General features: G+C 34.1%; 1 pseudogene; it reads left to right on the forward strand.

Moving 5' to 3' along the window:
- The first annotated feature begins 5,325 nt into the window (after positions 1-5,325).
- On the forward strand, positions 5,326-115,389 carry LOC111154361 (annotated as a pseudogene).
- Positions 115,390-144,179: the final 28,790 nt, after the last annotated feature.

Consider the following 144,179-nt stretch of genomic DNA (forward strand, 5'->3'; position numbering starts at 1 on the left):
AAAATTAACTTTTAATCACTTTTATCAAGTGATTGGGTCTTGGTAATAATAGGTGCAAATTCAGGATAAAAAATAACATGTTAAAAATAAAAAGTAATACAGACATGTTTAAGTAAGAGCAATGAATTTTTGAAAAAATTTTATAATTATGCTTTAAAGGGTGTTCATACATCAATTAGGATTTGGAGAAGATGACTTTTCTTATAAATTATATCACTGTATAATATGGTATGTTCAGTTTGTCCTTTTGTGTTGAGAGACAGAAAGAGAGAGGGAGATAAGGAGAGAGGACTGACGGAGAGTCATATACACACAGGAAGAGAGCTGGTTATTAGTGAGGTACTGTGAGCAACATGAGATAATTTGGAAATAAGAACAAAGCAATAAAATGTAGTATATAAACTTGTTTTGAATAACCCATGCCCTGGCTAGGAAATAAAACAAAATTTAGTATCTTTGTTGCAGTTTGGGCTTTACTTATTTCCTTCCTGTGCAGATTTCATCTTTTCTGACAAGGTGAAAAGCAACATACTCCATGTGGAATGGGTGCACCAGTTATTGCTTCTTCAAGGAGTCTAAAATGTACATCCTGAGGGTTATAAGATCTCAGTTCCTTAGGAATAAGGTACTATGTTCCTTGTTCCCGACAACAATAGTGATTAATAGCTCACATTTTTATTAAGCACCTACTAGCACTAGAAGTTTCATTGGTCATTGAAGTTGCCTAACTCAAACTTTTGGGAACCAGAAGGCAGGCTCTACTTTGAAAAAGCTGTTGATTTCCTTCTATAGAGTATTGGCATCAGTAAACTAGGAAAATAGAGTCTAAATAATAATCTATTAAATAGTATAAACAAATCAATAGAAGCTTCTTGTTTTAAATTGGAACTAGGCTACTGATGAAATAGTAGAACTTATCAGAGAATTGGGGCATTTATTAATTATATAATCAACCTAAACACTGAGAAATAAGCTAACATGAACTTTAATAAAAAAATCCCAAGGCAGGGACACCTGGGTGCTTAGTGGGTTAAAGCCTCTGCCTTTGGCTCAGGTCATGATCCCAGGGTCCTGGGATCAAGCCAGCATCCAGCTCTCTGCTCAGCAGGGAGCCTGCTTCCCCCTCTCTCTCTGCCTGCTGCTCTGCCTACTTGTGATCTCTGTCTGTCAAATAAATAAATAAAATCTTGAAAAAAAAAATCCCAAGGCAAATAGATCATTTTTTAAACAAAGTAAGTATGACTCTCAGTCTTCCCCTGTCCACTCTACATGCAGAGATACAAGCACAGAGGAACAAAAGAGCCAGGTTTATACAGAGCCAATCACTCAAATCATTCTATTGACAGAAATAAAACACTCTCCTGAGGAAAATGGAATCACGGTTGAATGTCACAGTTGCAAACAGCTAAGTATACAAATTTTAGTTAAAATGTATTTTACTGAAGAATTCACTATTAAAATGAGGAAATAACAAAAACATCAGTAGGAAATCTGAACAAAAATATAAAAGAAAATGTCAAGTTTCTTTTTATATATTTCTAAACAAAAGAAATTGCAAGGAAAAAAGTCGCAGGGCATAATTTCATTCTTGAGTTCTAGCTGGGCATCTGAACCTATCATCACCTTAAAAAATGGAAACAGAAAGATTAGCTGAAACATAAATTATTTTCTTACAAGTCAAATACAAGAACATAACAGCCCAGGTGGTCTGATGTGAGCTATAGTTCCTAAACAGCAGTTTTTGATTCTGATTTCCAAAATTATTTAGAAAACCAAGTCTCTGATTCATAGTTAAGACATCTAAAACAGGATGACTAGAAGAATACTTCATTCTGGCAAGAAGTTTATAACATAATGTGACAGTATTATGCAATTTCCTAAGAGAGGTAAATTAAACATTTAAATATGTGACTATTGCATTTTGTTAGCATGCACTTAATAAATTTAACTGAATATTTCAGGTTTATAAACTTAAGCATACTTTGTTGCATGTGGATTGAGTAAAATAAATATATGTATATTTCGATTTTGCTGATTAGATGGTGAATCTTACACAAAAGATTCCAAATTAGCCGTTCAAAGTTGGAGTAATCAGCATTTTAATAAGTCCCTGAGTAATTATGAAGAAGTTGTCCCTAGACCACATTTAAAGAATCATTTTGGGACACCCACATTGCTCAGTTGGTTAAGTACCCAACTCTTGTCTTCAGCTCAGGTCATGATCTCGCAGTCATGACCTCTCTGTTGTGAGACAAAACCTCAAGTCTGGCTTTTTTCTCAGTGTAAAGTCTATCTCAGATTCTTTCTTTCTCCCTCTCCCCCTCCTTGCTCCTGCATTCTCTCCCTTTCTCTCAAATAAATAAATACTTTAAAATTTTAAAGAATTATTATTTTATAGATTTAAAGTTTTTGAACTAACACTGTTTTTATTTTAACTTTATAAGTGCATCAGCATTTATTTTCTCTCACAATATTTCCATTACACACTCATGATATAATGGTCACCATTTCACCATTAGATTTATTAATTATTCATTTTCCATTCATTCATTCAATAAACATATTTTGAGAATCTACTATATTCCAGTAACAAAGATAAGCACTGAACATTTTGTAATGAGCAAAAGAAGTGTAGTTATTCTTGCATTTGCTAAGAGTAAATGATGTCTTAAGACTAGTAAGCGAAACCAGAATGGTTCAGTTGCAAGAGCATGCAACTCATACTCAAGGGTTGTGTGTTCGACCCCCACGTTGGGTGTAGCATACTTAAAACTAAATAAATTAATTTATTTTTAAAAAAGAACAGTAAGATAACAAAAATTAAAATATGATAAAAGAGTATCATTCCATATCTTTATTAGAAATCCATAATATTTATTTAGAACAGTTAGAGTTGGAAATTAAAAACAAAATTACTTAGAGTAGCCTCAAAATATCTAGTGCCCCTGAATAAATCTAAGAAAATATTTGTAAGATATCTATGCAGAAAATAATGCAACCCTTTTGACAGATATTCCAGAAAACTCAAATACACTGAGATAATATACTATTTATGATTTGGAAAACTCAAGATGTCAATTTATACTAAATGGAAATACAGATATATTGCATACCCAGTGAAAATCTCCTTAGAAGGTTTGGAAGGTGGATGAAGAAATCTAACATGCTGATTTTAAAATTGATGAAGGGATACAAAGTTTGGGGTCTGGCCCAAATGCTCTGAAGAAGAATAACAAAATGGTAAGAATGTGCTAACAAATGGTAAGATTTATCATACAGTATAGCTGTTAAATAGGGCTATACTACATCAGGATTAGACAAAACAGAGTTTCAAGCATGTGACCTACAGGCCAATCATCATTTTTTGTAAATAAACTTTCATTAGAACATGCATATTCTATACTACACCAGGTTGTCACCACAGAGTGTATGGTCCAATGCCTAAAATGCTTTCCCTCTGGTCTTTTAAGAAACAGTTTGCCAATTCCTGAGCAAGAATAGTGAAGCAAACTAGAAAATCCGGAATTAGGCATATGTGCATATTTGTACATGACAAAGATATAATTGAAGAGCAGTTGAAAATAGGGAGAAAATGACCACAACTTCATGCCATAAATACACACATACACACACATGCACAGTTCTCTACGTAAATGACAAGGCATATAAATTTGATTAAAGTCATAAATTCACAAACATCATTAAGAAAAGAAACCATGTGGTAGGAGATTATTTGGCACACATGTAACTGGCAAAGGGATTATATTCATAATATATTTAGAATTGAAATATATTATTAAGAAAAGTTAGATAACCTAATATAAATTTTTGCAGCAAAGAAAAAAGAAAGAGAAAAGGAAAGGAGAGAAAGAGGCAGATTTCTTAAAAGAAAACTCTAAAAAATCTTTAGAAAGGAGGGTACATAAATGACCAAATATTTTAAGCAAGTGGTGAATCCAACTAGTAATTAATGAAATGCACAGTAAAGCTGCGAATATATAAACACTATAAACCTAAAAGACTAAAATTAAAAAAAAATACAAGCTCTAACAATACTATGTTGGGAAGAATTTGGAGCAATTAGAGTTTACACTGGTAGTAAAAATATAATAGCCAGGAAAAATTATAGTTTTATTTTTAAATCTGAAGACACTAAGAACAGCAAAATCTAACAACAGGTGTTATTTTTTATAGCTGAGAATTCATAATCTCTTCGTTTAGGGAGTTCTACCACTACCATAAACATTTATTCTATAGAAAAATGCTCATTTGCACAAACATATAAGGACAACTATGTTCATAGTATCATTATTCATGCAAATAAAATGAAAACAACCCAAATGAGATCAAGAAAAAATGAACAAATAATACATTTATGCAATGAATATACCAGAGCAACCAACATTATAAACTACAAAGTAACTTACATGAATTTTTAAATATTATACTGAGTGGAAGAAGGTAGAAGCAAAATGAATAAATACTGGATGATTTGATTTCTATAAAGTTTGGAAACAGGTGAAACCCTAGTATAGAGTAGCTACATTGTTGCTTTTGTGAATTTGTTATGCTGTACATCTGCATTTTTACACATTCTGTTGGGATATATTTTATGATTTAAAATGTTTAGAAATTAAAATCTTCAGTAGAAAAAATGTTAATAGCTATTACAGGAAATTCACAGAAAGGGAAATCTGAATGACTGTTAAACATATGAAAGAATACTGAACATCAGCAATGATCAGAAAAATTCAAGTTAGAACTAGACATAGTTTTCACACCTGCCAGCTCTGCAAGATTTTAAGTCTGATGACATTTCTTTTACCAGTGTTGGATATAATATGTGAAAATATATAATTAATTTGAACTGCTATTGGGAGTGTAAATTGTTAAAATCACTTTGGAGGGAAATTTGATTCTACCTAATTAAAGATATAACAATGTGCATACTTGGAAATCCAATAATTCTGCATTAAGAAATCTACACTGAGAAAAACTTTCCCACATAGCAGACAAGGGGACAATTTTATGAATGTTCACTGCAGGCCTCTTAACATTATAAGTATACAGATAATGCAACCATCTTTCAGTAGAAGTATGAAAAAATAGATACATATTTACTTATTTAGTGAAAGAATATATTTAAGCTGAAATCAGTAAACAAATACTACATATATTGGTATAAATAAATTTCAAAAACCTAATGTGGAATAAAAATTATTTGCTAACTATTTCAAGTATGGTAGGCAAATTCATCCCTTTCAAGAGAAGGCAGTGTAGAATAAATGCATAGCTACAGATAGTTAGTTCCTTTATTCTATCAACATGTCAAGAGGGGAGAGTTCCACTCAAAATGAGAAAGGTAAGATAGTGCTAGAGATTTGTGTCTTAGAAGAATAGGTATGAAATCATCTTCTTGAAAAGCAGAAGAGTGAAATCCTCAGAGAAATTAGCACTTTTACCACTGGTGCCTAATTCCAATTTGAGTTTTATGGTACAATTAAATGGAACCCAGTGAGCAGGGACCTATGGTTTTCACTAGCCATGTTCAGTTACTGATGTGAAGATGCAGAGAAGGTAAAATTTGTACATCACAGTGGTTTAGAATTTTTCAGGCAAGTGCTGTGAGGTACAAGAGAGTAAAGAGTTTATGAACTGCATGGTCCTGGTGGGGAGGCATGAAATGTAAGCTAGAAAACAAGAAAAAGAAAACAAGAGGAATTGGCAAATCGAATAACTGGATTGTTTATTGGACAGAAAAAAAAAAGTGCAGTGGTTGCACTCATGTAAAGGAGCAGAGAAAATAGTAAATTTGGTGAAAGAATTGAATATGTGAAGCTAGGATTTCAGTATATGATATAGTAACTGGTAACAGAAATGTCTAACACATGAGAGATAAGTAAAGTGGAATTAAGTAGAGTACAGGAAGTATAGATGCCAAAGACCTAGGAGGCCAGGGAATTGAATCAATCCTTAATATAGATTTAGACCATGTCAAGAATAATGACAAAAATGGTGATGTAAGAGAAAACAGTAAACTAGGTGGCAGAATGAGGAAAATTCAAGAATGAAGAGGAGTGATAGGGTGTCTGCATGTCTCAGTCGGTTGAGCATTCAGCTCTTAATTTCAACTCAACTCATGATCTCAGGGTCCTGAGACTGAGCCCTGTGTTGGGCTTAGGCTCCACACTCAGTGTGGAGTCTGCTTGTTGCTCTCCCTGTTCCCCTTTTCCTCCTCTCAATCTCTCAAATAAATAAATTAATTAATTAAATAAATTAAAAAAATCTTCAAGGGGGAAAAAAAAGAATGAAGGGGAGTGAGAAATGGTAGTACATGCCAACATCAAAGACAGTTACGAGATAGTAAAGACTAATGGCATAATTTGGAAGAATTCTTGGTTTTTGAGATTTAATAAATAGTCTGTATATTCAGATGAGCTATAAGGGCACATACCATCTTCAGGCCTTGTCATACATGGAGTATGACTGCTTACATTTTGAAGGTTGCATTGGCTGTCACATCTTCAGCAAAATAAGATGATAACAAGGGAATTCAGAGAAGGGTTTGAAGTTGGGTGGAAGGCGGGGGCCGCAGCTGACAAAAGATATTGCAAGGTGAACAACAGTAAGGTTTGGAAGTAGGGGAATGAGAAAAATTAGGTCACTAGGGAATTTACAGAGCTCGATGGGGATGAGATTCAGTGATGAGAGATTTATTGGAGGTTTAGACTCACTAGTAACAAGAGGTGTACAGATATTCCATAATGAGATTTTTCTTGAATTTTCCACAGGAAAGATAAATCATCAGTTCAAATTAGAGCTTCTCTCACATATTCTTTTTTAATATTAGTCTTATGTAAAAGTTTGAGATATGAAAATATGTAGTATACTTACAAATTAAGTTGGTAGAATTGGAATACTTTTCATGTTCCTTAAAATAATTTAATACTTGTAAGAAATAGAATAAAATTACGAAATGTCAGTCTTCTGTTTTATGTTTAAACACTTGAATTTATAGAATTTTTTTTTAATTTTTCATTTTACTCACTTATTTTTGCTACAAAATTTAAAGTAATTTTATTTTATTATTGATTTATTTTTATTATGGTAATAATATGTAACACAAAATCTACCCTGTTAACAAACTGTTATAGGTACAATATAGTATTGTTAACTATGGACACAAAGTTGTACAAAAGATCTCTAAACCTTATCCATTGTGCATACCTGAAACTCATGTAAATAGGACCATGCAATATGGCTGGCTTATTTCACTTAGCATAATGTCTTTCAGGTTCCTCCAGATTGTTGCAAATGACATTTTTCCCTTCTAAAATTTAAAGTTTAAGATCATTTGGTAATGCCTTAAGAGACTTTTAATTTCCCCAAGACAACATGTTGATTTTCAAAGGACATTTATCCTAAAGTCAGACTGAGATTGTACTCTCTGTTTTTCCATTTAATGATGCAATCTTTTCAAAATTACTATATCTGGTTTTTCATTAATAATATGAGACCATCTGATAATGAGATGGTGGGAGTATACTAATTCCCTTTTTTCTCTCTAAACAGAGAACTCTTTGTGTGATTTCACTACACTTCCTGCACCTCAACTGTCCTTTTGAGGACTCTAAAAGTTGTTATTTTTTACTTCTGTTATTAATTGTAAACACTGAATTTCCTGTAGACCTATTTTCTCTACTGTATCAGGAGCTGACCTGTATAACTGAATCAGGTGGAATCACTGAAGCATGTAATTCGTTTCAACGTGTTTCTCATAATAAGACAAAGTCTAACCACTGCTCCTGATCTACTTGTGCAGATCACTGGCCTCTGGGAGTAGCTATTTGTTCTTTTTTTTTTTTTTTAATTTACAAAAGCATCTTATAAGTTTCTTCTTATGAAGTACATAAATGATAAACTTAAAGCTACATTCTAACTAACTTTATTGGACACTAGGGAGCTCACAGGAATTAAAATAATATGTATATCATGCTTCACCACCCCCAAATTTTTATTTCTGTATTTTATCTTATTTTATTTTTGCAATAATCCTGTTAATTGGTTAGATATGCATTTTTATCCTCATTTTGCAGGTGAAAAGACAGAACTTCAAGATGTAAAGGGTCTGCTCAAGATCGCAGAACTACTGAGACTGCAGAACTCCACAAATTCTCAGGTACACTGTTCCCAAAGCCAGAGTTCTGTACACAGTACAGTGAGTTTCTCCCTGTACAGCAATTACCAATGTATAAAGTTTCATGATCATTTCTCTTAACTGACCAGGCTTAGTTAATCTCCTATTGTTTTACTTTACTTTTTTTTTTCCCAAGAAATAATTAATTAAAGAAATAATCCCAAAGTGAAATTATGTTTATTTTTCTTATGTACAGAGTCTACCAGTGACTTTTTAAAGCAATTTTAGGTTTAAAATCATTTGATTATCTGGTCCTAGCCTGCATATTTGAGGAAGACAAGATGAAGATATAAACAAACGACAGATTCTAAAATAAACTCTAAACTATGAGTTTTTGACTTTTGGGTATTTTTAACAGGAATAAATTTGCAAAGGAAAATCTGTTTTTGAACCAAATAGTGCTTGATTTATGAGCAAAAATCCTCAAGCAAAGATAACAGAATATAACTCTAGGAACCAAGAGTTCAAAAAGAATAGCATTGTTTGGCCTTCATTTGGTCAAACATAATGTTTATTTGTATTTCTATTAGGCTATAGAAAATCAACGTAAATTTTGTTAAGAATACATAGTCTAGTATTTTACTTGTGCTAAGAACAAGTGTTTTGGAGTCAATATAGTAAGATGTAAACCATCTCAGGGCACCTGGGTGGCTCAGTTAAATATCCAACTCTTGATTTTGGCTCAGGCCATGATCTCAGGGTTGTGGGATTGAGCCCTGCATCAGACTCTACATTCAGCGAGGAGTCTGCTTGAAATTTTCTCTCTCCCTCTCTTCACTGACTCTCTCTCTAAAATAAATAAGTAAAAGTCTTAATAAAAAAAAAAAAGATGTAAACCATCTCTGAACTCTTAATTGCAAAACTTTGGATATGAGACATGAATATTTCTAATTATTCTTATTTTAGACTGAAGACAATACTATCTACCTTATGATATCATGATGAGTCATCAATGAGTCAAAAGATGTACAGTGCTGAACACACTTCAGTTCAGTATGTGACATGGCTTATACTAAATAAATACTGTTCCTTTTCCTCCTCCATCTCTCTTTCATTTTCCTTCTTTCATAATTTTTTTTAAATTTTCAATAAAGAATAATTTGCATTGAACTTCCTTTCCCCCTTCTGTTCAGGATAATTATTTGAAAGGAATTCTTAGCTCTCAGTTCTTGGTCTAAATGACTTTTAAAAAGTAATCTTCTAAGAAAATATAAAACTTACCATATCAATGTATGTCCATCACTGAATTTACAAAAGTTAATGGGGGCTATCTTTACCACATTAACTCAAACTCCAATCAATAAAGAGGAGTACGGTGATACAGATTTCTACAGTGTGGAAATCAGTGTATTTACCATGATACAGATGCTTGAAATGCAGCTTTGTAGAGACTATTCAAATGTGTCCTCACAGGAATCTGTATTTGATGATATTTTTAAAATTAGAATTTCAAAACTGTGTTCACACTGATTTTTTCACATGAAACTTATTATTCCATTAAAGATTTGTCATAAGTGATTTCCTATCTCTTCAGTATCAAAATCATTTTGCAATGTTATGAAAGCTTAAAATATATTTTGCCCTGGTCAATCTACAAATGGTGTATGTGTGCCAAGAATCTTAGATATCTTGCCATCTCCATCTGAGGCCTGCAACCTTAGTATTACTTAATTCTAATCTCAAATAATATGAAACTATCAATCCTATCTCTGATAAACATATGAATCATTTAAGTCAGCATAGTAAATTTCCATTTTACAGTATTGTTAAATTCCCAAAATCACAAGTTTAAATATTAATTTTTATTATATTGTATTAATTTTTACTATTATTGAGTTTTAGGAATGATAAAGCTCATGGAAATAGCTGTAATAAATCATCTGCATGGCCCAACAATTGAAGGCATAGTTTGATTTAATGAGCACACAGAAATCCAAAAATTAGTCTTTGCTATGTTCTTAGCTTAAAAGAAATACATTTGTTCAAATAATTTGCATAAAACAAATATTTGATATGCACTGAATTCAAATGTTTTATCAGATGGCTTAAAAATTGTATCATATGAGATCCTTACAAATGATCTTGCATCTTTACTTAATAACTAAGGCAGTGATATAGTTTCATTATTTTCCAAAGCAAAGAGCAATTTTTCCCTTAAAAATAACTTTTCCTTTGCAAAATTTATGCTTAGAAAGTGTCATATAGTTGGGTCAACCTCTTCTCCAGCAACTGCATTGATAATCAGAATACTATAAAGTTAATCACCTGTCACTGTTACAAATGTTCCACTTCTAAAAATGACATGTGAAAAACCTTAGTAATTAATGAAACCTTAGTTAATAATAATTTTTAGTTCTTTCATATAATTCAGAAGGCTATTTGGAGAAATTATATAGATAGAATTAGATCTCTTTAAAAATCTAAGAACTTTAATTCTAAGTCTTAGAGAATATTTTAGTGATATAATCAGAGATATGATCAAATATTTATGCTTAGTGATAATTATGGCAATGAACTTCGTTTAATAAATATTAGAAATTATCTGTCAATTATATACCGAATAGTAATGATTTGTCTATAATCTAGAAAATCTAAGCTAACCATGCACTAGAATGTCATGCAGTCTTTTTTTTTTTAAGATATTTATTTATTTATGTAAGAGAGAGAGTACACAGAGGGAGAGGGAGTGGGAGAAGCAGACTCTCCACTGTTCGGGGATCCCAATGTAGGGCTTGATTCCAGGACTCTGAGATCATGACCTGAGCTGAAGTTAAATGCTTAACTCACTGAGTCACCCAGGTGACCCTACCATGCAATCTTTAAGTTCATGTTTTCAAAGATAATTTGATGACATGTAAAATTTTCATGACATAATTTAAAGTGTAAAAGTAATGAAAAGGTACATATACATGCATAGATGTGTGTGTGTGTGTGTGTGTGTGTGTGTGTGTGTGTGAGAGAGACATGAGAGATAGAGAAAGCTGTCAAAATTGGGTGCAGAGTTACTTTCTTGGGGCTTATCAGGAGAGGCCACTTTGATTTAGTACCCCCAATATCAACTCACCCTTTTGTGGAAAATAGACACTAGAGAGAAAAGGTAAAAGAATCTGTGATAAATATAGGTAGTGACAGCAAAAACAAACAATTGGCTTCACTTTATTTGGTTGAGCATCCTGTGAAGAATAAGGGCATTATATCATCCTAGATCAGCTTGTTCTCCAGTTTGTTGGCTGAACAGGGATGAACTAGCATTTCTTGTTTTTAAGTGAATACCCTGGAAAGTAACTGTGTTTGAATAACCTAAGCCTATCCCAGCAGCAAAATTTATGAAATGTGGCCCTAAGAGAGCTGCTAACAGTAGTAAGAGAAAATCAAGAAGAAACCAGATCACCCACATCAAGCAACTGTGGAGAGCAAAAGATTTTTGCCCTCTGAAGGACTAGATATTCTTTTAATATGTCCCTATTGATTTGAGTCCTTCTTTGATTTCAGGCATAAGAAGAGGTTCTCAGTTCACCTTTATAAAAACTGCATCAGGGGCGCCTGGGTGGCTCAGTGGGTTAAAGCCTCTGCTTTCGGCTCAGGTCATGATCCCAGTGTCCTGGGATCGAGCCCCACATTGGGCTCTCTGCTCTGCAGGGAGCCTGCTTCCTCCTCTCTCTGCTTAACTCTCTCTGCCTATTTGTGATCTCTGTCTGTCAAATAAATAAATAAAATCTTTTAAAAAAAAAGAAGTATAAAAACTGCATCAGTCTTGGAATAAGTTTTTTTGTTTTTGTTTTTTTTTTTCAAAAAGTCCTACTTACTTGGATCTGAACACTACTTAGAATCAAAGATCAAGATGCAAAGATATAAGGTATTTTAGGCTGTTCAGATTGTTATACTGAAAATACAATACACTGGCCTAAAAACAACAGAAATTTATTTCTTATAGTTCTGGAGGCCAGGAGGTACAAGATCAAAGTTCCAGGAGATTCTGTGTCTGGTGAGGCTCCACTTCATGGTTTGTAGATGGCCATCTTTTCCTTGTAACCTTATATGGCAGAAGGAAAAGGTGGCTCTCTGGGGCCTGTTTTATAAGAGCATTAACCCTGTCCATGAGGACTCCAACCCCGTGACCTAATCATGTCCCAAAGGCCCAGTTCCAATGCTATTATACTGGAGATTAGGTTTCAACATACAAATTTTGGGGTACACTAATTATCTATAGTACTAGACATCCTCATTTGTTACTGGGCTATCTTTATTTCTTACTCTTTTCAGCAAAGTTAAGCATGATCATTTATTATGTATATAAGGCATATTAATTACATTATATATTATTATATATAAATTATGAGTTTATACTGGAATCTTATATCCCTTTCCAGTACCACATGATTCTTCCCTTGTAATCCTCCTATTGCACTTTTGTATTCCTTTGTCCTGCACTAGGAATTCTGGCTGCCAATGATACCAGTGTATTTACTCACTTACTCAATACCACAATGTATAAAAAGTAGTTACAAAATTCATACATCCATACCACTAAAATAATGAAAATGGCAATTAACATTTAATATTTTTGTAGTTCTTTTAAATTTTTATAGGCACTGTATAGTAAAAATTATTTGGCTTAACTTTACTTCTTCCTTAGTGGATATGTTGTTAATGTGATATATTGTTATATTAATATATTTGTTTTTAGAAGTCAAAAGCTTAAGAAAAGTTATATTTTAAAAAATGGCACTCACTCATGTAACTGATACTACTCATCCTCTCTAGGCAACCAAAAAAATTAATGGTGTATGTTTTATCTTTATTTTCTTTTTTATTATTTTTTACAAAAATAAGCAGAATTTTCCCCTTCTTCCTTAAAATATGACATGTATCACTTTTTTAAAAATAAGTTTTATTTTTTAGAGTAGCCCTACATTGAAAGCAAAATTGAGTGGAAAGTACAGAGTTCCTATATGTCTTCTGGCCCCACAAATATCCCCTATGATCAACATCTCAGACCAGAGTGGTACATTTTTCATGGCTGATGAAATTACACTAACACATCATTATCACCCTCAATCCACAGATTACATTAGGGTTCACTCTTGATGTTACACATTTTATGGGTTTTGACAACTTTGTAAAATGATATATATCCACTATCATAGTATCACACAGAGTAGTTTACCCTAAAAATTCTCTGTACTCTGCCTATTATCCCTCCATCACCCTAACCCCCAACAACAACTGATCATTTTACTGTCCCGATGGTTTTTTCCTTATCCAGATTGTCATGGATAGTAACATAGTGGGGTAGCATTTTCAGTTGTGTTCATTCACTTACTAATAAGCATTTAAGTTTCTTCCATGTCTTTTCTTCTATGCATTTTTATGGCTTGTTAGTTTGTTGTTGTTGTTGTTTTAATAACTGAATGATATTCCATTGTCTAATGCACTACAATTTATTGATCCATTCATTTACTGAAAGACATCTTGGTTACTTCTAAGTTTGGTTAGGGAAAAAAAAAAAAAACTGCTATAAACCCAAATGGATGTTTTCATGCAGATATGCATTGTCTATTATTTTAGGTAAGTAACTAAGGGAATAATTGCTGGATCATATAGTAAGATTATGTTTATTTTGTAAGTCTCCCAAAGTGGTTGTACCATTTTGTATTCCCATCAACAATGAGTATTCCTATTCCTCTTCATTTTGCTTTCTTTCTTAGCAATATATTGTGTAAATCACTCCATCTTAGATTTTAGAGATTTTTTCTTATTTATTTTTATAGGTGTATAACATTTCAGTGTTTGAGTGCACATAGCTTATGTTTATTTAACCAATCTAGTGTGTGTTTGGTGTGTTTGGGTATGTTATGTATGTAACTGCTTCACAAAGTAGGCAAACTTAATTCCAGGGAAGTAGATAAGTAAAGATGTATATTTTTTCTTTTTTTTATAAGATTATTTCCTTTTATTTTATTTTATTTTTTTAAAGATTTTATTTATTTGACAGACAGAGATCACAAACAGGCAGAAAGGCAGGCAGAGAGAGAGAGAAGGAAGCAGGCTCCCTGTTGAGCAGAGAGCCTGATGCAGGGCTCGATCCCAGGACCCCGGGATCATGACCCAAGCCGAAGGCAGAGGCTTTAACCCACTGAGCCACCCAGGCGCCCCAAGATGTATATCTTAATATAGGACGAAACTGTTCACAACTCAAATGCCACCTGAATCAAAAATTGTTCCAAGGAAGTTTGCATATATCCATGATGCTCTGACTCTCCACTACATCTTGTCTTGATATAATATCTATAAGGCTTGTTTGAGATTTCTTATTCTATTTCAGTCTCCATCAGCCTTTTTCATTCTAAGTAATTTATAGTTTTCCATATATGATCAAACATTGACATGTCTATAGATTATCTTGTTTCACTTAAATTATGTTTTTCTTTTTATATTTTGTTGTTAATTGCAGAGACTCAGATACTTCTATTGATTTATAGTGCTTACTCAATGGCAAACAATCTGCTGTGCTGTACCTATTTGCACATACTGTATTATCTCTGTGACTTGGGACCCTTAACAGTTAGGTTGACTTTTCTCTTCCTTTAATTTTCTCCATGTCTCTCTTTTTCCTAAGTAAATGGAAAATTATATATAATTTTAATAAGAAAAAAATCAGTTGTATTTTAGAGTTCTCTGTTAATTACATATACATTTATCTTTATGAACCATTAAAGGTGAATGGAAAGGTAACTTAAATATCTCTCTGTCTCACTTTTTTTTTCCCCTGAACAAGATTTTGTTTAGTTTTGCCTGGTCTTAATTGCTGTTGTTTCAGGTATTGTGCTATGGGGAACTATGCACACGATAACCACTGCTCTGAAGTTAAATGATGTGGAAAACAATAAACAATGTTATTTGTATGTATGGTATTTTTATCAGGGTGAGATACCAAAATACATGAAGTCCTCCTTCTTTCCTCCCTACTTTCCATCCTTCCTTCTTTCCCTTAGTTTTTCTGTCTTCCATGTATTTATTCCTCAAATATATACTATTCACAGGGCACTGTGTAAGATGTCTCAATAATCTTATATTAATTTTTATATGTGTTTTGAACACCATGTTAGATCATATTTTCAACATTCAATGAAAGAAGCTTACAGTGTGTGTTTCTTAAATGGATTTCAGTTGGGAATATAACAAATCATATTACAGTATCTATCTCAATGAATTTATAGACTTGAAACTATAATGGAATTTTTATTTGGCATTATAACATAAAAGAAGACATGAATTATTAGCCTAAATTTTTATATACACATACCTCACACAAAATATAGAAATTTTACTTGAGAAGAAATGTACTATATAATGAAAATATATTTTCTTAAATCAAGTTTAGTGAATCAAGCCCAAGACTTCTTGCTTCAATTTTCATTTTTTTCCCTTTGTTGCCATTCACAGCATGAAAAAAAAAAAAAGTCCCATAAGCACAGGACCATTAAATAAAAACCATTTCACTGAAAAACCTGTGCTTAAAAAGGATTATCTGATCTACAGTTTGGGATTCTGCATGTTGTTAGATGACTCAGGTCCAAGTCGCAGTAAAGCAGCCTTTTGCCAAATGCATATAAGAATATAAAAATTAAACAGCAACAACAAAACAATAGCAACAACAACAATAGAGAATATCATGATTCCGAAAAACAGTACAATGAGGACTGAATGGTCTCCTGACCAGCAACATAGTTTTGCCAAAACATGATTGTTTTTCTGTGGGGAAAATCACTTCAAATTATCAAAGACCTATAACCAAAACATGCATTATTAATTTCATGTATTTATTATCATAATATATACATTTAATACCCAAGATGTGCAGAATGCTGAGTTAATTGATATGATGTGTGTATAATGGGTCCCTCTTTGCAAAAACAAGTGTAAAAACTTTTCTATCAATTGCCTATATATGCAGTGCATCATCTCAGATCAAGAATAATAAATATGTCAGTAGTAGATTATTAGCTTGCAACAGTAACAGGACAATCATGAGAATCCTTCCATATTGTAAAAGACAAAAAGATAGTGTGATGTAGTATATCAAACTGTGTATTTGTAACCAGACTGAGTTGGGTTTAATGTATTGTTCATATTACTGTCTGTGTACCCTTGGGCCATCTATGTAACTTCTTTCCAAACTAATTTCTTTTATATGTAATATAGAAATAAGCACACCAAAATTGCAAAAATTAATAAGACAATGAAAATTAGAAATTGTGAAATTCCATTTGATTCAGTTCTGGTGACACTGGTGTCATATGTTCAGAGTTGCCATCACTACTTTCGGTCACCTTTCTCTATTTTCATTAATAAATATCAAAACTTTCCAGTTTCTCTTTATGTCTTTCTTATTTTTATAATTTGCAATTTTAGCCTATCTTACATATGATTTGAAAGTGTCTCACATTCTACATATGTTTTTCATTTTTATTTATGTATATCTATAACCTAGCTTCACTTAGGATTTAACACAAAGTGGCTATAGGTGATGAGAAGTAGATCATACCTAATCATACCTAAATATTCAATGGAGATTTTCAAAAATATATATAATTTGACCCTCAGTGTGATTCCTGCCATCACCATCAACACCATTATCCACTGACACTTAATTCAAGCACTAATCTGAAACTCTAATTCTAGCTGTTGTTCCTTTTGCATAATATTCTCAAAATTCTTAATTTTGAGTTCCCATACTATTCTTTTATTTAGATATGCCTTTCAATTCAGCCAATTTGTAAATATTCCCATATAATCTTAATTTACATCGATCATATAATCTATGGGTCATCTAACACTGTAGGTATATATTTGGCACTATTTCTCCCTTACCCTCAATGTGCTGTGTATGGTGCTGGATAATAGAAACACTTAATGGAGATGATGTGGCAAGGATTCAGTTATCATGTCAAAATCTTAACTACATAGATTCCAGTCTCTTTTAATTTGAAATATGATGCTAATAGCTAATCAAAGAAGGGAGAAAGTGGCCTAGAGATCCCCTATACTTTTGAGGAAGTAGAATACCAAGGAATTCTAAAAGAAGATAGAGTCCAAATTGTATGTCTTTATTGCCTTCTAAATCTTTTTAGTGTCTAATTTTAACAAAGTTATATGAATATACTTATGGTGAGTTATTTCTGCAAGTATTTTAATGAACAAAGTTCCTCTGTTTCACTTTTTTCCCCCATTTCATTTTCACCAGAAGTGACTACTTTTAATATCTTTTAGGCAATTATTTTGGTATATATATATATATATATATATATATATATATCTGAAAACACAAACTAATGTTTATTCCTTAGGTTTTTTGGTTTAAGGTATGAATTATTTGCTCCTAGAATGGAACAAACATTTCCATAGACACACCTTTCCCTCAACCTCATTCACCACACAAGCACACCTTCCTCATTCACTTATCCTCGAAACAGGGTCATGCTGTAATTTTGGCTAGACTGACATTTGTTGTTTAATTCACTATAACTAAATCCCATTTACATCTGAGCCATTTAGTTAACTATAACTAACCTTTCTTCCTACACAACCTTTTGTTTCCTGGAAGGTAGTCATTTGTATGATTTTCATTAAAAATTAAAAAAAAGAAAGAAAGAAGAAGAAGAAAAGAAAAGAAAAGAAAAGAAAAGAAAAGAAAAGAAAAGAAAAGAAAGATATCAACAAAAGGGGTGCCTGGGTGGCTCAGGGGGTTAAAGTCTCTGCCTTCAGCTCAAGTCATGATCCCAGGGTCCTGGGATAGAGCCCCACATCAGGCTCTCTGCTCAGCAGGGAGCCTGCTTCCACCTCTCTCTCTTTTCCTGCTTCTCTGCCTACTTGTGATCTCTGTCCGTCAAATAAATAAATAAAATCTAAAAAATAAATAAATAAAAAGATATCAGCAAGAAAATTGTCCTCAGTTATCTAAATATCCCCTTGAAGTTTAGACATATCATGTGTCTCACTAATTATTACTCCTATGAAAGTCCTTTCTGGAGACTGTAATCCCACTCCAAACAAATTTGTTGGCCTTCTCCTTCTGTGGCATATGGATCCTTCTTCACTATAATCTAAAATGTTCCTTTACCCCTCTTTACTTTTGAGTGTCCTGTGTCTGTGTCTTCTGTTTCTCTTTATTTTCACACTTGTTGGTAAATTACATCCTCCAGTAAATATATTTTATTCTTTTTCATTTTCAATATGATATATTTAAAATCACTTTACACTCACATATATTTTGGCCAGAAATAGAATTTTAGTTGTACCTAAAGGAGCTAGAAAAAAAAATAATAATAAATAAAACCTAACACCAGGAAGGAAGGAAATAATATAAGATTAGAATAGAAACAAATGATATAGAAATAAAAGTACAATAGAACAGATCAGTGAAACCAGGAGCCAGTTCTTTGAAAAAATTAATTAAATTGATAAACCCCTAGCCAGACTTATCAAAAATAAAAGAGAAAAGATCCAAATAAATAAAGTTACAAAAGAGAGAAGATAAATAGTAACCAACACCACAGAAATACAATTATAAAAGAATATTATGAAAAACTATATTCCAACATATTGAATGATGTGGAAGAAATGGATAAATTCCTAAAAAAAATGTAAGCTACCAAAACTGAAACAGGAAGAAATAGAAAACCTTAACAGACCAAAAACCAGAAAATAAATTGAAACATTAATCAAAAAATTTTCAACAAAAGAAGTCCAGGGCCAGATGGCTTCCCATGGGAATTCCATCAGGCATATAAGAAGAGTTAATACCTATTCTTCTTAAACCAGTCCACAAGACAGAAAGGGGAGAAAACTTTTAAATTCATTATCTGAGGTCACCATTACCCTGATTCCAAAACCAAAGACCACACTAAAAAAAGAGAATTGAGAATTGTAGGCCAATATCCCTGATGAACATGGATGTAAAAATCTTCAATAAAATACAAAAAAATTGAAGTACATGAAAAGAATCATTCACCAGAACTAAGTGGGATTTATACCTGGGTTTCAGGGATGGTTCAATATTTACAAATCAAACACCATGACACACCACATTAATCAAGAAAGGATAAGAATAATATGATCCTTTCAACAAATGCAGAAAAAGCATTTGACAAAATACAATTTCATTCATAATAAAAATGATCAACAAAGTAGGTTTAGAGGGAACATACTTCTACACAATAAAGGACATCTATGGAAAACCCACAGCTAATATTATCCTATGTGGCAAAAAACAGAGTATTTACTTTATGGTCAAGAATAAAATAGGGATGTCCACTCTCATCACTATTATTTAATATAGTGCTGGAAGTCCTAGCCACAGCTATCAGAAAGAAAAAAAAAAGAAATAAAGAAAAAAAAAGAAATAGAAGACATCCAAATCATCAAGGAAGACAACAAACTTTCACTATTTGCAGATAACATGATGCTCTTTACAGAAAACCCAAAGGACTCCACTGAAAAACTGCTAGGACTAATATATGAATTCAGTAGTCGTAGGATACAAAATCAATGTAAAGAAATCTGGATTTCTGTACACTAATAATGAAGCAATAGAAAGAAATTAGAGAATCAATCCCATATACAACTGCACCAAAAATCATAAGGCACCCAGGAATTATCCTAACAAAAGAGGCAAAACACATTACTCTGAAAACTATAAAATACTGATGAAAGAAACAAAATTACACACAAAAAAATAGAAAGACATTCATTATCTTGGAGTGGAAGAACAAATATTAAAATGTCTATATTATCCAAAGCAATCTACACATTTAATACAATGCCTATCAAAACACCAATAGCATTATTCACAGAACTAGAACAAACAATCCTAAAAATGTGTATGGAACCACATAAAACCCCAAACAGCCAACACAATCTTGAAAATGAAAAGCAAAGTTGAAGGCATCGCAGTTCTGGACTTCAAGTTATATTATAGAGCTGTAGTGATCAAGACAGTTTGATACTGGTACAAATATCAATAGAACAAAATAGAAAACCCAGAAATGATCCCAAAACTATATGGTCAATTAATCTCCAACAAAGCAGGAAAGAATATCTAAAGGAAAAAAGACAGTCTCTTCAACAATTGGTGTCAAGAAAACTGGATAGCTATCTGCAGAAGAATGAAACTGGACCCCTTTCTTATACTATACAAAAAATATTCAAAATGTATGAAAGATGTAAACGTGATACAGGAAACCATCAAGTTTCTGGAGGACAACACAAACATAAACCTCTTTAACATCAGCTATAGCAACTTCTTACTAGATATGTCTCCTGAGTCAAGGGAAACAAAACCAGATTTCATAAAAATAAATAGCTTTTGCACAGTGAAGGAAATATTCAACAAAATTAAAAGGCAATCTATGGAATGAAATAAGTTATTTGCAAATGATTTGTCTGATAAAAAGCAAGTTAAAAATAGGCAGAAGACATGAAAAGACATTTTTCTGAAGAGAAATACAGATGACTAACAGACACATGAAGAGATGCTTAACATCACTCATCATCGGGGAAATACAAATCAAAACTGCAATGAGATAACACCTCACACCAGTCAGAATGGCTAAAATTAACAACACAGGAAACAACGGGTGTTGTCAGGGATGCAGAGGAAGGGAACTCTCTTGCCCTGTTGGTGGGGATGAAAACTAGTACAGCCACTGTGGAAAACAGTATGGAGGTTCTTCAAAAAGTTAAAAATAGGACTACCTTATGATTCTGAAATTGCACTGCTAGGTATTTATCCAAAGGGTACAAAAATACTGATTCGAAGGGACACATACACCAATGTTTATAGCAGCATTGTCAGAAATAGCTAAATTATGGAAAGAGCCCAACTATCCAATGACCAATGAATGAATGGATAAAGAAGTTGTGGTATATATGTGAAATATATAATATAATATATAGTTATATATTATATTATTAGATAAATTATGTGCCTACCTTGCAGATAACAACTGGGAAATTGCTGCGGCCAGCGCGACAAATCAACCAGGAAAACGTGAGGGTAAGAAGATGGTGAAAAGAAATTAAGAGACAAAGAGATGGGGGCAGGAGGGACACTGAGGAGGATGTCCAACAGTGCTGATTTTATTCCACATCTTACAATCATTTATAAGGCAGACCACAATAGGAGGAGTAATACATCAGTATCTAGTCAGATGACCGCAAGTTTCTATAACAAGTTTACATTAACTACAAGCAAACCTCGTGATGCCAGGTAGTTTCGGCTAAAGCCATTAGCAAGACAATCAACCAGGGAGTGGGTTATGGGAGGTACAGAACAACAAGGACCAACTAAGAATTCATGACCCTGACCACATTGTTCCCTTCTGTAGGGGGAGTGTGTGGGAAGTCATGTAGGCGAGCGCACAGCACATAGCACAGACCCTTTTCTCTGTGTTACTCAACTTTCCCATCCTTAACCTTGTCAAGGTGTCCGGACTTTGAAGGAGACACAAGTCAGGGCGTGGTTTGATCCTCTATTCCAACCATGCTGTGGCCTCCAACAGAAATTCATTAACTTTACAGGGATTCTACCAATATTCTCATACTATATGAGCATGAGTCAAACTCAGTAAGTTCTAAGTCCTACATAAGGTTTTACACATGTAGTTTCAGCAGTTGATACAGAGTAGTATAACCCTTCCTGTGCAGATGATAGTGCCACATATGTGGCACTAATAGTTTCCAGGTTTAGAGTCCTTGAAATTATAATAATTTACAGATCTTCATGTACCAAATATGAGAAAGGAAGTAAGAATTGTAGTAAGCTTTCAACTGACTAGAAAAACATTAAATTAACTAAAATTACTAGGAATCATGAAGATTAGATTTTTAAACATCAGTAGAATGGGTATTCAAGATTATATTTAGATTTAGATAAAAATAAAATTAATTTTTAAAGAACTTTTTAAAATTTAATTAATTAGCATATGTATTATTGGTTTCAGAGATTCATCAGTCTTATGTAATACCCAGTGCTCATTACATTATATGCCTTCCTTAATATCCATCACCCAATTACCCCATTCCTCCACCACCACCACGAGCACCACCCCTCCCAGCAAACCTCAGTTTGTTTTCTATACTTAGAGTCAATTATAGTTTGTCTCCCTCTCTGGTCTCATTCCGTTTTATTTTTCCCTCCCATCCTCTATGTTCCTGTTTTGTTTCTTAAATTCCACATAGCAATGAGATAATATGATAATTGTCTTTTTCTGATTGACTTATTTCACTTAGCATAATACCCTCTAGTTCTGTCCATGTCCTTGCAAATGACAAGATTTGGAGTTTTGTATGGCTGTGTAATATTCCACTATAGATATACCACATCTTCTTTATCCATTTATCTGTCGATGGGCATCCAGGCTCTTTCCCTAGTTTGGCTATTATGGACATTGTTGCTATAAACATTGGGGTGCAGGTGGCCCTTCAGATCACCATGTTCGTATCTTTGGGGTAAATACCCAGTAGTGCAATTGTTGGGTCATAGGGTAGCTCTATTTTCAACTTTTGAAGGAACCTCCATACTGTTTTCCAGAGTGACTGCACCAAGTTGCATTCCCACCAAAAGTGTAGGAAGTTTCCCCTTTCTCTGCATCCTCAGCAACATTTGTCTTTCATGACTTGTTAATTTTAGCCACTCTGACTGATGTGCTGTGGTATCTCATTGTGGTTTGATTTGTATTTTCCTGATGCAGAGTAATCTTGAGCATTTTTTTCATGTGTACATTGGCCATTTGGATGTCTTCTTTGAGGAAATATCTGTTCATGTCTTCTGCCTGTTTCTTGATTTGATTGCTTATTCTTTTGGTGTTGCATTTTATAAGCTTTTCTTCATAGATTTTGGATACTAGCCCTTTGTCTGATATGTAACTTGCATATATCTTCTCCCATTCTGTCAGTTGTCTTTTGGTTTGGTCAGCTGTTTCCTTAGCTGAGCAAAAGCTTTTTATCTTGATGAAGTCCCAATAGTTCATTTTTTGTCCTTGTTTCCCTTGCCTTTGAAGATGTATCTAGCAAGAAGTTGTTGTAGCCAAGGACACAGAAGTTGCTGACTGTGTTCTTCTTTAGGATTTGGATAGATTCCTGTCTCACACTGAGGTCTTTCATACTTTTTGAGTCTATTTTTGTGTACTACGTAAGGAATGGTCTAGTTTCATTCTTCTGCATGTGACTTTTCAATTTTCCAACATCAGTTGTTGAAGAGACTTTTTTTTTTTTAAACTGGCTATTCTTTTCAATTTTGTCAAAGATTAGTTGACCGTAGAGTTGACGGTCCATTTCTAGGTTTTCTATTTTGTCCCATTGATCTGTGTGTCTATTTTCTTGCCAGTACCATACTGTTTTAAAGATTACAGATTCATAATAGAATTTGAAGCCCACGAATTGTGATGCCTCCAGTTTTGATTTTCAAGATTCCTTTGGTTATTTGGGGTCTCTTCAGGTTCCATACAAATTTTAGGTTTATTTGTTCCAGTTCTGTGAAAAAAAGTTGATGGCATTTTGATAGGGATTGCACTGAATGTGTAGATTACTCTAGGTAGTGTGGACATTTTAATAATATTTGTTCTCTTGATCCATGGGCGTGGAACATTTTTCCAGTTTTTTGTGTTTTCCTCCATTTCTTTCATGAATGTTCTATAGTTTTCTGAGTAGAGATCCTTTACCTCTTTGGTTAGGTTTATTCCTCAGTATTTTATGGTTTTAGGTGTGATTGTAAATGACACTAACTCCTTAATTTCTCTTTCTTCTGTCTCACTGTATACCACTGCAACTGACTTCCATGCACTGATTTTATATCCTACTGGATATAAAGCAGGATATAAAATCCAGCCAGATATAAAATCCAGCAGGATATAAAATCAATGCCTACAGAAGTCATTTGCAGTGCTATAGACTACCAATGAGACAGAAAAGAGAGAAATTCAAACCCCTCAGATTGTTTGAAGGGGCGGGGGGTGGAAGGTTGGGGGAACCAGGTGGTGGGTATTAGAGTGGGCATGGATTGCATGGGGCACTGGGTGTGGTGCAAAAACAATGAATACTGTTATGCTGAAAATAAATTAAAAAAACAAAAACAAAAACAAAATAACCCTTATCGGGTAAAAAAAAAAAAAAAGGAAAAGAAAAGAAAAGAAAAGAAAGAAAAGAGAAATTAAGGAGTTAATCCCTTTAGGTATACGTTTGGCTAGTGTATTTGAGACATTCTTGTTTCTTGAGAAACGCTTGCATTGCTATATACTTCCCTCTTAAGACTGCCTTTGATTCATCCCAAAGATTTTGAACAATTTGTGTTTTCATTTTCATTTGTTTCTATGATTTTTTAAAATTCTTCTTTAATTTCCTGGTTGACCTATTCATTCTTTAGTAGGATGCTATTTAGCCTCCATGTATTTGAGTTCTTTCTGACTTTCTTCTTGTGATTGAGTTCCAGTTTCAAAGCACTATTGTCCAAAAATATGCAGGAATTATCCCAAACTTTTGGTACTATTTGAGACCTGATTTGTGAGCCACTATGTGATCTATTCTGGTGAATGGTCTATGTGAACTTGAGAAGAATATGTATTCTGTTGCATATGGATGGAATGTTCTGAATATATCTGTGAAGTCCATTTGGTCCAGTGTGGTATTCAAAGCCATTGTTTCCTTGTTGATTTTCTGCTTAGATGATCTATCCATTTCTGTAAGTGGGGTGTTAAAATCCCCTACTATTGTAGAATTGATTCCTTTATGTTGTTATTGCTTTATAAATTTGGGTGCTCCCAAGTTAGGGGCACAAATATTTACAATTATTAGATCTTCTTATTGGATATACCCCTTTATTATGATGCAGTGTCCTTCTTCATCTCTTATTACAGTCTTTGGGTTAAATTCTATTTTGTCTGATACAAATTTTCCTACCCTAGCTTTCTTTTGACATTTATTTGCATGGTAAATATTTCTTCAACACTTCATTTTCAATCTACAGGTGTCTTTAGGTCTAAAATGAGTCTCTTGTAGACAACATCTAGATAGTTCTTGGTTTTTGTTTTTGTTTTTGTTTTTATCCATTGTGACACCCTATATATTTTGATTGGAGCATTTAGTCCATTTACATCCAGACTAAGTATTGATAGAGATGTATTTAGAGCCATTTATTACTTGTTTTTTCATTGTTTCTGGAAATTTTCTCTGATCCTTTCTTGTCTTTTCACTTCTGCTCTTTCCTTTCCACTCAAAATTTCCCTTTATATTTCTTGCAAGATTGGTTTCGTCATGATGGACTGCTTTAATTTTTGTCTATTTGGGAAACTCTTTATCTCTCCTTCTATTTTGAATGATAGTATTGCTGGAAAGAGTATTCTTGGCTTCAGATTTTTCCCATTCAGCACATTGAATATCATGCCACTCCCTTCTGGTTTGCCAAGATTCTGTTGAGAGATCTGCCACTAGCCTTATGAATCTTCCTTTGTAAGTTAGGGACTTTTTTTTGTTTGTTGCTTTCGGGACTTTTTTATCTATTGCTATATTTTGCAAATTTACTTACAGTATGTCTTGGTGTTGGCCTATTTTTATTTATTTAGGGGGAGTTCTCTGCCTCCTGGATCTAGATATCTGTTTGCTTTCCCAGAATGGGAAAGTTTTAAGCTATCATTTCCTTAAATAAATTTTCTGCCCCTTTCTCTCTCTTCTTCTGGGACTCCTATGATATAAATGTCATTACATTTGATAACTTGATAGAGTCACTGAGTTCCCTAAGACTATTCTTGTGTTCCATAATTCTTCTTTCTCTCTTTTGTTTGGCTTCATTATTTTCCATAATTTTATCTTCTGTATCACTCATTTGTTCTGCTTTTTCCATCCTTGTGGTCATTACATCCCATCAATTTTGAACCTCTGTTATTGTATTTTTCATTTCTAATTGTTCTTAACTCCTAAGAAGTTTTCAATTCTTTTCTTAAGCCCAGTGAGTATCCTTATGATTATTGCTTTAAATTCTCCCTCAGGCATGTTACTTACATCTGTTTTGAGTAGATCCGTGGCTGTCCCTTTTTCTCATTGTTTCATTTGGGATGAATTCCTCCACGTTGGTTTTAGTCTAAGTTTCTGACTTCTCTGTGTTAGAAAAGCCCTGTTTATGTTTCCTGTTTCTGAAAGTAATGGCTTTATGAAGAGTTCATATAGTGTCCAGCACCTGGCACCTCAGGGAGTGGCTCTAGTGTATGCTATATTCACTCTGCTGCTCTATCCTTCAGCAGAAGCTATCCTTGCCTGCAGTAGGCAGTGTTTGGACCTTGGCCAGCATGTGGTGTGTTTTAACTAAGTGTGTTCTTCTCTGTTAAATGAGACCTAATGCTTCTTCCACTAAAACTGAAACTTTGCAGAACTCTCTTGTCAGGAGATGTGGTGGGTGGGGGTGCATTTCTTCTGGTGAGCTGAGAGAGGGGCCCACTGCACTGGGTCTGAAGCATAATTACCAGGGAAGGGCAGTACTGGCAGAGTGCAGGGGGCTGGGACTTGGTATAAGCAGGTTAGGCAGCCAATGTTGATGCTGTGCTGTTTACTGAAGCTGGTTTATGCTGAGAGGTGGGGAAGGGAAATGACTCCATCCAGCTCCTTTGCCACCAGAGAGGGTTGTCCATACTTGCTGCTCTCAGGAAAGCACTCCAAGAAGAGTGAATAATCTCCCTGCTTGTGTTGCAGCCATTTTTCCAACTGCAGTTTTCATGCTTTCTGTCTCCAGGTTGCTTGCCTATTAGGAGCAGTGCATTGGACTTTAGGCTGTATCCCAGCCAAGGCTGCTGACTTTTAAAACTCCAAATTTTAGGGACCTGGTGTCATGGGGGCCTGTAATTGTTTTCTAGTCCCTGCATTGGGACGGATGCAGGTTTGCCTGAGAAAGGCAGTCAAGCCAGTCCAGGGGCATGGGACTTGGAGCAAGCAGGTTAGGCAACCATTGTTCAGGCTAAACCCTCAGCAAGTGGTTCTGCCTCTAGGCTGAAGGGCAGGGGAGGGGAATTGCATTCACCAGCTCTTTTGTCCCCAGAGAGGCATCTTTGTGAATACCACCTCTTATAGATGTGTTCTAAGAAGAGTGAACAATCTCTCCCTGTTAGCTTAGGCATTCTTCAGATCACAGCACCTGCCCCCAGGTTCCTTGCCTGCCTTCTACCCAGGAATAGGACAGTGCCCTCAGGGCTGTATCCCAGCCAAGTCTGACTTGTAAAACTCCAGTCTAAAAGCCCCTCTGATTTCAAAAACACAGGAAAATCAGCCCCTCTCATTTTCCACACCAAAGTTTGGAAGTGTTATCCTTCATGAATTCTCTGTGTGATCCCCTCTCTCTCTCACCTTTCTCCATGACCAGGGCTCCCTCTCCTCTGCAGCACCCATGATCCATTTCTCCCCCAAACCACATCTCTGCACTTCCTACCTTCTTTGATATGGTCTCTTCTCTTCCTCTAGTTGTGGAGTTTTTTTCTGTTAGTCCTCAATTTCTTGGGTATTCAAAACGATTTGATAGTTTTCTAGCTGAGTTCCAGGGATGAGACAATCTTAGGCCCTCCTATTATGTCACCATCTTAGCTTCCTTCCTAGCCCAGATATTTTTATCTACCTAGGAGGAGAAAGAAAAGAAAATTAAAAATTAACTTGATTTAGTATGCTATTTTCTTATTGTGTTATTTAGGTTAAAACCAAGTTAAACTTATTTTGTTCCAACTTTCTGCCTTCCTTCTTTAAAACATGAAATATATATATATATTTCATATGAAATATATATATGTTGATATATACAAAATATATATATATTTAAAACATGAAATATATATATAATTATATATTGACATAAATTTATATAAATCATTTTACCTTAATATAATATAATTGACAAAGGTACATCATTAATTTTTATTTCCTATTACCATTGTAATACTAGTATGCAAATTGTGTACAAAATTCTTGTCTAACTTTCCAAGTATTTTTTTGGCATAAATATCTATATGTGAAGTTATTGGATTAAAAGTAAAGAATATATATGATTTTCTTATTTAATTTAACAAAATTATTTCAATGTCTCACTATGTCAATGTCTCTCACTAGCTGTTTAAGAGAGTCCCTTTTTAATTGTTTCCACACAAAAATTTGTGATAGTAAAGGAATCTACCTCGACAATTTGAATACTAACCTTACTTCAGAAAATAGTTTGCTTATTCTGGAAGAAACAAATTAGACCAAGTAAAAAGAGGTTGAAAAATATAAACAACACAGAAACCATGTTCACATGAGTGAGGCAAAATATAAACCAAAAATCAGAACAGATCACTCTGATCACAACATGGTAAACAAACAAATAAATGTGTGTATAATGTTTGGGGAGTATTTCCTCATGAGATTTAGGAATGAGGACAGATTTTGGAATGAAGTTTCCTATAAACTGAATTTGGTAAATGATATTGACTGTGTCTGGTCCAATTGATTTCAAGAAGCTTAATCTTCCCCATCTTAACAATATAATCATGGCAAATTAAACTGATTTATAATTATCAGCAATCCATCTAAATATGATAAGAGCAAAAACTGTGATTATTTGAGATGGTTTTTAAATATAATGAGGAAAATTTGGAACAAAATGACATAAAAAAAACTTTAAAGTCTCTGAGTGTATCTTATTACTCCTAGTCCTTTATTGTTCATCAATTTAATAAGGAAAGATGATAGGTTCTAAGACAATTATGTCAAAAATCAAGTAGAATTAGAAATTGATTCTTAAAAATGAGTGTAAACTGGAAGGACCTTATTATGATACAACCCAAAAACTTGGACCCCACAGTAGTAATAAAAATATCCCCTAAAAAATCTATAGCACTATGTGCAAAGTATCATCTTAAGTGCTTTATATATGCTTAGTCCTTTTAATTTTCAAAATAAACTTTTGAGGTGAATGTAATTACTATATTGATTTTATAGACGATAAAAATAGGGACAAAGAATTAAGTAACTTGTTCAAATTAAAAGTTCTGATGAAAATTCCGAAGACCTAAGTTATCATCTCAAAACAATCCTCTATGTTGACCCAGTATAATGATATTGGTAAAATATATCAGTAAACACCAAATAGTTTTACATATCTATAATTTCGCAGTTGTTATTACATTAAAATGTACATTAGTATATTTAAATTAATAGCATTTTCTAGTAAAATCTATTGACATAGTCATTTGGCATACCAGTGCAGACAAATATCTATCTGGATAGCCCAAACCTTCATAAGTACATGTTATTTTAACAAATAATATCCATTTTTGCCAGAAAACTGACTTAGGACTAGAAGAAGTTTCTATCATATGAGTTGTGGGACTCATCTCTGGCCAACACTACGCAATTTTTATTTTGAATTCATAGAAGATCTTGTAATATTTGTAAGGACACGTTTAAGAAATTTTACTAGATTTTTAAAAAATTATATATATGAACTTTTGTACTATTATTCAGCTTAACTCCCTTTTTACAAAGATAAACTGCAATTGGTTCATACATGTTGCAAGTTGCAAAAAGTCAATAAAAGAGCACATTTAATCAAATAGTCCCTAGAAATAATGAGAATCTGCAAGGACTTGGGACAAGTTCCTCTGAGATGGAAACAGGATTACCTTCATATAAGAGATTTTTAAGAATTACACTTGAGGTGATGCAAGTGGGCAACACTTGTCCACAAAGAGTTTCCAATTTATAAACTGAAAGGACCCACAACAAATATAAATTCTCTATATATAATATTAATATATTAATGAATATTTGTTATATTATTGATCATATATCATAAGTTACAATATGTAAAGGAGAGGATGGCTGGAAATATCAGACTAAACTAAAATAGGACCAATTCTTTCATGAAAACGTTGTTAAAATACCTCCCCATTGGTCAAATTCTACTAACAAGTAGAGGATAAGAGGGAAGCTAATAATAGAGAAACATTTTAAAATAGTATTACATTTATGTATTACTCTCTGAAGACTAATTAAGTCATTCGTTATTTAGAGATAGATGAAAAAGAAAGCAATGGTACTTGGGTTTGTTCTCTTAAGTTAGATTGTTTAATTGGACCCTTGATTTTCCAAAAAGAGATTCAACTAGATTAAGAGAGTTTTCCTGAAAATGTGGAGCTGACTTTAATAAAATAACTGAAACCATTCAGAATGACCTCTACTCTAAATTCTGCTTGTCATGAATGATGTAAGAAGTGATCAGGAGAGTAACACACCAGCTTTTTTCTTCTTTGGCACTCAAGGCAGGCTGAGTATGTGTAGTTACAGAAGTAAAGCTATAGGACATCTCCTTGGCCTTCCTCAGTAACACTCTGCTTTGTACAGCTATTTTCAAAGTTAATCCCAAATAAGATGTTTACAAATATCTAATATAATTGAGTTTGAAAGAAAAGACTTCTCACATTTGATAATGTGAGAAAATTAAAACAACTATGCCATTTACAGAATGTAAAACTTTTGGTTTTTAGAAGACAAATCCTATAGCTTGATGACTATTTTGGCAGCCATATCATACCATTGTGATAAATCAAAATGCACCCTATTAAAACCACTTACAACAAAGAATTGGCCCTAATATTAGTGATTAGTGTTATTTCCATTCATAACTTACTTGCTAATATAGGAAAAAATTGCTAAGCATTTAATCATCTAATATATTGAACATCTAAGGTTTGTTTGTTTTAATTTGTCTTCCCTGTTAATCAGAAACTAACAAGTGTTTTATTCCTTGTGCCACACAATTTAAATACATTTCATCGCTTAATCCAGAAAACAGTCTCACATGGTAAATTATTATCTACATGTTACAGTTGAGGAAAATGAAACACAGAGAGCAATATACTAAGGGTCAAAGGGTAATAGTAGACAAAACCATCATGCTGAGTTATAGTGATCTAAATTAAAGTCTCTGGTTAAAATAACTATGTTCAATTATTCTACTCATGTGTATATATAGTATAAAGTCCTTACACATAAATGATTATCCTTGAATAATTTATTTTTACTGATTATGTTGACACGATTGTCTTGACAAATGTTACATGATACACCTTATATTTGTTTTGAATAAAATACCAGATGCTGGGAAGAAATAACTTTTAGATTAGAAATTAAGTGTAAATTTCAAATAAAGGCAGGTTAAAGCATTTTTAGCTTGATAAAATCTTGTAATGTGGTCCAATTAACATAATTTCTTATTACAGTTTCACCTCAATATTTTCATGACATCTAAATAGTTTAGCCATCACTCTACGCAGATGTTCATGAATTATTGATCTAGTCTCTGGGTTGTTTTTTTTTTTTTAAGATTTTATTTGTTTATTTGACAGATGGAGATCACAAGTAGGCAGAGAGAAAGAGAGAGAGAGGAGGAAGCAGGCTCCCTGCTGAGCAGAGAGCCTGATGCGGGGCTCAATCCCAGGACCCTGAGATCACGACCCGAGCTGAAGACAGAGGCTTAATCCACTGGGCCACCCAGGTGCCCCTATCTAGTCTCTGTTTACCAAAATCACTTTGCTCCACTTTTTCTTTAAATGGTATATATTATGTAAAAGTACAAAGAACTCAATAATTAATGAATTAGAATGATGATTTTAAAATATACCAATATTCTTTAAAATATTTTCAAGCAATGATCAGTGGCATGAGCATTATTGAACTTCTAACAATAAGTGTAATAGTCATATTTATTAGTCCTATTTTGTAAGTTAAAGCAACATAAGAACTTACAGGACAAAAGAAGACTTGATTACTAAATTAAAAATATATATACTCCAGTTAGCAGGTATGAATTTCTCAGGCACCCCTTCCTGTTAATCTTTATATAAACATCTAAGATAGAATGCAATGAATTAGTATCTTGAAGATTACCATTCTTTAAAATAAAAGATGCAAATGTTATAATTGGACTTCTGAAAAATGTTAACTTTGAGCCTGAGCCATAAACCTATTTGGGGAAGGCAAAAATTAGTTTTTTTGTAAACTTTTGTTCCACTTGAAGTGCTCTAGCATATTCAAGGACAAAGATGAGTCTCCAATTTAAAAGGGTATCTAACATTGGGGAGGGTATGTGCTATGGTGAGTGCTGTGAAGTGTGTAAACCTGGCGATTCACAGACCTGTACCCCTGGGGATAAAAATATATTATATGTTTATTAAAAAAAAAAAAAAGAAGGTACACAAAATGCAAAAAAAAAATAATAAAATAAAAAATAAAAGGGTATCTATATTTAGAAGCATGTGAAATGTTTCATGCAGCTTTTCTATGTAATTTAATTCCTCCATATGCTGAAAAGTCAGTTTTTAAACCTTCCTTTCTTAATATAACACTAAAGGTTGTTTTCAAGCTAAATCTCCTGAAAAGAGAATTTAAGTATCCAGAAGACGAGAAAAGCACTGATTTAGTTGATTGGATAAGAAATAAGTGTGACACACTGTTCTGGTTTAATTTTTTTTTTAGATGGAAAATCTTGAATATGTGATGTTTCTTTTCTTTTTCAAAGCAACACCATATGCAATCAACAAGTTCTTACCAGCATGTACATTGCTTTTCAAAAACATGATGAAGGATCAGAAGCTCCCTTGTATTCACTGAGTTGATAAAAATAACTCATTTGAGAAAATCAGAAAGGATTAGGTTTGAGTCTTTAATTTGAAAATCATAAATGATGAAAGCAAAAATGATGGAGAAAAGAAGGATGAGGATGCGCGGTGGAGGGCAAGGAGGTAGAAGAAGTAAAGTAAGGAGAAACTAAATATATATCATAGCAGGTTGGTTCTCTTTTTAAGAAGAGTGCTGTTGCCGGGGCACCTGGATGGCTCAGTGGGTTAAGCCTCTGCCTTTGGCTCAGGTCATGATCCCAGAGTCCTGGGATCAAGCCCGCATTGGGCTCTCAGTAGGGAGCCTGCTTCCTCCTCTCTCTCTGCCTGCCTCTCTGCCTACTTGTGTCTGTCAGATAAATAAATAAGATCTTAAAAAAAAAAAAAAGAAGAAGAAGAAGAAGAGTGTTGTTGCCTTTATGAATGCACTCTTTAGGGAACTATCTTTTACTAAGCACCTATCATCCACAATGAAATTATCATGTTTAATCTTCATAACAATGCATTTTTCATATAGAAGAATTTATTCCAGATTATGATAACTAAAATTAAAAACTAAGTCATTTACTAAAGATTATGAAAACTGGTTACAAACATGTTGCTAAACCCATTATTTTTCCATTATGTCAATCCCTTTGGTTTTAGGTCCTGTTATTCGAGTCATAAACTGCTTTCACTTATTCTTTTGTCTTGTGTTTACATATTCAAATGCGTGGTTATCTTCTATCTCATCAAGGTGAAGCTCAAACACCTTCACAGTGAAACTTCTTTGATGCTTCCAGATGAAGAAATTCTTTTACTTCAGAACTCAGTTTTCAGGTAAGACCCTGATTGAAATATATTTTGCACAATAGTTAATTTTGCAAGTATCTCTACTAAATTATAACTTATTTGACAGAGGTTCCTTTCTCTCTCATTTGAAATTCCTTACATCTCTACAAATGTTAGATATATAATAATTACTGAGGATCTGACTTCTTGAATGAAAGACAAAAGAGATGACATGAGAATGAATAAAGAAGTTAATCATTTGTCCTTCAAATAGTTAATCTGATCACATAGTCTTTAACTTTAAAATTCAAGGTGGAATTCTATTTCATATTAAATGCCAGATATTCAAGATTTACTAATAGTTTTAATTTTTCCATAAAATGTCTATGTTTGAATGACATTATTTCCTAATATTACCAAATATTTTTCACCATCAAAATTGCAGAATAAAATTATTTATATTTGTTAATATTCAATAAAAATTGTAATATCAATGGAAAACTTGAATGGGGAGTAAAAATGACAGTTTGCCTTTAGGTTGTTATTTGCATACAAACTTTATTAGTGATTTTGCTTTAAACTGTGATAGAGAACATAATAATAACAATAACAATAATAATATACAAAATTGTCAAGTAGGATTCACACAAACGTTTGTAAATGTCTCAAGTCAATTTAATGTGAAATATTTAATTTTCTTATCAATAACATAGAAATAGTTTCTGCCTCAGGTCCTCAGATTTGAGGTAATTATATATAAAATATATTCATGAAATGTATGTTAAAATATAACTATTATTATGCATACATTTTAGTTTATAAGGAAATAATAATTCACTATTTGAAAACAGAATATCGCAATCTACAGAATATAACAACCTTATATCTAGGCTTGTGAAAGTGAAACACTATTGGAGGAAGAAACTTTTTTAAAGTAAATGTATCTTTTTTTGCATGAAGAAGGAATTGCTTAATTGTAATAACAACCCATGATTTAAAAAAAAAAAAACATTTTCTTCATCATCTACCACTCTCTACACACTCTATAATAATAGAGAAATAAAATTCTATGTAACATTTCAACTCTGGAGAGTATATTGAATGTAATATAAGTCTGAGAGTATACTGAATGTAAGTCTGAGTTACTAGCAAAATCTACTTATATTATATAAATATAAAATAAAGGTGTCAATAATTCTACTGGAACAAAAGGTGTCAATAATTCTACTGGAACAAAAAGGAGGGGCAGACAAGTGGTGAAAAACTAGGAAAAACTTCATGGATGTGGATGGTATATCTGTAAAGAATCAATATCAAGAACCATTTTGCAGAGTCATCTAGAAAATTTGTAAGAATTTCTTAGTTAATCAAATATGGGAAGGACTTTCCAGATTTAGGATGGAGCAGGAGAAAATCAAGAAAGCAGGAAGTACAGTGTATTAGAAATGACATCAACTATTTCCCACCTAGAAGCTGTTCTTCTGCAAACCTCCATTATATTTGGCTTTACAAATGCTGATTTATTTATTTTAACTTATTTTTATTTTATTTATTTATTTATTTATTTATTTAGACAAAGAGTTGGAGGAGAAGAGACAGAGAGAGAGGGAGAATCTTAAACAGATTCCAGACCCAGCACAAAGCCTTACATGGTATTTGATCTAACAACCCTGAGATCAGGACCTGAGCTGAAATCAAGAGTCAGTGCTTAACTAACTGAGCCACCCAGGCACCCCTACAAATATAGATTTATTATTTTTTCAAATATTTATTAACTAGAAAATATGGGATTCCTGAATAGGCACATTGCAAGCAATTTCTCATTTTGAGTATATTTTAAATAAGAAGAAAAATCCCGAAATGTTATATTAATAAAGAAATATTAAATTAATTATACTAAATCAAACGTATAAAATGGCATTGTTAATGATTATATGAAGTGAGTTGTCAAGTGGCTTCATACAAATGAAAATACTAATTAATAAGGATTATTATAGAATGACTCTGAATTAATGTCTAATTAGCCTTTACCTACTAGCAGCCAGAGAATAAGAACAGTTTACAAAATGAAGAAAAAATATAAGAACTCTAGATTTGTTAAAATCTGTGTAAACCAGAAGATAATAGATTGACTTTTTTTTTTGAGAGAATGTGTGTGTGTGAGGACTGGGGGCCAGAAGAAGACGGAGAGAGAGAATTCCAGAAAGCCAAAATCAAGAGTTAGACATTTAACTAACTGAGGTACCCAGCGACCCCAGATTAATATTCTTTAAATATGGAGAGACAGAAGGAAGAAAGTCAACTTAGAATTTTTTACACACCCAACTTTTCTTATGAGTTTTCACTGTAGAATAATTTGTTTTGCTTTAAAAAAAAAGCAAAAGCTGAGAAAATCCACTGCCAGCAGAGAGACTTACATTAAATAGCAGAACAAAATAAAAGCATCCAATTTTCAAAGAAGATTTTTCAAACAGATTAAAAACTATAATAGTTGAAAAGATGGAAATTTAGGTCTATACAAAGGAAAAAAAGAGGGATGAAAATGGTAAAAACATGAGTATATGCAATATTTTTTCTCACTTTTAATGCAAATGTAGTAATGTATCTTGAGTTTAAGTATATATGTGGAAATTGCATGACAAGAATTATACAAAGAATGAGAATGAGAAAATTAAGGTATACACTTGAGAATTTTTACACTATAACTGAAGTAGAATATTATTTAAAAGATTAACTCTAATAAAGTAAGCATCTATGGTATAAATTATAGAAAATAATTTTAAAAAGTAGAACTAAAAAAATAAAATGTTACATAAAAAATAGTGGTTATAAAATGCAATCATAATACAAAAAAAGTATATAGAAAAATAAGAAAAAAACAGAAACAGATTAAACAATTAAAAACTAAACAGCAAAACTGAAAATTTGTGCCTAATTATATTGGTAATTATGTTAATGTTAAATATTCTGGGCACTCTGATTATTAGCCAAGGATTGTTAGATGGATAAAAATGCAGGGTTGCCTGGGTGGCTTAGTGGATTAAAGCCTCTGCCTTCAGCTCAGGTCATGATCCTATGATCCTTGGATCGAGCCCTGCATCGGGCTCTCTGCTCAGTGGGGAGCCTGCTTCCACCTCTCTCTCTCTACCTGCCTCTCTGCCTACTTGTGATCTCTGCCTGTCAAATAAATAAAATCTAAAAAAAAAAAAAAAAAAGCAATTCATAGAAAATGTAAACAAAAGTCTATATGGAAACAGGACTTGATTAATAGTATCAACCAAATTTAAGTTCATATTTATAGAACTTTCCTCCTAATAGCAGCAGATTTCATACTGTATTCAAATACACATGGAATACTCACAAAAGCCAGCTAATTTACTGGCTGTAATTTAATACATTCAAATATATCAAATTCTAGAAATCTTAATGATGTACGTTCTTTAAGCAGAAAAGGACTAACTCACTTAGAAATTAATAATGAAATCTATTCCAAAATATGTGGATATTAAATAGCAAATTTAGAAAGTAATAAAAAAAAGAACAATGAAAGTATATATTTTCAATATAGGAAAAATGGAAAACAAATTCAAAATTTATGGGATGCACCTGAAACAGGGCTTAGATGTAAATTACAAATTTGAATGATTAGCAAGATGATGGAATAGGAAGTCCCAGCCTTCATATATTTAGGGTGAGCACTAATCCAACATGACCAATGTCCTTATAAAAAGAGAAGATTAGGAGCCAGGAAACATACAGACTCGTCATGGGAAGACAATCAGAAGATGGCCATCCATAAGACAAGAAAAGAGGTCTCACCAACAACTTGATTTCAGAGTTCTACCCTTCAGAATTGTTAAAAGATTAATTTCTGTTGTTTAAGCCACCAGTCTGTGGAACTTTAGCAAACTAATACATGAGCCTAAGAAAAACATTCTCAGCTCTAAAGATCTGATTATGCTGCTTGGCTGCTGCTTCATTTCCTTTGGCTTTCGCTTTCTGCCAACATAACTATATCAAGACCACTTTGTTTCTCTCAACAATGTGGATCATTTTCCATATTGTAATTTTCTTAAACTTGCAGAAAAGATCAAGTTCCAACTATTCAAGTTTTCATTTCTAAACTTCCAAAAAGACAAATAGTTGGGAACTGGGATTATAGTGTTATGCTGTCTGATACAAATCTATCTTTGATCCTCCTATTTCTCAACATTAGGTTTCAGCGTTTTAAATCTTTAAAATGGAGGTAATAATAGTGTCTACTATAAGATATTATAATAATGATTAACTGAAATAGTAATAATCAGGCACATAGAGCTGTGTTTGAAAATAGAGTAAGCATGGGGCGCCTGGGTGGCTCAGTGGGTTAAAGCCTCTGCCTTCAGCTCAGGTCATGATCCCAGGGTCCTGGGATCGAGCCCCGCATCAGACTCTCCGCTCAGCGGGGAGACTGCTTCCTCCTCTCTCTCTGCCTGCCTCTCTGCCTACTTCTGATTTCTGTCTGTCAAATAAATAAATAAATAAATCTAAAAAAAAAAAAAAAAGAAAAAAGAAAATAGAGTAAGCATATAACTTAGTGTCAAACCAGGAAGATCCTTTTTAGAGTGATAAAAGGTGCTCTTCAGAATCATGCCAGTACATAGCTATAAACTGATACTATCTCGGCAAAGGTTAACACAGTAAACATTTGGTGAATATTAGTTGTTTTTATCATTAATAACTGATAAATTAAGATGTTAAAATAGATATATTTAATGTCCCTATAGTTCCTATTGTTCCTGGCATAGTGGTAGGTTTTATTCAATTTCATATAATTTCATGACTCCTTTCATGATTTTATAACATGACCATATTTATTTTGAACTTTCAATAAAATTCCTTAAGTCTTAAAGAGATATGTTCTTTAAAAGAAAAGGACTAACTAAGAAATCAATGATGAAATCAACTGCAAAATATGTGGATATTAAATAGCAAATTTAGGAAGGAATCCCCTCCAAAGAAATAACAATGGAAAGTTTATCTTTTCAATGCAAGAAAATGGAAAGTCTCTAAAAGTTTAAATTAAACTGCATGACAAAACTCACATATGGTACAAATGAGATGTAATCATATGTACAAGGATAAAAGCCTGATCTCCATGACATGATCAGAGACAGCAGGTTCTTCCTCCCTAAAGGATGTAAAATTAAGTATAAACTTATTTAGCCATGTGTATTGGGCCTATCACAGATATGTTAATTCAGGTTTGGCATGCAAGTTCAGCCTTGTGCACACAGAGGGGGTCATAAATTAGTGTCTTTGTCTTAGGCTGATTTCTCAAACCTGATAATTAGCCCCATTTTACTTGAATGGTTTACCTTGTGTGATTTGCTTCATCTTTCAGCCCAAGAATTCCTAAACCAGTCAGATGAAAACTATTTTAACAGTAAACAACTATTACTAGATGTATAGTGTAAAGAAAAATTCAGTACCTCAACCTAGATAGGTTTAACTACTACAATATATAAGGCAGGTTGCATGTAAAACTAGCAATAACCCCTTGGTGAACCAAGGGTTTTTTGCTTATTTGTTTGTTTCTTTTTCATGTATTACTTTAACATTTTACTCATCCCCACACAAAGCTTCCCATCTTAAATTAAAAAAAAATAAAAAAAGAAAGAAAGAAAGAAAGAAAGAAAGAAAGTCAGTCAGTCAGTCTTTGGAAGGCTTTTCAACTAAACATAAGAAATGATGCATCTTAAAATACTTTTAAGATATTCATAAAGGCATGATAAATGAACAAAGAATTAACAATTCACCTTACTCTCTAGTCATTGAATTAATGGTTTGTGGATAAGAAAAGCTTCATGGGGCACCTGGGTGGCTCAATGGGTTAAAGCTTCTGCCTTCGGCTCAGGTCATGATCCCAGGGTCCTGGGATCGAGCCCCACATTGGGCTCTCTGCTCAGCAGGGAGCCTGCTTCTTCCTCTCTCTCTGCCTGCTTCTCTGCCTACTTGTGATCTCTGTCTGTCAAATGAATAAATAAAATAATTAAAAAAAAAAAAGAAGAAAAGCTTCAAATTCATGAATACTCTGCCTCAATGTTTAAACAGTTTATACTTGCCAAAGCTGACATAAATGTAGATAAATACTGTTTTTTGACAGATTTGGATTTGCTTCAAAAATTATCTGTCAGGAGGTTGGAGTGAGTCAGGTTAAAAAAATATTTATTCTTAAAACAACCACTCATGCCAAAATTAGACTCTATTGTTTTCTATGTTAGTATCTGGAAAAAAAAAATGAATCTGTAAGACCTTTTCTATAATTGCAACTAATAACCAACAATTTAATCTCCCTTAAGTAACCTTATTACTGATTTTTTTTCATAAGCACAGGATGTGTCTGCTTAGAAATTGCAATCTTGGCCTCAGAAAAACAGTATTTCATGCTGTGAGGTCCCTGTTTTATGTGACTGCATTTGACATGTTTCCTAAAATCCAGATGGAAAATAGTTTTGGAAACAAACAAACAACCAACAAACAAACAAAACAGTTCATTGGGGAATAGTTTACCTCTTTCAGAATATCTTTTTTTTTTTAAGATTTTATTTATTTATGACAGAGAGAGAGGGAACACAAGCCAAGGGGGGAGCTGGAGAGGGAGAAGCAGGCTCCCCACTGAGCAGAGAGCCCAATATGGGGCTCAATCCCAGTACGCTGGGATCATGACCTGAGCCACCTAGGTGTCCCTCTTTCAGAATATCTTTAAAAGAGCTCTTTTCTCTAGCTTTGAATGTCTGTGTTCATAATTAATTATTACCCTTATGTTGTACAGTGTTTTTTATCTCTGAAACACCAAAGCCATGTGATCATGTAATTTTTATTATTTGCATTTATTTATTTATTATATTGCATTTATTATTTGCATCAGACTATTATAGAAAATCTGGTACAAATGATTTCTAATAAAAGTTGTGTATAATAATATGGATCCTAATAGATAATTGATCCAAACATTTCTGCTATCCCAGCACTTGACTGGTTTCTTGTGAGCTCTTCCTAGTACTTTCCTAAAACTGTCATTTGTGGTGAAGAGACATGATGATTGATGGACGGTAGTATCAGGCATCTTGCTTATTCTTCATTCTTTCTTTTCAAACTGCTGGTAACTAATGTAGTAATCACATACTCAGGCAGTTTGAAGATAGGGAGGAGGGTGTTTCCACTACCTTCCCACATTTCTACTTCTCCTATTCCCCATAACTCGTGATAGATTGTCTGACTTTTTTGAAAAGTTGAAGAAAATATTAACTTTAAACATATTTTAAATTTTTAAAAAGTTTTCAACAACAATAGCAGTAATTTCTCAGGAGTTCTAAGGTTCTCTGAAATCTATTATCTCTCTTACTATTTAAAAAGCCAATGTGAACACATAGAAATCATTTCAGGTGGTAATACCTGTATATTTTCCCAAAAACCCTGTCTTACTTGTATAACATCTGCTCATACTTTACCTTCTGATATCTATGTTTAAAATGTTTAAGGCTATCATCTCTTCACAAGCAATAATTAATCCCAGCTATCTTTTATGATTTTAAACCACTCAAAAATAAATAAAACTCTCCAAAATGAATTGAAATATCAGCCTTTTTAATCTTTAAATGCAGGGCTGCAGAACAAACTTGAACCTACACATCCATGCTACAAATTGTGAATTTAGATACCCTATTAAAGATTTCTTACTCGTAGGAACAGATCCTACTCTGATAATCTTACCTTATTCAAGAGAGAGAAACTTGAATGCTATGGGCAGCCAATGGCACAGAGAAAAGAAAGACAGAGATAAGAATAGCAATGTTTGGGATGCCTGAGTGGCTCAGTCAGCATCTGCCTTTAGCTCAGGTCATGATCCCAGGTTCTGGGATGGAGTCCCACATCAGGATCCTTGCTCAGCAGGGATCCTGCTTCCCCTTCTCCCACTTTTGCCGCTTCCTGTACTTGTGGTCTGTCTCTCTCTGTGACAAATAAATAAAATAAAATCTTAAAAAATAGCAATGTGTAATACCTGTGTTCCACTCAAAAGTGAAAAATGGGCACATGGATGATGAATTCTTAACACCTGATAAATCACTCCTCTCGTTGGGGGATAAAGTCTAATAGATCAAATAGAGGGCAGAAATGTTACTCAAAGGTTGTTTCCTTACAGACATGGAAATGCTTTCATTGAAACATAAGGAATGGAGGATATACTTACTTTAAAACTTTGATATTCATGCTTCTAGGAGATATAGCATTGGCTTCCCTTAAATGGTTCACTGATCTTGGAATCCAGGTTACCATTTACATTTGCACATTCTCTCCATTTCACTGCCCACCATCATCGTATTATTGCCACTTCATTCCTAAGCCTTAATTCCATCAATCCCATTTGGCTGGGGCAGCTAAGTGACTCCATCAAATGGAGAGGGCATGTATATATTTGTTTTACTCTTTTTAGTATGGACTTCAAGGTCAGCTACACAATTTACATGACCCAGTGCAAAATGTAAATGCAGGGCCCTTTGTTCAAAAAACAGAAAAACAGTGCCATTAAAGGTACTAAAACATAAAGCTTTTTCTTTCTTTTACAGTCTTCCCCTTGACCTGATGTAGTGTTTTTAATTTGAATTTAATATTGTTCTGAGTAAAGAAAAGTTAAAATGTTAAATTATTAATATGAATTTTACCATTCATCTTTATATTTTACATTTCCAGTTTTAAATGCAAATATAAGAGTGTTCAACTAATGTGAAGAATCACCTAATGACACAATGCATATTTTGTAGCTCATTCATGCATATGTATGTTTTTCTTACTAGAATAATGGAAATGCTGCACAAACTAATTCAATTGTTTTTCTTTCACTTCTTAATATATGCACATTCTGCCAACACTTTCTACATTTGGTTTATTAATAACTAAAGAAGAAACTAAAGGAAAGTGAGCCATGGGTTTCTTGATCTTTCCATTTCCTTCCATGTCATCATTGCCAGTGTAAGTGGTTGGCTGGTTGGCTAATCAAAGGGAGGAGTATGAGTGAAAAAGAATAAGAGAGCATTCCTAGGCCATTTGCATTTCTTACAATGGCATTGTCTTCTTTCTGCATTCAAAGTAAGTTCTGGTTCAAAAAGAAAGTATGGTCCCTTGGGTTTGTCAGTGTTTGGGTTTAATCAGTTATTGATGTAACACATTTACCCTGTAGTTACTTCCAGATTCACGGAACTCCCACACATTATGTAACTGCTAGAATCCTGTGCTCATGTGACATGGTGAATGTTCCATGCAAATGGGACATCAAGGAATGACAGATGAACATCTGATGCATATCTTTTCTGCTCACGCATCAGCTCCATTGTACCATTGGAAAACCACAAGTTCAAAGATAAAATTATTAAGAAATTCAAGATTGTGAAACCACATTATTAAACCAAGCGTAGTCCTAAGAAAGGGACCCTGAGATACTGCACAGGTGGCAGTCTTAAAACCAGCAATAGTAGGCTTTCTGTTTTGTTTTTTTTTTTTTTTTTTGCATTCATTAAGTAATCCCTTTTATACTACAAGTATCTTCCTAGCTTCTCAAAACTGGAGTCCCTCTCCCCTACAATGATGCCTGATTATTCCTCTGTCATCTATGAATCCCCGTTTTGCAGTCAGTATGACTCCAAACTGCAGAATCACTTTCTATTTATTCTTGTTTCTTCTTTGCTTTCATGTCTAACCAGTCAAGAACTGTATTTGTTGGTACATCTTTATTTCTAATATTAGTACACTACCTCAGAGTAGCTTAAAAAAGGGGGGGGATTGTTGGCTCCTGTACCTAGAAAGACGTTTGGGGAACTGACAGAATCAAAAGAACAAGATGCAGGAAACAGGGCCATGGAAACTAAAATTGTGGTCTTAATATCACCAGGCATCTTGCTTCTCCAACTATGTCTCATTTCTTCCCATCCCCACTAACAAGTTAAGCCTGAATGTATTTGTGTTTATAAATCACTTGGAATGTCTGACACATAGTAAATGTTCAATTAAAAACATTGTCCTTTATTGTTATTATTATTTTTATTGCATCCATGGAGACTAACAGGAAGCTGCAGCCATTAACTCCAGTTTGGCCTTTTTGGAAAGACTTCCATTGCTCAGGTTGGATTGAGGTTGGACACCAAGAACAGAGAGAAATAATTGATATAAAGGAAGAATCACATGGATCAAGAAGAAAACCCACATCAAAGGAAAGAAGTTTATTTTTCCTGAAAAGGGAGCAAATCAAAAATAATAGCTATGTCAGTTTATCATGTTCCAAATGAATGTTGCCACAAACACTTTATATTTCAATTTTCTCTTCCATTTTACTAATTCAAGAATTTAATCCTTCTTATAATGTTCTGCGATGATATTTTAATTTATTATCCAACCTTCATGATCCCCCTTACAATCGTACCAAATAAAAGTTATTATATGAATATTCTTGTATGCAGATCTGATTTGATTTCCACATAGCCTAAAACCTAACATGTAAACTCCATACATTTCCATGTTTTGATCCTAACGTTTTACTCACCCAAAATAATTAGCCTGTAGTTTCCCTAAGTCAGAGAATTCACTTACTCCCCAAATATGCATTGTAGATCCTTGGTTTTTTACCTTTGTTCAAATCGATCTCAGCTTCAAGTATAGTGCTTGCAAACATATCTACCTAAATTAGACATTTAAGTGCACAACAACAAAAAGTTCACAATTACTTTTTGACTATAAAATACAATATAATTGTTACCAATATTATGATCCATCCTTTAAGGTCTATCTCACATCCTTAAATTTTCTGATAAAGTCTTTACCAATATATTAATTCAAAAATAATATCATACTTCTAAGTTTTCACAACAATATATATTTTCTATAATGTTGCTTTTTATTTTATCTTTGAGTACAAATCAATTGTGTACATATTATCGCTTAGAAGAGTAGGTTCCTTTGTTTTGCATATTCTTTTAAAGTAAAAATTTAATTGATACTGTTTAAAATTGAAAATAGTAAAAAAATGCATCTTTTCATTCTAATACTTTTTAATTCCTCTTTAGAAAAAAATTGAAACCTTGTTATTTTCAAATTTTTTGAAGTTTACAGACAACTTTGGTTTTTAATTCTTTTCTTCTTTAAAATTCAAGGAAGTAATATATTGTTTATTTATTTATTTATTTATTTTTAATTTTAGTTCCACTATAGGTAACAGTGTTATATTGGTTTTAGATGTACAATATAGTGATTAGGTGGTTCTCTTCCTTATTCAGTGCTCATCATGATAAGCGTACTCTTTAATCCCCATCGTCTATTTTACCTATTCCCCCACTCTCCTCCTCTCTGGTAACCATCAGCTTGCTCTCCATAGTTAAGAGTCTCTTTCTTGGTTTGCCTCTCTATTTCTTTTTCTTTGTCCGTTTGCTTTGTTTCTTAAATTCCACATACGAGTGAAATCATATGGTATTTTTCTTTCTCTGAATGACTTATTTCACTTAACATACTACTCTCTAGCTACATCCCTGTCATTGTACATGGCAAGATTTATGTTCTTTTTTTGTAACCGAATAATACATTGTATACCACATCTTCTTTGTCCATTCATCTATGGGTAGGAACTTGTTAAATACCTTGTTAAAAAAGTTAAGTTAGAATGACTTTTTAAAATGTCTATATTACTCAAAGCAGCCTACACATTTAATGCAATTCCTATCAAAATACCAATAGCATTTTCACAGAATTAGAACAAAGAATCCTAAAATTTGTATGGAACCACAAAAGCTCCCAAATGGCTAAAGTAATCTTGAAAAAGAAGAGCAAAGCTGGAAGCATCACAATTCCAGACTTTAAGTTACATTACAAATCTGTAGTGATCAAAACAGTATGGTACTGGTACAAAAATAGACATATAGATTAACAGAACAGAATAGAAAATCTGGAAAGAAACTCATACTTATATCGGCAATTAATCTTCAATAAAGCAGGAAAGAATATCCAATGGGAAAAAGATCATCTCTTCTATAATGGTATTGAGAAAATTAGACAGCAACTGCAAAAGAATGAAACTACACCAAACACAAAAATAAACTCAAAATGGATGAAAGACCTAAATTTAAAACCTGAAACCATAAAAATCCTTGACAAGAGCACAGGCAGTGACCTCTTTGACATTAGTTGTAGTAACATTTTTCTAGATATGTCTCCTAAGGCAAGGGAAACAAAGGCAAAACTAAACTATTGGGACATCAACAAAATAAAAAGCTTCTGCACAGCAGAAGAAACAACAAAACTAAAAGGCAACCTACAGAAAGAGAAAAGATATTCACAAATGACATATCTCATAAAGGATTAGTATCCGAAACCTAAAATAAACTTATAAAGCTCAATATCCAAAAACAAATAATTCAATTAAAACATAGGCAGAAGACATCAACAAGCATTTCTCCAAAAAGGATATAGAGGTGGCCAAGAATCATGTGAAAACTGCTCAACAACACCCATTCTCAGGGAAATGCAAATCAAAACTACGATGAGATATTACCTCACAGCTGTCAGAATGGTTAAAATCAAAAAGAGAGGAAAGAACAAAAGGTGCTGGTGAGGAGAAAAAGGAATCTTCTTACACTGTTGGTGGGGATGCCAACTGGTATAGCCCTATGGAGAATAGTGTGTATGCTCCTCAAAAAGTTAAAAATAGAACTACCCTATGATCCAGTAAGAACACTAATTCAAAGAGATGCATGCATCCTTATATTATAGCAGCATTGTTTACAATGAATTATTTGCAATGGCCAAGATGTGGAAGTAGTGCATTATATATATATACACAATGGAATATTACTCAACCATAGGAAAGAATGAAATCTTGCCATTTGTAATGGCATGGAAGCAGCTAGAGTGTATTATATTAAATGAAATAAGTCAGTCAGAGAAGCACAAATACTATATGAATTCATTCATAAGTGGAATTTAAGAAACAAAAGAAATGAGTAAAGGGGAGAGAGAGACACAAACTGAGAAACAGACTCGACCATAGAGAAGAAATGGATGGTTGCCAGAGCAGAGGGAGGAAGACCTGCTATTGGTCTTTACAGAGAGGGGACCCAGAGCACTAGAATCAAGACAAGCGTGACTGGAAACAGTGGAATCTGACAAAGCATGGGTGAGTGGGCCTTGATAAAAGCAAATTACCTAGTAAGTCTCAGCCCCAGGCCCTGTGTTTATAATAGGGGGCAAGAGAAGAAATGGTACCTGCCAACTCCTTTGCTCCTGGAGGGGTCTCTCTGTGATCCCTGCCTCTCAAGAACATGCTCTGAGATGAGTAAATAACTCTCCCTCCTGTTTGTCTCAGGCATCTTTCAAACTGCTGCTTTTATGTTGTACCTCCATGAGCTGTTGTTTGTCTTGTTGTCTCTTTAAAGGCAGAGACTCATCTTCCTAGGCCCTTGCCATGTTCTCCCAGAGTAGAGCTCCCTTATTTTTTAAAACTCCAGGCTTTAAGTACTGCTGGATCTAAGAATTCACAAAATTTGGGCCCCTCTCCCTTGCTTTCAATGCCAAATGTTTGGGAAATTTGTCTTCCCTGTGATGACTTCTTGGGTGATAGTCTTTCACACTCTTCTGTGTATCCCAGCTCCTTTCTGAGCTGGGATACACAGAAGAGTCCAGAGCCCTTTAGCTTCCTACCATGTCTCTGCTCTTCCTACCTCTTCAATGTGGCCTCTTCTATACCTTTAGCTGTGGAGTTTGTTCTGCCAGTCTTTTGGTCCTTTTCTGGATTATTTACACTGATGTGAGTGTTCTCTGGTTGTATCCATGAGATGAGGCAAGCTTAGGGTCATCCTACTTCACTATCTTCCCAAACTCCCTGTGTACTGTTTATTTTCAAATAGAATATAGTTTTTTCTCAATATCTATCCACTTACCCAGATGAACACATATATAGAATATATCTTGAATCATGTTCAACAAATATAAAGTTATTACTGGGTTTTGGGATTTTAGCTGAAATGCAGTTGTTTTGTTTATATACTATGTACATGTATGTTTAATATAAAATAATTAATATTTTAGAAGGCATATCAAATATATGAAAATGTAGTGACCATGTCTACATATATTGACCTCATCACCATGTCTAATCTATATATTTTATCTCCTAGAGCAGGCCTTATGGAACAAATCCAGCCAGACACCTGCTAGTTTTATTAGAAAGAAAGAAAAAAAAAAAAAAAGCAATCCATTTATTTATGTATTGTTAGTTCATTGTTTCCCACTGCAATGGTAGAGTTGAGTAGTTGAGACAGAGAAAATAAGACTGAAAAAGCCTGAAATATTTACTATCTGATCTTTTCAGAAAAAAAGTTTCCCAAACCTCATCCATAGTCTGGTACAATATTTAGCAGGTAGTCAATGAACTTGAAATTAATTTGAATAAATCTATATATATTTATTGAAAATTTATTTTAAACTAGGTTGCAAACATGCTATTTGCTGAAAGTTTATTGAGGGACATTTAAATTTTCTATAGGTTTTGAAATGGGTTTTCTTTGGAATCCCATAGGGTTTAATTTAATACTACTCAAATAAAGTTTAATATGTTTCTTGAATTGAATGCTACATATTACATTTTATAAATTTGTTCTATTGGTTTTATTTCAAGAAAAATTATGAAATGAGTAGAACTCTAAGAAGAAAAAAAGTTTTTCCTGTTACATGAGAAATGCATACTGCACAGTTCTCTCACTGAGGCTTAGATCAGAATGGTGAATGTCATTTATTTTGTAGCTAAAATGTCAGCATAAATTAATGTTTATTTCATTCATGAGCAATCAAGATACCCTATAGTAGGAGATGCATAAATCAAAATCACTTCATCTTTCTAAATTATATTGCAGTTGATTATGTTATTTTTAAAATCCAAAAATATCAAAAATTATCTAAAGAAGAAATAGCCAGTATTCCCAGTAATGTTACAAAGTTGGCTAGTAAACTTTGAAAAGGGACCTACCAAATCCTAATCTCTACAGCATATAGATTATAATTCAATTACCATTTCTTACTATTAAAAAAAAATCTGTAACTGGCTTTCATCTTATCTAAAATTTACATGACAGAGCATAGTGAAAAATCAATAAATGTGTATTATCTATAATTTCAGGTAAAGACAGGGGACTGAAAGTTAATCACAAATTCTCCTTCCATGAATATTTAACAAAATTACAATAGAAAAGGGAAAAGGAAAATGAAGCAATAAAACAAGTTGGGGAGGGAACTAATTAAGAGGAAAGCATGATATCAAATAAGAGAATGCCAGAAAGGGAAGAAGGGAGTAATGTTTGAAGATTCTAGGCATTAAGTTTGCTTTCTCCTTCTGGATGGAAACATGGCCTTCTTGGGTGGCTCAGTTGGTTGATCGTCTGCCTTTGTTTGGCTCAAGTCATTATCTCCAGGTCCTGGGATCAAGCCCCACATCAGGTTCCCTTCTCAGTGGGAAGTCTGCTTCTCCCTCAGCCCCTCCCTCTGCTCCTGTGTACCCTGTCTCTTTCTCTCAAATAAATAAGTAAAATATTAAAAAAACAAACAAACAAAAACATGGCTTTCTTGAATTTTTAGCTCAAGAATAATGAGTGACCCAACGTAAATTTTATTTTGGGGACATATCTTATAACTTTTTCTGAATATATGCGTAAGAACAATGTATAAAGGAAGTATGGTAAAGAAAGAAAACATACTTGCTAAGTTTGGATGGAACTTTGTTTCAATGTATATCACTTCAATATATATTTTTATTTTTACATAGTATAAGCAATAGAGAGAATTTGCTACTTCATCTTTTATATTTTTCTCATTTGCCCATATTAACATTGTTGATCCAGGATGGCAAAAACAAGCAAGCAAACAAACAAAAACACGATTTAATATGTATTCTCTTTTTATCAAGTTCAGCCAGATTTTAGGTATTTGGAAAGTAGCCAATTTACCATCACCCAGTCCCTGTTTCTTCAATTATTATTATTTAAAATATATATTTTATTTAATATAGTGGGAACTTACAATTTATCTATCTGAGATTTCTATGTACTCTCTTTTTAAATTGATCTTCCTCTGACTCCAACTTTGTAACTTTGGGTAATATCAGTTTTACTGACCCAGATCTAAAACTGGAAAGAAATCCTCTACTGCAAGGCAAGGTTTGCAACCTTAGCATGGATGAGTCATTTATCAAACTCTAGTCATTTTGCCTAGTTGTATGTTCTTATTTAAATCCCACGCCAGGGCACCTTAGTGGCTCAGTCAATTTAACATCCAACTTGCAGTTTCAGTTCAGGTCATGATCTCATGGGTGGTAAGATCAAGGCCCTCCTTGGGCCCTGTACTTGGTGAGGAGTCTGCTTGAGATTCTCTCCTTCATCTTCTGCCCCCTTGAATGCACACACTCCCTCTCTCTTTCTGTAAAATAAATAAATATGTCTTGAAAAAATAAATCATTTCTCATAGAGGGACACCTTGAAAATTTATTTTTTCTATCAGTAGAATTTTAGTGTTTCACAGATCAGATATCTAAAAGTATGTTGAAAAATTTAAACGTTTTCCTCAGTTAAGCTTGTTATAAAAGTGTTATGGTTATAGCTCTTAATCAAACATAAAACCAAGAGATCAAGAAAGTCAACTTTAAAATAATCTTTAAAAAACAATAAAAAGCAACAAGTTCTATGTATATATATAAAGCACCACATTCCAAAAATAAATAAATAAATAAATTTTAAAAAATTAAAAACAAAAAAACAAAAAAACACCAAGTTCCAAAATAAAATAAAATAAAATAAAATTAGGGGTGCCTGCATGCCTCAGTTGTTAAGCATCTGCCTTTGGCTAGGGTCACGACCCCAGGTTCCTGGGATCGAGCCCTACATCAGGCTCCCTGCTCAGTGGGGGGACTTCTTCTCTCTCTCCTGCTCCCCCTACCTGTGTTCCCTCTCTCCGCTTTCTCTCTCTCAGTCAAATAAATAAGTAAATAATCTTTAAAAAATAAAATTAACATGAATACTCAGATTATTAGGTTTTTAAAGACTGTATCTTATGTAATTTTATTAGTTACATTATATTTCAAATTAGCTTTTTAGCTAAGATTTCAAATTGTGGAAGAATTGTGTAAGAAACTGTATTCCAAGATAAAACCTCTTAAAAGAAAATCAAAATACAAAGTTATAAACACACACACTTGCAAATAAGCATTAATATCTAGCAACAAGTCCCTGGATTTTTCTCTGTCAGTACACTTGTAGTTGTCCAATGGGTTGAAATGAGGTTAGCCCACTCTGGTCTGTCAGACACTGCTAGGTTGTAATACTTAAGGCAGATTTTTTACATATAATACCTAGTGATGTTGTGGTTCGTTCAACTTCCTCAGAATTCTGGGGGGGGAATAAAAAAAAAAAAGAAAAAGAAAAATGATTTTTAAAAGTACACCTGTTTTACTGTGAAGAGTGAGTATAAGGAAAAAAGGAAGAACTGAAAGCTTGTTTTATCACATGTAAGAATTGCTATGATTTATAAAGTACAGTCCATGAAGTATGCTTTAAAACCTTGTTAATATTGGAGAAGCCTTAAAAACTGACTTAATTGTTTCAGGGTAATCAAGGTACAGATGTAGTTTCTGTGACTTCTACACGGCTCCAGTTTTAAGTCGTACAAATATTATACATTTATTGTTAAAAGACAGTCTGTAATAATAAAACAAGTAGACATGGTGGATGCCTGGCAGTTCTGAGATGTGACAGCTCTGTTGTAAGCTTTGGAAACATAATTTGTGGTACAGGTGTCTAGATATAATTCTATTTATAGAAAACAAAAAAGTTTATATGTGTCTCATAAAATTACTGTCTTATATTAAGAAAGGTCTTTTGATTTATGTGCACTATCTTTTCCTCCAATGAGCACATACCATGTGAATTTAATATGTACCTTCGTAGTATGAATCCATTAGTACAGTGTGTATAGATGTCAGAAATGGTTAAGATTTTATCTCATAAGTCTAACCAGGTAAAATAACTCCTGACAGAAAGTAAGAAAGCAAAGAATGTTTGACCTGATTACTGATGTTGTATGGTTTATGTTAAATGTATGTGATTTTAATCAATGAATAAAGCATTAAAAAGTTAAAAAAATCAAATTGACAAAGCTAATAAGTTTTGACAAACATTTTCTTACTGAAAATATATCACCAATACTGGATGTAGTAGAAAGATAAGTTTGCATATTTCTTATTTTTTACTTTTTAATTTGGAACAATAGATTATAATTGAGATGTTGCTACTCTACACTCTTTTTTTAAGATCTTATTTTATTTTATTTTATTTTATTTTATTTTATTTTATTTTAGAGAGAGTGTGTGTTGAGCCAGGGGGAGGGGCTGAGGGTGAGAATATCAAACAGACTCTGTGCTGAGCATGGAGCCTGATGTGGGGCCCAATCTCAGGACCTGAGATCATAACTTGAGCCAAAAGCAAGAATCCGATGCTTAACTGACTAAGCCACGCAGGCACCCCTCTATATTTTCTTTTTAATCAACTTACCTATATTATTATATTATATGTTATGCTTCAATTCTCCCTTTTCTATATTCACGTTACTGTGAATCATCTTCTGATACATTGTACCAAACATCTTTTGGTTCCATTGCTGATGTTGCAATTATAAACACAAAAGTGGGGTGCCTGCATTTGCAGGCACTGAGATCTGATAATTATACTTTGTCAAAGAACATATGGTACACTGGTGATGTGAAAAAAAATGGACTCATTAATATTTTCTAAAATTTTCATTAGAATAAAAATACAGGGGTGCCTGGGTGGCTCAGTGGGTTAAGCCTCTGCCTTCGGCTCAGGTCATGATCCCAGGGTCCTGGGATCAAGCCCCGCATTGGGCTCTCTGCTCGGCAGGGAGCCTGCTTCCTCCTCTCTCTCTGCCTGTCTCTCTGCCTAGTTGTGATCTCTGTCTGTCAAATAAATAAATAAAATCTTTTAAAAAAATACAAAAATATATATACATGCTTACACTCATACATATATACACCCTAATAGTTCATTGGATCTAAAGAATGTATTTACAGGTCTCAGTCTGAGATACAAAAAAACAAACAATATCAGAAAGCAATGTTGTACAAGCAAACAAGTATGGAGTGAACTGAAGATTCATCCATTAGGCAAAGATACTGATCTGGGCTAATGTTATGTCATGAGCATCACTGCCATAAAATGAAAGCCAAGTTTGTAATAAGAAAAGCATATGTGATGAGAAGAAAGGAAGAAAACAGGAGAAAATGCTGGTTGAAATGAGCTAAGTTTACATTTACAGATAGTCAAGTCTGGTCTTAAATATTTTTTAATCAAGGTAAACATGCAACTCCAGCTTTTTAGTGTCTTAAATTAGCACTGAGAGAAGAAACACATTTATATTCATCTCATGCCCAAATCAAATTGAAATATTTCAGGTAATTAAACAGTAAATGTTAATAAAATTTACTGATTTTGTCAAAAATTTAAAAAAAATCAAAATATAAATTGATTATTTATTTTTGGCAGGTGGAGGAATAGTGTTGGGACTTAAGAGACTGGCACCAGGCCAGTCTTATATTCATTTCAGATATGTGCAACAGATGGCATAGTGGCTACTCCATTTACACTAAAATGATTCCATTATCATTTTATTTTTCTGGCAGTGGAATAATATAGAAGGTAATTTTGACAAATACAGGAAAATGTTTTCATAAATTATACACTTGATCAAGATATAAAAGACACAGTTAATTATAGGAAACTTCAGTTGCTCTTGACCATGATTCTGTACTTCCAAATAAAGAAAAAAAAAGTTCTTTATAAAGAAATTAAAAAAAAAAATACTTCTGATCCATGAGCATGGACTGCTTTTCCATCTTTTTGTGTCTTCTTCAATTTCTTTCATGAGTGTTCTGTAGTTCTTCGAGTACAAACTTTTAACCAAAACTCTTTGGTTAGGTTTATTCCCAGGTATCTTATGATTCTTTATACTATAGTTAATGGAATCAATTCTCTCATTTCCCTTTCTATATTTTCATCGTTAATGTATAAGAAAACAACTGATTTCTGTACATTGATTTTATATCCTGCCACATTACTGAATTTCTATATGAGTTCTAGTAGTTTGGGGGTGGAGTCCCTTGAGTTTTCCATATAAAGTATCATGTCATCTGTGAAGAGAGAGAATTTGACTTCTTCTTTGCCAATTTGAATAACTTTTTCTTTTTGTTTTCGTATTGCTGTTGCTTAGTACTCGAGTACTATGTTGAACAGCAGTCATGAGTGGGCATCCTTGTCGTGTTCCTGATCTCAAAGGGAAGGCTGTCAGCCTCCATCCCTATACTTTGAAGAGTTTTAATCAGGAATGGATGCTGTATTTTGTCAAATGCTCTTTCTGAATCGATTGAGACCTAATGACCCTGCAATTGCACTACTTGGTATTTACCTCAAAGACACAGATACAACGAAAAGAAGGGCCATATGTACCCCAATGTTCATAGCAGCAATGGCCACAATCTCCAAACTGTGGAAAGAGCTAAGATGCACTTCAACAGAAGAATGGATACAGAAGATATGGTCCATATATACAATGGAATATTATGCCTCTATCAGAAAGGATGAATACCCAACTTTTGTATCAACATGGACAGGACTGAAAGAGGTTATACTGAGTGAAATAAGTCAAGCAGAGAAAGTCAAGTATCATATGGTTTCACTTACTTTTGGAGTATAAGGAATAACATGGAGGATATTAGGAAAAGGAAAGGAAAAGTGAATTGGAGGAATTCAGAGGGAGAGACAAACCATGAGAGACTGTGGACTCTGAGAAAGAAACTGAGAGTTTTGGAGGGGAAGAGGGTGGGAGATGGTTGAGCCTGGTGGAGGGTATTAAGGAGGGCATGTATTGCATGGAGCACTGGGTGTGGTGCATAAACAATGACTCTTGGATCACAGAAAAAATAAATTAACTTAAAAAAATACAATTTGGTATAAATAATAATTCAAGCCCTTGTTTAATTCAACATCAGGACATCATCAGTACTTTAGAAAAAGTAAGAGGAGACAATTTTATGATATCAAAAGGAAAATTATTAAATATATTAAATATGATTTAATATATATATATTAAATATGTGGTTATTTCCATACTGAATTTTTCTACCCCACTGCAATTCAGGTGTTTAGACATGGAGAAGATTTATCATTACATTTTTATGATTGTTAAATATTTATTGCAAAAATTAACCAAGATTTATGTGTCCAGTAATATAAGACATTCTCTAGTATTAATGCTGCACAGAGGTCAAATAACAAAAAGCTCAAATTTTTCTACAGGATTTATGATACAGCAGTGATTAGTGGTATCATCACAGCAGCATTAGTAAAACAGAGCAAAATAAATTGTGAGGACTAAGGCATAAGATATGGAAAAGTTGAAACAATAAATGTGGATTTCTTTTTCCAGAAATTTTACTGTGAATGAAAAATTTAAATAAGGTAGTATGTAGAGAAGAAGTCAAAGTTTAGTGATAGTTTTTAAGGGCAAAGAGCTTATTTTCAAATATGCTGAATAATTAACATTTTTCTTGTCAATATAACATGCTGTCTAATCAATTTTTTACTTTTGTTACTTGTAATTTCACACTGTGGTTATGATTCATAACACTATACATAAATGAAGCAATTTCTTCTCATTTATAGTGGAGATGAGAGGCAATAAGAGATGTTGGAGTTCACATATCATTGAAAATCAAATTTTAAAAAGAGCTCAATTTTAAAGAATTCTGACATATATTTAAGAAATCATCACCACCATCTTACTATAAATCTAATGAGCCTTATGTTGAGTTCCTTGATGTCTGAGTAAATCTTGAGTATACAAATAATTCAACACACATATTTTGAGAACAAGGTAAGTCTCAGAAAGGTAGCTACAACAACAAAAAAATATGTCTGGTTGTCACTTATTAACCAACAATCCCCAATATATGTGTGTCTTTTATGAAAGGTTCCACTGATTGCTTTATGCTATTGATTTTTTTTTTCTCAATATAGACGATTTGGGAATAAGCAAATAAAAGTCCATGCTGTCTTCAAGTAATCATTTTTCTGGTGCTTGATTCCCTCTGCCGCTACATTTTATTGTGTTTGGGCATTGAGGGTAGAAATAATTAAAAGGATTTTCATTTTCTGTGCTCGCTGTGTCTAGAAAGCATCAAATTAGTGTTTGTTTAGTTTTTTTTTTTTTAATGTTTTCCAAACTTGATGCTTGCTGAAGAAGCAGGGAGAGAGGATTTTTATTTTTATAAGAAGGCTCATTGTATCTGTTATCAAAATAATGGCAAAGACTCCATTGTTTTGAACATTTGCAGCCCATACTTAAATTAGCAAACATATACAAGACCATTCAAACTTGAGGAAAAATTCATTATTTGGGATCTTTACAGGAGTTAATTGAAAGCTTGGCTGGATTAATTACTATCTGACATTTTCATATAGATGAGACCTGCGAAGCTAAGCTGTTTAAACATGAGATTTCTTCCCCCCGCATTGTGCTGTATATCCTAACATTCAATGAAGATTTTGGAAAAGTATGTGCTTGCTATCATCGAATTCTAGTGGCAAAGCAAGTACATTTAGTCATCACACAGGCTTTAACTTTTAACCAAAAAATTACTATTATCCTTTTATTATTATTAGGAGTAGTAGCAGTATTACAGGAAACTCACCTTTATTGGACAATGCTAATACTGACCACTGTGCTAAGTATTTGATTGTGTATTTAATTTAATTCTTGTTGCACCAAAATTAATACTTTTGTTTTACTAATGAAGGAACTAAAAAATATGTTAGATAATTTGCCCAAGAAACACAGCTGTTACCATGCAGAACAGAGAATTGAACTAATTTTGTCTCAACATTGAGCTTGAGCTCTTACTTCCTGTTGTTAACTATCTCTGAATGTGATATAAAATCCAGCTCAGCATGACCTTGTGGATCCCTCCAAAGGTAGAAATGCAATACCATGGTGTTTTGTACGTGAAAAGAAACGTCATTAACTTCTGCTATTATAAAAGTTAACATAGTTTTGTATATATCTTAAAATTGTGTGTGTGTAAGTGTGTGTGTGGGTGTGTGTATGCACATAGAAGGCAGGAGTAGTTTAGCCATATTTAACAAATATAGGCTAACCTATGTAAATAAACAAGACTGATGATGAAAAAAAGGCAGTGAATTTTCGATTAAAAAAATAAGATAATTTTGTCCCTGGAGATATAGTTTCCTTGAGAAAGTTATACACACACACACACACACACACACACACACACATGCATGTGTGCACCATATATATACATATGACACTAAGAAAGTTATATATATCTATAGTTACATAGATAGATAGATAGATTAGATATATGACACTGAGACTATGTCAAGACCTGGAGCCTAGAGTGCAGAAAAATAATAGGTATAGAGTTTTCATAGTGAGATGGAAAAAAGAACAGGCTCCTATCCTAGATGAATTATCTGACATCTTATATGAAATTCTACTTTCCTAGTTGTCAGTCCATATGTCCCGGTGTGTTTGTGGGGTGGGGTAGTCACTGAGGAATTAAAATACTCCTAGTAACACCAAGTGAAGCAGCATAATGGAATATTTTGCTCTGACCTGTCACCTGCTTATATTTGACATCTGTGGCAATTTCTTTGGGCTGATGAAGGAACCATTCTTATCTTTAGTCTTTATTTCTTCTCTTCTTACTTTTGCTGTTGTGGGAGTGCATGGATAATTATACTTAAATTTGTTCTTATGTAGCATTGGTATAAAAACTGTAAGCAAAAAATTATTAGGTGACAAAATTAGTGATTCTGTTTGGATGTCTTCAGACATAAAGATTCAAGTAAAATGGCTTTATTCGGTACATGAAAGAAAATTCAGATAAAGGAGTGGAAAATGAGACAAGAAAGAAAAGACAGCCATAAAATGTGTGTTATCCAGCCAGATACCCTGTGGACACCTGGAGCTTAGTTGTGCTGGAAACCTCATGCACTGAAGCATAAAGAACTTGGCTGAGATTTATCTCACCTGTAACATGACAGAAATGAGGAATTTATACAACAGCTTTCTTCAGTTATTGGTTGATGTTTGTTGAGGGTGGGACACAGTGGTGTTAATAAAGCCGTGTGTGTGCTTTTTTCCTTAGGGAAAATTTGTTCTGCAGAAGACAGGGATGCTTGCAGGCAATTGTCTTTATGAATTTTGTTAAACGAAGCTTAAAACTGTGGGAAAGATTATAATTGATGTTCTGAGCATGTGGCAAAGCAGGGTCTAGCAGTCAAGATAAAGTCTTTAGGGACGCCTGGGTGGCTCAGTTGGTTAAGCAGCTGCCTTCGGCTCAGGTCATGATCCCAGCTTCCTGGGATCGAGTCCCATGTTGGGCTCCTTGCTCGGCGGGGAGCCTGCTTCTCCCTTCTCCCTTCTGCCTCTGCCTGCCTGCCTGTGCTCGCTTTCTCTCCCTCTCTCTGACAAATAAATAAAATCTTTAAAAAAAAAAAAAGATAAAGTCTTTAGACAAATGCTAGAGCTACAAGTTAGAAATTAGGTTATTAATAGGTCACTAAATATTGAAGTGGTAAGGATTGGAGGATATGGGACAGGGTACCAAGAACATCTAAGAGTACTTGTGTTAAAATTTCATATGCAAAACTTATTTAAAGGATAAATTTCTTTTTAATTAAAAGGTATAATATATGTTAAGAATGTAGAATTTAGAATGTGATCAATTAATTTAGTTTCTTTCATCATTTTTTTTTCCTTCTATGACACTGCCCTTATGAAATTTTTGCTAATTGATCTGGGACTCCTCAAATCCTTAGGTTTCTGAGTGCCTAACATAAATGAAGACAATTTCTGTGCACTTGCATAGCTGATAACCCATTTAAAGTCCCATAGTAATCAGAAAGATTTATTTTTTCTCTTTGTAAAGCTCCCATTCCCCTGCATTTCAGATTCAAATTAAAACATTAAGATATCAAGAAGGTGCGTAAGAGATTCAACTATGGCACCTATGAGTACATTAAGAAAAAGAAAGAAAATGCATTTAAATCAGTAAGGAAGGAAGAGGTAAATTTTTTACTATTTGCAGATAACATGACACTATGTATAAAACACTTAAGACTTCACCAAAAATTACTAGAACTGATAAACGAATTCAATAAAGTCACAGGACACAGAATTAAGATACAGAAATCTGCTATATTTGTATACACTTAATAATGAAATAGCAGAAAGACAAATTAAGATAACAATCTCATTTGCACCAGAAAGAATAAAAGACCTCAGAATAAACTTAACCAAGAAGGTGAAAGACCTGTGCTCTGAAAACCATAAAACACTGATGAGAGGGGCACTTGGGTAGCCCTGTCAGTTAAGCATCTTCCTTCAGCTCAGGTCATAATCCTAGAGTCCTGGCTCAAGCCCTGCCTCGGGCTTCCTGTTCAGCAGAGAGTCTGCTTCTACCCTCTGCCCCTCACTTCACTCTCATGTTCTCTCTCCCACTATCTCAAATAAATAAATAAATAAAATATTAAAAAAAAAACACAACAAAATGACAACAACAACAACAAAAATTGACAAGAAATTGAAAATGACACAGAGAAATGGAAAGACATTTCATGCTCATGGATCAGAAAAACAAATATTGTCAAAATTTCCATATCACCTAAAGCAATCTATAGATTTAGTGTGTTCCCTATCAAAATACCAACAAAATTTTTCACAAAACTAGAATAATCCTAAATTTGCATGAAACCACAAAGACCCCAAGCAATATTTAAAAAGAAGAAGAAAGGTGGAGGTATAAAGACCCTAGATTTCAAGTTATACCACAAAACTGTAAAAATAAAAACAATTGGTACTGCCACAAAAATAGATACATAGATCACTAGAACAGAATAGAGAACCCAGAAGTAAATCCATGCTTACATATTTAACTAATCTATGACACAGGATGCAAGAACATATAAATGGGGAAAAGATAGTCTCTTCAACAAATGGTGCTGGGAAAACTTCACAGCTACATGCAAATTAATAAAATGGGACCACTTTCTTATATCATACACACACACACACACAAACCTAAAATGGGTTAAAGACCTAAATGTGAAAATTGAAGCTATAAAACTCCTAGAAGAAAATGTAGGCTGTAATTTCTTTGACATAAGCCATGGAAGCATTTTTCTAGATATGTCTCCTAATGCAAGGGAAAGAAAAGCAAAATTAAACAATTGAGACAACATCAGAATTAAAACAAACAAACAAACAAACAAAAAACTTCCAAATGCTGAAGAAAATAATCAACAAAACTAAAGACAACCTATGAAATGGGAGAAGATATTTGCAGATGACATATCCAAAAGGGTTAGTATCCAAAATATATAAAGAACTTATACAACTCAACACCTCAAAAACAAACAATCCAATTTAAAAATGTGCATAACATAAGCAGACATTTCTCCAAAGAAGATATACAAATGGTCAACAGACACATGAAAAGATGCTCAACATCACTCATCAGTAGGAAAATGAAAATCAAAAGTACAATGCCATATTATCTTAAACTGGTCAGAAAGGCTAAAATCAAAGAAGAAAAAACAAGTGTTGGTGAGGCTGTGGAGAAAAAGGAAATGTCTTGCATTGTTGGAGGGAATGTAAACTGGCGCAGCCACTGTGGAAAACAGTATAGGAGTTCCTCAAAACATTAAAATAGAACTACTGTATAGCCCAGTAATTCCACTGCAGGATATTTGCCAAAAAAATATGAAGACAAATTCAAAAAGATATATGCACCCCTATGTTCATAGCAGTGTTGTTTACAATAGCCAAAATATAGAAGCAGCCCAGTGTCCACTGAAAGATGAATGGATAAAGAAGTGCTGTGTGTATATATTATATTGTGTATGTATATTATATTGTTATATGTTAATTATTATTATATTATAACACATACTCTCTACATAATAGAATATTACTCATCCATATAAAAGAATGAAATCTTGCCATTTGCAATGACATAGATGGATCTGGAGAGTATAATGCTAAGCAAAAATGAGACAGTCAGAGAAAGACAAATACCATATGACTTCACTTACATGTGGAATTTAAGAGCCAAACTCTAGAGAACAAACTGATGGATACTAAAGAGGAGGTGGGGGAATGGGTGAAATAGGTGAAGGAAATGGAGAGTACACTTAATGGGTTCTGAGTAATGTATAGAATTGCTGAATCTATGAAATCTATAGAATTGTTGAATATTGTACACCTGAAACTAATATAACACTGTGTGTTAATTATACTGGATTTAAAATATTTTTAAATTAGAAAAAAAAAACATGATTCAATTGTGGTAAATATGATTCCAGTAGAAAAAGTTCCAAATAACCTATTTTTGATATTAAGAATATTTAATATCCATAATATTCTTGCTTCTACCTCTTTCCTTAAAAATTGTATTATGAAATGTACTGCATGTCAGAAAACATGGTGTGGTGTCTGGAGGATCAGTGAACATCTTCATAGTTTATCTTTATAGCTTATGGTAAAAAAAAGTGAAAAAATGTAACTGGGAATATAGTTGTTCAAGCATTGGTCAACCTATAGCATACGATCTATTTGTCTTTGACCCCAGATCAAATTATTTATGAGGGGGGCGCCTGGGTGGCTCAGTGGGTTAAAGCCTCTACCTTTGGCTCAGGTCGTGATCCCAGGGTCCTGGGATTGAGCCCCACATCAGGCTCTCTGCTCGGCGGGGAGCCTGCTTCCTCCAATCTCTCTCTCTGCCTACTTGTGATTTCTGTCTGTCAAATAAATAAATAAAAATCTTTAAAAAAAATTATTTATGAGGGTCAGAGTATGTGACAAAGTATTTATGTGACAATTATGAGACAGTCTAGCTATTACCCTTTCTGCTTAGATAATGAATGTACATTATATTCTGTAGGCTATTTGGTGGGACAAGTGACCACTGACCTTTCTATCTGGACTATTTGCTAGTCAAAACTCTTCATGATAACAAAATACAGCATAGTGATATTTTCACAGAAACATATTTTTTATTTCTTTATCTATTTGCCTTCTGATGAAAAAATCCCCAATCTAATCTGTGTGGCTATTTCTGTGTTTCTGTGTGTGTGTGTGTGTGTGTGTGTCTAAATCTTCTGTCATAGAGGTACATTCAGAATAAGACATCAGAAATTTTTAGATATAAAAGATGTGCTGTTCTTCTGTGCTAGGTGCTTTGCTACAGAAATATGGATATGAAAAAATGTTATTATTCTCACATAGAACAATGAATAGAAAACCTAGGGGACAAATTCCAACATGACCTGGGAAAGAAAGAAAGGTTAACAGGTGATTTGGGCATATTTTTGTTACTGGCTTCCTCCATCTTATTCTGTACTACTGGGAGTTTAAACTATGTAGACAAACTAGAAGTGCCAGAATTTTGTTTCTTTTTTTTAGGGGAAGGTAAAGGTCTAGAATTGAAATGAAAACTGGCGTAGATTCCAGCCAAACAGTGACAGATCCAAGGGGGAAAGTCAGTGTTTTTTTGATGGTACTTATATAGTCAGTGATTTTTATATGTTTGAAAAATATCCTTTTTGTGATAAAATCAACTCAGAGTGCAAGTATGAATTAATAGTGTTTAATTAAATGTTTTATTTCAATTTACTTCAATAACCCATGTTTAATAAAGCCAACTTTAAATGTTTGAGTGTAAGCCTGAAAATCAGATCTCCACAAACTGGATGCACCACTGGGGCTCTGGGAATGAAGTGAGAACAGACAGTAACTAGGCTTTTTAACAACAATGTGGGTCAGAAATGACTACATTTCTAGCTAACTGTCTTCATACAGTGTAAGCACTTAGAAATCAAATGGATGAATGAGGAAACATTTTTGTTTTGCTTTTAATTTGCCAACTTTTTTTTCTTTAGTTTATCTTACAATTTATTAGAAAATATCATTTAATTGTCAGATTTTTACAATATATACCTCAATAAAAATAACCATTTGAATGAACCATTTAAGCTGCACTTTCCCTAGTTATGAATGCTTCCACACATGACAGAAAAGATGTGATTATGAAGATAATTTGAAGTCATAGAGAAGCAATAGATTCATGAGAAGAAGAAAGTAATTAGGTGGAATGGCTTCAAGGGAAGATTTTGAAGAAGCTGACCTGCTTTGTATCCCTTGAGGTTTATCTATTCATTTCCTGAAATAAATATATTCATCTCTATATATACATATATATCTACGTATATGAAAATATATACATCTCTACATATGTATCTTTGTATGTCTATATATCTTCATTAGAACACACTGTGAGATATGAGAGAATTGATTGTTTTGTTTCCCTCCAAATATTTTTCTGATTATCTCTTCCATACTTAGGCAAGTGCCTTGTTTGTACTTTCTTAAACTAGTGTCTTGTTTGTGCCTTAGGGAAGATTTATATCTTGGCAGAATGCAGAGGTGCCTGTAGGCACTTGTCTTTCTGGCTTTTGTTTATAAAGGTTTAAAGCCATTAAAGAGATTATAATTTGATCTGAGTCCAAAAATCTAGGAAAATAGATTTTGAGAAACAGAGAAAAAAATGACTATAAATATAAAGAAAGAATAATGTATTCCTGATTAAGAATATTTCCATGGAACAAAGAAAGGATATTTTATGAGTATGAGGTACAGGTAACTCTAGGATTTAAGGTCTCCAGCAACATCAAAAAAAAATTGATGCCCCACATAGGACTTGATGGGGCCATGTTGACCGAAAGAACAATTTCTTAGTAGTTTAATCTGATTGTCAATGATACAGGAAAGGAAAAGAGCAAAGAGACAGCTCAAATACTGACTGACATTAAATGCTCTGTATGTCTGCATATTTAAGAGTCTTAGAGAGTAAGATTTAATTATGCAGAACTTTATTTCTGTTATTTCCTAATCATCTGTTTCTTTCTCTCTAGTGGATCATAACCAGCTGCATACAAACATTTATCTACCATTTTAAAGTCCTTTCCTGTCTCCCAAGCTTTTCAGCTATTTCCTTATTCCTTCCACAAATTATTTCCTTAAAGAATCTCCACTTACTCCCTCCATACCCTATATTCCTTTTGCTTTCAACTTAGTTTAGTCTGAATTCTTCACACCATTCACTCACTTTCCACATAGCAAAATCATCAGGGGTCTTTTTGTTGACAAACAAGATTTTCAATTCTTTCTTTTCATCTGAACATATCTCTGAGCACAATTCAACACATTTAACCCTTGTTTCTTCTTGAAATATATTTCTTTATTGGCTTTTGTAATGTCAAATACTCCTGAGTTGTGTTGTTTTGTTTTGTTTTTAATTCGATTTTTTTACTTCATGCATTCTCAAATTTCTCAGTTATCTCTACCTTGTTTGATCAAATCTTTTAATTATTTTAATTACTCTTGTACTTCTTCACTTTTTCCTCTGTTTTTTGACTGACAATTCTATGAAGATGTCCCAGTTAATAGGTGTTACTTTCTAGTTGAATTCCATGGGTGTAAGATAATGCTGCCATTTGACCTCTTCAGGTTTATCTTACCCTTTAAACAATATATTAAAAAAGATGATACTTTATTGACTGTAGTGATTGAGCTTGATTATGGAGGGAAAATAAAATTGATGTTTGACCTCTGGAATGCAGAGGATTCAGCCTAGGTTTAGAGAATTCTCAGGGTACCTCCTTAAAACTCTGCTATTCCAGGATAAACTGTTAAAAACAATACTATAACAACTTAATAAGGCAGGATTTGTAACAGCTCAGACCTTCAGATCTTTTCAGAATAAAAGGTAGGATCACTCCATGAAGACAAGTAGCCCAGGGCTCCTGGGTGGTTCAGTTAGTTAAATTTGGGACTCTTGATTTCCACTCATGATCTCTGGGTCTTGGAATCGAGTCCTGCATAGGGCTCTGCCCTTAGTGCTGAGTCTGCTAGAGATTCTCTCTCTCCCTCTCCCTCTATCCCTGCCCCCTGCTCATGCACAGGTGTTCTCTCTCTCTCTCTCTGTCCCTCAAATAAATAAATAAATTTTAAAAAGAAACAAAAAAGGAATAGAAAGGTAAGGAAGGGAAAGGAAGAAAAGAGAAAAGGAAAGGAAAAAGAAAAGAAAAGAGAAAAGGAAAAGAAAGAAATGAAAAGAAAACAAAAGAAAAGAAGAAAAAAGAAAAGAAAAAGAACTGGTTAACAGAACAGGGAATACTGGGTTGGGTAATAAAAGAAAAGTTCCAACTACAACCCTATATTCAGATGCAGGCATGACTGCTGTAACAACTACACATATTTTTCCTTGATTTATTATTAGATTTGAATATATTTTCCCCTTCGTCTTATTTCCTTAATATTTTATATAAGATGTTCTAGTATTGGCTATGCCCATAATTTGCTTCTTAAATTAAAAGATCTTTCATAAGTGGAATTGTGGCTAATCTAATGAAGGAATTAATATCCTTTAGATATATATGACTTATGAACCATTGCAGTCCCCCTTTTAAAAATCCAGTCATGCTTACTTGTTCAAAGAATGATAGAATTATGTTGGGGAAAGATACAATGTTGCTTTTTTAAAAAAATTAAATTTGAATAATATGTAAAACAAACTGTATCCATTTTTAAGAAATGTACAATTTGATCCATTTTGACAGTTATATACACCATGAAACTATAATCATATACCCTCAAACCAATATTTTTAAAACCTTAATGACAATCAAAATACTCCCATCCCATTTGAAGTCCATTTATTCCTCTGCCCACAGCCTGAGACAACCATTGATTTATTTTTTATTGGTATGCTTTAGCTTGCATTTTCTAGAATCTTATATAATGTAATAATTTTATATGTAACTTGTGTGCCTAGGTTTTTTTTGCCAGTATAATAATTCCAAGATTTATCCATGTTACTGTATCTGTAGTTTCTAGTTCTGATACTAAGTAGGATTCCATCTACTGGTTATATCACAATTTGTTTATCTACGGACCTATTGTTGGACATTTGAGCTATTTCCTAATTTTAGCCATAGTGAATAAAGTTGCTATCAAAGTTTTTAAAGATTCTTTATACAGACATGTTTTGATTTCTCTTGGTACGTACCCAGGGGTAAATATCTCTATTATATGATAGCTAAATTGTAACTCTTCTTTAGAAATGGTATCTCCCTTCTAGGCTACAAAATTAAGTATATAAATGGAATCATGCATAACTCTTATCTTTATAACATAACTAGAGTTATTGGCCTATTTGTCAGTTAAGTGTAAATTCACAGGGAAGTTTAACTTTGTGTTTATGGTTGTGGATATGCGAAAAGTAAGGAGGGCTTTAGTAAAAATATGGAGCTATTCAAGCATGTTGTTGATTGTCCTAGAAAAACAAAACAAAACATATATTGAACCAATGGTTCATTAAAGAAAACAGAATACAGAACTATAATAAAAAAATAAGTGTGGAAAATTTAAGATGGAGGTATAAGAAAATCTTGAGGTCACCTCTTCCCATTGACACAGCAACCCTACAATTACATTGGAGTAATTCCCTCCAAAGGGGGTCTAGAAAATAGGTAAATATAGCCTCCACAGGAGAAAGCACCAAGATGGGTAGAAGATAGAGACACATGGTCTCACTGAGGGAAACACACACACACACACACACCCCAGGCAAGGCAGTCCATGGTTAGGGGGGATCTTGAAGAATGAATGAACCAAGTGAGAACTTCAGCAAAAAGATAAAAAATATATTTTAAAAAGTAACAGTTAGTGTTTAAAAAAGCAATAACAGAAATGAAAAATACACTAGAGACAATAAACAGCACATTAGATGATACAGAAGAATAAATCAGGAACCTGGAAGACAGGCTAAGTGAAAATTACCCAAAGTAAATAGGAAAAATAAATCAAAACAAACAATTTATTTAAATTAGAAAAGTTTAAAGGACCTCTCTCATAACTGAAAGCATACTAACATTCACAGTATAGTTGTCCCAGAAGGAGAAGATAGAGATAAAGAGGCAGAAAACTTATTAAAAAAAAATAATAGCTGAAAATGACCCTAATTTGGGAAAGGAAACAACCATCCAAGTCCAGGAAACACAGAGGATTTCAAACAGATGAACTCAAAGTTCCATGCCAAAACACATTATAATTAAAATGTCAAAAAATAAAGATAAAAGGAGAATCTTAAGAACAGCAAGAGAAGAGCAATTAGGGAAACTCCATATAACTATAAGCTGATTTTTGCAGAAACTTTGCAGGCCAGAAGAGAATGGCAGAATATATTCAAATTACTGAGAAGAAAACAAAACAAAACCAAACAAAAAAACAACAAAGAACAAAAAGCGTGCAACAAAAATACTCTACCCAGTAAGGTGAGAATTCAGAATTGGAGAGGATATAAAGAATTCTCAGACAAACAAAAGCTAAAGGAGTTTGTCATTTTAAGCCAGCTTTATAAGAAATATTAAGGGGTTTATGTAAGAAGAAAAAGCCATAACTAGAAGTAAGAAAATATATGCAAGAAAAAAAAATTCTCATTGATAAAGGCAATGTATAGAAAAGGTAGTAGGTAAATCATTTATAAAGCTAGTACGAAGTTTAAAAGACAAAGGTAGTAAAACCAACAATATTGACAATGATAAGTTAAGGAATATACAAAATAAAATTATGTAAAATGCATCAAAAGCATAAAACATGGGGGGTAGAGTAAAAATGTAGGGCTTTTTAGAATTTGTTTGAGCTTAAGTAACCCCAGTTAAAATAGACTGTTGTATATGTAAGCTTTTATATATGAAATGTATGGTAACCAAAATCTTATTTGTTAGAAGGTAAGAGAGGGACATACAGTATCCTCCAAACTGAGAAAAAAAACTTTCAGAACAAGAAATGAAGTGGGCAACTCCATAAAATTTACAGGTTTACTTAGGGGGCCTGGGGCACTAGCCGCAAAGGAGGTAATTTTGCAGACATTAACAAGATAGAGAGCAATAGATGGAGTTAGTAATGTCAGCACTCATACACTGCCCCAACCAACATCTTTATGGACCTTACAGTGTTTACACACTATTTTTCCAAATGACTGTGCAGCTAGATATCAGGAGATAACTTGCACCACTATGGCACATCAGCAATATAAACAGCAACATGAGATTAATATGCCTATAACAAAACAGAAATATAGTTCCCCAGAAACCCAATGAAGAGGTGAACCACCTAGTGAAGGCATTAACAAAGAGATCATTTCCACAGACCCAGCAGTGAAAGCAATTGTGATTTTTAACATAAATAGTGGCCCATGAAGGAAACACTTCCTGAGACAATAGGGAGGGACATCAGCAATGTGAGGATAGGGGTGAAAAGACAAATATTTTGCAGGTAATAGACATGGCAAATCTTCATTTACCAATGATACAGTAGCTGTTCCATCCCCATGAGCCTCAATACCATTCCTGGCTTCAAGTCATTCCTAATTCTTGGTGGACAAGGACAATTCCAGTTACCTTTGGTTGAAAAGAGGTATAGATCAGAATTTGAAGAATGAAACTGCCTTGCATCTAACTGCAATATTTGCTGGTATCAGGTTGACCCCCATCCTTTGAGGAGCCTTTATTTTGGTACTCTCACACATAGTCTCAGAGAGAATCTTATTCCATATTTCATAACAAGGTAAATTAGGCCAATTCAGTTAAACAATTGTCTCATGTCAGGACATGGTCTTATAGATAGGCATTCAAAGTCGGGCCTACACTGTGCAAAAAATCACATAGAAAATTAGCCAGACATTCAAAGAAATCAGAAGATCTTAGGATCTAGCCCAATTTAAAGATAAACAGCATTCATTCAAGGACAATTAATCAAAACTAAAATCTAACATCCATAAAGATTTGTTACTAAAACATAACTTTTTAAAATTACCCTAATGCTAAGTTGTTTGTAACAAATTTGGCCTAATTATTTACATAAGTGCAGTAAGAATAAACACTGGCCATAAGGGTTTTTCAAAAACTTCTTTGCTGGAATATTTCATAAGGAATTTCAGATTGAACTTTTAACACCCTTAACATAGAGAAGAAGGCAGAGACTTACACAAAATGTTGACAGAGGAATTAATCCCAAATGAAAGAATAAGATAAAGCCAAGGCCAGAGATCTGTTTGAAACAGATATAAGTAAAATGTCTGCTGGAGAATTTAAAGCAATGATCATTAGGATAATCACTGGGCTTGATAAAAGAATAGAAGGCATTGAAGACCTTTACCACAGATATAAAAGAGTTTAGAAAGAATCAGGGGCACCTGGGTAGCTCAGTCAGTTAAGTGTCTGATTTTGGCTCAGGTCATGATCTTGGGGTCCCAGGATTGAGCACCACAGTTGGTTCCACACTCAGCAGGGAGGCTACTTGTCCATATTCTTTGCCTCTGACCCTCTCTTGCCCGTGCTTCCTCTTTCTCTCTCAAATAATAATAATTAAAAAAAAAATCAGAGATGAAGAAGGCAATAAACAAGTTTAGAAAGGGACTTGTTGCAATGAAAAACAGGCTAAAAGAAGCAGAGGAATGAATTGCTGACCTAGAAGAAAAAATAATGTAAAATAATTAAGCTGAACAAAAGACAGGAAGAATAATTATGGAAAAAGGAGAATAGATTTAGGGAACTCAGAGACTCCATCAAACATAATAATTTTCATGTTATAGAAGTCCTAGAAGAAGAGAGAGAAAAAGGGACAGGACATTTATTTGAAGAATTAGTAGCAAAAACATCCCTAATATGGGGAAGGAAACATATATCCAGATCCACGAGGCACAAAGAACTCCATCAAAATCAACAAAAACAGGCCAACACAAAGACATATTGTAATTAAATTTTCAAGATACGGTGGTAAATTAAAAATCTTAAAAGCAATAAGACAAAAGAAGTCCTTAAGATTTCTCAAAAGAAATTTTGCAAGCCAGAAGGGAGGGGAATCATATATTCAATGTGCTGAATGGGAAAAATCTGCAGCCAAAAATAATCTATGCAGCAAGGCTATCATTCAGAACAGAAGAAAAGATAAAGTTTCCCAAGCAAACAAACACTAAAGCAGCCCTACAAGAAATATTAAAGAAGATTCTTTGAGTGGCAAGGAGTGACAAAAAGTGACAAAGACAAAGAGGGATCAGAGAAGGTTCCAGAAGCAATGATAAAACAAGTAATAAAATACATAGCTATCCATATTACTTTGAATGTAAATGGACTAAATACTCCAAAAAAATCAAAACAAAACAACAACAACGAAAATAAAAACACATGGTTGGATAAATAAGCAAGACCCATCTATATGCTGCCTGCAAGAGACATATTTTAGACCTAAAGCCACCTGCAGATTGAAAGTGAAGTGATGGAGAAATATTTATCATGGAAATGTATGCTAACAGAAAACTAGAGTAGCAGTATTATATTAGACAAAATAGACTTTAAAATAAAGATTGTAACAAGAGACAAAGAAGGGCATAATAAAAGGGACTATCCACCAAGAAAATATAACAATTATAAATATTTATGCACCCAACATGGGAGCACCCAAATATATAAAACAATTAATAACAAACATGAAGGAAGTAATTGGTAATGGCATAATAATAGTAGGGAGTGTTAATACCTCTGTTACATCAAAGGACAAATCACCTAAATGGAAAATAAATGCGGAAACAATGACTTTGAAATACACCCTGGACCAGAAAGACTTAACAAATAGTATTCACAACACTTCATCTTAAAAGATCAGAATGAACATTTTTTTCAAGGGTGCATTAGATAATCTCTAGAATAGATCACATATTAGGTCACAAATCAGGTCTCAACAAATACAGAGAGATTTAAATCATATCACACATCTTTTCTGACCACAATGTTATGAAGTTTGAAGTCAACCCCAAGGGGGGGGGGAATGGAACGACCACAAATAAATGGTGGCTAAATACCATGATACTAAATAATGAATGGGTCAACCAGGAAATCAAAGAAGAAAAAAAAATTTTGGAAACAAATGAAAATGAAAACACAAATGCCCAAAACCTTTGGGGTGTAGCAAAAGCAGCCATAAAAGGGAAATATAGAGCAATACAGGCCTACCTCAAGAAGCAAGAGTCTCAAATAAACAATAAAATCTTAGACCTAAAGGAAATAGAAAAAGAACAACAAACAAAACCTAAAGCCAGCAGAAGAAAGGCGATAATAATAGAGCAGAAACGAAGAATATAGAAGCTAAAAGAACAATAGAACAGATCAATGAAACCAAGAGCTGGTTCTTTGAAAAAATTGAATAAATTGATAAATTCTTAACCAAACTTATCAAAAAGAAAAAAAAAAGGACCTAAATAAATAAAATCACTAATGAGAGAGGAGAAATAACAACTAAAACCACAGAAATTAAAAAAAAAAAAATTATAAGAGAATAGTCTGAAAAACTATATGCTGATGAACAAGGCAACCTGGAAGAAATGGATAAATTCCTAGAAATATATAAAATACCCAAACTGAAAAGGATTGAACAGGCCAATAACCAGCAAAGAAATTGAATCTGGAATCAAAAAATTCCAACAAACAAAAGCGCAGGGCCAGATGGTTTCATAGGGGAATTCTACCAAACATTTAAAGAAGAATTAATGCTTATTCTTCTCAAACTATTCCAGAAAATGAAGAGGAAAGCAAACTTCCAAATTCATTCTACAATTTTAACATTATGCTGATACTAAAATCAAATGAAGACTCCAAAAAAAAAAAAAAAAAAAGATGTCAAACTTTAAACCTCTTACAGATTACATGATACTCTCTATATGGGAAACCTAAAAGGCTCCACCCAAAACTGTTAGAACTGAAACATGAATTCAGTAAACTTGCATGATGCAAAATCAATGTACAGACATCAGTTTAATTTCTAGACATCAATAATGAAGCAGCAGAAAGAGAAATCAAGGAATCATCACATTTACAATTGCACCAAAACCAGTAAGATACCTACGAATAAACCTAACCAAAGAGGTGAAAGGCCTGTACTTTGTAAACTATAAAAGACTGATGAAAGAAATTGAAGATGACACAAAGGAATAGAAAGACATTTCATGTTCATGCGTTGGAAGAACAAATATTGTTAAAATATCTATACCACCCAAAGCAATCTAAACATTTAGTGCAATCCCTATCAAAATTCTACCATCACTTTTCACAGAGCTAAAATAAGCAATCCTAAAATTTGAATGGAACCACTGAAGATCCCAAATAGCCAAAGCAATCTTGGGTGGGGGGGGAGGGAAGCAAAGCTGCAGGCATCACAGTTTCAGACTACAAGTTGTATTACAAAGCTGTGGTGATTAAGAGAGTATGGTTCTGGCAAAGATTATCAGTAGAACAGAATGGAAAAATCCAGACATGAACCCACAACTAAATGGTCAATTAATCTTTGACAAAGCAGAAAAAAGGCAGTCTCTTCAATAAATAGTGCTGGGAAAACTGGAGAGCAACAGGCAAAAGAATGAAATCAGACCACGTTTTTACACGATAAACAAAAATAAATTCAAAATGGATGAAAGGCATAGAAGTGAGCATGAAACAGTAAAAGTTTGTAAGAGAACACAGCCAGAAACCTCTTTGACATTGACCATAACAATTTCCTTGTCTCCTGAGACAAGGGAAACAATATACAAAAATAAATTCAAAATGTACTAAAGATCTGAATATAAATCCTAAAACCATAGGTAGAAGAAAAGAGCCAGTAATCTCTTTCAGATCAGTTTTAGGAATATTTTTCTGAATCTGTCTCCTCACGCAATGACAATAACAACAACAACAAAAGAATATTTAAAATAGTGAATAAACATATATAATTTTGTTAAACACCATTAGTAATAAGGGAAATATATATTAAAATCTTAATTAAATATTATTATTGCACAAATACTAGAATGGCTGAAATTTAAAATACTGTAGCTACCATTCATTTATTTATTTTTTCAATATGTAAATATGTAAACCAGATCCATTTTAAACCTGTGTCCAATGAGAAACAAATTTACCAGCTAGAGTCTGGTGGTTATCTATAGAAAATAATTCCTTTTTATTTTTAGCCTTACACCTGTATTTTCCAGTCAAAATGCAGTTTTCCAAAATTAGATCAGTTCATTTTGTCCCATCTCCTGTAGTGAGGTTATGTCATACACTTATAATAGAGTTCTCTTCCCACCTCTGTAGTGAGGTTATGCCATAGATTCATAATAGAGTTCCATTCATTTGTCACCATCTGCATTTCATATCCGGATCCCCTGATGTCCTGTTTTGTTGTTCTTATTACTTGTTTTATGTCAGTTTGGTAAGCATTAAAATTTACTCTTTTTGATATTAAATTTTATGGGTTTTGAAACATTTATAGACTTATGTAACCACAACCCTAGTAACAAACAGAACAGTTCCCTCACTCTAAAAGTTTTCCTCTAGGTCCATCTCAAATCACTTCCTCACTTTCAATTCTTGACAGCCACTAATCTTTTGTTTTCATTCTGGTCTTATTCCATCTGGGCTGTTATATAAAACAAACAAACAAAAACATTATATTGGGCATTTTAAACAACAAGCATTTATTTCTCATATTTCTGGAGTCTGGTAAGTCCAAGATACAGATAATAGTAGATTCAGTGTCTGGTGACTGCCTCCTGGTTTGTAAATGGTTATCTTGTCACTGTGTCCTCACCTGGAAGGGGCAAAGCTCCCTTGAGGCTCTTTTATAAAGGCATGAATCCCATTATGAGGTCTCTGCCTTGAGAACTTAATCGACTCCTCAGAGCCCCACCTCCAAGGACAATTGTTTTGAAAATTAGGTTCAACATAGGAATTGTAGGAGGACACAAAATTTAGTCTATAGCATAGGTTCAGCAAAACAATGGGAAAAAAAAGTGCCTCAGTTAATTGATTATTAAAAACAAAACAAAGCAAAACAAAACAAAACAAAACAAAAAACTGTGTATCTATGTGAGGAGGGGAGTGAAACTGAATCCAAATTCAAACTATACACAATCATCAGTTGTAGCTGGATTTCAAAGTGAACACAATATTTTACAAATAATGTAAGAAATTATATTCATGACCTAATTGTAAGTAGTATTTCCTTGAATAGCAACCAAAACAGTAATCATAAATAAAAAAAATAACTTAGTGAAGAGGATGACATTCAAATTAAGAGTTTCATTTCATCCAAAGACACTACAATAAGAACATCAACAATAAGAAAATATTCCCTATGCATATGACTAATGCATACTCTGAAAATATGTTGAATTCCCATGAAACAGCAAGAGAGATAACTCAATAGAAAAATATAATAAAAGCAGTTCCACATTTATCTTTAGAAAGAATGTTATATAATTGGAATAGTACAGCATCTAAGCATTTTAGATTGGCTTCTCGAACTTAGTAATATGCATGTAAGTTTCTTCCATATCTTTCTATGGCTTGACAGTTTGTTTCCTTTTAGTTCTGACTGTCTGGATATACCACAATTTATCCATTTTCTTAATGAAGAACATCTTTGTTCCTTCCAGGTTTTAACAATTATAAGTAAAATATTATATACATACACTGTGGGGTTTTGTGTCAATGTAACTTTTCAGTTCTTTGAGGTAAACACCCAGGATTGTGCTTAATGGATTGTATAGTGAGAATATGCTTAGATAAATGATGAGTTTTATAGGAAACCACCAAACTCTTCCAAAGTGGCTGTGACTTTTTGCATTCCTGCTAACAATTAATGAGATTTCCTCTTGCTCCATGTCCTCAATAGAACTGATAGTGTTAGAGTTCCAGGTGGTATCTTACTGATTCAATTTGCATTTTCCTGATAACATATTATGTGTAGTATCTTTTCATTAACTTGTTACTTGTTATTTATGAGGTCTCTGTTAAGGTCTTTGACCTATTTTTTTAATCTTTTTTGTTTTCTTATTATGCTTTAATAGGACTAGGTATACTTTAGATAACAGTCCTTTATCAGATGTGTGTTTTGCAAATATTTTCTCCCAGTCTGAGTTTAATTAGGGAAGAGGGACTTAGAAAAGTTACTAGGTTCTAGCAATACTTGCTCTAGAATGACTTAATCTATACACATAATTTTATGCAATTCTGTGATGTTTAATATATTCTAACATTTTAATATAGGCTTGGTTCCAGATTCTAAAAAACAAAGAAAAATTATATCCAAAATCTATTTTTTTCATTATTCTCAACATTGTTCCGAACCTTTCCTAAATCTATTGATTTGTATATATCTGCTTATTCATATACTATCACTATTTTCAGAGTTAAGTATTATTATTTTTATTCTAATAAGAAGAGTCTAGATCCAGTGTATTGGTAAATATTATATACTCATTGAGCAAGTTTAAAGTGAAACTGAAACTATAACACAGCATATCTTTCTCTAAGACTTGTATGGTTTATCCAATCCTTTTTATTATTTTCAGGCATATATGCCATATATCATTTTATTTGAACAGTGAAAGGAATTTAATACCTAAATTAAATCATGTAATTCTGGGAAGTAAGGCATAAAAGTAGAACCATGCCCTGAGAGAATAAAGCTGAATGAATGTCATTGAGTCAAAAAACATATAACAGAATGTTATAATGATAGTATAAAAAAGTATGAAAAGTGTCAGTGTATTCAAAATAGACACAAAAAATCTAAGACTATATGAACTCATAAGAACAAAGGGTAAAGAAAAATATAAATTAAGTCAACAAAGAAAAATTGTTTTGAATATTTTAAACAAACTTTTATTTTTTTTTGTTCTCAATATTGATAACAATTCAGCTTCCAATTTTATTTAATTTAATACATCAAATCCATCCAGGAAATATTGTTTAGACTGAAAATCTATAGCTTAAATATTCTGAGTCAACATATCAGTGCCAGTGTTAAATAACAAGTACAAATCAGAACCTAAAAGCTATTTAGAGACATATGCCATGACCAACCAGGAAATTTTAATCAAGGACTACTCAGGAATTTTGAGGCTAGAACCCATTCTTGCCTTTTATGTTTGGCCTTTATGGGTACCACTCACAGCTAAAGAATCTTTGTTAGCAATAGCTTTCCTATTTTCACCTCAGAATTGTAATGATTCCTTATCTATTTCTCATCATTCCCACATATCATCTCTCATCTTATTGTTTCCAGTGTGTTCTACTGATCAAACATTACCTCTTTTTTTTTTAAATCTGGAATTTAAAAACATGTACAATTGTCATTAAATACACATTAAATAAAATGTAATATTTTTAAGTATGCAGTTCAGTATTAAGTATATCCACATTGTTGTACAATCAACCTCTGGGACATTTTCACTTCGCAAAACTGAAACTTTGCACCCATTAAACTTTGCTTCCTATTTTTCCTCTCTCCTCAATTCCTGGCAGCCACCTTTCTACTTTCTGTTTATATCAATTTGACTATGCTAGATACTCAAACAAGTGCAGTAAATAGTATTTGTACTTTTGTGGCTTATTTTATTTAGGAAAATGTCCTCAAGAGTCACCCATGTTGTAGTATATGTCAGTATTTCTTTCCTTTTAAAGACTGAATAATATCCCATTGTATGTATAGACCACATTTTGTTTATTTATTCATCTGTTGATAGATTCTTGGGATCTTCCATCTTTTGGCTATTCTGAATAAAGCCACTATAAATATGAGTGTCCAGATATCTTTCTGAAACCCTGTTTTCAATTTTTTTAAATATACCTATAAGTGGAGCTGCTGTATCATATATAATTATCTTTGCTTTGTTTTTGTTTTTGTTTGTTTGTTTTTTAGGACTCACCATATTTGTTTTCCACAGTGGCTACACACATTTAGATTTCCATCAAAAGTACTCAGTGATATTGCTTTAGGGGTGCCTGGGTAGCTCAGTTGGTTAAGTGTCTGCCTTTGGCTCAGGTTATGATTTCAGGGTCCTGGGATGGAGCCCCACGTTGAGCTCTCTTCACAGCAGGGAGTTTTCTTCTCTCTCTCTCTTTCTCAAATAAACAACAAATAAATAAATAAATCTTAAAAAAAATACTGCTTTGCTAGTTACTGGAGTTGAACATCATTCCTGTTGCTAGTACCTTATTAAAATTAACATTCTCCCAAATCCTTACCACTGGGATTCAGGGAATTTTTCCCCCTCTCCTTATACTTATTTTTAAAGATTTTTTGTACTTGGATCACAATATTCCTCTTCTCTACAACTCTACCATTATTTAAGGTAACTTTACCTCTGTATAGATAATGCAAGATGAAGTTACTTCATCTTGGTCCCAACAATCTTAACCTTAATCGTGTGTGTGTGTGTGTGTGTGTGTGTGTGTGTGTGTGTACATATGTGTGTGGAACTCTGTAGGAAAAAAAAAAATCTGAAATTCCGATGATTCAAATGACACAATTGCTTAGTTAGTAATATTTGCATATTCAGATGAAATATCTTTCTTTGATCAGTTTCAAAATTGTGTTTAGAAATTTGCCTGGTAATAAAAGGTAGGTTTATTTAATGCTAAAAGTAAAGATTATCTCACTTGATTCTTTTGTGGCAGGTACAAAGGAAAAGCCCATATAAGTGAGCTTAGATAAAAGTTATTTGCCCTTCCAGTAAATATCCCCTATAAGACACACTTCAGTGATCCTCTTTTGTAATTAAACCTGTAACAGAACAAATTTTTAAAGATTTCATTTATTTATTTGACAGAGAGACAGAGATCAGAGTAGGCAGAAGATCAACAAAGAATTAAAAGCACAACATTGCAAATCAACTAGAACTAATAAAAATCTATAGAATACCTAATGACAGAATAGTATACATTTCTTTCAAATGTAGAGGAAGCATTCTTGAAGATATATTATATATTAGATTGTAAAACAAGCCTCAGAAAGTTTAAGGATTTATTTTTTTTTTAAGATTTTATTTATTTATTTGACAGAGAGAGATCACAAGTAGACAGAGAGGCAGGCAGAGAGAGAGAGGGAACAAGCTCCCTGCTGAGCAGAGAGCATGATACGGGACTCGATCCCAGGACCCTGAGATCATGACCTGAGCCGAAGGCAGCGCAGCTTAACCCACTGAGCCATCCAGGCGCCCCTAAGGATTTAAATCATACAAAATATGTCCTTTGACTACAGTGACATGAAATTAATTATACACTGATAACAGAAGAGAATTGGAAAATTTTAAAACATAAAAATTTATTTCTTTTAAAAAATTTTATTTATTTATTTGACAGGGAGAGAGAGAGATCACAAGTAGGCAGAGAAGCAGGCTGAGAGAGAGAGGGGGAAGCAGATTCCTTGCTGAGCAGAGAATCTGATGTGGGGCTTGATCCCAGGACCCTGAGATCATGACCTGAGCCAAAGTCAGGGCTTAAGCCACTGAGCCACCCAGGTGCCCCAAACATAAAAATTTAAAACATACACCATCAATAAAGTGCAAAGTCAACCCATGGAATAGGAGAAACTATTTTTAAATCATATGTCTGATATAAAACTTGTATCTAAAGTATATAAATAATCCTTTCAACTCCATACTAAAAGATAAATGATCCTATTAAAATATCAGGAATAGGGGCACCTGGGTGGCTCAGTGGGTTAAGGCCTCTGCCTTCGGCTCAGGTCATGGTCCTAGTGTCCTGGGATCGAGCCCCACATCGGGCTCTGTGCTCTGCAGGGAGCCTGCTTCCACCTCTCTCTATCTGTCTGCTTCTCTGCCTACTTGTGATCTCTGTTTGTCAAATAAATAAATAAAAAAAAATCTTTAAAATATCAGGAATAATCTGAGTGCACATTTCTCCAAGGATGATATACAAAAGGACAATAAGTTCATGAAAAAATGTTTGACATCTGTAGTCATGAAGGAAATGTAAATCAAAACCACAGTGTAATACCACTTCACATCCACTAGGATCTGAAGACTTCTAAATGTCAAAATAAATGTTGATGAAAATGTAAAGATATTGAAATATAAATACGTTGTAGTGGGAATGTAAAATAGTGCAGCTTCTTTGTAAAATACTGTGACAGTTTCTCAACTATTAAACATAGAATTACCATATGATATAACACTTCTATTCCTAGGTGCATATGCAACAGTAAAAAGAAATATATATGCAAAAACTTCTACATTAATTTTTATAACATCATGATTCATAATAGGCAAAGATAGAATAAACCCAAATGTCCCTCAATAGATGAATGGATAAATAAAATCTGGCATATCCATACAATGGAAAATTATTTGGCCATAAAACAGAATGAAGTAATGACTTTGGCTGCAAAATGGATAAACTTTGAAACATGCTAACTGAAAGAAACTAGACATAAAAGACTTACTTTGTATGAGTTCACTCATATAAAAGTCCAAACTAGGGAAATCTATTCTAGCAGAAACTAGATTTGTGCTTAGTTAGGATTGGGGAGTGGTATGAGGGGATGGGGTGGTGAGAACTGAAAGGTGCAATGTTTCTTTCTGAGTTAATGAAATGTTCTAAAATTGAGATGATAGTTGCATGTATCTATAAATTTACTAAATAACATTGAATTACAGACTTTGTGTCAGGTGTCTACTATGTGAATATCTCAATAGAGCTGTTAAAAATAAAGGAATCATTATCCCTACCTTATACTGTTTAGCTGCCCTGAATCCAGAGTTTCCCCACAAAAGCCATTTTATTCCATTTCTAATGTCAAGCTTCCTTTTTAACAGAAAAATATATATTACACAGGAAAAGAAAGGAAACCCTATGGCTATCAGATATCTTGCCTAGCAATAGGTAAAGGTATCTTTGCCAAACAAGTATATAGATAGTAACCAATAGTTCCAGAATAAAATAATACATGGGAGTATGAAATTAAATATTTGGAAAGAACCTATAATCTTCAATTTTGTATTTTAATTAGAACTATTGATATGACCTTTTTCTGTTTTCTCTTAATACTATGTATTTTTTTACTTCTGCTCACTGCAAAAGTCTAAAATGAAAAAGTCAAGTGAGAGTGTTAGAAGATAAAAGGGACATTATTAGTAAATACAACCTATGGAGTTCTTGCATCCTGATACAGACAATAGTAGAGTATGAGAAAAAAGACAGAAGGCAACAGGGAAATTTGAATATAAATTTACTGGTATTCAAAAATATTTATTACTTTTGTTAGTTGTTATGAAGAAATGTAAATATAAACATTATATCTAAAATAGTTTAAAATATTTAAATAAATAAAATATTAATAATAAATATTTATAATATATTAATACAAATAAAATATAAATGATAAAATATAAATAAATACCATATAAGTAGAAGTATAAATACTATATAAAACATACCTATCTGCATATCATATATATAGATAGATAGATAGATATAGATGCACAATTGTGTACATTCGTGTTTGGGTACAGAATAAATAATACATGACTGGTAAATACTTATAATACTTGATGCTGGGCAGTAACTCAGAGTTCATTAAGATATCTTTCTACTTCTGGCTATGTTTAAAATTTTCCATTGAAAAAATGTGTTATTAGTTCTAATGTTGATTTCAAAATCTTCATTAAACTTTTCCATGTTAAATAGCCTCAGACAAATTCAAATACTTGTTGGGAAATTATGGATCAGGAGTAGGGAATGGCCTTCATAAATCTCAACATATTATTTATGTTTCTCTGTAACTATTTTGGAGAGCATAAAAAATTATCTACATGAACACTTTTTTTCAATTTTTACATAAAATAGTAGCTCCCTTAAAATTTACAGCAATCTTTCATATGTTAATGTGAAAGAGGAATAAAATTTGACCAGTTCTAAGTAAAAGGTGAAGGTGTTTTGTTATTAATTAACTCATCTTGCATATTTGTAATATGTGCTTTTTTGTACTTGCAGTTTTGGAACAACCTCTGAATTGTTAAGAATCTAACACTGTTCAACACACAATTATGACTCCATTTACTCCTATCCAAACTATTTCTACTTATGTCACTACTCTTTGTGTATGAACCATGGATAAAATTAAATTCAGATAACCCATACTACCTTATTTCCCAAACAGAGGGCTGAAACTCATTTTTTCCATCTTAGATGTGGGTGCTAGTCAAAATTTTCCAAGTGATAAAATACCATAGGAAATCCGTGAAGTTCATATCTTGCACTGCCAACCTTAATAACAATTATAATGATTTGAAATGTATTATGCTTCATTACCCATTGCCCAGTACAGCTTTCAAATGATAAAACAACAAAACTGTGCTCTGGAATCAAAGAATACTGATAAAGATAATCCAGGCCTTTTATGTCTGTGGTTAAGTTAAAAGTGAAATAAAGTGCTATTACTTAAACTGCTTAATTTAAATCAATAGATCAATAGATTGTTATTTTTTTCTATGTCTCTTTATGAAAAAGTCCTTCCCCAGGAGTTGCAAAGAATTGGAGTAAATTAGGCAATACCTCGTGGTAGTTAAGAACATGTGCATTTAAAGTGATTGAATCCTGAGGTGGGGGCAAAATGGTGGATGAGTAGGGGATCCTATTTCAACTGGTCCTCTGAATTGAGCTGGATATCTACCAGAGCACTTTGAACACCCATGAAACCAGCCTGAGATGTAAGATTATACAATTCTGGATCTCTGTGGGTGAAGAGGATCATCATTTGGGAGATACAAAAGACAGAGGTGGTATTGTGCAGAAAGATATTGGAGGATAAACAGAAGGGGGAGGAAGCCACCAGAAGCAAGTCTTTGGAAAGTAATACTCCAATGTGAAAGTACTCTGCACTTGGGAACCAGTGATAGCTTGGAGACTGGTGGCTGTGAGAGGGGAAGGGACCGATAACAGCACTCAAACAGAACAAAGAGGTTTAAGGGACAATCACTGGGACTGGGCAGCTGCAGGGGCAGACCTAAGGCCAGAGTCCTGGGACTGGCCACAGCTGCTGCCCACCCACGCCTGAGAGGACCCAGTGTATACTTGAGTCAGTGGTCCCGGGAATGGCAGCCGCCAGGGCCAGCCTCACCTGGACCGGTGTCCTCCCATTTTTGGTGGCACAGGGGTGCAGAGACAAGCAGGGACCTCTGTTGACCACTGGGAGGATCACTGGGGGCACACCCACTTGTGGGAGACTGTGGTACTTAGTAACACTGGCAGAGGGAGAGTCTGTGTGTTCTGGAGGATTCAGAGAGGAACAGACTGTGGGGTGCAGACAGTTTACTTTGCTCTGATCCTCCAAAAAGGTGTGAAAAGACACCAGAGAACAAAAGCCTCTAGAAACCTGAAAAACAAAAGCCTTAAAAACCAGTTTCCATGGAGCCCAGACCCTTGACAGGGGGGAGCCAACATTGCCTAAGCAGGAATGACTGAAAACAATGTGGCAGTCCCTTCCCCCAGAAGACAAGCTGAAAGAATAATAAGACAACAACCAGAGGGTCCCCATAAAACTGTAAAACGCCAACACCAGGGGAAAACAGTATAGTAAGCTCCTGGTATTTCCTCACAGCCTGTATATTTCTTAGATACAACTTCTCTCTCTCTCTCTCTTTTTAAATTATTTTTCATGATTCTTGTCTTTTTTTTTTTTACCTACTTATCATCTCAACTAGATGTTTAATACAACATATTCCATAGCAACATTTTAACTCGAACTTTTTCATACAAATACTTTTTTTTCTTTTCTTTTAAATGTATAGATGTAAGTTTCAATGTAGTCCTTTTCCCCAGTTTTAATTTCTCTGTATCTCTGAAAAGTTGAGTTCTCTAACAAAGATAACAAGATAAACAGGAAGAACTTAAATTCCCTTCTTTGACCACATTGAGGGATTATAACTAGCTTCCCATCACCTCCTCTTTTTAATTTTTTTTTTAATTTGTATTCTTTCTTTCTTTTGTCAATCTTTTTGTTTGTTTGCTTTTGTACTTCATAAATCTTATTCTTGGGGCTTATTTTGGCTGGGTTTTTTTGCTCTTTTTTTTTTTCTTTTTGGTGGTGACTTTCGATTGTTCTGAAACTTCCTAGGGTGTACCTTGCCTGGATAGTGGTTGATACTTTCAGCTGTACATCTCTCCAACCACAACGCAACAGAATGACAAGGAGGAATATATATATATATATATATATATATATATATACTGGGTCGCAAATCAGGTCTTAACCAATACCAAAAAACTGAGATTATTCCCTACATATTCTTAGATCACAATGCTTTGAAACTGGAACTCAACCACAAGAAAAAGTTTGGAAGAAATTCAAACAGTTGGAAGATAAAAACCACCCTGCTCAAGAATGTTTGGGTCAATCAGGAAATCAAAGAAGAACCTAAACACTTCATGGAAACCAGTCAGAATGAAAACACATTGATCAAAACCTATGGGTATGGCAAAGTTGGTCCTAAGGGCCAAATACAACCCATCCAGGCCTCACTCAAAAAAAAAAAAAAAATTCTTGAATACTCAAACTACCTTAACACCTTAAAGAACTGGAGAATGCACAACAAATTAAACCTAACTCACACATGACAAGGGAAATAATTAAGATTAGAGCAGAGATTAATGAATTAGAAACCAGAAGTAGAGTAGCACACATTAACAAAACTAGAAGGTGGTTCTTTGAAAGAATTAATAAGATTGCACAGCAAAGGAAACAGTCAACAAAACAGAGGCAACTCATGGAATAGGAGAAGATATTTGCAAATGACACTACAGACAAAAGTCTGATATCCAAGATCTATAAAGAACTCCTCAAACTCAACACTCAAAAACCAGATAATCACATCAAAAAATGTGTAGAAGACATGAACAGATACTTTTCCAAAGAAGACATACAAATAGCTAACAGACGCATGAAAAAAATGTTCATCATTATTAGCCATCAGGAAAATTCAAATCAAAACCACATTGACATACAATCTTACACCAGGTACAATGGCCAAAATTAACAAGAGAGTAAACAACATGTGTTGGAGAGGATGTGGAGAAAGGGGAACCCTCTTACACTGTTGGTGGAAATGCAAGTTGGTACAGCCACTTTGGAAAACAGTGTGGAGATTCCTTAAGAAATTAAAAATAGAGCTACCTATGACTCTGCAATTGCATTACTAGTTATTTACCCCAAAGATACTGATGTAATGAAAAGAAGTGCCATATGTGCCCCAATGTTCATAACAGCAATGGCCATAATTGCCAAACTGTGGAAAGAGCCAAGATGCCCTTCAACAGAAAAATGGATAAAGAAAATATGGTCCATATATACAATGGAATATTATGCCTCCATTAAAAAGGATGAATACCCAACTTTTATATCAACATGGATGGGACTGGAGGAGATTATGTTGAGTGAAAGAAGTCAAGCAAACAGAGTCAATTATCATATGATATCACTTACTTGTGGAGCATAAGGAATAACACAGAGGACATTAGAAGAAGGAATGGATAAGTGAATTAGGGGAAATCGGAATGGGAGATGAACCATGAGAGACTGTGGACTCTGAGAAACAAATTGAGGGTTTTGGAGGATGGGAGGTTAGGTGAGCCTGGTGGTGGGTATTAAGGAGGACACATATTGCATAGAGCACTGGGTGTGGTGCATAAATAATGAATCTTGGAACATTGAAAAAATAAAATAAAATATTAAAAAAAATAAGTAATAAGATGGATAAACCACTGGCCAGACTTATTCAAAAGAAAAGAGAAAGGACCCAAATTGATAAAATTATGAATGAAAGGGGAGAGATAGCACCAAGGAAATAAATATAGTTACCAGAAATTATTACCAACAGCTTTATGAAAATAAATTAAGAAATCTGGAAGAAATTGATGCATTCCTAGAAACCTATAAACTACCAAGACTGAAACAGGAAGATATTGACAACCCAAATAGACAAATAACCAGTAACAAGTTTGAAGCAGTGATCAAAACCTCTCAAAAAACAAGAGTTCAGGAACTGACCGATTCCCTGGGGAATTCTACCAAACATTCAAAGAAGAAATAATACAAATTCTGAAGCTGTCTCAAAAAATAGAAATAGAAAGAAAATTTCCAGACTCTTTCTATGAGGCCAGCATTACCTTGATCCCAAAACTAGGCAAAGACCCCATAAAAAAGGAGAATTTCAAACTAGTATCCCTGATGAATACGGATACCAAAATTCTCAACCAGATCCTAGCTAATGGAATCCAACAGTACATTAAAAGGATTATCCATCATGACCAGGTGGGATTTATCCCCGTGACACAGGGTGTGCTTCAACATTCACAAATCAATCAATGTGATAGAATAAATCAATAAGAGAAGAGAGAAGAACCACATGGTCCTCTTAATTAATGCAGAAAAAGCATTTTAGAAAATACAGTATCTTTCTTGATTAAAACTCTTCAGTGTATAGGTATAGAGGGAACTTTACTCAACTTCATAAAATCCATCTATGAAAACCCACAGTGAATATCATTCTCAATGGGGAAAAGCTGAGAGCCTTCCAACTGAGATCAGAAACATGACAAGGATGCCCACTCCCACCACCATTGTTCAACATAGCACTAGAAGTCCCAGCAACAGCAATCAGACAACAAAAAAATAAAAGTATTCAAATTGTCAAAGAAGTCAAACTCCTTCTCTTCACAGATGACATGATACTTTATGTAGAAAACCCAAGTCTCCCTCCCCAAACTACTAGAACTCATACAGCAATTCATTAATGTGGCAGGATACAAAATCAATGCACAGGTATCAGTAGATTTCTTATACACTAACAATGAAACTGCAGGAAGAGAAATTAGAGAATCAATTCCATTTACAATAACATCAAAAACAATACGATACCTTGGAATAAACTTAACCAAAGAGGTAAAAGATCTATAATCTAGGAACTACAAAACACTCATTAAAGAAATTGAAGAAGACACAAAAAGATGGAAAAGCATTCCATGCTCATGGGTTGGAAGAATAAACATTGTTAAAATGACTATGCTGCCCAGAGCAACCTATATTTTCAATGCCATCCTGATCAAAATACCAATGGCATTTTTTGAAATGCTGGAACAAACAATCCTAAAATTTGTATGGAATCAGAAGAGACCCTGAATCATGAAGGAAATATTGAAAAAGAAAAAACAAAGCTTGGGGCATCATGTCGCCTGATTTCAAGCTATATTACAAAGCTGTGATCACCAAGACAGCATGGTACCAACACAAAAACAAACACATAGACCAATGGAAAAACTAGAGAGCCCAGATAGGGGCTCTCAACTCTATGGTCAAATAATCTTTGACAAAGCAGGAAAAAAAATATTCAGTGGAAAAGAGACAGTCTCTTCAATAAATTGTGCTGGGAAAACTGGACAGCTATATACAGAAGAATGAAACTTGATCTTTCCCTTACACCATATAGAAAGATAAACTCAAAATGGATGAAAGACCTCAGTGTGAGCCAAGAAGCCATCAAAACACTAGAGGAGACCATAGGCAGTAACCTCTTTGACATAGGCCACAGCAAGTTCTTTCAAGACACATTTCCTAAGGCAAGGGAAACAAAAGCAAAAATGAACTTTTGAGACTTCATCAAGACAAAAAGCTTCTGCACAGCAAAGGAAACAGACAACAAAACAAAAAGACAGCCCACAGAATGGGAAAATATATTTGCAAATGACTCTACAGACAAAAGGCTGATATCTAAGATCTATGAAGAACTTCTGAAACTGAACACCCAAAAACAGATAATAAAGTCAAAAAATGGGCAGAAGACATGAACAGACACTTCTCCAAGGAAGACATACAAATAACTAAGAGACACATGAAAAAATGCTCATTATCATTAGCCATCAGGGAAATTCAATTCAAAACCTCATTGACATACCACTTACACCAGTTAGAATGCCCAAAATCAACAAGGCAAGAAACAACAAAGGTTGGAGATGTTGTGGAGAAAGGGGATCCCTCTAATACTGTTGGTGGGAATGAAAATTGATGCAGCCACTTTGGAAAACAGTATGTAGATTCCTCAAAACATTAAAAATAGAGCTACCCTATGACCCAGCAATTGCACTACTGGGTATTTACCCCAAAGATGCAGATGTAATGAAAAGAAGGGCGACATGCACCCCAGTGTTCATAGCAGCAATGTCCACAATAATCAAACTGAAATAGCCAAGGTATCCTTCAACAGACAAGTAGATAAAGAAGATATGGTTCATATACACAATAGAATATTACTCAGCCATCAGAAAAGATGAATACCCAACTTTTGCATCCACATGGCTGGGACTGGAGGAGATTATGCTAAGTGAAATAGGTCAAAAAAGAAAAAGTCAGTTATCTTATGGTTTCACTTATTTGTGAAACCTAAGGAATAGCATGGAGGACATTAGGAGAAGGAAGGGAAAAATGAAGGGGAGAAAGCGGAGTAAGAAATGAACCATGAGAGACTACGGACTCTGGGTAACAAACTGAGGGTTTTAGGAAGGAATGGTGTGGGCGGATGGGTGAGCCTGGTGATGGCTATTAAGGAGGGCATGGATTGCAAGGAGCACCTGGTGTTGTACGCAAACAATGAATCATGGAACAGTACATCAAAAACAAACGATTACTGTATGGTGACTAACGTAATATAATAAAAATAAATAAATAAAAATAAATAAACTGATTGAATCCTTACTTTCCACTTTACCAGTCAAATGATCTTGGGAAATTATTTAACTAAGTCTTGCAGCTCAGAACAGACCTTATGAAACTTCTAATCATAGGTCTTTAAATAAAATCCCTCCCTAGCTTTCTCTATGGAACTATTTGCATTTACTAATGGTTGGGGCTTTTTTATTTCCTAAAAAATAGTTTGAACATGTTTTGATTGGAGGGGAGAGAGAATAGCTGCATTACCAAAGAAGAATGCCAAAAATATGCAATGATTAAAACATATAGATTTTATTCTTTACACTACTGAAGTCCCAATGGGTATTTCATATCAAAGGAAGCTCCTTCTAAGAGATAATTCAAGGATCCAGCCTGCTACTCTCACATGTATTTCCACTTTTCAAATGAAATATCCTATTTCCTATATATTCTTCCAGAAATACCTCATATGTATATAGATGTACATTCATGTGGTAGGAGCTTATGACTGTTTTACATCCCAAAATTTTTCTGCTCTTTTTTGAATTTATTTCCCTATCTGGCTTAATACACTTTGAGACTCTTGTTTTTGTGTTTTAATTTTCATTCAGTTAAGAAAAAAAACAACTTTTATATTTTTATTTTTTTATTTCTTCTTTGATCTATGGGCTATTTTGACATGTATTATTTAGTTTCCAAACATTGAGGGATTTTCTAGAGTTTTTGTTTTTGTTTCTAACTTAATTTCATTAGTGTTAAGAATATATTTTGTATGAATGACTTTAAACTGGTTAAACTTAATGAATTATATTTTATGACCCAGAAAGTTTCTGTATGCACCCAAGAAGGTATATTTTTCTATCAATAGGTGCGGTGGTCTATAAATGCCAACCCGGTCAAGTTGTCTGATAGTGTTACTCAAGATAGCTATAACTTGCTAAATTTGTCTACCTGTTACATAAATTATTGAGACAAAGATAGATTAAAATCTCCAAAGGTAATTTTTGAAAAATATATTTCTCCTTGCACTCATGCCATTTTTTGCTTCATGTATTTAGTAACATGTAGTAGTAATATTTAGTATTAATAAAATAGGTACATTATTACTAATATAGTCGCTGACACTTTTTTTCTTTACTAGTATTAAAATGGTATATCTTTCCTCATCCTATTATTTTAACTTATCTGTGCCATTATACTTAACATATATATCTCATGGTAGCACAGAATTGGGTCTTCCTCTTTGAATAAGTCAAAACTCTCTTTTAATTGCAGTGCTTAAACAATATGCATTTAAAGTGATAATTAATGTTACATTTAAATCTATAATTTGGTGTTTGTTTTTTGCCCCTTCTGGTTTTTTTTCATTTATTTTTTTCTACCTTCTTTTAGATTTATTGAGTAATTTTTTAATGGTTCCATATTGTCTTGTCTATCAACTTTTTGGTCATAACACTATTTTACTATCTCAGTAGTTGTGTTAGATTTTATAGTATAAAGTTGAGACTTACTTATTTTAAAATCTACCTCAAGCAATTTTATATGACTTCAGATATAAAATAAGAATCTTGCAATAGAATACCTCTATTTCTTGTCTCTTAGACTTTATGATTTCATACCTTTTACTTTTACATATGTTAAAACCCACAATGCATTGTTTAATAGTTTATTATTGCTTAAACCACAAATTACCTTTTTCATAAATTTTTTTGAGGAAAAAATGGCATAAAAGACAGTTTACCCAAAATATTCAATTCAGTATTTTGGGGTAGTCACAAGCTTGTACAACGATGACTACAATCAAATTTTATAATGTTTTAAATACTCTTCAAAAGAAACTCCATACCTATTAGTAGTTATTCCTCACTTCCTACCCCCTACTTACTATTTTTTTGGATTCTAGACATTTCATAAAGGTAAAATAGTGTATATTCTAGAAGGTTCTTCATATAAATGAAATTATAGGATATATAGTATATTGCGAGTGGCCTATTTCACTTATCATAATGAATGCTTTTTCTGCATCTATTGAATTGATCATATTGTTTTCATTCTTTCTCTTGTTGATGTAATGTATTGTTGACTGACTTGTGAAACTTCAAGCACCCTTGCATTCCCTGAATAAATCCCACTTAATCATGGTGAATGATTTTTTCAATGTATTTTTGAATTTGGTTTGCTAATATTTTGTTGAGGATTTTTGCATCTCTGTTTACCATAGATATTGGCTTATAATTTTTTTTGTTTTGTTTTTGTTTTTTGTTTGATTGTTTTTTTTTTGTAGTCTTTATCTGGTTTTGGCATGATGGTGATACTGGGTAATGAATTTGGCTCTACTTCCTCTTCTATTTAAAAAAATAAATTTTGGGGCGCCTGGGTGGCTCAGTGGGTTAAGCCGCTGCCTTCGGCTCAGGTCATGATCTCAGAGTCCTGGGATCGAGCCCCGCATCGGGCTCTCTGCTCTCTAGGGGAGCCTGATTCCTCCTCTCTCTCTCTGCCTGCTTCTCTGCCTGCTTGTGATCTCTCTGTCAAATAAATAAATAAAATCTTTAAAAAAAAAAATAAAAATAAAAAAATAAATTTTTTTAAAGATTTTATTTATTTATTTGACACAGAGAGAGGGATAACAAGTAGGCAGAGAGGCAGGCAGAGAGAGGAGGAATCAGGCTCCCAGCTGAGCAGAGAGCCCAATGTGGGGCTCAATCCCAGGGCCCTGAGATCATGACCTGAGCCAAAGCCAGAAGCCTGACCCACTGAGCCACCCAAGCACCCATTTTTTTTTTTTTTAATAGTTAGAGAAGAACAGGTATTAGCTTTCCTGTAAATGGTTAATACAATTCAACCATGAAGCTGTCTTATCTTGAACTTTTGTTTGTTGGGAGTTTTTTGATCACTGACTCAATTTCTCAGCTAGCAATTAGTGTGTTCAAATTTTCTGTCTCTTCATGGTTCAGTTTTGGTAGCTTATATGTTTCTAGGAATTTATCCATTTCTTCTAGATTGTCTAATTTGTTGGTATATGATTTTTCATGATATTTTCTTAAAAGATATTATTCATTTATTTGATACACGGAGAAAGAGAGAGCACACAAGCAGTGGAAGCAACATAGGGAGAGGAAGAAGCAACCTCTCCACTCTGAGCAGGGAGTCCGACATGGGGCTTAATCCCAGGACCTTGGGATCCTGACCTGAGTTGAAGGTAGATACTTAACTAACTGAGCCACCCAGGCGACCCATTAATATTTTCTTATAATCCTTTGCATTTTGGGGGTGTCAGTTGTTATTTCTCTTCATTTTGTTTGATTTGCATTGTCTTGCTCATTTTTTTTTTTTTAACTGAGTCTGGCTAAAAATTTATCAATTGTATTGATCTTTTCAAAGAACCAGCTCCTGGTTTCTTTTAATCTGTTCTATTGCTTTTTTTAAGTTTCAACTTGATTATTTTTCTCCAATCTCTATTTCATTTCTTCTACATTTTGGGTTATGTTCATTCTTCTTTTTCTATCTCCTGTAGTGTAAGACTACATTGTTTACTTGAGATTTTTGTTCCTTCTTGAGGTAGGCCTATATATTTTCCACTGTTGTATTTTCATTTTCATTTGTCTTCATGTATTTAGTTTATTTTTTTCTTTGATTTCTTGATTGACCCATTCATTGTTTAATAGAATATTATTTAACCTCCATGTATTCGTGTTCTTTTCAGATTTTTTTCTTGTAGTTCATGTCTTGTTTCATAGAATTATGATTGAAAGAGTTACATGGCATGACTTCAATCTTTTTTAATTTGTTGAGACTAGTTTTATGGCCCAATATGTGATGTATTCTAGAGAATGTTCCAAGTGTACTTGAAAAAAGTATGTATTCTATTGTTTTAGGATGTTAGGGGTGTAAAATTCCCTACTATTATTTTATTACAATTGATTACTTCTTTTATTGTTGTTACTGTTTTATATATTTGGTTGCTCCAATGTTGGATGTATATATATTTACAATTATTGTGTGTTCTTATAGGATCCTTCCCTTTATGATTATATAGTGTCCTTCTTTGTCTCTTGTTATAATCTTTGTTTTAAAGTCTATTTTATCTAATATAAGTATTTTCACCCCAGCTTTTTTTCCACTTCCATTGAAGTGACAAATGCTTCTCCATCCCTCACTTTCATTCTGCATGTGCCTTAAGGTCTGAAGTGAGTCTCTTGTAGGCAGCATTACAGATAGGTCTTGCTTTTTTATCCATTCCACTACTACATGTGTTTTGACTGGAGCATTTACTCCATTTACATTCAAAGTAATTGATAGATATGTATGTACTTATTGCCATTTTGTCACTTGCTTTATGGTTGTTTTTGTGGTTCTTTATTTCTTTCTTTTCTTGCTCTCTCACAGTTTTCTTGCTTTATTTAGTGATACACTTGAATTTATTTCTCCTTATTTTTTGCATATTATTGAGGTTTTGATTTGTGGTTACCTTTAGATTTGTATATAACATCTTATATATATAGCAGTCTATATTAATTTGATGGTCACATGGTTAGAACCCAGTCTTTACTCCTCCCCCAACTCCACCCCCATATTTTAGGTGTATGGTGTCATATTTTACATTCTTATATTTTGTGAATCCCTTGACCGATTTTTATAGATGCAGTTATTATTTTACTTTTGTACTTCCTACATTTTTTTTAGTTTTACTTACGGTCTTTCCTTTTCACCCAGAGAGTCCAGTTTAACATTTCTTGTAGAACTGGTTTAGTGGTCATGAATTTTTTTTTTCTTAAACTTTTGTTTGAGAAACTTTCTCTTTCCTTCTATTCTGAAAGATAGTTTTGCTGGATAGAGTATTGTTGACTGTGGGTCTTTCACTCTTTCAGTACTTTGAATATATCATTCTGGCCTGCAGAATGATCTGATTTTGCATTCTTCTAGCCTGCAAAAGTTCTGCTGGAAAATCCCCTTATAGCATTATGGACATTCCTTTGTATGTAACCATTTTCTTTTCTCTTGCAAACTTTAAAATTCTCTCTTTGTTATTACTTTTTGCTTTTGTAATTACTATGTATTATTGTGGACCTTCTTGAGTTGATTATGTTGGGGGCTCTATATGCCTCCTGGATCTAGATTTTTGTTTCTTTCCCTGGATCCAAAAAGTTTTCAGCTATTATTTCTTCTAACAAAATTTCTGCTCCCTTTTCTCTTTCTTTTCCTTCTAGGATCCCTATAAGGTAACTGTTAAGACACTAGTTGGAGTCGCTGAATTCCCTTAACCTATTCTCATTTTTTAATTATTTTTCTCTCTCCTTTTCAGCTTGATTATTTTCCATTATTCTATCCTCCATGTCATTGATCTGTTTTTCTGCTTCCTGTAGTTTAGTATACTTTTAATTTCAGTTATTGGGTTTTTCATCTCTTATTGCTTCTTTTTGGGGTTTTCTGTCACTTCATTGAGGGTCTTGCTGAGGCCCTTCACTCTTTCTCAACTTCTGTGAGTATCTTTACTCCCTTACTTTAAAATTTCTATCAGATAGATTATCTACCTCTGTTTCATTTAGGGCTCTTTCTGATTTTGCCTCATTCTTCCATTTGGGACATATTCCTCTGTCCTCTCATTTTGTCTAACTCCCTTTTTCTATTTTTATGTATTAAAAACTTATCTATGTTTCCTGTTCTTGAAAGTAGTGGCTTTATGAAGAAGAGGTCCTGTGGTACCCCACTGTGCAATGTGGTGTTTCAGGGGTGCTTCCTATGTCGTTGTGTGGTCCCTACTATTGTGCCTGAGCTGCTTTTGCCTTTAGTCCAGTCATCTGTAGTGGCTCACTTTGCTTATTGTGGGCAGGATTTGGTCCTTGTGTTGTTAGTTAGCTACTCTGGCACCAGTTTGGGCTTGAGTTGAGTCAGACTAGGCAGCTGCCAGAGATACAGTAGCACTGAACTGCAGGGCACTTTCTTTGTGTTGTGCCTTGGGAAGTTTTCTGTGATGGGGAGACCTGCAGTCAGACCAGATATCTGCCCTCAACTTTTTGTTGGGACTGCAGTTTGACTGGAGTATGTAGTTATCTTCCTCTCTCCTTGGGGAGAATCAATTTGGAATGGTGCTGGCCCCTGTTATGGCTGTTTTCACAGTGTCAAGTTTGTGACACCATTTTGGATGGGCTCTGGCCAAGGGCATATTGGAGAGGACAAGTCTGCAGGAAAACATGGGAATGAGGCATGTGGTGTTAGCAAAATTTGTTCACGTCAGCTGTGGGAGGGGACCAGGAGCCATTTTTGAAAACTGCTGCAGGTTGGAGGGGGTGGATCCACCAGACCACATGGATATAGGGCCATCAGAGAATACAGGAGTGGGTGCTCAGTTCCCACAAGGTCCACATTAGTCAGCTGTTTGAGGGGACTTGCAGTCACACAAAACTCCTGCTAAAGTCATCTGGGTTGGAGCGGTTGGATCTGTCAAAGTGTGTGGAAGTGGAGTGCACTCTTTTTTTTTTTTTTTTTTAAAGATTTTATTTTATTTATTTGACAGACAGAGATCACAAGTAGGCTGAGAGGCAGGCAGAGAGAGCGAGAGGAAGAAGCAGGCTCCCTGCTGAGCAGCGAGCCTGATGCGGGGCTCCATCCCAGGATCCTGGGATCATGACCTGAGCCGAAGGCAGAGGCTTTAACCCACTGAGCCATCCAGGCGCCCCTGGAGTGCACTCTTAACAAGTTATGTAGCCAGTGTCTAGGCTTGGGGCTGAGGAAAAGAGGTGGTACCCACTAGCTCTTTTGTTCCTGGAGAGCTTTCCTAATGATCCATGCCCCTCCAGCATGCATTGAGATTAGTAGAGAAAAACAAAACAAAACAAAACAAAACAAAAACCCCCCAAAATACTCTCTCCTGTAAACCCCAAGTGTTTTTCACACTGCTGCTTCTATGCTGTATCTCTGTGAGTTGTTTTTTGTGCATCTCTTTAAGGTTGGGGACTCAGTTTCCTCTCACTCTTCTGGCATTCCCAGATTTGAACCCACTAATTATTAAAATTCTGAGTGTTAAGCCCCTTTGATTATAAGAACTCTTGAAATTCTGTCCCTCTTGTTTTCACGTGGGTTCCCTGTGCCCAGGATGCTTGGTGTGAGGGTCTGTTCCTTTCCCCTTTCCATGTCCATAGTATCTCTCTTTCCCACAGAAAGTTCTGTGGGTCTGTTTTGCTCCCATCCTCACCTCCACCAATCCTATCCTCTTCAATGTGTCCTTTTCTCTAAATTTCTCTGTGGAGAGGTTGTGTTTAGAGAGTCTGTGTTAGAGTCATTTTCTGGGTTATTTATACTAATGTGGATGTTATCTAGTTATATCTATGTGGAGAGGTGAACTTAAGGTCCTTCTACTCCACCATTTTCTCTGAAAGTCCCTGTGCAATTACTTTTTTTAAATCGGTTAAGAAAATAAAGAAAAATATATATTTTTTATTTCTTTTATAATTTTATAATTAACTTTATTGGTCCATTTTGTTCCTTTGTGTGGATTTGAGTTCTTCTCAAGTGGTCATTCTTCTTCATATGGAATAAATTCTCTTATATGATCATTCTTCTTCATATGGAAGAAATTCTTTTATTATTTCCTGACTGGCAGGTCTGCTAGCAATAATTTCTCCTGGTATTTGTTTATCTAGAAAAGTTTTTATTTCCCCTTTAGTTTTGATAGATGACTTTACTGGATGTAGGAATTTATTGATAGTTTTTTGTTTGTATTTTCTCTGAGCATTTTAAATATTATATCTCATGGCCTTCTGGCATTTATTTATTTATTTATTTTCTAAGAAATCAGCTGTTGTCTTATTGGATTTCCCATTTTAAATGACACTTTTTTTCCCCTCTTGCTGCTTTACAGATTTGTTTCTTTTTTCTTTAACTTTCAAAACTTTTATTATAATGTGTGTTTGTGGTCCTCTTCATTTATCCTATTTGGAGGGTTTTTGTTTTTGTTTTTGTTTTTTTTTTTAAGATTTTATTTATTTATTTATATGAGAGAAAGAGTGAGCAATATATAGAGAGAGCACAAGTGTGGATGGGGGGAGAGGCAGAGGGAGAGGGAGAAGCAGACTTCCTGCTGAATAGGAAGGCTGACACCAGGCTGCATCCCAGGATCCTGGGATCATGACCTGAGCCAAAGGCAGATGCTTAACCAACTGGGCCACCCAGGACCCCTATCCTATTTGGAGTTTTTTTGAATTCCCTAAATGTTTAAGTTGTTTCTTTCAACAAATTTCAGTAAATTTCTAATATTTTTCAGCCATTATTGTTTGAATGTTTTCCCTTCTCCTTTGTCTCTTTTTGTTCTAGTACTCTTAATGAAGGATAGTCAGAAGAAAGGCAGACAAAGACAAGGAACCTCCACCCTAAGAGGAAACCACCCTTAATGTATTTTACATCATCCTAGAAAGGGCCTTCCACCCTTTCCCATGTAATAGGCAGATCACAAAACCTGATTGGATGACAGGCACATGGAAGGTTAATCAGATTAAGATAGCCCACCAAACCCATAAAAATGCCTAGACTCAGAAACTCGAGTGGCAATTTTCTCAGGTCTCCTCTGTCTTTGGGAGCTTTGTATTATTACTCAATCAACTTTGTTTTGCTGCCTACCACTCTTTGCCTGATCTACCTCTTCATTCTTCGAAACGATATGACCAAGAACCTTGGGCACTAAAGGAAAATAATTCCTGCAACACTCTCATTACATGTATACTAGTGTCTTAATAGAACCCTACATTTTTCTGAGTCTCTGGTAATTTCTCATTTTATCCCCTCTGTTCTTTGACTTGCATAATCTCTATCACTGTATCTTCAAGTTCCTAATTATTTTCTGCTGCCAACTCAAATCCACTGTTGAAACTCTCTAATGAATATTTGTTTACTTTTCAACTCCACAATTTCCTTTTGAATATTTTTTATAACTTCTATCTTGTATTGATATTCTCTATTTGAAGCACTGTTGCTGTCATACCTTCCTTTATTTTCTATGCATGTTTTCCTTCTGCTCCATGAACATATTCATAATGGCTACTTCGAAATCTTTTTCTGTTAAAGCCAACATTTGCTCTTTCTTACAGGCAGTTTCTTTTGCATCTTTTTAAAATATTTCTATTGTATAGTTCATACTTTCCTTTGTTTTTTCATATCCCTTAATTTTGTTATTGGAAATTAAACATTTTATCTAATATAGCAACTCTTGGTTATTCCTGCATCTATGGTATTGCTATTGTTTTCTTTTTATGTCTGTTTGTTTTTTGTTTTGTTTGCTTATTTGTTTAATGCATGGCTGGATTATACTATTGAAATCTATCTTTCATCTCCAATAGAGTTAAATCTCATGTTGCTATTATGGGAGGAGCAGCCTTAGATATGTGATGGTTACCTTGGGATGACTGTGATACTGGGCAGGGGTATTTTCCACTCTTCCTCTTATCATGTCCAGCTGTTAAATTCCACTAATTCCACTAATTACCAGCAGACTGCTCTATTATTTTCAACAATGTCCTGGGAAATAAGTTTCTCTACAAATTAATTCAGTCAAAGTGTGGCTCCTCTGAAATAATAGTTTCTGAGGTCATTGTTTGATGTTTATTCTGATGCCAGGAAGTTTCCTTCCAGCTATCTTATTTTAGCTCTCTCCTACAAACTATCTATTCTGTACTCTAAACTGTGTCTTTATTAGAGCTGTGGATCTTTTCCCAATTACCTTTCACCACATTCCTCTGTTCTGGAGAATACCCTTAGGCTTAGACATATCCAAACTCTACTGCAAATAAAATTGATTCTTTTGGAATGAGATTAGGAGCTTCTTCTTTTATGACCTGATTCTCTCTTGCCCTCTTCCTGCCCCCAACATTTCTGAGTCAGAGATTAGGAGCTGAAGGTGGAAATAATGGCATACTTCTCTTCAGTGACTCCTAGAGCTGCATACTTGGTGAAAGAGGCTGAAGCCTGAGGTATTTTGACCTTGTCTCTCCTGGTGTTGAACCACTCCTTCAGGAGTCAAACAACTGTTATTGGGATCCCAGTATTCTGTGTGTCATGTTCAAGGTAGAGACACTGTTCTAAGAGTGAGGGTTAGTTAGAAGGAAGGCACCACTTCTCAATTGTTAAGTGTCAGGAACATACCCTCAACAGCAGGCCAATGAGGCCACAATGAGAATGCCTGAAATCTTGTTCCCCTGAGGAAGAGAGCCCCAAAAAAGAACTGAAGGGAAAAGACTAGATGCATTTTTTACTGGAAGTATATGGAGTGGAGTCTCCACCTCAATGTGCTGAGAGTATGGAGAGGGAGCAGTATTGGTTCAGTACCACAGACTTGCATCTTTTACTGAATTTTTATAGATTTTCTTGCATATATATTCCTTCATTTACTAATTGCCCTTAGGAACATTTATAGAGGCTTTGAATTTCCTTTTTTTTTTTAATCATTTTTACTAATTTCCCTGGGAAGCAGGTCAGCCGAAGTACTGTTATACCTGAAATCAATCACTAATAATGATCAGTTCCTAACGATATTTAATATAATTAAATATTTATGTTGTCCTTCAATATACCTCTTACAGTTACAAAATAGAAAAACTAGTGTTAAAAATAACAAAATTCAGAGATACAGTATATTATACATTTGCAACTTAATTTTTATTCTCAAATTATCACACCATAGATGTTTTATCAAAATATTATCCTTTAAAAATATTTGAAGTAATTGTGAAGTTAGACCTTCAAATTGATATGCAGTTAGATTTGCTTCATTTTATGATTTTTTTTTTAGTGTTTAGAGTTGGTTATTTATTATAATTTTTGTCTTGAATTATGTAAAATATTTACAAAATCAAAAATTCAAGTTACATAAAAATGCACATTTACATTATTTTTATTCCTGCCTCCTTTTTCTTAAGCTCTTATCTATATTATAAATATATATATTTTTAGTTTTGAATTTAAATATGTGTATATATATTCATATTCTTTCTCCTTTATGTCACATAAGAAAATAAGAGATAAATACTCTTTGAACACAGCTTCTTTTTTTTTTAATTCAACAATATACAAAGGCCATTTGTTATAAAGATTTTTTTTAATTCACAAAAGATTGTTTTTATTTCTTTTTATAATCCTATATCACTGTGCTAGAAATACTGTAACATATTCAACCACGTATGTTGGGTATGTATGTTTGGGTCATAATAGCCTTTAATATTATAAATAATACTATAGTGGTAGCCATGTGCATGTATCATTTCTTTTACTTCCTTTCCTTTTTTCTTTTTTTTAATCTTTTTTCTTCCTTCCTTTCTCCTCCTTCTTTCTTTCCTTTCTTCATTCCTTCCTATCTTCCTTCTTTTTCTTTTCCTTTTCTTCCTTTGTCTTTTTTTAATCCCTTTCTTTTAATTCCTCCTACCCTTCCTCTCTGTGTCTCTCTTCCCTCCCCTCCCATTTTTTGTAATATCAAAAACTAGATGTCATTCCTAGTTACTTAAAATATAATCTAAAACAGTGTTAGCTCTCTTGAAGTCCTTACTTTAAGGTACTCATTTTTGGTCTTGAGTTTTGATAGATTGCTAAAGGTAAGTAATTATTTTTATATACCACTAGAGGATATTATGCTAAATGAAATATATCAGAACAAGAAAGAAAATAACATATGATTTTACTCAGATGTGAACTCTAAAAAAAAAAAAAAGAATAAACAAATGAACAAAAAACAGAATCAGACCTATAAATACAAAGAACAAGTTGATGGTTGCCAGAAGGGAGGGAGTTGTGGGGAATGGGCAAAATAGATGAAGTGCAGTAGAAGATACAGGCTTCTAGTTAGGGAATGAATAAGTTATGGGAATAAAAGGCAAAGCATAAAGAAATTAGTCAACGATAGTGTAATGTGCTACGTGGTGGTAGACACTGCTCTACTTATGACAAACATAGCATAATGTATAAACTCGTGGAATCACTATGTTGTACACCTGAAACTAATGTAAAATTTTACATCAACTATGCTTAAATAAATAAATAAATATTTGAACTGAAGTTTGCATTGCCTACACTAGCAAAAGGCAGACTGTATAAGAAGTAATTACCAGGTGACAGGAGAAAAAAGGAATTGCTAAGATATTAAATGAAAATAAAAAATAACAGGGTTAGGAAGTCTGTGAGCAAGCAAGAAGGAAACAGATAACAACAACAACAACAATAACAATAACAACAACAACAAAATATTTGGAAAGAAGAGAACCAAATAGATAAAATCCCAAATTATGTAACCAGTGGTATACAAAATATTTTGAGCAGCGGGTTGAATAATCAAAGGTCTGGTTACCTCATCTCAATCTCTTTTTCATATTGAGATGTTTAAATAAATTTTTTTAAAGATTTTATTTATTTATTTGACAGACAGAGATCACAAGTAGGCAGAGAAAGAGAAGCAGCTCCCACTGAGCAGAGAGCCCGATGTGGGGCTCGATCCCAGGACCTCGAGATCATGACCTGAGCCAAAGGCAGAGGCTTAGCCCACTGAGCCACCCAGGCACCCCTAAAAAAATATTTTTGTGTTTCAGCTTTCTTGAATTAATTCATGTTGGACCAGATACCCTAACATTCTTTAACTTTTTGGAGGCACCCATATTTTCAATGGCAGATTTCAGAGAATTTTTTGTGATATTCATGACAGTAGATAGGAAGTGTATGAAAGTTGTATATATACACACACATACCCGTATACACACACACACACACACACACACACATATCTTGAAACTTGGAAAGATATTTAAATTGAGATGACTGGTCACCTGTATCCATTTGAAGGAGAGGGTCTATCCAAGAGACCATTAGACACTACCTGTATTTTCCTTCACAACTTAATAGCTCTTAATATGTGGAAGTTTTCTGGTTTTTTGTTTTGTTTTGTTTTGTTTTTCTGATTGCATTTATATACCTTTCTTTGTCCTTACAATTTCCTAGCTATACACTGTATTCACTTTCTTGGTAGAATTTCTTTTTTTCTCTTATTTTTAAAATTTCATATCAGAACAATTTAGCAATATATAGGTGGAACAGTTAGTTAAAGTGGAGTGTTCTGGATACTAATTTTCATCCTTGGTTGTGTTATTTCTGTAGAATATTCCCAAAGGTGCATTATGGTTTTCTACAAAACATTTCCCTGCTTGTTACCTTTTTTCAGCAACCTCATCTCAGCTATGCAACTGTGGGAACATATGGGCTTCAATGCTCTTTTCTTATACCAAACAGAGTAAAAAGTGACTGAAAAATCAGTCTGAACAGACAAGCACACAAAGTGCTGGATTAAATGAGTTTAGTGATTTTTAATGCCATTTCTATTATATTGAAATAGGCTTGGCACTAGGGACATTCTTTGCTTAGAAAAGCCTGAAAGAACGGGGATTTCTGTGCATTTTCATCTGCGCTGAGGGAGCTGTGCTGAATGCAGAACAGAGTCAGAGGGAACTGTTAACTGGAGATTAAGCTCTGACAATCAAGCTGCTTGCCAATAAATTTCAAACCCATCTATGCAAGTCATTCAATAACAGCAGACTTGCAAAGCAATTAAAGTCAGCCCTTCCTGTTTAATTTCTGCAAAATGGGGCTGGACTGCCTGAGCTTTCATTTGCTGTGGAATAGTAAATGAAATGAGCCAGGAACATACTGAGGTCCTGATGAACACCTGGTGACCTATCACAGATTCTTTTATTTCTTTTCTTTTCCTTTTTTTTTTTAAATTTAACTAATGATGGGAGTGGACAAAATCTTACAAACAGGAAAATTAAAGCAGGAGAAACTAATTAAGCAGGGTCACTATTTTAAACCAAATCAAATATTTGTTGTATTGTCTATGGTCACTTTCTTTTAAGCAATTTTTGATTTTCCTGATTCCAAAGCAATCTTATAGGCATATTCATATGTAGTAGAGTGAATAAATAAAGTATTTTTCAGACATAACCTAAATTCACCTATATAATCCCCTATCATCCCCTTGTCCAACCATGACTTTTCTATGTCTGTGTCTAATATTTCTTGAAATTATTAAACTTTCTTGGGAAATGAGGTTGAAATGGGTGTGAGATATGATAAAGTGTATTCAGGACTATAATTCTAGAATTTGCCCTTGTATATAGAGGTCATTTTAGCAGGTAAATTATTCCACAAATAAAGACATTTGTATGTATTCTCTGAGGTTTACTTTTTACATTCCATACTCAATGTTATATACATGTTGTCAGGTTGTGAAATGAATGGACTTCCTCATTAAGCCAATTTTAATTTCGATATCAACTCTACTACTAACTGGGCAATCTTGTGATTTTATGCATGAAAGGTAGTCTTTGGGAGTCATTGTGTCTATCTGCAAATTGTAATAACATTGATATTATAAATAAATAAGATGATGCTTATAAAGTCCTTAATTCAATATCAGTTGCAGAATTACTACTAAATATATATTATTTGTGTTTAATCTCTGCATACATATACTTACATATTTTATAAACCAAGAGTCATGCTATATATACTGTTTTATAACCTGCTGTTTTTACTTAATATATTATAGGTCTTTTTGAATAATGTGAATATACAGTGTACAGCATAAATTTTATAATTCATCATAACTTTGAGTGTCTGTCCAGTAATTCAATGTATAAATGCACCCTGTTATTCAGCAATCAAATGATATCTCCATTTCTTGCTGTAATAAAAATGCTTCAGTGAATGAACTTTAACCTAAATCTTTGCATTTTTCCGTTATTTTCCAAGTATACAATGATAAAAGAATAATATTGAGATAAAAGTTTCTATTCAAAAGTTAAAAGTTTTGTATACATTTTGAGATTGCCTGACCTAATAGTTATATTAATTTCTGTTTAATAAAGAGTTAATCCTGATATATATTCCAAAGTTAGTTTTTACCTTTTTGTAATTGTATCTGTAATGCTAAGAAATATTAACTACATTTTGAACAAAATGTACTCTACATTTCTGACTCAAAACTACAGCTATGTAAACAAATTCTGATAAATTGATAATATTGCATGGATGAATTAAAATGGTAGGTGTTTTCCAGAAGTATTTATATTTTATATTTTCATAGAACTAGGAGTACATCATTTAAAATCAAGGGATTATTAAAAGTAAGTGATATTGTCCAGACTTTTCTCCTTAAATAGTCAACTATTTGTGCTCTATAGGTAGAGGGAATAAGCTTGCATATTAATAAAACATTGACTATATCTTAAAAATAATGAATTATTTGTCAAGCTCATGACAGAGTGAAGGAAACATTGTGGAGAATAAGAAGCTAGGAGACAGTTGCTCAGAAACATGTAGTCCCTGGTGATGAGGCTGAATCTAAGGCATTACTGGTGAGGTGAGCAAGGTGAGGAAGGGACAGATAATTGATAATTTAAAGTGGCAGAATTACCAGGACTTGGTCATCAGTTTCATGTGGAGGGCAAGAGATGGGCCTTCTATCTCTGTTCCAGAATGAGTGTCACACTATCTCTGCACTTATATTAATTTTTTACTTATATTAATATTTTCTACTTTTATTAATTCTTTACTTATATTTTTCTACTTATATTAATTTTATATTTATATTAATATTTCTTACTACACTATATGTCTTTTAGTAGATAATCCATATTTAAATATATTTGTATTTTTGACGTTTAGCACATTATATTTTGAACACATTAATTGGATTAAATTAGAGCTTCAAGAACTATGGTGCTACTAATATATTTATATTACTTTAGAATTATATAAATACTGGGATACCTGGGTGGTTCTGTTGGTTAAGTGTCTGACTCCCAATTTTGGCTTAGGTCATGATCTCAGGGTCATGAAATTAGGGTCATGGGATCAAACCCCATATCAGGCTCCATTATGAGCAAGGAACCTGCTTACGATTCTCTTTCTCTCTCTCTCTCTGCCCCTCCCCACAACTCATGCTTTCTTTCTTAGAGAGAGAGAGAGAGTTATGTAAATACTATCTGTGACTAAAGATTTTGAGAAACCATAATAGATTGTGAATGTTGTTCTAAGGACAAGGATATAAAGAGACTATTAAACTTGTCACCAACAAATATAAGTTTCAAGCTCTGCCAGTTCCCTAAACACTGGAGATACTTAGTGGGGACCTATTCTGGCTTTCCACCATCTGTAAGGTCTGCCTTAACCCTAATGGTCCAAAATGGAGCCCCTACCATTATGATTATATTCTAAGAATCAACAAGAAAAAAATAAGATATATTTTAAAAGGTGAGCAGCAGTTGATCTTTAAACCTAAAAAAAGTAATAAACAAAACCAAAAAACTACATGACTGTCACATAGATACCTTTGCATAATAAAAAATCTGACACTTAATGAGGATAGTCACATGGCCACAGTCACAGGTTCTGTAAACAGATACATTTCAGATTAATTTAACAGATTAATTTTCTTTAATATGGAAGACATAAGAAACAGGTTTAACAGTATGACTTTTTTTTCCCCCCAAAGAATCCTAGTTTTAGGCTATGGCAATATTTGTGTGCAGCATTTTTGCAAAGCATAGCATATACTCAGTACTTTAAGAGAAAAGTAATGCCAATAAAATCTCACTCAGTTTCTGCTTCTAGCTAATTGTTTAGAGTCTTGGGGTACCAGAGATTTCTTTCTATTAATATGAATGTGGCTTCTTATGGTCCAGAGACCTTTAAAAAACAAGAAATCTGCTTTCCATTACACCAATTCCACCCAGTATGTGATGCATGATGGTAGCATGAGAATAAGATACCTGCAATTAAAATCTCCACCTGGAAAAGAGGATATTCATTGTCTGCAAAAATAATTATATCTTTCTAGGCACAAATAGAAGTATCTATTTTTGTAGTAATACATGTTATTCTGTGAGTCTATCCAGAAGCTCTGGTCCTATTCTGTGAGGGGAAATAATCCTGCTCATTTTCTGCCATTATTTCCGGCTCTCATTTCTGGGTAGTCTCTCCACATCTTTGACCTGTACAGGCAAAAGTGAAGCTATCTTTAAAGAGTATTCACTTTTGCAGTCACAATAACTGTAACTGGCTCCTTTATGCTGGTGCAAAATTGAGGCTGCCAGGGTTGCATTAAAGGTTTAAATCCAGTATACATTGACCAGGACTATGGTATCTTTGGCAACATAATCCCCCCACACCAATACCTTAGTAGATGTTTGCAGGTAACCACAGTCAAAGATCTTGCTTAGACCTACTTTTAAGCTGTGTATTTCTTACTGTTTTCCTTTTGGCATATCTTTGCTACTGCACTCATGTCTCTCTGAGATAGATATTAGTGAAAATGTCTTGAAGAAAATCAGGGCTATAGTCATGTCTGGCTAAGGATTTCTCTTCGTCATTGTTTTTGGGTGTGCTTCAATTTGCTACCCAGTCGCAATGAATCTTTTAAATTTACTAAGATTCCGAAGTAGCTGCAGCCTCCAGCAGCTTAGATTTCAGGCAGTAGACAGATTCTTCCTTGGCAAAGCTATACTCCCTTCTGCTTCCCTTTGCAGATGAATTGGTTCTAACCTGAGTTTTCCTTTATTTGTGGGACTTTGTTAAAAGCCAAAACAAAACAAAACAAAACAAAACAAAAACCATTTCCAGGTAATCAATTCTGATTCATTACTCGAATAATGAATTAGAATATTCATTATTCAAATAATGAATGATGAGAAGAAAAGTGTTTGAAACAAGATATAAATACTTTTCCTCTCTTTCATAAACTTATTATATAGTTAAGTGATCAGAGTAAGGAGGGATACTGGAATCCATAGAGTCCTCAAAAATCCAGACTTCATCCAGCTTTTTAGGAAAAAGTTAATCCTGGTCCTCATCACTGATGAATAATACCTTGTTACCACACCCATTATTCAAGTAGTAAGATGTAAGAAACAGGGTTAAAAAGTGAGGAAAAATCATGTCGCAAATGTCCAAGTAAATTTCCTATGAACTTACATTTCATGTTTCTGAGAATGTTCCATTGGCCAGAAACATAGTCATGTGATCACAAATACATAGAACAGTTAACAACAAACATAAAATAACTAATCAATAATAATGCAATAAAGAGTAGGGAACTTCAACATCACACTTACGTCAATGCACAGATCATCTAAACATAAAATCAATAAGGAAACAAAGCCTTTGAATGACATTCTGGACCAGATGTATTTAACAGATATAGTCAGAACATTCAATCCTAAAGCAGCAGAATACACATTCTTTTCAATTGCACATGGAACAGTCTCCAAAATAGATCTTATATTAGCTTACAAAATGAATCACAATAAATTAAAAATGACTGAGGTTATACCATGCATATTTTCTGACCACAATGCTATGAAACTAGAAGTTGAGGTCACCACAAGGAGAAATCTGGAAAGACTACAAATATATGGAGGTTAAATATCATGCTAATAATAATGAGTGGGTACACCAGGAAATAAAAGAAAAAATTAAAAAAAAAAAAACACATGGAAACAAATGAAAACAATGGTTTAAAAGATTTGGGATGCAGTGAAAGTGTTCCTAAGAGGGAATTTTATAGCAATATGTGCCTACCTCAAGAAGCAAGAAAAATCTCAAATAAAAACCTAACCTTACACTTAATGGAACTAGAAGAATAAACAAAAAACAAACCTAAAACAGCAAAAGAAAATAATAAAGATTAATGCAGTAATAAATGATAAAGGGAAAAAGAAACAATACAACAGATCAATGGAACCAGGAGTTTGTTCTTTGAAAAAATGTACATGACTGATAAACCTCTAGCCAGATTTAGAAGAAAAAAGAGAAAGGACAAAAATAAATATAATTGCAAATGAAAGGGGAGAAATGACAACTGAAACCACACAAATACAAGCAATCATAAGAGAATATTATGAAAAGCTATATGGGTAACAAATTGGACAACCTAGTGTAAAAGGATAATTTCCTACAAAATATAACCCATCAAAACTGAAATAGGAAGAAATAGAAAATTTTAACAGACCAATTACTGGCAGAGTTACTGAACTTGTAATCAAAAAATCCCAACAAAAAAAATCCAGTGTCAGATGGCTTCACAAGCAAATTCTACCAAACATTTAAAGAGTTAATACCTATTCTTCACAAACTATTCCAAAAAGTAGAAAACTCTAAATTCATCTTATGAAGCCAGAATTACTCTGATACCAAAACCAAATAAAGACACTACTAGAAAAAGGAACTACAAGCCAGTATCTCTGATGAACACAGATGCCAAAATCCTCAACAAAATACTAGCAATATGTACAACAGATGAAAAAAAAATCATTCAGCATGATCAAGTGGGATTTATTCCCTAAATATAAAGGAGGTTCAAAATTCACAAATCAATCACCCTAAAAAAATCACAGCAATAGGAGAAAGGATAAGACCTATATAATCATTTCAGTAGATGCAGAAAAAGTATTTGACAAAATTCAATGTGCATTCATAATTAAAACCCTCAACAAAGTAGATTTAGAGGGAACATACCTCAACATAAGAAAGGTTACATATGGAAAACCCACAGTGAATGTCATCCTTATTGGGAAAAAAACTGAGAGCTTTTCTGGGATGCCTGGGTGGTTCAGCTGATGATATCAGGGTTCTGGGATTGAGTCCCACATTGGGCTCCTTGATCAGTGGGGAGCATGCTTCTCCCTCTGCCTGCTGCTCCCCCTGTTCATGCTCTCTCTCTCCCTTTTTCTCTGACAAATAAATAAATAAATCTTAAAAAAAGGAAAGAGCTTTTCCCTTAGGTCAAAAACAAGACAAGGATGTTTACTCTCACTGATTTTATTCACTATACTACTGCAAGTCCTAGCCACAGCAATTAGATGACAAAAAGAAATAAAAGTTATTTAAATTAGTAAGGAAGAAGCAAATAAAACTTTCACTATTCACAGATGGTTTGATACTCTATACAGAAAATTTGAAAGACTCCACCAAAAACTACTAGAACAGATAAATTAATTCAATAATGTTTCAGGATATATAATCAATGTACAGATATCTCTTGCATTTCTATACATCAAAATTGAGTCATCAGAAGTAGAAATTAAGAAAACAATTCCATTTACAATTGTACCAAAAATAATAAGATGGCTAGGAAAAATCCTAACCATAGAAGTGAAAGACCTGTACTCTGAAAACTATAAAACACAGATGGAAGACATTGAAGATGACAGAAACGAATGGAAAGGCATTCCATGTGCATGGATTGGAAGGACAAATATTTTTAAACTGTCTATACCACTCAAAACAATGTCTACATATTTAACGCAATCCCTATCAAAATAACAACATTTTTCACAGAATTAGAACATCAATCCTAAAATTTGCATAGAACCCCAAAAGACTATAGATAACTAAAGCACCCCTGAAAAATGAAAACAAAGCTGGAGGCATAAGAATTCTGGAATTCAAGTGATATTACAAAGCTGTAGTAATTAAAACAGTATGGTACTGGCACAAAAATAGACACACAGATTAATAGAAGAGAATAGAAAATCCAGAAATGAAGCTACAGCTATATACAAGCCACATGCAAAAGAATGAAAGTGGGCCTCTTTATTACACCATACACAAAAATAAATTAAAAATGTATTGAAGACCTAAATCTGGGACTTGGAACCATAAAATTCCTAAAAGAGAGCACAGACAGTACTTTCTCTGACAATAGCCATAGCAACTATTTTTTAGAAATGTCCTCTGAGACAAGGGAAACAAAAGAAAAATTAAACCATTGGGATTACATCAAAATAAAAAAAAAAGCTTCTGCACAGGAAAGGGAATAATCATTGAAACTAGAAGGCTACCTATGGAATGTGAGAAGATATTTGCAAATGAAATATCCAATAAAGGGTTATCATTCAATATATATAAAGAACTTATACAAGTTAGCACCAAAAAAAAAAAAAAAAGCATGATAAAGGTAGGCCAAAGACATGAACAGACTTTTCTCCAAAGAACACCTCCAGATAGCCAACAGATACATAAAAAAAATGTTCATCATCACTTATCATCAGGGAAATTCAAATCAAAACTACAGTGAGATATCACCTCACACCTGATGGAATAGCTAAAATAAACCACACAGGAAACAACATGTGTTGGCAAGCATATGGAGAAAGGGGAACCCTCTTAAAATGGTGGGCATGCAAACTGGTGCCTCCACTCTGGAAAACAGTATGGAGGTTCCTCAAAAAGTTAAAAATGAAACTACCCTCTTATCCAGCAATTGCACCACTGGGCATTTTTCCCAAGGAATACAAAAACACTAATTTAAAGTGATACAGATACCACTATGCTTATAGCAGTGTTATTTATTATAGCAAAATTATGGAAGCAGTCTAAGTGTCCATGGAGTGATGAATGGATAAAGAAGTGGTATATACATATAATAGAATATCACTGAGCCATAAAAAATGAAATCTTGACATTTGTAATGACATGGATAGAGCTATAGTGTGTAATGGTAAGTGAAATAAGTCAACCAGAGAAAGACAAGTACCACATCATTTCACTCATATGTAGAACTTAAGAAACAAAACAAATGAGCAAAGGGAAGAAGAGACAGAGAGACAAACCAAGAAACAGAGTCTTCACTGTAGGGAACAAATTGTTGTTGCCTGAGGGGAGGTGAGTGGGGGAATGGTTGAAATAGATGATGGGGATTAAGGAGGACACTTGTGATGAGCACTGGATGATGTATGGAAGTGTTGACCTGAACTAATATAACACTGTATGTTAACTAACTGGAATTAAAATAAAAACTTTAAAAATACATCTGAAGCTCTTTTACAGAAAATATTTCAGTACTTCCAATTCAGGCCAGTCTTGATACAACAGCTTAAAAAATTAAGGAAATATATAGAAGAATTGCTTTCACAGTTTAGACAACAGGTAACACAAGACAGTGATTTCTGAGAGGGAAACAAATGAGAAATATTCTGTGATTGCTCTAGTTTAGTACTTGGAGTACTTGGAGAATTTCCAGGTTGCAGTGCAGGGAGTAAATCATTATGCAGTGCCTGATTATCTTCCTGATTTGAGGAAACACAGCTGGGATTTAGAGATGACAAAGCAGTTAAAATATGTATGGCATGGTAGAGGATGAGAAAGAAGAGACCTGTACAGGAGAATGAGGGAGTGGTTGGGTGAGGGAGAAAGAAACAACTATGGAGTTCTCCAGAGAGTGCCTTCAAGTCTTCACCTGAGTGGTGACAAATACACACATGTATGCAGGGAAAATATCCAAGGCTGAATAAAAAAACATCTGAAAGAAGTAGAAAGAACAATGCTTATGGCTCAAATAGAGCATCAAGAATTCCTGTTTCTTTCTATCAAAGTGGAAAAACTTGTAAATATAGGCCATCAGACTATACAAAAGGCTATTGTCTCAATAATGAATAAAATTGGCCTTAGAGTAAATGTTCTAGTCCTACTTTAAATACTGCATGGAAATATCTCAAAAGATCAAAGTCACTCCAAATAACTTAAACACATCCAAGGGGGGAAGAAAAAAAAAAAAAGACAAAAAACCCTGGAAAACATTTAAAATAATATGAGAATATACATTATCCCTAAGGATAAAATATCCAAATGTTATCATGTAAAAAAAAAAAAATTAACTACTTACCTAAAGAAGTAGATAACTACAATTTTAAAAAAAAGAAAAAAAACTATTGAAACTGACACATGAATATTTGATTATAGAATAAATATTTGAGATGATATATAAGACATCAAAATTAGTTATAATTATGTTCTAGATATTCAATAAGATATAGGAAAACTGAAGTGTATAAAATGGAGATATGAAAGATACTTGAAAAAAGCTCAATTCAGAATACTATATATTTTTAGAAAGCATCTGAAACTTTTAAAACCACTGATTTGTAGTTAAAAAAATCAAATTAGGCATAACAGAAAAATGATCTTTAAAATATAGAAGTAGAAATTATTTGAAATATAACACAGAGAAATAAAAACTCAACAATATTGAATACAGTTTCAGTAGGTTCTGGACCATATATCTGTATAACTGTAATATTTGAAGGAAAGAGAAGGGATAGGAAAATTATTTTAATAAATATCATCTAAAAATATTTAAAACAATGAAAAAAATATAAACTTGCAAGTCCAAAAAGCTTAATAAGCCATAAGCAAAAGAGACTGATGTACATCATAATCAAATTGCTTTAAACCAATAATAAAAGGAAAATTAGAAACAGCTATTTAAAAATGAAATGCTATATATAAAGGAACAAAAACCAGAAAAGCAGCAGATGCCTAGTCAGAACCATAAAGCTAAAGATAGTAAAAGAACATATTTAAGTATTGAGAGGACAAAAATACTTAGGTACCTAGAATTATCTTCCTGAAAAAAAAAAAGTAAAATATAATAAAATATAATATTTAATATATATTTAAATGAAGGCAAATAAATAACTTTTCAGAAACACAAAAGCAGGAATAATTCCATCACAATATACTTGTATCAAAATTTCATTGTCTATATAATAATGAAAAGGTATACTTAGAGAATGAAACAAGAAAAAGTAGATATTTTGTTTCTTAAAATTTCTTAAAAGTTTACTACACAATAATATGTTATAATTTTTTCCTCATAAACATTAGGATGACAAAGAAATAGCATTCTAACTATATTAAGATATAGCAAATATGTTATTTTACAATTAACTATGACTTGAAGACAGATTTGTGTTCTTTAACATACCCTGGCTAGGATAAAAGTCAGTTTTCTGCTAGTAGCTAATTACATTTGTCTTTTAGTAAAATGTTGTGTTCCATATATTGAACTGTTGGGAGTCAATCTTTCTGATGAACAAAAGGATTGATGGAACAAGAGCTCTATAATAAGACACATATCTGGATGGTAGACATCTGGCTTTTTTCAGATGATACCTTAGAACTCCATCAGGTCCCTGATGATTTTCTCAAAAAGAAAAAACCAAAAAATGGAGCCCACTGCAAAAAAAAAAAAAAAAAAAATCATTTTCTAAGACAGATTATTAATACCACACCTAATTCCAATAGTATCCATAGAAGGAAAAAAAAAAAAAAATCCCAGAGAGGGGAAAGAATGCAAGAGCAATGGTACCTGGGTGGCTCAGTTGGTTAAGCTTCTGCCTTCTGCTCAAGTCATAATCCTGGGGTCCTGGGATCAAGACCACATTGGGCTCCCTGCTCAGTGAGGAGCCTGCTTCTCCCTTTCCTCCCTGCTTATACTCTAGCTCATCTCTCATATGCTTTCTGTCACAATCTTTGTCTCTCAAATAAATAAATAAAATCTTAAAAAAAAAAATGCAAGGGCAAGGTTGTAGGATAAGAGATCCATAGAGAAAAAGATATATATTTATATATGTAATATGTTATTATATATTATCTTAATATATATTATATATCTCATGTATTACATTAACACATACTATATTACATATTATACATTATACTCAAAACATGTTTTAGGTGACTTTAAGCATTTAAGAATGCTTAAAACTTTCTTAAATTTCAGAATGATGAATAGTAAAGAAGAATTGAAATAGATACTCTAAAAATTATTCAGTGTTATCTAAAACTACTGTACCTATAGAACACTATTCAATTCACCACTGACCTCTAATTTTCTTATTTAAAAAAAATATTTTTTTTTCACTTTCTTCAAATGTGTTATATATTTGTACATAAACACCTGGTTAGGTATATAATGATATTTATTGAAATTATAATAAAGTAAACACAATATAGGTCAAAAAAATAAGAATGAAAACATGCATTTATGCCACTTTGAAATACAGAATATCAATGAAGGATTAGAAAAGTAGTACTTAATTGATATTATGCCTAAAAAAATATAAGAGCAACTCATTTAGGGAGATAGAGCATGAATGAAACAGCCAGTCTAGCTTTTCTGTTACTATTTTAGGAAAAATTCAGTTCAGTGCTTAGAATTCAAAATCTGAGTGACTGATTAAAAGACCTCTAGAAAAAATATTTTAAAAGGAAAAATGTCTGGTTATGATTCCAGGCTTTCCATTTATAAGACTAGCAAAATTTACTTAACCTCTGTTTCTTGATTTTATTACTTGTAAAAAAAGATTTAAAAATAGAACTTATTTAATGGTGGCAGGATGATTAAATGAGTGATTATGCGAAAAGTATTTAGAGCCCTGCTCTGCAAGGGATTCCATAAGTGTTAGTCATTGTTAGTATTAACAAGAGTATGTGAGATTGGCAAAGCAGCTGTAACCACTTGTCAAATGACATTTAATTGGAAATGGCTTTCTGGAGTGCTGTGTGGAGAAGAATGATGGATTTAAGTCTGAGGAGGAAGGACTGTAGTTATGTATATGATACATACAAAGATATTGTGGAGAACAGAGATGGCGCATGTACCAAGTATTTGCCCATCTAGTTCTAAGCCAGTGCTGGCAAAATCCTAGAATAAAAACGAGTAAGTAGATGCAAATGCAGAATATATAATAAAGAAATGAAATCCAGTTTTGGAGAAAATGCTTGCAAAATCCTTAATTGCAAGGGTATTTTAGGTTGTTATTTTTTAAGATTTTTGATTTGTGATATAAACAATGGCGACTATCACATATCAGCTTGTATATATAGTACTAGTTCAAGAATATACTTGTTCAAGAAAACTGACTATTCTCATTTCCTCCAGTATACACCATTCAGCAACATCTCATGAATAGTTTGGAATCATCCATAGTTGACCACGGAACTTAGCAAATTTGCAAATTAAGGCTTTTTTATCTTGGGAATGTGGGTTAAATATTTGCCAGCACACTATTAGTTCTGTGGCCTGCTGATGTGAGTAGGCATAATTACACTTGTTAATAAATACAAAAAAAAAAAAAAACCTCAGAAATTATGTCCCTGCATTTATTATATAATGGCATCTTTTTTTTAAAAGAAAACTTGAAATAGTGATTAATATGTGCCATGCAATGTCCCAAGTATGAGTAGGTAATATATAGGTAGACATGTCAAAGGTAGTAATTGTTGTAATTAGTTTTACTCATGGAACTTAAAATACCATAGCAGAAAAACGCTATTAAAAAAAGAGAGAGAGAGAAACAACATGTTTTTCATCCTCTTAGAAACCTTGAAATTTTGAGGATCCTGTAGTAGCGCGCCGCCTTGTCTTCCGGTCTGGAGGCCTGCCCTTCCCCCGCCCACCACTGTCACCTGGGAAACAAGCCACAAGAGACCGCTCACTTCAAGCTGGTTTCATGATAGCCACGGAGAAAAAAGCAGTTTGGGGCCATTGGTGGGGGCTGTGGACCAGGGTATCAGCTCAACACGCTTTTTGGTGTTCAATTCAAAAACAGCTGAACTACTTAGTCATCATCAAATGGAAATAAAATAAGAGTTTCCAAGAGAAGGATGGGTGGAACAAGACCAGAAGGAAACTCTGCAGTTTGTCTATGAGTATATAGAGAAAACATGTGAGAAACTTGGACAGCTCAATATTGATATTTCCAACCTAAAGGCTACTGGTGTCAGTAATCAGAGGGGAACTACTATAGTCTGAGACGAGTTAACTGGAGAGTCTCTCTAGGATGCTGCGGTGTGGCATGATCTAAGAACCTGGTCTACCATTGAGAATCTTAGTAAAAGAATTCCAAGACAGGCCTTCCACTTAGCACTTATTTCTGTTCAGTGAAACTTTGTTGGCTCCTTGACAATTGAGAAAAGTCCAAAAGGCTGTTGAAGAAGATAGTGCTCTTTTTGGGACCATTGATTCATGGTTTATTTGGAGTTTGACAGGAGAGGCCAGTGGAGGTGTCCATTGCACAGATATAACAATGCCAGTAGGATAATGCTTTTTGACATTCATTCTCTGGAATGGGATAAAGAGCTCTGCAAATTTTTCGAAATTCCAATGAAAACTCTTCCAAATGTCTGGAGTTCTTCTGAGATCTGTGGCCTAATGAAACCTGGGGCCTTGGAAGGTGTACCAATATCTGGGTGTTTGGGGGACCAGTCTGCTGCATTGGTGGGGCAAATGTGCTTCCAGGATGGACAAAACAAAAGATGGAGCAGGCTGTTTCTTACTATGTAATATAGACAGTATGCATTTCTTGAACATGGCCTTCTGACCACAGTGAGTTATAAGGTTGGCAGAGATAAACCAGTGTATTATGCATTGGCAGGCTCTGTACCTATAGCTGATGCTGTTATTTGCTGGCTAGGAGACAATCTTGGAATTATAAAGACCTCAGAGGAAATTGAAAAACTTGCTAAAGAAGTAGATAGTTCTTATGGCTGCTACTTTGTCCCCAGGTTTTCAGGGTTATATACACCTTAATGGGAGCCTAGTGTGAGAGGGATCAACTGTGGGCTCACCCAGTTCACCAATAAATGCCATATTGCTGTTGTTGAATTAGAAGCTGTTTGTTTCCAAACATGGGAGATTTTGGATCCCTGTGACTATGGAATTCCACTCACTCATTTGCAGGTAGACAGAGGAATAACCACCAACAAAATCCTTATGCAGCTGTAATAAGATATTCTGTATATCCCAGTGGTGAATCCCTTGATACCCAAAACAACTGCCCTGGGTTGCAGGGGCTGCAGAAGGAGTTGGAGTCTTGAATCTGAGGATCTGTCAGCGGCCTCAGTGGAGTGGTTTGAACCCCAGACCAATGCTGAGGAAAGTAAAATTTGTTAAGTACATGGAAGAAAGCTGTGATGAAGTCAGTGGGGTTGGGTTACAACTGAGTCTTTGGAAAGCGGTGACCCTAGTTATCTTCTGTAGTCTACCCATTTTTTTTTTTTTTTTTTTTTGTAGTGAATAGCATGGTGATGTTAATCGGAGCAAGGTACATCTCAGGTATCACATAAATGATACCAACTCATGGATTCCAAAATGAGAGCTCTTTGCTTAGTGAGAAAATCCAGGAATTGTCTGTTAATGTGATGACACTATTCAGAGACTCTGATTTTATTTATTAGCCAGTTGCTGCATAACCCTCCAAGTAGGCCTGTGGCTTGAAATAAAGAAAATGCAGCAGAAAGAATGCAAGAGAAGCATTTGGTGTGTTTTGTAACATCAAGAGTTAAGATTGGACCAGCCCCCTGGGGGCTGGCTCCTCCTTTACCATCCTGTTCTGCCCCACTCTCTCTGAGATGGAGGAAGAATTCAGGTCCTTCATTGGAATCTTTCATCAAACACACTCAAATGTGGATGTTCTAGGATTTGATTCTCTGCACTACACATACTTGACTAAGGGGTGATCACCAACCCCCTAAAAATGAGTGGCTACTAAATTTTTAAAATGGAAATTTAGTGCTATCATAATTTAGATATTTTTCAGAAAGGTATTTGCCACAACTGAAATTCTTTAGACATTTTACACAGTCTCACTAATTCACTGAACTGCTGTCTGGGTTTGTAGGGAAGGACACTTTCCCTTTTTTTTCATCTCTCCTTTTTATATTTTTCACTTCATGTGTAACATACATGCCTATATATTTTATATACAGAGGGTAGCCCATTATAAAGTCAGAGCACATTATATTCAGTAAGTTGTAATGGGGATGGTCTTAAGTGGACTACTATGTGTATAAAGATTTGGGGAAAACATCTTTGGGCAATAGTTATGCATATTTACAAAGAGAAACTTTTTCTTAAAGAGCCAGCACTAAAAGTTTATGTTCTATGTCAATAAAATAAAAGATACTTTATTGAGACTTCAACTATATTTCTTATACCTTACCTTTTAATTTCATTGTTTTAGCTGGATATATGTTTTCAAAAAAAGGAAAAAGCAAAAAAAAAAAAAACACAATAAACAGCTGTGGAATACTACGGTAAATATTGTTTTCAAACAAGCACTAATCCACATAAAATTATCTTCCTTTGGCATAATTTTAGACATATTTGGGATTCTTTTGAGGGGAGAACAAAAAAGGTTAAACACTTAAGTAGGAAGAAAACCTTAGGAATAAAGCCAAGAATATCTTTCTACCTAAACATGCTATTAATTGCTGGTAAGCAAGTATAATTTCTATTTGGGATCACAGAGAATTATCTCCACTTACTGTCAGAGTACAAATGAAGAAAGTTTTGCAATTAGAAATGGCTTCCAGTGAAACCAAGAATTTCTCAAAATATATAGTGTTACATGTTATAAAAACCAACCTAATCTAGTGTCCTAACATCAATTTTTTAAATCTTAAAGTTAATTTCCATTTAGTACAAATAAGAAAATACTGCTTCCCTGGTTGTCTGGTGGCTCAGTTGGTTATGCATCTGCCTTAGGCTCAGATCATGATCAAGCCCCGAATCAGGTTCCTCTTCAGCAGGGAGTCTGCTTCTCCATCTGCCTCTCCCCTCCCTCCCTAGCTTGTGCTCTTTCATTTGTTCACTCTCTCTCTCTCAAATAATCTTCAAAAAAAAAAAAAAAAAAAGAAAGAAAGAAAGAAAGAAACACCTTCTAATATTTTCTTCAACCAGTGTTGAAAGTGGGAAAATATTCGTTATTTTATAAAAGGTTTTGTTTTGTTTGGAATTAATGGTAGTTTGCATTTGCAGTTCTGTTTGTGCTGTTTCTAAATTATTGAATCAACTTCGGTTTTATCGAGGCAGTTGCCATTTGAGTGACAAAAATGTTATAGAAACGTACTGTGAAATTATTACTTTGTATTGGGGATACTTTTAAACATAATTATGTTTCTACAAATGTAGGTTGAGTTAATTGTAAATAATTGTTGAATTACCTCAAATAATTTTAAGATTACCTCAGTTTTCTATATATTACAATATTTATAAATGTCTGAAACTGTGCACATTGATATTTAATGATAAAATGACTTAAACTTACTCCTTGTTCTTAAAAACAAAAACAAAAACAAACAAACAAACAAAAAACCTTGAAATTATAGGAATGAGGTGGCCGGGTTAAAATGTGAATTTCCTACACCTGGAGAGAATCAGCGTTGCTTTGCCATGGCATTTTGCCAATCATGGAAAATTGCTGCTGTTATTTACGATTTTCTAATTTTTTTTTCCAGTAGTAAGATATTGATTTACCTGACAGAATTTCCTTCCTCTCTTAATCAGGAAGAACAAGAATCCTTACGTCAACAGTATGGTTTATAGAAAAAGATGACATGAAGGGTCAAAAAGCTGCCTCGATTTGAGTGCTAGGGTGTTTGTTCTGCAGATTAACTTGGTTAATGCTCAAAATGTAGTGTCCCTGCTGAGTTTCACATACTGAAAACAGTATACAGACCCAAAAGCTATCTTTCGTATTATGGCCTTAGTCATTATACACTGATCTGGGGGAAAAAAAAAAAAAAAGTCTTCCCAATTATTTTCAAATTTGATTTCTTTCCCCAAGGTATGGATCTCTTTCATTTAATATATGTTTGTGAATATGTCCTATCCACTAAATAATGTGTTGGGAAAACCTCTTAATATAAAAATGTTTTAGCCAGTGTTTTGGTTCCAAAGACAATTCAGAGTTTAGAGTGGAAGAGTGTGGAATACAGAAATAGTTAAGGATTATTAGAGAAAATAATGGGAGCTCAGTTAATATGATGCAGTATACACAAAGATGAGCCTGGGCACTGAACTACAGGTGATTAATTAGCGTCTACTGGCACTTGTCATAAAGGGTATAAGGAACTTACTCTAAAGATGAATGATAAGACTGGCTTCTAGTTTTGAGAATTCTAAATATTGCCATGTCTATTAAATTGAAGTTAGTGTCTCTAAAACATTTCCTCCCTTCCTGATAATACATATGCTATTACACCTGTGTGGGGGTTGTCAACCATGATGTACTCTCTGAAACACATGAAAAAAGTTCATAATCACAAGTAAGGTCTCAGTACCCTTGCCCTAGTACAATGAGAGTGTGCGTAGATCTTCTAGCCAAAAAAATGTGTATTCTACCCTGAGCCTGAATTTGTGAATCATTTTGGTCCTTTTAATGATGCTCCTTTCTCTATTTTCCTAGTTATCCAGATACCCAGATGAAAACTTAAAAATTATCTTGCATCGCCCTCTTGCCTTCAGTATTCTGGTAACAAAATTTGTTAGTTATGACCTCAAAATGAGTCCTGGATTCATATGAGTCACCATCTCCACTTCTCATCCCCCAGTAGACACCACCAGTGTGGTATGTCTTCACTGGGCTTTTAGAAGAGCCATCTGACTGGCTGTTCTTGTTTTGCTCTTGTCCCTCTCCCTCAAAAATTAATTTTCCACATGATTTCAAAACAACATTGTCTTCTTTCTTTCTCTCTGTTTTTTTTTTGTTTTGTTTTGTTTTGTTTTGTTTTGTTTTGTTTTGTTTTAAGAGTGTGGATAGGGGGAGAGGCAGAGGGAGAAGGAAACAGAGAATCTTAAGCAGTCTCCATGCTCAGTGTGGAGACCAACGTGAGACTTGATCTTACGACCCTGAGATCATGACCTGAGCCAAAATCAAGAGTTGGACACTTAATCAACTGAGCCTCCCAGGCACTTGCAGAGCAATACTTTTTAAACACGTATTTAACATATTTAATATTGAACCCAATGTATTTAACATGAACAATAAGACCCTGCATGAGCTGTCTTCTACTCACCTGTCTCTCCTCATCTATAACCATTTCTCCAGCTCTGTACAGTCCAGTCCAGTCACATTCCTTGCCTGCCATGCCAACCTTGTTCTTCCATTAGGGTTTTACTTCAGCCATCTCTGGATGGCTCTTTTCTACTCAAACTTCTGAGTTTGAGGCCTCCTCCACAAAATTTCCCTAATAATAACTCTTATCCTTCTAAACGCTTGTTTTCCTCATAACACTTATTGCTTTCTTATTTTATTTTATTTTTAAATTACCATATTTGCCATTTAAAGCAGATACTTTGTTGGTCTTATATGCTGCTCTATCACTAGCACCTAAAAAAATGCTCAGTCCATATCAAGCTTCCATAATACATTGAAGATTGAAAAAACAAATAAGTAGTGTTTAAGAAAAAAGAAAAATAACCCATTGACTCCCTTGGGGAGCTGTAGTATGTTGCAATGACAGGAAGATAGTTGGATTTAAACCTTAAGGCATGGGGCATCTGATTGACTCAGTTGGTTAACTGTCTGCTTTCAGGTCATGATCTCAGGGCCCTGGGATCAAGGACTAGTCCTGCTCAGTGGGAAGCCTATTTCTCCCTCTGCCTCACCCCATAGCTCATGTTCTCTCTCTCTCTCTCTGTCTCTCTCAAATAAACTAAAAAAAAAAAAAAACTTTAAATTTTGGGGCACAAAATTCCAGATATTTCTAATTTTTTCACAATATATTTTATTATATTCTAAATGTGAAAGGAAGAAAATGCTGAATCTAATGTTCTTCTTTCACATCATTAATGTTAGTTTGAATTTCTATATGAGTGGTTACCTCTTAAAAAGAAAACCAATCTTGTAAACTAAAGACACCAGATTTAATAAATACAAATACAGGCACAAAGTAAAATTTGAATTCGTATAAAAAAGAGATAGATTTTTAGTATAAGTATGTAGCAAATATTGCAAAGGACATACTTGCTTTGAATATCACTGCACTGACTATAGTTGCATTGAATAATGAATAAAACATTATTCGTTATCATAAACAATTATTTCATAAATAGATTATTCTGTATTTATGAAATTCCATAACTAAGAAATCTCTGGGTTAGTGAACATATGGTAAAAGCATAATCTTTACAGTTAAGAGCCTTACATGCTAGTGAGGAATATTCAGAAAAGGGTAAGATAATTCTAATATTCTATGCCTTTCAAATGTCTTAAAATACCTTGCAAAGAAAATAGTCTGGTTTTATTTTTAATGTAATTTTAAAGAATTAATACCATGAACATGTTGAAAAATCAGGGCACACTTCTTGGACTGAACTTGAAAATGAGTTTTGAAATAATGCACCTAATTTGATAAAGATGAGAATGGCATTTTTTTAAATTTATTTTTTATTTTTATTATTTATAAACATATAATATATTTTTATCCCCAGGGGTACAGGTCTGTGAATCGCCAGGTTTACGCACTTCACAGCACTCACCCCAGCACATACCCTCCCCAATGTCCATAACCCCATCCCCCTCTCCTAACCCCCGAGAATGGCATCACAATATTAATATAGGAGTATTACATGTAGTATATTGTAGAACAGTTTTTGTTTGATTTTATAAAAGACAGTTGATAAAGAAGTTGTGAAACACTAGGAAAGTAACTTTTGGAAAAATAAGTTTGAACCAAATTGTGGAGCCTTTTAATCATAGACTTCAGAATGTGAGATTTAGCATCAGGACAATTAGCATCTAGGAGAAGGTTTCTGAAAATGGAAAGTAAATGATGATATATGTTTTAAAAAGTTCATTCTGGTAACAGTGTTGAGAGATGGGTTGTAGAGTAGGAAAATGTTAAGCAAGCTTCTAATAATTGTGGCCTGAGAGAAATGGAGGGTGACAGTGGAAGGTTTATATTGTACGATGCAATAGAGTTGGAGGTTGGTTCCACCTGAGAATTGAGAAAAAAGGATAAGGAAGACATATTTCCAAAGCTTTGTGCCTAGTGGATCAAAAGAATTATAGTGTCACTGACAGACTAAATGAAGAATCTAATTTTAAAGAAAAGATAGTAAGTAAGAATTTAGTTAATTTGAATTTGATGAGGATGCATTTAAAGTAAATGGTGATATTTGAGCTCTATGCCAAAAATGTTGAGGTCTTCTTTGGTTCACATGTAGCCAAAGCTGTGAAATGAAGGTCCTCCAACACAGTATAGGGTCAAAAACTGAGTTTAATGCAGTTCCCAGTACCCAGGAAGAGAGAAGAAAAAAAGGAAATGAAGCCAGTAGAAGATGTAGTATCTACTTAAATATGGAATAAAATGAATAAATGAATATATAGTTAAGAAATAAGAACAATGACCCTTAAACTTTTAGAGTGTCAGCAGCCTCAAGTTTCCGCAAGGAAACTGATAAAAGCTATGAAACTCTTCCCAAAAGAAATGTGTAAATGTTTATGCATGGAAAAAATGTACATAAATTTTATGAGTCTATTAATTTTCTCTTCAGTGAAGGGTCACTGGATCACAGAGGAAGACTTCTTACTCCCGAAAGGGCTAAATGAAAGTGAGAGAGAAAGATCTCTATCAGCATAACAGTGGGCCAAACAGGGCCAAGAGTAACAATGGGGAGGAAACATCATGCCCCTAAGAAATGAGTTGAAGCATGGTGGCTATAATTTAGGATCAGGAGAAACAACAGACTATAGAAATGGAATGACATATACACAAACAAATAAATAAATAAACATGTAAAAAGAACCCACAAAACAACATTCAGATCACAAGAACCAAAATGAAATTAGTCAGGAAATCAAGTAAGGCAGTTGGTTGATATAAGGCAAAGATTCACAAGTCTAAAAGAAACCAAATCTGGAGTTTTAGAAGAGGTTGTAACTCCAGGCCAAGTGTGCAACCAGACAAGTAAAAGCAGGTGTTACAAGCATGAAATGGATTTTAGATGAAGTTTACTGGGGAGAAATCTTTAGATGAAGTCTTTTTTTTTTTTTTTTTAGATGAAGTCTTTTATACTGGTAGAATCCATGTGGACTTCAGAGGGGAATAAAAGTGGTGCTCTAGCACAGAGGAAATTAAGCCAAAACTAAATTTTAGTCCTCAAAGACCCTGCATATGTGTGAATTTAAAATGTGATTTCATGTAGATGTATTTAGATATCTTTGATTCTGGGACAATAATATAAATGAGATTATTTCATTTCACTTATACAGATAAAGACAAGTTGTAACAGGTTTCTTTGGGGATCACACAAAGTAGATTCTAAGATGATTAGGTTATTTCTTCTTGTGTGAATTGTACAATTTAGCTGTTTTATAGATTATTGTATCCTATAATATAAACTTTTTAAAAAAATTTTATTTGACAGAGAGAGAGAGACAGTGAGAGTGGGGATACAAGTAAGGGGAGTGGGTGAGGGAGAAGCAGGCTTCCCACTGAGCAGGGAGCCCGAAGTGGGGCTCAATCCCAGAACCCTGGGATCATGACCTGAGCCGAAGGCAGACACTTAACAGCTGAGCCACCCAGTTGCCCCTATAATATAAACATTTTAAAGGCAGGGATCCTATAAAGAATCTTTTAAAGTTATCTCTGCATTACCTAGAAGAGTCATGTACATATACTAAAATGTAGTCAATAAATATTGAATAATTAACCTAATTGAATATGAAAAGTAAATTATCATTTTGGTTATTCATTAACTATAACCTAGATGTTATAATTTTACAAATGGAATGACTGGAAATATTTTCAGTAACAAATTCAAGTAAGTAGGATTTAAGAAGGAAAATCCATCATTAAAGCATACTTTTTTTTTTTTTAAGATTCTATTTATTTATTTGACAGAGAGATTGATCAGAAGTAGGCAGAGAGGCAGGCAGGCAGAGGGAAGCAGGTTCCCCCCTGAGCAGAGAGCCCGACATGGGGCTCAATCCCAAGACTCCGAGATCATGACCTAAGCAGAAGGCAGAGGCTTAACCCACTGAGCCACTGAGGAGTCCCAAGCATACTTTCAAGATGAAAATTAAAAGAGTATTTCCGTAAAGCTTCAAAAGATAGGAAATCCTTTTTGAAAACAAATGTTATAGTTAAACATGTTTAACATGCTATGTTTGTGTTTAAAACAAATTTCATAGCAAAACATGGTTTCTATTAATTGTTAAAAGCAGAAAAATATCATGTATTCTATATTATCAAAATACAACATGCTAAGAATTTTTGATTATTGATAAAATTACACCAAGTATTTTTAAATTGTGTGTGTGTATTACTGATCTGAGATGAAAATTTTTTTCTGATGGACATAGCATAATTATACTTCTGAAAAAGAATAGTTTCCAGAATTCCTGTAAATTTTGGATGTGGATGGGGAAAGTAATTATTTTCTTTACAGAGAATACTTTATGACTGAAAAGTATTCAATCTCTTAAATTAGACTCTCTTTTAAAATTGTTAAGGCTACCTTAAGGAAGGGCCTCCGTCTCAGCTGAAAGCAGTGTTTTGGCTAACATTCAGTGGTTTTTACTTTGCTTATTCTTCACTACCTTCATTATTTGCCTAAGGTGATAAGAAATAAATGACTAAAATAATGGGTTAACTCTCACTTTCCTGAAACCAGTCATTTGTAGCTTACACAGGCTACCTAGTATATATATGGAATTGTCTGTCAAATACTTTGTGTCAAAGTCAGCGTAAAACTTTTTTGATGTCAGTTGCTATGGTGATTGCCTTAAAAAAAAAGTGAAATGCAGATTAAATAGCTTCAGAAAACATACATACGTGGTTAGCACATAAACTACAGGTGTCCTGCAGCTATATAGTAATTTAAACACCACTTTCTGAAACTTTTAAAAACTCCACTTCTGAAAAGCACATCTAATAATAAACCCATAGTTGCCCTGTCCCAGTCTCTTAAAGTCAATGTATTTCCCTCAGGAGAGAATCATCCTTGGCAGGTTCCAAAGGAAATTACATTCAGAAAACAAGAAAGGCTGCATGGGAGGAGTTGTCGTGTCCTTTTTAGCCTCTGAGAGCTCCCCAATTGCCACTGTCTCCCCAGGGCAGTATGAGAACATTGTCCCTTCCATTTCCAGGTACCGCTTAGAAATATAGAAGCTTTTTTTTTTTCCTTTTTTTTTTTTTTTTTTTCTTTTGAGAGGACCTGAGCTGAAATCAAGAGTTGCACACTTAACCAACTGAAGCACCCAGGTGTCCCATCAAAGCATTTCTATATTTCCCAGAATCAAAGACTTGGACTGATTGATATGTGAAAATTGTATGTTATTCTTGGAAGTACATATACACCACATTATTGCTTGAATTTTCACAAACAGTTTTAATTGTTAATTAGTGGCAAACATCCCAGGATTAAGAATGGCAGAGTTCTTAGGAAATGGCAGTTAATAATTTGTTATGATATTGATAGAGCTAAACTTCTGGAGCTTCAGGAACATCTTAATTGTACTGATATTTTTGCATTAGAAATCTAAAATTAGCAACCACTTCCTTGTGTCCATTTATTCCTAAGGTAGAAAAAAGTAGAAAAAAAACCTAATGTAGATATTAGTTGGGAGAATTATATATTTTAACCTTTTTTTGAGAATCTATAATGACTTTTGAATCCTTTTGCCTCTTATTTTGTATATTCCCATCTGTGTTCACCAACTCTTACACAAAAGTATACACATTATTCTCCTTGCCTAACTCAACAAAATGCTTTATTACTTAACTGAACGCTGTTGCATTTCTTAATATGTAGACATTCTTCTTCAAGAAAATTACTCAGCTGATTTTTCCAAGGAGTTGTGCTGTCTCTGCCAAGCCTCACTCTATTCACATTTTCTAAGGTGAAAATGAATATTTTAAAATCCTGAGACATCAGCTGCTAAGGTTTGGCAGTCTCACTCATAACATTGTTGCTCCTACATGTGCATCTAAAATCCTATATCTTCAACTTATCAAAAATGAATTGAGCTAAAAAATATCCACTAGTTACTTCATTTTTAAATGTAGACAATAACAGCATTTATTATCTAATAACAGCACCTACTGTCTATATTTCATACCTCCCTGATTGTTCCACACTTTGCCTCAAGTTTACCTTATAAGATCATTGTAAAAATTAAATGTGGTTATATATGTGAGGGATATTCTGCAACTTGCAACTTATTTAAAATTACTAGCCACATGCTGTTATGTGATGCAGATAAAATGCTAGAGAATTGGGGTGTATGTGGAAATGCCATTCCTAGATCATCCTTAAAAGAATGTGTTACCTATCTAAGCATACTGCTGCCATTACTAATGTCATTTCAGTGGTCAATGACCTATGATATTACCTAGTATAAAAAGATAAGTGACAGGGTGTCTGGGTGGCTCTGTCAGTTAAGCATCTACCTCAGGCTCAGGTCATAATACCAGGGTCCTACATCTTGCTCCTGACTCCCCAGGGAGACTGTTTCTCCTTCTCCCTCTGTCTGCCGCTCACCTGCTTGTGCTCTTTCTCTCTCTTTCAAATAAATAAATACAAATCTTTTTTAAAAAGTGACTATTTGCACTTTCATATGCTAAAATATTGTTGCCTTTCTCTTAAGGCAAGAACACACACGTTCCATGAATGGGTGTTTAAAGTATAAGCTATGAAATCTGGCTTGTTCTGTAGTAAGGATTATTTCATCACCTTGAGTATACTGCTATAGTTAACATGCTGATGAAGATGTCTAATCTTTAAACAGATCTTTCTTAGCACAATGATCCTTTTATGTGAATTCAGATGTTCAGTCCTTTAAAAATGTTAACACATTGCAAGCATTTTGAGATCACCAGATGAAAGTAGCAAAGCATACATATGTGTCCCAAATTTAATTATAAACACAGCTTTATGGAAAATAAGAGAATGATTTCCTTAATGGCCACTGTTAATATAGATTTGATATATATCAATATTTCCGATGTTCAATCAGCTGTGAAAATGGAGCAGTAGCCCTTTGTGCCCTTTGTTTTTTTTCCCAAATACCTATGTCAGGATCTTTTTTTTTGAGAGAGAAGTCATTTATGAAATGTTGGGGTTGTTCGTGTAACTTTACAAAAGAAAACAATAAGTATACTATTCACAGTTCCCTTTTTTCATTCATTCCTATTCCCAGGATGAGCCATCAAAGCAAAAAGTTGGCAGTTCAATGTTATTTTGCTTCTTTTTTGTATGCCTTGTTAAAAACGAATGTCCTTAATTGACTTGTGATAGTAGCAAATCGATTCTAGAATGTCAGGAATATCCGGGAACAGATGGCTGTGTGGATCCCATTCCTCGTAGGACCCACTCAGAGTTACAGCTGTCCAGGGTTACATGTGGTGTTTGCATCCCTATTTTCCGTTAGCTGGCTATTTTGATGATGAATGTGTGCAGATAACCCTTCTCCTTTGAGAATTCAGTCCCTTTTGCATGTCTTCTATTCTGAATGCACAGTGCTCTATCTATTCACAGAATACTAATAGGTTTTATTTAAAAGGTGACCCCATGAAAGAATTCAAAATGTCTCAGTTGATGATTGCTCTCTTTTTGTCTATCAGACTTGGATCTGATGTGTAGAGATGGATATGGTAAAATAGCATATAGTGACTAAAAACAGCCTCATATACTCCAACTTGATTTTATTCTTTTGGCTTTCAAGATAATGTATGAAACCTCTAGCGGTCCATGAAGAATGGGAGAACAATTTTACACAAACAATAAAAATATAGTGAATAACAGTTCTGGTGGCAATTATTTTGAGAAAGTGAATTGCATTCATTTGGGAATGCAATTATATAAAATACTGAGACTTTTTTCTCTTTGATAAATATGAGATCTATGAAATAAAAAAGATGAAATTTAAATATGTTATTAATGAACATACAATACTAATGATAGAAAACAAAATTGGCCAAATTACATGTAATTATTAAAATTATATAGTTTTCTATATCAGATATGCCTGAATAATCCTGTTGTATGACAATAAATTATATGTATACAAAACTTCTATTGTAAGTATACAACCTAAATATATATGAAGCAGAAACATAGTCAGAGAAAATGCCCAGGGCCTTTTTCTCACAGCTTTGGATTCTTTTCACTTAAACTTCATACACAGATATCTCTGATTAAACTTTTGAAAAACTCCTAATTTGTATATTTGAGCTGTACTGAATTTTTACTCAGTTGTATAATCAACATATTTATCCTGTTGAAACCTCACAAAATCAACCTCATTCTATTCCCTTATCTTGTTTAAAATCAACTTAATTCTATTCCCTTATCTTGTTTATTCAAGGATTCTAAGAAACTTGTCAGTGAAAGAAAATACATCTTTATTTTTATAATGAAATTATCATTTCTGTTAGATGGATTCTTCCTTAAAACAATATATTAGCTTTCATTTTTTACATTTTGAAGCTACAATCTTTTGAAGTGACAATTTACATAATTAACTTAACATTCATAGGGCTTTTAGAATTTCATCCCCCACAAAGTGGGATTTTTTTTTTTTTCTTTCTCATTCCTAATTACTAACTTAGGCACTTGTGAAGTGAAAACAGCTCAGGCCATGACTTTCAGGGACACAGAACCATGAACCTCGTTAGTAGGTAAATTAATGATGCCTAATAAGTAAACTTAGAACTCCTACCACAATGGATACCTAATTGACAACCATTACCTTTTAATACTGAGAAAGGTTTTGGTTTTTTGTTTGTTTGTTTGTTTGTTTGTTTTAATATGAATACTTTGGGCTGCCTGCGTGGCTCAGTGGGTTAAAGCCTCTCTGCCTTTGGCTCAGGTCATGATCCCAGGGTCCTGCATCGGGCTCTCTGCTCAGCAAGTAGCCTGCTTCCCTCTCTCTCTCTCTGCCTGCCTCTCTGCCTACTTGTGATCTCTATCTGTCAAATAAATAAATAAAATCTTTAAAAAATAAAATAAAATAAAGTAAAATATGAATATTTTGACAAATATTTGAATTTGAATATTCATGGTAAAAATTTTGGAGGTAGAATATCAACTATGGTCTCCCTAGAAAATATTGAATTGTATATATCTCCAGGAAAACATATTATTTAGTATTTAACATCTCCTGCCTAGAAAAATTCTGCACCTATAATTTGAGAAGAAATGTGAGTTGGATTAAATTCATGAACTGAACATGGACATACTTGCTCCCCTCAGTGGATGGAACTCAAATTGTGGGACTGTAGATTAGGAACACAAGCCTTTGGAGATATTAATTGTGCAACCAAATTGTGGTTGCTGATTGAACTGTCAGGGAAACTCATACAGATGCCCACAGAAAGCACCGGTTCCCTGATGTGACCAACTGGCACAAAGATCTTGATAGAGCTCACACTATCTGAACTATCAGATCACCACATGGATTCACCACGTTGGCCATGGCAATATGCCCACAATCATAGACTAGGCACTAAACAAACAAACAAAAAAAAACCCTGTTTCTGATGTAGAGGGTATGATTGCCTGTCAAATCTGTGATCCCACCAGAAGCTGCAAGATAAGGGAAGCAACGTCACAGGGAATGTGGCATTCTGCCCATTTCTATCAGATTGACCACATCTGGCTATTGACAAGCATTGGTGCTATCTCTGGCATTTCTGGTATTGATTTTTTCCTTTTTTTTTTTATTGTTGTTGTTGTTATTTTCTTGTTGTTGTTTTTGGATCAGTTAATTTCAGCCATAGAGCCACTGCAATTATTAACATGTACCGTGTGTCAGCTCTCTAGATCCATTGCAGTTTGTCAATCTGACTTTTATGGCAGATGTGACTCAATCAGCTGATAGTCTAACTCTACTTACCATACCTTATCTTGGTCCACACACCTTAATAAAGAAGTTTGGTCATTAAAATGCAATTGTTCCCAGACAGGGATCATCTCCTCTCAGCTACTTCTTAAATACTGAGATGGACAAAGTGGGGTGGCAAGGATTCTACACAGACTCCTTTTGAATATTCAAGATTCTAACCTGACCTTTCCTGGTTTTCAGGCTTCTTTCTAAATCCCAGGTATGCTGGGCTGGTATATTCTCTGGATGTTAGCCAGATTAAAAGAAGTTTAAGGATTCAAACTTAATTCTGGTCTATGCACTTGAGTCCTTACTGGATCAACATAATTTTAGATCATAAGGTTAGAGTCCACTGCCTTGAATACATTTCCTACTCACTGAGCAATAGAGGATTGCTCACCCAGTGGGCCATTCAGTAACAACAATAACAATAACAAAAGTAGGGATGCCTGGGTGGCTCAGTCATTAAGTGGCCAGCTCTTCGTTTCCTATCAGGTCTTGGTCTCAGGGTTGTGGGATCCCTCCTTGCATCAGGCTCCACAGTGAGCAGGAAGTCTGGTTTAGATTCTCTCTGTTTGACCCTCCCCCTGCTTCCACACACTCTCTATTTCTCTCAGATAAATAAATAAATAAATAAATAAATAAATCATTAAAACAAATAACAGAAGTGGATGAGGTGGTGATATCTTCATGCTTATTAAGACTGGAATATTCAAAGAAGAGGGTGATTCTGAAATCAAGAAGGAATTTATCCTTTCTGTTTGCCTGTTCAAAATTCAGATGTGCAATTTTAACAGAAAATAACTAAGGATAGCTGCTAAGAGGTTTTGTCCTATTTTACACTCCTTTCATATCCATCCAAGTTCAACTGTCAAAGCATATATTTGAATTTATTTAACTAATCAATTCATCTTGATTTTTCTAACTAAGTTTTATCAATTCTATGTCTCATAAGAATATAAACTAATTCATAGGGATAGAATTACGAGCTCTGATTTCTTAGAGCAATCCTAAATTTTCTAGTAAACCTTTGTTTTTTCTTATGAGGGTTTGAAAGTTCTTGGCTAGCTTTTGTAAATTAGATCTTCACCAAGTTTCTAAACTCTAGAACTAATGAGACTAGTTATTTTCTCTACCCAAGATAGACACTAGGAGAGGACATCACTTAATGAGACGGTAGTGTTTAGAAAGGGTAGCCAAGGAAAAGGTAAAATAGCAGAGCAAGAGCAAAGAGGAAATCAAAGTACAAGCATCCAGAAGGAAGGTCACTTTACAGTTGGCTGGTGAGAAAGAGAGGAGATTAATTTCGTATTTTACTAGCCTTTTTTAAGAAAGTCTTAACGGAAATAATTTTAGAGTTTTCATGTATTTTTTTTTAAGATTTTATTTATTTATTTGACAGACAGAGATCGCAAGTGGGCGGAGAGGCAGACAGAGAGAGAGGAAGGGAAGCAGGCTCCCTGCTGAGCAGAGAGCCCGATGTGGGACTTGATCCCAGGACCCTGGGATCATGACCTGAGCCGAAGGCAGAGGCTTTAACCCACTGAGCCACCCAGGCACCCCCAAGTTTTCATGTATTTTTGAGGCCCCTTCGTATGAATCAAAAAAGCTGACCATTGAATACTCTGAATCCTTTTATTCTAACCTACCACACAAAGGGTTATTGTATACTAAGTTTATTCAGACACCAAGTTCCCCAGAATGACTACTGAAATTCTAAATTGTCCTTGGTTAAGTTCTGCAGAGCTTCATGTATTTAGTGTGGTTGGTATCATAAGGTTTGTACATGGAAGAAGATAGGCAACACCTGGAGTCACATTGAATAAAAGATAATGCTCATATTCAAATGACAAGAATGAACAATAGACAAATAATTGCATATAGAGAGTTTTGTCACATGCTCCTGCCTTATCCATTAGACTCCTGAGTAGTAAAACAAATCAAGCCAAAGATTATGCTGAGGACACTTAAGACAGAAAAAGAAAAGCTTCTGTGGTGCTTCACTGCATTAGTTTGTCAGGAGTAGAATTTATTCAGGTTTCCAGTCACTGGGACTCTGAGGAGGGTTTCATCAGTGGTTACTTGGCATGGTCACTTGAAATGACCTGGGCTGAACAGTAGGGCTTCACTCCTTATTGAAAGGGCAACACAAACACTATGGAAGGAAATCAAGTAGAGCTTTGCTAAGCATAAAACTTTATTTGGAAATCTTGGTCAGGAGAAGACTCTGGAAGAATGCTTTGTTTGGGGGAAAAAATGGTTTTATCAAGAAAAATGAGTTGAAAATACAACTTTCTGGAATAAAGGATTAAAATATGTATTCTGAAGAGGAAGAAACTTCTTAAGATTTAGTAGTAGCCCCCAGGTGGGAAATTTGGGTTTATTACTATGGGTAGGAGGGAATATTCTGGGGAGAAATTTTTAGGGTCTCTTAAATACATACATATTTATAGTAAAGGCATTAGAATAAAACCAGCCTTAAGGAACTGGATTTAGTTTAAATAAAAATATTCCTAATGTCTGAGGATGATTCAAAATAAATCATTATTTTAAAGCATTAATTCATTCTAACAATGAAATCTTTATAGAAAATATTTGACTTGCATTTTCCTTCTTGATATTGAAATATGTTTTCTTTTATTTTTCTAAAACTCATTCTATAATAGTGTTTTCCTAGGTCCCATATTATTATTATTTTTTTTAATTTGTTTTCTCTGAGTGATCCCAACTACTCCCAACACTTCTATTACAATTTTTAAAGTCAAATCTAAGTCATTTTGAATTCTTCATGCCTAGAATATATTTGTTCTCTTTTCTATCAGCAAATTCAGACTCACGTCTCAACATCCTGACTATAATTCTTTATAATGCTAAGCATGCTAAATTATGCTAATCTGTTTACATGTTAACTTCCACTTTACTGTCAGCTCTTTGAGAATATCATTCATATTTTATCTAAGGGTTCCCAGCATATAGCATATATCTGAAACATAGAACATATTTAACAAATATTGGTGATGCTTATCTTCTAAAACTTCAATTAAATGTCATTTTCTCTTTGAAATTTTCAACTTATAGTTCTTTCAGGAAGGATTTGTTTGGTAACAGTGAACAGAAAGATAATTTGATATAACTCAGATCAAAAGAGAAACTGAACAATAGTCAGTACAAGAGGATGAATGAACTTCAAGTAGGAGTAGAATCAAAGGTTTGAATTTAACTCTGGTTCTACATTTCATAGCTCTTTCTTCCTGGCAACTTTAGTTTGCATGGCTATCCCTCATGGCTTGATATACAAAGTCATAAAACCCACAATTTATACTTCCCAACTTCATATAAGTAAGGGATTTAAATTCATTCTCAATGATTCCAAATGAGGGAAAAAAAAATCTAAAGAAGGAGGTTAATTAACATATCTGCATCAGGTGTCTACTTGAGCTGTGTTTAGCTGGCTGGGCTCTGCACGAAAACGCCCATTTGAACTACAAAGAAAAGGTTATTTCAAAAGCAATGGTCCTGGGGCGCCTGGGTGGCTCAGTGGGTTAAAGCCTCTGCCTTCAACTCAGGTCATGATCCCAGGGTCCTGGGATCGAGCCCCACATTGGGCTCTCTGGGCAGCGGGGAGCCTGCTTCCCCTTCTTTCTCTCTCTGCCTGCCTCTCTGCCTACTTGTGATCTCTGTCAAATAAATAAATAAAATCTTTAAAAAAAAAATGGTCCTGTCCTGGAAAGATTTAAACAAACAAACACCTGTTTTCGTCAGCTTAATTTTTCCAATTTAATTTCTTTCTTTTGAGGTTCATGTGGCAATTCCATTTTCCTTTATTAAATCACTAATTATCTTTCATTGAAAGTTTTTCTTACATAAGTATCTTGCCTATAATTTTATACTCTGCAGGGTCAAGTATATATGCCATGACATTTAATTTGTATTCATTATATTATATCCCTGAGAAATTCAAGGACTATAATGAATCTGATTATTATTGTACAATGAAAAGTTAATTCAGCAGTCGTGAGTTACCCCAGTCAGAATGGCCCTTCATTAGCTCCAAGCTGGGGAAAATGAGTGTCCTGGGTTGCCTGAGGCCCTGGGCCATATAATATCTGTTTGATCCCTGGGGTCCTGAGGAGGGACTAGTTAAATTCAGTCAAGCTGGTGAAATGCATGCTTGTGCAACTAATCTCCAGTAAAAACTCTCCCAAAACTAGGTGTTCTTTCCTGTTTGGCAATACTTCACATGAACTGTCAGGAGAATCAAGTACATCTCCATGCAATACTACTGGAAGGGAACACCTGGAAGCTTGGCTTGATTTCTCTTAAACTTTGTGAGGTATCCTTACACTTTGCAAATTTTAACTATATCCTTTTTCCTGTAATAAACTATAACTGTGAATATAACTAATTTTCTGAGCTCTGTCAGTACTTCTAGAAAATCACTGATCTTAAGAGTAGTCTTTGGGAGCCCCAATACAATTATAATCCTTTTTCAGGTAAAGCTTGTTCATTAATTAATCTATGAGTGGCTTAATTTTGTTTCTTTGTTTCTTTTTATTTGGGTCTTCCATTAGTAATTTTTATAATTTTTTTACTAATAAAATTTTATACTTATACTAATTTTATATTTGCAGAAATATTACAAAGATAATGAATAGAATTCCTATATGCCCCTTAATCACCTTTCCAATGTTTCTTTGGTATTATGACAAACATACATGGTGATATACGGCACTAACAAAGTGGTGATAAAATAATAGATAAAATATTTATCCATAGGGCACTAACAAAGTGCCCTATGTCACCATGTATGTTTGTCATAATACCAAACAAACATTGGTGCATTGTTATTAATTAAACTGAATACTATATTTATAATTGACAAGTTTTCCCCAGTGTTCCTTTTCTGTTACAGGATCTCATCCATGATACTACATTATATTTAGCCATTATTCTAACTTCCTCTGATCTGTGACAGTTTCTCAGACTTCACTTATCTTGATGACCTTCTTTTGAGGCTCACAGTTTAATATTCCAATAACATTCTTCGAAGTTATGACTTGAATTATGTTCGTTCCCACCCAGAGTCACACTTGGAAGCTTTAACCTCCAATGGGACTGCAAATGGAGATAGGGCCTTGGCTTCTGTGATTAAAGTTAAATTAGGTTAGAAAGGTGGGCCCTTAATCCAATCAGACTGGTGTCCTTATAAGAAGAGGATGTGTGCATACACAGAGGAAAGGCCAGGTGAGCATACAGGGAGAAGGAGGCCATCTGCAAGTCAGGAAGAAAGGTTTCACTAGAAACCAACCCTGTAGGTACCCAAACATTGGACTTCCAACCTCCAGAAGTGTGAGAAAATAAACGTCTACTGTTTTAAGTCTCTGAGCCTGTGGCATTTTGGCATGGTGGTCTGAACATACTAATAGATTCAGTCTAGGTTTATCTGTTGTTTTCCTCATGGTTCATCTGAGCTCATTGTTTGTTTGTTTTTTAAGATTTTATTTATTTATTTGACAGAGAGAGATCACAAGTAGGCAGACAGGCAGTCAGAGAGAGAGAGGAGGAGGAAGCAGGCTCCCTGCCAAGCAGAGAGCCCGATGCGGGACTGGATCCCAGGACCCTGGGACCATGACCCTCTCTCTCTGCCGACCTCTCTGCCTACTTGTGATCTCTCTCTGTCAAATAAATAAATAAAATCTTAAAAAAAAAAAAAAAAAGATTTGAACCCAGATCTTCCTTGGTGGATACTGAAAAGTCATACTTCAGATGGGATAAAATGGTGACATTAGGAAAAATCTGTATATGATCTGATAACAAGGAAAAACAAAATCCAGAGCATGAATGAGGATAAAAAAATGGGGAGGGGGGGCAGGAGCTTGATGCATTGCAGCCACTCCCAAGCTTCATGTTAGAGCATACCACTGCCTACCATGTGTGCTCTGTTTAATGAGAGAACACCTAACAGTCAACCCTTTTCACATTTAAGAAACAAAACCCTCTTAAAGTGTTTACATGGCAGCATTTTTGAATAGAAAGAACTTTCTACATTATCATTTCAATTTATTTAAAGTAAGTATTTTCTACATGCAAAGAATTATTCCAGATATTTAGAAAGAAACAGAAGTGTAAATTTCAGAACTTATATTGACAGAATATTCAGGACAGAAAGGTAACAGATGCTCTCTATAAATTATAATGTGAGATAAATTTGATTCAGTATTGAAAGACTGGTGAGGATAACTGAGTACAGAAAGCTTCATTATTATTCTGTAAGTAAGGGAGCCTTGGATTTGGGCTACTTTAATCATGGGAACAACTTTGACAAGCAGAGATGGAATAGAGGACATTCTAAAAAGAGAGAACAAGACAAGCAGAACTGGAAAAAAAATGTGTTTGTGGAAGAAAAAAAATGTTACACCCCCCTGCCCCCCCGGCTATTCTACTGGTGGTGTGCATGTGTATGTGTGATTACAAATGCACCACATGGAAGGGATAGTAAGGGAAGATGATGGAGACACTGAAGTTTTATGTTAAGCAATTTACACTTTATTCTGTACATCCTGGAAGAGCAAATAACTAACTCATTTTTTTTTCTATCTTTATTAAGGAATAGATGTCCCTTATTCCACATTATATGATTTCCTTTAGAGAATACAACACATTTATTAAATCTTGTTTCTTCCTGAGCTAAATAATGGCAGGTTTTTTTTTTCATATTTTCATTTTATGTTTATTTTTACAATCCTTTATTTGTACTTGCTATTCTTTACTAACGAGGCTCTTCATACATCACTAATAACTTCTTTTAGCCCCCAACAAGCTTTGTCCATTGTTGAGGAGAGTAGATGATGTATAATCTTATTGACTTGGTCTTCAATAAAATATAGCAACTTCTATGCTATGATTTTATAAGTAACTAGAAAGCCTACAACATTGTAGTTTCTTTCTCAAAGGTGATAGTTGTAATGAAGTATTAATGGTCGTTGAATTAAAGTTTTAGATTTTATTTTCAAGACTTGGGCCATCTCCACTAAAAATCAATGAATTATTTTAAAAAATGGATGTATGTATATAGCCTGTCACACTTAACAATGCTAAAGATTATGGTACTTTTGGCATGAGGTAAATCTATTTGTTATACTATGAGAGATGTTGTTACTGGTACTGGCTAATAGATACTAAGTCATCTAGGAAAAAAATACTCCGGATGAAAGTTTGTCAATTAATATGGCAATCTAATTAAAATAAAATGAGATTGAAATAAGCCAAGTAAGCAAGTTACAATGGATTTTTTTTAATCTGGATAAGAATTTGAGACTGAAATTCTATGGCTATCTTGATAAATCTGGCTTCTGACACTTGCAGCTGATTCTCCATCACCAAATATAAATTTTCTCTATCTTCAAAGGTGAACTTGACCCTAAATTATAAATAGCATATTAATTTGTTTTTGCGTTTGCATCTGTATTAAATTTATATCTCATTCCATCAGCTGCACACATACTCTAAAATCTACCAGAAATAAAAGCAACATATGTTATCAATGTATTGTGGATAGATTTTTCATGGGGTGATGGGGGTTGGGGATTGAATTGATTCAAAGGTCAGAAACAATTTTGCTCTTCCAGTCAGGTGTTGCAGAAATGGCCAGAGGTGAAATGTAGATGTTTTCTTTGTCTGGCAGTGGGTCCAAAGGACATTGTAACATATTTCAATGACTGAACAGAAACTTCTCAGCAATCTATAAAAAGATTGAAGGTTCCAAGTAAAATAATTTTCCTCTAATTCTAAAAACAACTTGAAAGTTCCAAATTTCCAAATAATATCTCTTAGAACTCTCGCTGGTTGTACTTTTTAGTACAAGATGTCTACCTTCCATTTATCAAGATAGAATTTCCCCCTCAGGTCACTTTGAATTTATAATAAAATAGCATGTTTAAAACTCAAATAGTCTAATGATTTCCCAGAGGCATTTTTGATTTTTTTTTTTAATTACTCAGTTTCTTTTGCTTGAACACATAGTTATAACAATCCAAGAATTTCAAGTATCACCTTTATGTTGTTTTGTCAAAAGGAGAACAAGTCCCCTTATTGCTTTTGTTAATCCTATTTGGCAATGTTCCACAAAACAGATTAATAAATAATGTACTGGGTCTTCTACCTAAATAGAAATCTTGGGGTGAAATACGTTTTAGCAATAGTCATTGAAAACATTTCTCTTAATGAAGACATTGCTATCATTTTTCTTAAGAAATTTCACAGACATTTACTACCTAGGTTACCATTTCTCATTGGTTATCAATTCACAAAGCAGCTATTGCTACTTGAACACTGGAGATCATGACTATTGATAATGATGAAGCTGAACTAGTTAAGTTGCCCAGCCTGGTCATCAGAAGGTAATGATGATAGTTACTTGATAACTTGTTAAAAGCAGTATGAGCCATATGTGATCACATTTCTTTAATGCTACACTTGTTATGGCTTAGCATCTATTCATAAGTGCATCATTAGCATTCAGAAGAAATTATAAAAAGATAATGACTGGAAAATAACCTTTTTAATGACTGCTGTTATATTTTTAAAGAATGATTCATTGGCAATAAAGCTTAAAAAGTCTACTGAATCATATATCATAGTGAACATGTACTTCCATATTAGCCTGTTTCAAGAAAACCCTCCCAAGGAATGTGGACTTCACCTGACAAGGAACCCAAGCTCATTACCGCTAGAGTAATCAATAACCTCTGCTAATGTGTTCAGCTGGCGACACAGACCAGATCAATAAAACCTGCCACATGCTTTGTTTTAGGAAATGAAGGCTTTTAGTTCTTAATTAAGGGAGAGACCTCACATCTGTAATGATGTTTGCAATGAATATTACTACAGAGGACAAGGGAATGATTCTGAGTTTTTCATTAAAGCACTGCATGAGGAGGGAGGGAGAAAAAAGGTAAAAATAAGGGGCTTTGTGTGTTGCTTCCTTAGTATTTGTAATATAAACCCATAGAAAATCATGTTCCCCTTGAAGTGAGAAAATGGCAAAGATTCAGCTTCTGCACAGTAGCAGAAAGCAAAAATTATTCGCTCAATAAATCTCTAAAGGGCAACGAAGCAAGGCAATTCCTTTTAAGCAGAGACCAGAGAATCAGCTGCCTGGAGAGTTTACAAATAAGGATGACACAGAAAAGTGGAGGAAATTACAGTAATATGTACATTGGCTGGAGCCTACCCCTAGATTTCAGTATAATTCAATCTAATGTAATATTCTATTTGTTTACTCTTCAAAATATCAGGAAATTTTCATAATATGATACTAACGTTTAGAGTCCTCAGAGTATAGAGACCCCAAGCAGTGTTATAATGAGGAAACAACTTACAAAATGTTTGACTTGTATTCAATAAAAATAGTGAAATAATATTGGACTCAAAGCCCATCCCTGAGAAATACCAACTTTTCTGAAAGCTAGAAGATAAATTATCAGGTGAATAAATTTATTATTTCTTTTATTTTTATCAGGTGGATAAATTATCAGGTGAGCAAAATTATTACTTCTTTTCTTTCAAAAATGCTTTTACTACTAATATCTTTGTGTATAAAATCACAATGTTTTTTTATTTCCTATAAAAATAAGCCTGACTGGAGGAGGGGCAAGATGTCCAAGAAGTAAGAGACCCTGTTTCAACTGGTCTCTAAAGTGAGCAATTATCTACCAGAACACTCTGAACACCCATAAAATCAGCCTGAGATGTAGGATTATACACTTCTGGATCTCTATGGAGGCAGAAGACACCAGTGAAGAGGCAAACCATACTGGGAATGATCAGACTGATATTGGAGGATAATAAGAAGAGGGAGGGAGCCACCAGAAGTGACCCATTGGGAAATAATACCCCAATATGAAAGCACCCTGTAATTGGGGACCAGCATTATCTTGGAGTCTGGTTAAAGCACTCAAAAAGAGCAAAAGTTCTTAAGGGGCAACTGGTGGAATCGTGCACGGGCACGGGTCTAAGCCCACAGACCCAGGGCAGCCACTGACAACAACCACCCGTGCCAGAGAGAGTGCAGCTGAGCCCCCGTGAGTGCAAGGCTTGCATCACAGCCACTCCCACCCCCACGTGAGGGAGTCTGATGATAGCACCAGCCTACGCTCCCTAGAACTTTTGCACATTGCATTACCTGGGACTGACCCACTGCCTGCCGGCCCTGAGAAAGCTCTATCCCCGAGCTAGCCAGTGGTCTCTAGGACTGGCCAAGGGCCTGGACTCTTTCCCAGCCTCAGTGCAATCACCCAAGCTGGCAACCTGAGGTCTATAGTTCTGGCAAAGGCACCCACCAGAAACAGGCTCCCTGGACCACTATTGCTTGTGGTTTTGGTACTCAGAGTTTTGGCACGGGGGTGCAGAGACAAACAGCACTTAAGGCAGCCCCTGAGATGGTGGCTGGGGACGTGCTCTGCCTATGGGAGGTTGCTCAGCTCAGTGGAACTTGCAGAGGTGGAGTCTGTGTGTTCTGGACCATCCAGAGGGGAGCAGACTGAGGTTTCTCTCTGCAACTGAGGTCTGGGTACAGTTTGCTTTCCTCTAAACCTCCAAAAAGTCACAAAACCTGCCAAAGGAAAAACAAAACCTGCCAAAGGAAAAACAAAACAAAACAAACAAAAAACAAACAAACAAATAAACAAAAAAACACCTCCAGAGAACAAAAGCTGAAAAACCAGTTTCCACAGAGCCCAGCCCCTTGATAGGGGTAGGAGCACTCAACCCAATCAAGACTGACTGAAAAACAATGTAGCAGGCCCCTCCCCCAGAAAGCCAGACAAAAGAACAAGAGGACAACCACCACAGGGTCCTCATAAAACTGTAAAACCCCAATATCAGGGAAAAACAATATATTAAGTTCCCAGTATTGCCCTAAAATCTGTATATTTCATAGATGCAACTTTTATTTTTAATTCGTTCTCACTATTCTTGTTCTGTTTAATTTTTTTAACCTACTTACCATTACACATAGAGGTTTAATACAACATATTCCATAACCTTTTAACTTGAACTTTTTTCCTACATATATCTGTGTTTTTCTTTTGCTTTTCTATTTTTTTAAATATACATATAGATATAAACTTCAAGGTAATCATCTTTCCCTAATCAATACTACCCCTATATATAAACCAGTTTTAATATCCCTTTATCTCTGGAAAGATGAGTCCTTTAATAAAGATACCAAGATACAAAATAACCTTCCTAGCCCACACTGAGGATTTATAACAACCCTCCCATCTTTTCTTCTGTCAGTGTTTCTGTGTATTTGGTTTTGTTCTGGTATTATATAAATATTATATTTGGGGTTCATTTTGGCTGGGTTCATTCTTTTTCTTCTCCTTAATTTTTGTTGGTCTTTTTGTTTGTCTGTTTTTGTTTGTACACCTTATAAATCTTACCTTTGGGGCCCATTCTGGCTGGGTATTCTCTCTCTTTCTCTTTTTTTCCCTCTCTCTTTATCTCTCTCTCTCTCTCTCTCTTTTTTTTTTTTTCTTTTTCTTTTTGGTGGTGACTTCCAATTGCTCAGAAGCATTACAGAGTGCACCTTGCCTGGATCACAGTTGATATATTCAGATACATATCTCCTCAACCACCTCTCACCAAAATGACTAGGAGGAGGAATGCCCAACAGAGGAAAAATCCAGAGACTGTGCCCTCCATCAGGCTATTTGATATGGACAATAAACAGTATGTCAGAAAGGGAATTCAGGCTAACAATTATCCAGGTAATGGCTAGGTAGGACAAAACCATTAATGAAAACATGGAATTGATTAGGGCAGAAGTGAAAACTGCCTGAGAAGAGGTTAAAAATGCTATTAATGAGATCCAATTTAATCTAAGTTCTCTAGCAGCTAGGGTAATCAAGACAGAAGATAGAATTAGTGATCTAGAGGACAAACTGATAGAGAAAAAAGCATCAGGAGGAAGCCTGGAAAAAAAACCCTAGAAGCCATGAAAACAGAATTAGGGAAATAAATGTCACCATGAAATGTTCCAATGTCAAAATTATTGGGATCCCTGAGTGGGAGGAGAAAGAAGACTAGAAGATATTGTTGAACAAATTCTGGATGAAAATTTTCCCAAACTGGTGAATGGAACCAGCATTCATGTCCTAGAGGTAGAAATATCGTTTCCCCCACCCAAGATTATAGAATCTAGAAAGACATCAAGACACCTGATTGTGAAACTGATGAATCATAATTTTAGAAAGGAGCTCTTGAGAGCAGCTGGGGGAAGAGATTTCTTATGTACAGAGGAAGGTACATCAGAATAACATCAGACCTGTCCACAGAAACCTGGCAAGCCAGAAAGGACTGGCAAGACATATTCAGGGCACTAAATGAGAATAACATGCAGCCAAGAATACTTTATCCAGCAAGGCTAACATTCAAAATAAATGGAGAGATAAAGAGATTCCAAGACTGGCAAGGTTTAAAAGAGTATGGGACCACCAAACCAGCACTACAAGACATATTAAGGGGGGTTCTATAAAAGAAGAACCCAAGAGTGTCAAAGAACAGAAATTTACAGAGACAATCTATAGAAACAAGGACTTCACAGGCAACATGATGTCAATAAAAAGTATCTTTCAATAATCACTCTCAATGTGAATGGCTTAAATGCTCCCATAAAATGGCACAGGTTTGTGGATTGGATAAAACGACAGGACCCATCCATATGTTGTCTCTAAGAGACTCATCTTGAACCTAAGGATACATCCAGACTGAAAATGAAGGGATGGAGAAACATCTTTCATGCCAATGGGCCTCAAAAGAAAACTGGGGTAGTGCTTCTCTTATCAGATAAATTAGATTTTAAACTAAAGAGATAAGGAAGGACCCTACCTTATTCTAAAAGGGTCTATCCACCAAGAAGATCTAACAATTGTAAATATTTATGCCCCCAATACGGGGGCAGCCAACTACATAAAACAACTGTTAAACAAGATCTAGAGTCATATTGATATGAATACATTAATAGTAAGGGATCTTGACATGACACTGTCAGTAATAGACAGATCATCCAAGCAGAAAATCAATAAAGAAAAAAGAGTATTGAATGACACATTGGACCAGATGGGACTCATATATATATATATACACACAAAACATCCCACCCTAAAACAACAGAATACTCATTCTTCTTGAATACACATGGAACTTTCTCCAGAGTAGACCACATACTGGGTCACAAATCAGGGCTCGACTGATAGCAAAGATTGATATTATTCCCTGCATACTCTCAGATCACAATGCTTTGAAACTGGAACTCAACCACAAGAAAAAAGTTTGAAAGGAATTCAAACACTTGGAAGCTAAAAACTACCTTGCTTAAGAATGTTTGGATCAACCAGAAAATCAAAGAAGAACTTAAACACTTCATGGAAACCAATGAGAATGAAGACACATTGGTCCAAAACCTACGGGATACACCAATGGCGGTCCTAAGGAGGAAATACATAGCCATCCAAGCCTCCCTCAAAAAAATTGAAAAATCCAGAATACACCAGTTCTCTTTACACCTAAAGGAACTGGAGAATCAACAACAAATTAAGCCAATCCCACACACAAGGAGGGAAATAATCAAGATTAAAGCAGAGATCAATGAGATAGAAACTAGAGATACAGTAGAACACATCAGCAAAACTAGAAGCTGGTTTTTTGAAAGACTCAACAAGATCAATAAACCATTGGCCAAAATAATCCAAAATAAAAAAGAGAGGACCCCAATTAATAAAATTTTGAGTGAAAAGGTAGAGATCATGACTAACACCAAGGAAGTTGGTGTTAGAACAATTTCAGAAATTATTCAGAAATTATTCAGAATTCAGAAACAATTCAGAAATTATTATCAACAGTTACATGCCAATAAGTTAAGCAACCTAGATGAAATGGATGCATTCCTGGAAACCTATAAACTTCTAAAACTGAATCAGGAAGAAATTGATAACCTGAATAGACCAATATATAGTAATGAGATTGAAACAGTAATCAAAAACGTCCCAAAAAACAAGAGCCCAGGACCTGATGGAATCCTTGGAGAATTCTAAAAAACATTCAAAGAAGAAATAATACCTAATCTCCTGAAGCTGTTTGTAAAATAGAAACAGAAGGAAAACTTCCAGAATCTTTCCATGAAGCCAGCATTATCCTAATCCCCAAACCAGGCAAAGACCCCACCGAAAAGGAGAATTTCAGACCAATATCCCTGATGAATATGGATGCTAAGATTCTCAACGAGATCCTAGCTAATAAGATCCAACAGTACATTTTTTTTTAAAGATTTTATTTATTTATTTGACAGAGAGAAATCACAAGCAGGCAGAGAGGCAGGCAGAGAGAGAGGAGGAAGCAGGCTCCCTGCTGAGCAGAAAGCCTGATGCGGGGCTTGAACCCAGGACCTGGGATCATGACTGAGCTGAAGGCAGCGGCTTAACCCACTGAGCCACCCAGGTGCCCCAAGATCCAACAGTACATTAAAATGTTTATCCACCATGACCAAGTGGGATTTTTCCTTGGGATGCAAGGTTGGTTCAACATTCTCAAATCAATCAATGTGATAGAACAAATCAATAAAAGAAAAAAGAAGAACCACATGGTCCTCTCAAAAAGACAAAACTGATTAAAACACTTCAAAGTATAGCGATAGAGGGACTATTCCTCAACACCATAAAATCTATCTATGAAAAACTCACAGCAAATATCATCCTCAATGGGAAAAAGCTGAAAGCCTTCCCTTTGAGATCAGGAACACGACAAGGATGCCCACTCTCACCACTCTTGTTCAACATAGTATTAGAAGTCCTAGAAATAGCAATCAGAGAACAAAAAGAAATAAAAGGTATTCAAATTGGAAAAGAAGTCAAACTCTCTCTCTTCACAGATGACAAGATACTTTATATGAAAACTCTAAAGACTCCACGCCCAAACTACTAGAACTCATACAGCAATTCAGTAATGCAGCAGGATACAAAATCAATGTACAGAAATCAGTTGCTTTCTTATACACTAACAATGAAAATATAGAAAGGGAAATGAGAGAATGGATTCCATTTACTATAGCACAAAGAACCATAAGATACCTGGAATAAACCAAACTAAAGAGGTAAGGGGTCTGTACTTGAGGTACTATAAAACATTCATAAAAAAAATTGAAGAAGCCACAAAAAGATGGAAGAGCATTCCATGCTCATGGAT

This window comes from Enhydra lutris, unplaced genomic scaffold, assembly GCF_002288905.1.
Source record: "Enhydra lutris kenyoni isolate GAN:26980312 unplaced genomic scaffold, ASM228890v2 scaffoldscaffold37, whole genome shotgun sequence".
Taxonomy (NCBI): Eukaryota; Metazoa; Chordata; class Mammalia; order Carnivora; family Mustelidae; genus Enhydra; species Enhydra lutris.